The 144,179-nt window shown below is 32.4% G+C and overlaps 10 protein-coding genes across 12 annotated transcripts in view; 8 read left to right on the forward strand and 2 right to left on the reverse strand.

Annotated features, from left to right (window-relative positions):
- LOC139483040 (kin of IRRE-like protein 3) overlaps nucleotides 1-1,002 on the forward strand; it is an 11,285-nt gene extending 10,283 nt beyond the window's left edge. Inside the window, exon 9 of the mRNA XM_071267066.1 lies at nucleotides 624-1,002. Within this exon, the coding sequence (XP_071123167.1) occupies nucleotides 624-676 (53 nt within the window). The 3' untranslated portion in view covers nucleotides 677-1,002. The remainder of the gene's footprint in view (nucleotides 1-623) is intronic.
- Nucleotides 1,003-2,733: 1,731 nt separating this feature from the next.
- Nucleotides 2,734-9,582, reverse strand: LOC139481120 (fatty acid-binding protein, liver-like). The gene is made up of 4 exons (XM_071264227.1): nucleotides 9,413-9,582; nucleotides 7,705-7,880; nucleotides 6,535-6,648; nucleotides 2,734-4,117 (listed from the first exon to the last, which is right to left on the reverse strand). Exons 1-4 carry the CDS (start codon nucleotides 9,486-9,488, stop codon nucleotides 4,067-4,069), a joined length of 417 nt encoding a protein of 138 aa, XP_071120328.1. The 5' UTR covers nucleotides 9,489-9,582; the 3' UTR covers nucleotides 2,734-4,066.
- Nucleotides 9,583-23,651: 14,069 nt separating this feature from the next.
- LOC139481137 (uncharacterized) lies at nucleotides 23,652-46,143 on the forward strand. Of its 2 annotated transcripts, XR_011654565.1 has the most exons (8): nucleotides 23,652-23,793; nucleotides 25,846-27,164; nucleotides 27,665-27,713; nucleotides 31,141-31,391; nucleotides 33,116-33,261; nucleotides 38,796-38,947; nucleotides 39,728-42,355; nucleotides 42,455-46,143. XR_011654565.1 is itself a non-coding variant. In XM_071264248.1 (7 exons), exons 1-7 carry the CDS (start codon nucleotides 23,751-23,753, stop codon nucleotides 40,417-40,419), a joined length of 2,652 nt encoding a protein of 883 aa, XP_071120349.1. In that variant the 5' UTR covers nucleotides 23,652-23,750; the 3' UTR covers nucleotides 40,420-46,143. The 2 variants fall into 2 exon arrangements, 1 of the variants encoding a protein (XP_071120349.1); XM_071264248.1 differs by having other exon boundaries at nucleotides 39,728-46,143.
- A 3,429-nt stretch (nucleotides 46,144-49,572) lies between these two features.
- On the reverse strand, nucleotides 49,573-85,397 carry LOC139481139 (isocitrate dehydrogenase [NADP] cytoplasmic-like). The gene is made up of 13 exons (XM_071264252.1): nucleotides 85,256-85,397; nucleotides 64,466-64,590; nucleotides 64,339-64,378; nucleotides 62,528-62,634; nucleotides 61,765-61,851; nucleotides 60,817-60,977; nucleotides 58,077-58,223; nucleotides 57,728-57,795; nucleotides 56,390-56,458; nucleotides 55,042-55,193; nucleotides 54,396-54,536; nucleotides 53,769-53,931; nucleotides 49,573-51,128 (listed from the first exon to the last, which is right to left on the reverse strand). The coding sequence occupies exons 2-13, from the start codon at nucleotides 64,479-64,481 to the stop codon at nucleotides 51,047-51,049; spliced, it is 1,233 nt and encodes a 410-aa protein (XP_071120353.1). The 5' UTR covers nucleotides 64,482-64,590; nucleotides 85,256-85,397; the 3' UTR covers nucleotides 49,573-51,046.
- On the forward strand, nucleotides 64,679-71,045 carry LOC139481138 (kelch-like protein 24a). 2 transcript variants are annotated; one of them, XM_071264249.1, is made up of 4 exons: nucleotides 64,679-64,844; nucleotides 65,854-65,881; nucleotides 66,923-67,091; nucleotides 69,432-71,045. In XM_071264249.1, the coding sequence occupies exons 3-4, from the start codon at nucleotides 66,924-66,926 to the stop codon at nucleotides 70,980-70,982; spliced, it is 1,719 nt and encodes a 572-aa protein (XP_071120350.1). In that variant the 5' UTR covers nucleotides 64,679-64,844; nucleotides 65,854-65,881; nucleotide 66,923; the 3' UTR covers nucleotides 70,983-71,045. The 2 variants fall into 2 exon arrangements, with proteins under 2 accessions (XP_071120350.1, XP_071120352.1); XM_071264251.1 differs by lacking the exon at nucleotides 65,854-65,881 and having other exon boundaries at nucleotides 64,761-64,844.
- Nucleotides 85,398-86,456: 1,059 nt separating the features above from the next.
- LOC139481140 (kelch-like protein 24a) lies at nucleotides 86,457-88,425 on the forward strand. The gene has a single exon (XM_071264253.1). It carries the CDS (start codon nucleotides 86,488-86,490, stop codon nucleotides 87,616-87,618), a length of 1,131 nt encoding a protein of 376 aa, XP_071120354.1. The 5' UTR covers nucleotides 86,457-86,487; the 3' UTR covers nucleotides 87,619-88,425.
- Nucleotides 88,426-90,999: 2,574 nt separating this feature from the next.
- Nucleotides 91,000-100,111, forward strand: LOC139481141 (uncharacterized). The gene is made up of 8 exons (XM_071264254.1): nucleotides 91,000-91,068; nucleotides 94,636-94,704; nucleotides 95,295-95,368; nucleotides 95,736-96,044; nucleotides 96,550-96,662; nucleotides 97,230-97,410; nucleotides 97,642-97,746; nucleotides 98,543-100,111. The coding sequence occupies exons 1-8, from the start codon at nucleotides 91,043-91,045 to the stop codon at nucleotides 98,728-98,730; spliced, it is 1,065 nt and encodes a 354-aa protein (XP_071120355.1). The 5' UTR covers nucleotides 91,000-91,042; the 3' UTR covers nucleotides 98,731-100,111.
- A 2,836-nt stretch (nucleotides 100,112-102,947) lies between these two features.
- LOC139481142 (neural cell adhesion molecule L1-like) lies at nucleotides 102,948-120,415 on the forward strand. Its single transcript, XM_071264255.1, has 12 exons — nucleotides 102,948-102,983; nucleotides 103,783-103,870; nucleotides 106,773-107,075; nucleotides 107,731-108,006; nucleotides 111,285-111,542; nucleotides 111,787-112,068; nucleotides 112,473-112,754; nucleotides 114,573-114,944; nucleotides 115,591-115,711; nucleotides 118,121-118,168; nucleotides 118,963-119,016; nucleotides 120,061-120,415. Exons 2-12 carry the CDS (start codon nucleotides 103,807-103,809, stop codon nucleotides 120,269-120,271), a joined length of 2,271 nt encoding a protein of 756 aa, XP_071120356.1. The 5' UTR covers nucleotides 102,948-102,983; nucleotides 103,783-103,806; the 3' UTR covers nucleotides 120,272-120,415.
- A 4,861-nt stretch (nucleotides 120,416-125,276) lies between these two features.
- LOC139483041 (profilin-like) lies at nucleotides 125,277-125,687 on the forward strand. The gene has a single exon (XM_071267067.1). It carries the CDS (start codon nucleotides 125,277-125,279, stop codon nucleotides 125,685-125,687), a length of 411 nt encoding a protein of 136 aa, XP_071123168.1.
- Nucleotides 125,688-132,322: 6,635 nt separating this feature from the next.
- Nucleotides 132,323-137,000, forward strand: LOC139481143 (profilin-like). The gene is made up of 2 exons (XM_071264256.1): nucleotides 132,323-132,483; nucleotides 136,408-137,000. The coding sequence occupies exon 2, from the start codon at nucleotides 136,430-136,432 to the stop codon at nucleotides 136,847-136,849; it is 420 nt and encodes a 139-aa protein (XP_071120357.1). The 5' UTR covers nucleotides 132,323-132,483; nucleotides 136,408-136,429; the 3' UTR covers nucleotides 136,850-137,000.
- The last annotated feature ends 7,179 nt before the right edge of the window (nucleotides 137,001-144,179 follow it).

The following is a 144,179-nucleotide window of genomic DNA, read 5'->3' on the forward strand; positions in this document are numbered from 1 at the left end:
GGTAAAACTAATCAAATTCAAAAACATTGTCAAAATGTTATTATATAAAAATTGGCAAGATCAGAATATAAGAACGTTTTGTATTGCAATTTCATTATGTCATACCCTATCTGCTATTTGTGGTGATGTATAACGTGGATAATGATCGAAAACTACAATAAATAAATATATCCAATCAGAACACAAAAAAGTATATGTGAAAATTACAGATGAATTTTAATCAAATTATCTTCTAGAACACAGACACAAACATAAAAGAAAATATCAGAATGATGTCTAGAAAGCAATAATAACCCCGATTTATCTAAATATTTTATATATAACCCAGAGGTTTAGCTAGTCTAAAACCAGGTTTACCCGACCATACAACATAGCAATGCTTAATGGTTACTTTGGATGCAACTAAAATCTAATGAGATAAGATTTGAACGTGATTTCATAAATCAAACATTACATATATAATCCTGACATAAACACTTTTTATTTGATTAAGATGACGGTTAGTTTGATTCGAAAATGGTATATTTTCAGTTTATCTTAACTAGTGTGTTTTTATGACGGAACATATACTATAACAAGTAGTGTGTCAGCAACGGATTATTACTTTACCTTTTTTGTTTTAGAATCACATGGTGAATATGTTAATCAAGGTGGATACTACTTAAATGTTCTGTGATGCATTAAACCAATGTACATCGAAAGATCGAGACCTGATATATTAGTATGTTTTATCTAGAAAGATAAAATTATATCTGTGAAGATTTAGTTTGTTATACAGTATAGGCTTTTAGAAATATCGAAAAATTATTATTTTGAATTTTTATTACAGAATGTTTTCAGTGAAGGTGAAGATTTAGTTTGTTATATATGTTTTTAGTAATAATAGAAATTATTAGGTTGTCTCGATTACAGAATGTATGTGTATGTGTTCCTGTCAACAATTATAAAAGAGAGAATGTATCAGTGTTGATATTTGATGTTTCTCAATTAATTTTTTTATTTTACTTTTTACTGTAATATAAAGATTAGAATAAACTTATTAAGAAACAAAAAAAGTTATTTTGTTGATCTGACCAACGTACAGTTTTGAGTACTTCTTACTATCGTTCACAATAATTCAAACGACTGCATATGAACAAAAAAACATTATTTTCAAATATATATTTGATCAAATTGCAAGTACATGTCGTTATGTCCGGTTGAACACACAATGAAGCTTCTATTACTTCAACGATAGTCCGACTAAAGCAAATATCGGATACTTCCTACCAACGTACCGCTACACAGCCACACGTTTTAAAACACGTATATGTCACATATCATCTTTTAATTCGTATCATCAAATAACATGCATATTTCATAAAAATCCATCGAAGATTCAACATGTCATTACATATTTCAAAGCAATAATGAAAGAACTGTACACCTTTGTGTTTGGCATCAAAAATATTGTCAAAATCGTTGTTGACAATGTATTGAAAAAAACAGTGTTTTCTATATAAATCAATCGGAGAATATGGAGAAGGTGACATACTTTTGACTTTAGAATGCAAATTACACATTAAAAACAATACAAATATATGATATCAAATATGTATAGGATTATTTATAATCAATAGCGAAAAAAAACGATTATGAATTCTAAGCAAATAGGGTTTTGTTTTTCCAAATATGTTTAGATAAATTAAAAAAAAACGTCCAACAATCATTTTATTTCCTTCAAATCTTTTTGCAGTGATTGTATCTTTCCAACACATTATTTAATGATTAGTTTTGTCTCGCCTAACGCCATCTTCACCTATTCATTGTGTTAACGTTCCTTAAAATTATGGGCAAACGAAAGTAAGGGAACGGAAACGAAAAACATTTAGCAACGTTTCCCTTTTTAAAGCGGCATACCTCTGAAACATAAAAGAGATATTACACAAATTCAGATTTGATTTTTTTTTGGAGGGGGTTGTTGTTTTGCAAGAAGCATTGTGCATCAGTTTCATAACATTTGTCTTGTGCAAAAACTATATTTAGATAACGGAAATTAATTTTGGACATACAGACGGACAAGGATAACACTCAATGTTCACTCCGCTCCTACGGGTGCGTTAAAATTACCATATCACAATCACAAGTCATAATGGTGCACTGTATAACTACCAAGCCACACCAGATGATATAACCAAATATTGTTAAATGGCGTGTCAATTAATTACATGTACCTATAATTCCTAGCATTATGAGACTTAAAGGGTTTTAAAGTATTCACTTCCCCTAGGATTTTATGTCTCAAACAAATATATAAAAAAAAATAGCTTTAAGCGTTTAGGTAAAAAAAAATTAAAACATTTGACTCCCTCAATAAAAAAAAATGACTGCCATGAATTAGCCAAAAGTGCTGAAATATGCATTAAAAACTAACAATCAATCAGGAACAGAGAGAGCAACCAAAAATACAGCAGCAGTGAATTCAGGATTATGGTGGGGTCGAAGTACACAAAAAGGAATATCTATATTAGCAAGAAACGTTACATGTGATACGCTAATTTGATATATCTATGTTTGCTTTATATATATAAAAAAAAGAAGATATGGTATGAGTGCCAATGAGACAACTCTCCACAAGAGACCAAAATGACACAGAAGTTAACAACTATAGGTCACCGTGCGGCCTTCAACAAAAGGCCCCTACCGCATAGTCAGCTATAAAGGGCCCAAAAATAACAATATAAAACAATTCAATTTATGCCTTCTTGTTGCAAAATAAACTGTATTTGTACGAGAGCATATTAACATATACATATTTTGCCAAAAAAAATGAGATGTTTTTAAAGATCACTAACCAACACCACTTAGTATGTTCTTGTAACCTTTTATCAACTGTTGTCGTGAATATATTGTTAATAACATATCTTGGTAAAATCTATTTCTTTTATCACAGGGTCCAAGGTAATTCTGTGTATGCGAGTTTTTCTTTCTTTTTTTCCTTTGTCGATAAGATCATACACATTTTATATATCAATGAATATTCTAGTATATCTATACGTATTAACTGGTAAAATATAAATACACTCTCATGAATAAAATATAATACGCCTATATGTAAATAAGACGGCAACCAAAAAATCTGGGGAGAAAAGTCGGCATTAGCTTATATGATCATTATTTTGTTTTGTTCTGGTGTATAAACCATGAGTTTTTATCTCTTCTCTTAGGTTGTGTATCTTAAATAATTCGCTTGTTGAATAGCCAAACATCAGTCTGTCATGTAGATTTAAAAAACATAACTAGTTTGATTTGCTGAATTGATAGTTTTCCATTTCTCAACAAACTGTTCAATGGTTATTTTCTGTCTCGACGTCTACTGCTTAGTTCATTAAATAAACCGTCTGAGAGTTAAAAACGTATCGTGATCGTTACGGTCTTAGACCTTTTTAAATTCAAGTACATTTAAATATAGATAAAACTAAGTCTCAATTATACTCTGATAAAAATAAGGTTGGCAATTTAAATGTAGTACATATAAACAATGTGAGAATATATTTGTCGTGGATATTATTACATGAACATTGCATGTGATTAAGCAACAACAAAACAAGTAAAAGTAATTAGGATTTAAGGTTTTCAAAAATCATTATTTAAAACAAAATTATAGTAATAAATTTAAAATGTTATTTGTTAAACGCTGAAAGGAAAATGTTAACGAGAGGTCAATGAACGAAGGCACGAGTAGCTATTATTATAGTTCTCTTTCAAAGTTTGTAGTGCAATAATCTTGAGCAAAACATTTCCATTACGTTGTTGTAATTGTTTGTGAATACAGCATAAGACATTACAATACGGTTATAGTCGTCCATTTTATTTTTAAATAAAGCTGATGTTGACAACATTTATTATTTTTTTCCGTCGACGAAGCAAACAGGAATATATAAGTTACATCTAGTGGGAAACTAAGCTGTGTTAAACATTTGTTTGTCGTTTCTTCTTTCATCCGTGTAAGCAACTATACATAGAAATTAAATAAAACGAGAAGCATGTTTCTAAAGCTTTGGCACTACTGTTGTATTGCAGATTATCACTGTTTCTCAAGTTCATAGGTCATAGTCACTCCCCCACAAGTTGTTGACTAAAAAAATGAAAAACATTCATAAAATGAATTAAGCATTCAATGAAAAACAATCATAAATTGGCATAGGCATTAAGTGAAAAACACTCATTAAATGGCATAAGCATTAAGGACTAAAATAAAGCGCGCACTTGATACATTTTCATAACATTCCTATTTCAAAACAAACTGAGAAGCAAGAGATTATTGAAAAGGTAAATACAATACCAGCAATATTGCTTTTTAAAATGTGCATGGTTTTTCTTTGGATACTGGTTAAAATCGTGTTTTGTTTTTGCACTGCTGTTCTGGCTGCTGTATGATTTGTTTTTGTAAGAACGTCAAATTAACAATAAAAGGGCACAGTGTGAGTTTATATAAATTACTATATATTAAACTTTGAGCCTGCCATAGAAGTATGGTGACTTCTATCTAGGCTTTTATTGTAAGTTTGTGTTTTGGGGTTTTGACTCGTTTGATTATAACCAGCATAATTACACGAACATATGTTGTTTTTCAGTCGCCTGTAATGCTGTAATTGTCATTTGAATGCTGCCTATCATATTTCATTTTCATTTTATTGTTTTGTACATAACTCCAACCCTTTGTTTTCTAATTGGATGTGATTTACATTTGTTTATGTTGGTCATCATATAGATCACCGTGTGGTATGGGTTGTGCTCATTCAAGGTCGTATGATGACATGATCTATTGTTGTATCTATGTCATTTGGTTTTTGTTGGATTGTTGTCTCGTTGGCAATCATACATGTACATCTTTTTATTCCTTTATCTTGTATCATCATTCAAACAAACAAATCATTTGATCATATCAATATGTGTTTATGGCGAAAGGCAATTATAAAATGTTTGGAGTGTAAATAAACTAAAGGCTCTCAAGAGCCTGTATCGCTCACCTGACTCTACTTGGGTTTTTAAAATCATATAAAAAAAGATAAAATTTGGCTGCAAATTAACAACACTTGGCAAGCACCTCATAAGAAAAGGACTATTCATGCTATATTTGATTTCATTCCATTCCCTGGTTCTCTAGAAGAAGACTTTTGTATGCATTTCTCATAGGGTCTTATGTTAACTTAAGCCCCCCGCTGGCAGACATCTTGGCTGATGGATCGAAAACAAAGTAACAACACTTGGTCAGCACCTCAGAAGGAACATTCATGCCATGTTTGGTTTCGTTCCATTTAGTGGTTCTCTAGAAGAAGTCATTTGTATGCATTTCCCATAAGGTCCAATGTTAAACTAAGTCCCTCACTGGCGGCCATCTTGGATGATGGATCAGCTACAAAGTAACAACACTTGGTCAGAACCTTATAAGGAACATTCATGCCATGTTTGGTTTCATTCCATTCAGTGGTTCTCTAGAAGAAGTCATTTGTAATGTATGCATTTCTCATAGGGTCCTATCTTAAACTAAGTCCCCCGCTGGTGGCCATCTTGGATGATGGATCGGCTACAATGTAACAACACTTGGTCAACACCTCATAAGGAACATGTATGCCATGTTTGGTTTCATTCCATTTAGTGGTTCTCTAAAAGAAGTCATTTGTATGAATTTCCCATAGGGTCCTATGTTAAACTAAATCCCCCGCTGGGGGCCATCTTGGATGATGGATCGGCGACAAAGTAACAACACTTGGTCAACACCTCATAAGGAACATTCATGCCATGTTTGGTTTCATTCCATTTAGTGGTTCTCTAGAAGAAGTCATTTGTATGCATTTCCCATAGGGTCCTATGTTAAACTAAGTCCCCCACTGGCGGCCATCTTGGATGATGGATCAGCTACAAAGTAACAACACTTGGTCAGAACCTCATAAGGAACATTCATGCCATGTTTGGTTTCATCCCATTTAGTGGTTCTCTAGAAGAAGTTATTTGTATGCATTTCTCATAGGGTCCTATGTTAAACTAAGTCCCCCCGCTGGCGACCATCTTGGATGATGGATCAGCTACAAAGTAACAACAATTGGTCAGCACCTCATAAGGAACATGTATGCCATGTTTGGTTTCATTCCATTCAGTGGTTCTCTAGAAGACGTCATTTTTATGCATTTCTCATAGGGTCCTATGTTAAACTAAGTCCCCCGCTGGCGGCCATCTTGGATAATGGATCGGTTACAAATTAACAACACTTGGTCAGCACCTCATAAGGAACATCCATGCCATGTTTGGTTTCATTTCATTCACTGGTCCTCTAGAAGAAGTTCAAAATGTAAAAGGTTAACGACGACGACGACGGATGAACACGACGGACGACGACGACGGAAGACAGACCGCCAAGTGATGAGAAAAACTCATATTTAGACTTATAGCAGACAAAGAGCAAACAAATTGCGAATGAATTTTACACCGCATATAGCTATGCAGTTGGGTTTTGTCTTCAAGGTACGTGTTAATAATTAAAAAAAAACGTACAGCAATCATTTTATTTCCTTCAACTCGTTTTGTGGTGATTGTTTCTTTATATCCCATTATTTCATGACTAGTTTTGTCAGTCCATATGCCATCCTCACTTAGAGTTGCTGTAGCCTGCAAAAATGGATGTTTTAACAAATTGCATCTGTTGAAAATAAATTTTGATATTGTTAACAAAAACCAAAATACCGTTATTGTTATACACATAATCACATGTATGGTGTACTGATACTCAAGTCTTCGATACATGTTAGTTTTTTTCAGTTAATATTGGTTTGAAAAAGCTTTCAGAAACTGCAACTACATTCAAACCTGTACTTAATGTGCTTTTGTTACGGGGATGTATAAATACCCTGCCACTTCTGGTCTGTGTTTTTATTAGCTGTTTTTTTTCTACTCTCGGTAGGAGTGTTGGCGCCAGAAAACTATTTTTCCCCTCCACTATATGTGCTTGTCCCAAGTTCAGTTATTGTTGTTTGTTGCTGTATGTAAAAGATTTTTTTACGTTCATTATTTGGTTCATAAATCAGGCCGTTATTTAAACTGATTTACAGTTGTCAGCATGGGGCCGTTTGTAGCTGACTATGCGGTATGGGGTTTTGTCATTGTTGAAAGCCGTATGATGACCTACAGATGTTAGGTTCTGTGTCATTTGGTTTCTGCTGGAGAATTGTTGCATTGGTAATAATACTATACATCATTTTAGTTTATCCAACTCAAATATCAATCAATATTATTACGATAAGCTAAGCAGTATAAGGTATTTGCACTCTCTGTCATCCACTGATCAATTGACAAACGGATTGAGTTGTCATAAACCTTTCTCGAGATTAAACATGCACAGTTTTGGCTATTATAGACTGTATTTCATATCACAAAGGCAAATTATGCATGAAGTAAAAAAAACCTGGATATTTATAGATTATCGTTGATCATCTCAAAGAGATTGGTTTTCTCGCATGAGCCGGTACGGCGAAAGCGAGAAAGGCAATCGAGTTCAGATGACCAATGCTAATCTGTTTATCACTATTTTACCTATAACGAAGATGTTAATTTCATCTAGCGATAATTTTCCCTCCAAAGCGAGTAGCATTATATGAAAAATCATCACACAAAAAGATCAAAGGAATAATGCACAAAATAGCGATAAAGCAATTTTAACATATTAACCTTTACACCTTTGCCTTCAAAATCTTTTGTTACTAGTTCTTGTCCCAATATAAATGTGTAAGACTGTGGAGGCCCTAGACCAGTGTCATATGTGATTAACCATTTGTCTCCATCCTGTTTCATGTCCATAACTGTTACTACGTCTCTGTACTTGTCTATAAGATCTTTTGGAATACCTTCAGAAAACAAAATTACCTCATGTAGCGAATAATCATCAAATACTGATTTATGTTGATTAAACTTTGAATTTTTGAAAAACTAAGGATTTTCTTATCCCAGGCATAGATTACCGTATTTGGCACAACTTTTTGGAATTTTGGATCCTCAATGCTCTTCAACTTTGAACTTGTTTGGCTTTATGAATATTTTGATATGAGCGTCATTGATGAGTCTTATGTAGACGAAACGCGCGTCTGCCGTACTAAATTATAATCCTGGTACCTTTGATAACTATTAAGTATTTGCAAAAAAAATAGCTTTTAAGATTTAGAGATACGATGAATCATTCCTAAAATTAATGCATAAACAAATAACGTTTGCGATAATCAACAACAAATGACAAAACCCTAGAATTCACCATTTTTTCTGAAGAAGTTACAACATCGGTTTTAGAACAAATATGTAAGACATGATCAGGAAATATAATTCATTAAATCGTGCCAGAATACTTTAAGAAAGTTATTAAAATTTGGAAAAAAAACCACATAGTGAATGTTATTTTTAGAGACAAAAAATAAGTCAATTTAGGAGTAAAATACGGATATTTTACAAAATGTACTTCTGAATTCTACCTTATGACTATAAACAAGTCTCTGTATAGGATTAGTGTAAATCAAGGATAGCTTAAGAAAGTTATTAAAGTATAAAAAACGTTTACCACAGACTCGGTTCAGAGTGAATATTTCTTGACGCCGCTGCTACCGACAACGACGACGACGGAATTTAGGATCGCTATTTCTGAATTTTGCGACAAAAGTCGCACGGTAGACACAAATTATTAACTATTTTATAAAGGATACTTTGTATATTTTAATGACTTTTATTATCTGTAGTAGTTGAGATATTGATCGTGTCATATCTACAAGTTATATCCGCTACATTTATCTATTGGTACAAGGTATCATAGTATATGCGAGTTAATGCTTGTTTTCTTTCGTCGATAAGATTCTTACACATTTTGTCCTATATTTAAGTACATCCATGCTTATGTTCTAGTTAATATTTAATTCGTTAGCTAGTTACATGCCGCTTATGGATAACGTTATACTACATATGTAGTATAACGTAATCAGAGATCAATATTTTAATTAGATTGGATTTGGGTTTACATCATGAGCCGGCAATTAATTCACATAGAAAACTGAGGAATATTATAATCAAAAATGCTTTCGTCTTGACGCATAACCATCAATGTTTAACTAAATCAACATAGTTGCTTGTCTTCAAAGAGAGGGAAAGGATACCAAGGGCAAATTCAAACACATAAGTTTAAAATAAACTGACACAGCTATGGCTTAACAAATACTTAAGAGACAAACAATAATACACAAACCACAACATTGAAAACCAAAGTCTGAGCAACACGAGCAACATTAAAAAGTGGCGTGATATCAGGTGCTCCGAAAGGATAAACAGATCTTTAACATCGTTTGTTCAATAGTCGCCTATTCATTACAACATAAATATATCATGCAAAAAATAGAATTACCTGAACTTGAACAGTATTCCTCATAGTTTTTCCTTGTTGAATTGATAGTTTTCCATTTTCCAACAAACTGTGCCATGTTTTTTTTTGTGTCGACGTATACTGCTTAATTCATTAAATAAACCGATAGTTCAACACATATCTTGATTGATACGTTTTTATTTCAAACCTTTAATAATTCAGGTACAATCAAAATCAATAATACTATGTCTAAATTATAAAAATCCCATGTTTGCACATGTTTAATAATCTTTTTGTTTGTATATAAAATATCAACAGTGACATGGATGGAATATTACACCTAATAAGCTCGGTTATATCGATTAAATGCCAATTGCTTTCAAAATGTAGAATACAAAAAATGAACCATGATGAGCTAAAAATTCAACATAGAACTTTCGTCAAGTAAAAAACAATTTTGTCATAGGCCTTAGTAATCTACTAAACAGGTATAGACATTTAACATAGGATAGCAATCATAAGTTTCACAAAAAAATATGGCGAAGGTTTTGAGATAGCTATACATTTAAAACAAAACGATCTGTAAATTGTTAGAAATCTTGAATTAGCTCCGGATATTTCGATCAGAAATCTACGAAGGGGCCCGAATCCCTGAGGACTAATTAACAAAAATGTTTGTAAAATGGATAGGTGAAGTCTAAGTTCCGAAAGAGCATAATTCATCAACGACACACCGTATAAACCCTCAGTCAATAAATTCCCTCGAGAAGATCGAGATCTTAGGTATATATTGGTGTCTGGGGTTGATATGGATATGGTATGGTAGTGGCTACTTTGTCGGCACCGGCAAAATAGCAAATTTGCTTTTTAGCCGGCTCTGGTTAAAATATATTTATCCAAGCCGGCAAAATACCCTATTCTATAGAAACGGCTGTTTCTCTGCACCAGCATTACAGTGAATTTGTTGCAGGCGCTGGATATTTTTTTTTTAATTTTCCGTGCTTTAAGTAAGGAATTGAATATTTTAATATAATATACAATTCTCTGCTTTTAGTATAGAAAACCAATTAAGTTAAAAACTATTTTCATTTCACGAAAGCAATTCAAATAACTGACTAGATTATTTCAAAGGGAAAGTTATTTTAAACACTTTTGATTGTTGAAACTATGTGATTTACCTTGTTATATTGTATAATGTTTTATCAAATTTATGATGTAATGCGATTTTTAACTCTTTTTCTATAACGTACAGTAAAAAAAACTGTTATAAATTCTTAATATATTTACACTTTGACTAATAAATGCTTTTAAACGATAATATGTCTCAATTATTGTTATATGTTTTCTTAGTTCACTACTAGTATGATATCAGTAATTATTATTTTTTTTCATATTTTGATAGTGCAAATTTTCACAGTATTGTTCAAAAGTAAATATTTAATTTGAGTTTTCACAAATAACCGGCAACATGACAAAATGATTATATTACTGGTGCCGGCAAAAGAGGTGGCTTGAACTAAGATATTTTAATTAGAGCCGACAAAATAGCCACTGCCTATCTTGCCATATGAACGATATTGAAAAATTCATATGCTATCCTCTATGTACAAACGACAACACGCATCACTCACCAACCCATGTTTTGCATATATTTCAAATTCATACATATCATTAGTTTCATGTAGCCATAAATTTACGGTACACAATCTTAACCAATAATAAAATTAACGATACCAATTTTCTTGCACCAGAGGTGCATTTCGACAAGACATGTCTCTTCGGTGATGCTCGTGGCCAAAATATTTGAAATCCAAAGTTTATATAAAACCAAGCTTGCATCTGGCACTAGATGGACAAACTGATTGACTCATTTACAGATCCAAACCTATAATTATAGTAATCACTATTATTAAGCAAAACCCAGCAAAATAAGAATTTTTAGCAATACTGTTTTTAAAAAGAGAAATTGATGGCATCAGAGGGGTAAGTATAAATGTGTGATAGGGATAATTTGTGTAAATTATACATCTTCATTTGGAACTATTTGAAAAGGGTATTCTTCATAAATATGATACTTTTGAACTTTCATTGACAAACTGTTTGGTCATAAAATGTCATTATATTGTTAAACTATTCATTATTTTATCGAAATCATTTTATTTGCAACATTTGTCCGTCAAAATAATTTCATTATGATGTAACGATTTTTCTCTGTAAAGCTTTTTGTATTATAAGTAATAATTAAGTGTCAAGTATATTTTCACAAAGTCAGAAATTTGTTTCAAGATAATTCTTTTTGTAAATATTAGATAAAGTCACTGCTTTACATAGTACGTAAGTTTTCGTAAATAATTAATCCTTTAGTCATTTCAATTACGGCGCTATTTAGCCAAAAGCTCAAACGACAGATTTTTTTGATAATCTTTTGTTAATTCTTATCGTATTATTTCATTGTCATTCAGTTATCTCCTTTCTATTATGAAATTGTCACAATGTAAATTCTAGATTTAAATATGTTTTCTGAAGTTCTAACTTCAGTGAGAATCGGGTATCGTACTGACAACATCCGCTCAATTTGCCAATGTGTAAAAGTACATCAATTTGTAATATTTTGTAAAACTACATGTATTCCATCCTGAATCATTAAATTGTTAATTTCTGCAAATGACTTGTGTCTTATTCTTCAAGTGGAGTTAAAGCGAGTATTCTCAATCAATTAACCAGATCCTAGTCATTGTCAACCGTTGGCATCGCCAACGTCTGCAACCGGTCGTGGGTTGAAGCTCGTTCTCAACTTCAAATCAGTAGCCAGTTTCCCGGTTATATTTATATGGGATGCAGTAATTTATTGTTTTAGCTTTTCCTCTCTTTCTACAACAATATAAAAGCATTAAGTTATATAAAGAAACACGATTGCACAGGCAGAAATATCTCATCTGCCTTACTTACCATGATTGGTAATATGTTGATAGTCCAAAAGATAAAGTTTTACTGCAGGGACTACACAAGTGTAATGCAATCAATGATTTATAAAAATGAGATCACGGCCAGATTAACCCAGCCAGACAGACTTGTACACCTTACATCCATACACCATCTATTATGCAGTTGACCAATTGTTTAAAAAAGAGGGACGAAAGTGACCAGAGGGACAGTCAAACTCATGACACAACATAGAAAACTGAAGAATAAGCAACACGAAGCCTACCAAAAACTAGACTGAAATCAGGCCTAGTTTTTGGTGGGATTCGTGTTGTTTATTCTTTAGTTTTCTATGTTGTGCCATGTGTACTATTGTTGGTCTGTTTGTCTTTTTCATTTTTAGCCATGGTGTTGTCAGTTTATTTTCGATTTATGAGTTTGACTGTTCCTCTGGTATCTTTCTATCTTCTTTTACAACTCACCACTGTCAAGTTGATGGCTAAATATGAAGTCCTTCTGTTTAATAGTACTTAAGGAGAGTGTGACAAGTTCATTCAATGTAATGAAAATTTCAAATATCAGCAAACAGGCTGTGGGTATCTGATCATGACAGATCAAAAAGTTGCTGACATGATATATCATCACTGCAAAGCTGCTGCTTTGATAATAAGTTCTTGTTTCTTCAAAAATTGTAACAAAATTATTTGTTTGACAACAAACAGACGAACCAAAAAATTAACAATAGTTGATGTCAGTAAAGTAAGACCTCACAGTTTGGGTATTATATTAAATCAATTCGAATGCTTTTCTGTTCAACAATAGATCAAGATAAAAATTATGTGTATACGTTTTTACTTATTCATTTACATTATTGAGTTTCATAAAGTTTTCTATTAACATATTTCGATATTCTTTACAAAGAATGTCATATGGTGGTAAATAGTAAATTTTAGCCTCATCTTGATTGTCAAGTTCTTCGTTGTTTTGCAGTTTTTCTAAGTATTTCCTTGACATTTCTCAAAGGGTGAATATAACCTACATATATAAGGTAACCTTTTACGCTCATATTTTAGTTTAATCAGCATCTTATACCTGTTTACATAAAGATTTTAAAAAATGTCTTATAACGTCCAATTCAAAAACAGATTCCTGATGGGAATACTTCTTAACCTGATATATGGAATAAATAACAATCTATAATGAAGACAATCTTATAACGTATACCGTAATATACAGGGTCCTTTTAGTGTGTTAAAAATAAACATGATACTGTTAATGAGAGCATTTGTATGTGATTGTGTATTTATGTTATAAAGTTTACAAATCAAGACTCAACTTGACTTGTTTGTAAAGTGTTGTCAAATTAATTATGAAATAATTCTGTCATGCCATTCTAACATGTTAGGCAATACATTTGTGGAAATTAACAATCAAACTATAATTGTGGTCCTCGTTAAAACTTCGTGCTCTTCATGTACATGTGTCAGAACAGTATTTAAGGAGAAAGGAAATAATTCTGTCATGCCATTCTAACATGTTAGGCAATACATTTGTGGAAATTAACAATAAAACTATAATTGTGGTCCTTGATAAAACTTCGTGCTCTTCATGTACAGGTGTCAGAACAGTATTTAAGGAGAAAGGAAATAATTCTGTCATGCCATTCTAACATGTTATGCAATACATTTGTGGAAATTAACAATAAAACTATAATTGTGGTCCTCGATAAAACTTCGTGCTCTTCATGTACAGGAATCAGAACAGTATTTAAGGAGAAAGGAAATAATTCTGTCATGCCATTCTAACATGTTAGGCAATACATTTGTGGAAATTAACAATAAAACTATAATTGTGGTCCTTGATAAAACTTCGTGCTCTTCATGTACAGGTGTCAGAACAGTATTTAAGGAGAAAGGAAATAATTCTGTCATGCCATTCTAACATGTTAGGCAATACATTTGTGGAAATTAACAATAAAACTATAATTGTGGTCCTCGATAAAACTTCGTGCTCTTCATGTACAGCTGTCAGAACAGTATTTAAGGAGAAAGGAAATAATTCTGTCATGCCATTCTAACATGTTAGGCAATACATTTGTGGAAATTAACAATAAAACTATAATTGTGGTCCTTGATAAAACTTCGTGCTCTTCATGTACAGGAATAAGAACAGTATTTAAGGAGAAAGGAAATAATTCTGTCATGCCATTCTAACATGTTAGGCAATACATTTGTGGAAACTAACAATAAAACTATAATTGTGGTCCTTGATACAACTTCGTGCTCTTCATGTACAGGTGTCAGAACAGTATTTAAGGAGAAAGGAAATAATTCTGTCATGCCATTCTAACATGTTAGGCAATACATTTGTGGAAATTAACAATAAAACTATAATTGTGGTCCTTGATAAAACTTGGTGCTCTTCATGTACAGGTGTCAGAACAGTATTTAAGGAGAAAGGAAATAATTCTGTCATGCCATTCTAACATGTTAGGCAATACATTTGTGGAAATTAACAATAACACTATAATTGTGGTCCTCGATAAAACTTCGTGCTCTTCATGTACAGCTGTCAGAACAGTATTTAAGGAGAAAGGAAATAATTCTGTCATGCCATTCGAACATGTTATGCAATACATTTGTGGAAATTAACAATAAAACTATAATTGTGGTCCTTGATAAAACTTGGTGCTCTTCATGTACAGGTGTCAGAACAGTATTTAAGGAGAAAGGAAATAATTTTGAAGTTCAAAGTACGAAGAAGTGACATAATGTCCTGTACCAAGTCAAGGCAATGGCCATTGCTATATTATAGTTCGTTTCTGTGTGTGTTACACTTAAATGTCGTGTTTCTGTTGTGTCGTAGTTCTCCTCTTATAATCGATGTGTTTCCGTCAGTTTTAGTTAGTACCCCAGATAAGCTTTTTTCTCAATCGTTTAGATGAACTTCGAACTGCGGTATACTACTGTTGCCTTTATTTAAAGTAACATTTGAATACGTTTGTCTTTTTCTCTTTTACTGTGGTATTGTATATATTTCATCGACTTATGATATTTCTTATTGCGGCCGTTGTAAATTCTGTCATTTTGTATAATTTTTAAAAGTTGTATAAATGTATGCAGAAGATGAGTACGGTTATGCTAAATATATTCAATGGCCTATATATGAAATGATAGGATTTGATTTCATTGATCACGTATCTGACGATATCATGAATACGTTTAAAGACACTATTTGATTTCAACAGTTTACAGGAGATGCAGACAATATGTTTTTAAAGAGCGACAACAAAATCTAACGGAACAAACTTTCAAGCGTTGATTGTTCATATTGATTACATACTTTTAACGGAACTCCTGTCTTTAGCGCAACATTGCATGAACGATTTTTTTAATATTTCTGTAATGTTTTATAGTTTATATTTTATAAAACGGTCATCGCAAATTTGTTGAAGAATATATATTAAGATGTGTGTGAGCCTTCGTCTCCGTCATTACCACAAAGCTAGAAAGTGGTGTTTTATGTTTCAAGTGATTCAAGTGACAGAAGTTGATAAGTGAGAAAAATCTAAAGTTTCAGATATTGGTCAATATACAAATCATGTAAGCTGTACTATTCTTTTGCTTCATTGTGATCAGTAATCGTTTTAAATCAAACAAATCTCTTTGAATCTACCTCTTTTTCATACAGTTAATATGAAATTAAATTTGACTGTTTTTCTGAAGTTTTAAGGACAAAATCTACTACACCTTTACTGTTAACGTCTTTTTAATTTGTATAATATAGTGACCAGAATATGAGGTGTAATTGACAATGAGACAACTCTCCACCAGAGACCAGGTGACATGGAAGTTAACAACTATAAAGCATTGCTTACTATCAGATCAGTACTTATTTCTTGTTGTTGTTGGGATATACAAGTACCCGGTCACGTCCACTTTGTATTTTTATCATATGGTTTTCTATGTGTATCAATCTGATGAGTCAAACATATTTTTAGCTGATTTTTATGGTTCGTTCCTATGTTGTACTTTTATACCACTGTCCTAAGTTAGGGTGGGGTTCGGGATCCCGTAGAACATTTTTCTGAAGTCCTTTAATCTTAACTAAAATACAAATTTTCCCAAATTCATGTCTAATATTATCACCAACTTAGCGTATTTATGAATTATTATGTTGGAAACACACTAATTCATTTGTGTAAATGTCTTCCGTCTGAACAAGCAACACTAGGCGTTGTATTATAGAAATATATTGTTCATTGTGATTTCTTTAAAAATTGCGAATTAAAATGGGAAATTTTTCAGAGAAAAACAACCGATGAAAGGACAGATAACAGCCGAAGACCACCATCTTCAATGCAGCGAGAAAATCCCGCACCCGGAAGTATTTGAAAGGATCAAAATTGTAGATTTCGAAAACACTGGAGCCAGATATCAGAAGACCCTAATTGACGAATAGACTGAAAGAAATGTATGAAACGGTATGAGATGACATCTGAGGGTTTGCAAGGCCAAGCAGATACACATAAAACAGACATAGACTTTTGAGCTGGCAATCACTTCTTTGATGCAAGCATACAAAGATGTTGGGGCTTCTATTGGTTTTCCTTTCGCTCAATTTGAAACAGTTGAATGAAGGCTATGGAACTGCAGAAGCACATGGCAAAATGGCACAAATCCTGTGAAACAAATTTTAAAGATCTCAAAGTATTTCAGCAGTAAAAGTGAAAACATACTTCTGATGTTGAAGATATGTTGCCAAATGAAAGAAAACAATAAGCAACTAGGCACTGTAAAGTGGTACTGGATTAACAAAAACAATAACTGCAGTGTATTTTTTCTGTGGTGATGTATGTATCTGAAGATCTCCATGATGTATCAACATTTTTATATAGGGCATGACTGTGCGTCTGAACTATAAGACAATGTTCTCTTAGCCAAAGTAAGTGCTGGAGAAGTGAAAATAAAGGCAACAATAGTATACCGCTGTTCAAAACTCATAAATCCATGGACAAAAAACAAAATCGGGGTAACAAACTAAAACTGAGGGAAACGCATTAAATATTAGAGGAGAACAACGACACAACATTAAAATGTAACACACACAACGGACTAAGCATTAGACAAAATCCGATGAGAATAACCAATATAACATCAAAACCAAATACATGAATTTGGGATAGAAAAATACCGTGACACGTCTTATAGTACACTCAAATATAGGAGAAAACAAATGACACAACGGAAACACAACGTAAAAATGTTACACACACAGAAACGAACTATGATATACAATGGCCATTTCCCTGACTTGGTACAGGACATTTTTTAAAGAAACAAATGGTGGGTTTAACCTTGTTTTGTGGCATGCCAAACCTCGCACTTTGATGGCATTGTTAAATATAACATTAAAATGACAACATAATAATACAGGACTACAATACAAATAAATAGGATAACGGATTAGGCAAAGAAACACATGAATAATAGATAACAAAAGGCATCAGGTTTAAAATTCATTACGTCAAAAACGCGCCTCGTCCAAACAAGAATTACCAGTGACGCCCAGATATAAAAGTTCGAAAGTCAAAAAAAGGGGTGGGGTGCAAAGTTGTACAGCTCTGAGGATCAAAAGTTGAAAAAGGTTGTGCCAAATGCGGCTAGGGTTTTCTGCTTGTGATAAGAACATCCTTATCATATAGAAAAAGGGGGACGAAAGATACCAAAGGGACAGTCAAACTCATAAATCTAAAACAAGGTGCTTTTTCTTTTTGTCTTTTAGAAGGTTCTGAATGAATTCTGCTTCATACGAGTACAAAAATAAATCGGCCAGTAGGGGTGCACAATTAGTACCCATTGGAATACCGACTGTCTGTTGAAATATAAATCCTCCAAACTCAACAAATATATTGTCGATCAAAAAGTCAAGCATTTTGAAAATATCATCTTCAGTATATTTTCTGGAAGATTCTGTGTGATTCTTGACAACATATGAATTAGTGTAACCCAAAACGAGAAATTTGTATCTACGATTCCCATTTTTATAGAAAAAGCTCTGTTTTATGAGATGGTGAAGTCGATCTTTCAACTGAGCATGGGGAATAGTAGTGTATAGCGTAGAAAAATCAAAAGTCTTTATGTTGATGCAAAATTGTAAAGATTGTGATCGAAGATTAAGCAGTAGATCTTTCGAATTTTTGAGAATCCACATCTGGTTAACACCACTGGTAGAATATATCTCATCACAATATTTTTGAAGCCCATCTTTAACTGTAGAAAGAATAGAAGTGAGTACTTTGGAAAGATGTTTAGTTGAACATTTTGAAGAACCAGCTATGTATCATTCTTTATATGAAGTTTTGTGTAATTTAAGTATCCAGTATAAGGAAGGTAAATTTTCTTCGTTTTCTTTGATGTTGATATCAAAAGAAAGAAGGACAGATTTATGATTTTGTAAAATTTCGTCCTTGGTAAATGATGTTAAAGAATATGTAGGGTTACCAGCAGTTTTATTTATTTCAAGCTACGTTGTGAGACATTGCAAATAAAGTTTTTTACATATGAAGACAATATTATTGGAGGCTATATCTGCTGGAACAACGACATATTTGTCATGCAAAGAGGATAAAGCATCCACAACATCCGGATTCTTGAAAGGGTTAGTAACTCTTGTACTCATATTACATCGTAGTTTTTGTATGCGCCTCTGAATGCATGATCGAATAGCTTTGATCCATTCAGACAAAGTGTCCAGTTCTGGTTTGTCTGGTTCGCGCTTTACCCATTTTCTTGCATAGTCCTCAACTGCATCCATCAGTAACTTGAAATTCTTTTTCCAGTTGATGGGCTGGGGGATTCTATATTTTGATCCCTTGGCTAACAACTCTCTAAGTTGTTCATTGGTCACCAGTAATAACATGACCAGCTGGACTATAATTGTATTGTGACGATGCACATGAGCAATCCGGAGGCTTGGATTTCGTATCTTTGAGGTTAAAGGCCTCTAAAACTCTCTTGTGGTTGAAAATCTTGGATGCAATAGACTTGGTGTAAGTATAAGAAATAACAGGTGTAGCTTTATTTTTGAAGTAATGAGGTATGGTTTTTTGTTCAGATTTTTTATGGAAAATATTGCTAATATTTACAGCATCTAAACCTTTATTGGCGAATTCTACCTTAAAAAAATAACGTTGTTCCTCATTATTGGATGTAGTCGATACAGGTTTAAATAGTCTATGGTTAGCAATATCCATGATTATTGCAACTAGTCTATACAAAACAGAACGAGAATCAAAGAGCGCATGTAAAAGTGACGCTTTTTGGAATTAACATTTTAGATTCGAATTTGGGGACTGTTTCAGGTTGACCAATCAAAATTAACATATAATCAAAAACCATGACAACTTTAGTCTAATTGACAGAAAATAGGTGGGGTCATAGGTGACGCTTATGACTAAAACATATCTTAAACGATATGGTGTACTCAACATGGGGTCATTAGTAGGATGATATATTTTTTCTATAATCCGGACTTTCATTGAAACAATAGAATGGTCAGGCTGATTGAAATGTTTATAGAGAAATTTGTTGTTATTAGGATCATTTACATTAGATCGATGATCTTTCATTCTAAAATTGAGTCTTTGTCGAGTTTCCCCGACGTAGATCAATCCACAAAGAGTACACAATATTGGAAGCAGTGCAATTCAAATCCTCATGACTATGTGTATTGTAAATTTTGGTGGTTAAATTACTTTTAAACACTAGTATCTTGCTTAATGAGTGATAAAACTTGAAAACATAGCAAAAAAGCAGGATAAAACATACAGAAAGAAAGCCAGGAATCTTTTATCCTTGGAGTTGTGCTTTCCAAAATAATAAAATACATTGACGACGCACGGTCTGGAAGAGATATTGTACCAATCTCCAAACTTGCAGGTCACACAAAATTGGACTGTAAACGCCTTGGACAACTTGGAGTTATCATGGAAGGAAAAACTGATATAACGCATCTAACAACATTGGAATGTAGCTGTCATAGTATCTGCAAGCATACAAGCAAGGTATATTAGTTAGGCAAAATATATATGCGTGATACTAAGAATAACTTTACAGGGACACTCAATAACAGCTGTTAACATGAATCGGTTCAACATACATAAGTTTCCTTAATAATAATGATACAGGATGGCCAAATATCGGGACAGTCCAGTATTATCGTTGATTGGCAGACAACACTTATCATTTCTCAGTTATAATAGTTCACTTGTGCAACTCGTCGTCGAAAGGATACAACTGCAACTTATCATTCCTCAAATAGAGAGTAACATGTCTCAATATTTGTGGAACTGATTCATTTAGAAAGCTTGCATTGAATGTCCCTATAAACCTTTTTATAGTAGCAAGCCTTACTCTTCAAACTATTCTAGTTACTTTGACTATGATGAGGCCTTCACCATCACGACTATTAGACATGGCCTGTTTTAGAACTTTCCCAACATATTCATTGAAAATCAGGAGAAAGACGCAACCTTTCATGTGTGCTTGCATATCATCTATGGCAGCTAGTATTCAATTTTTCCGAAGTGCTGTATTATTCATTCCTTCCATAACAACTCCAGCACAGACCAAGGAAAAAAAGAACAATGGTTAGTAGTTCAAGTGACAGTCACATACTCTATTGTCGATCATAATTATCGCTGCTTCGTGATGATAGTCAGATACCTCATCGTAAAAAAACACCCTGCAATCATTGTTCTTGTTGATTCATCACACTTGTGTCTGGTTATTTTACTGGTATTTTCAATCAGTGACTCATCTTAGACTTTTTTTCGTTTTCCCTGACAAAATATATTTTGATCTGAATATTTGCTTTAACCATGTTAACAGGATTAGTACCTTTTGCCTTGTGATTCTGGAGTGTTTATCCCATTACATAGCCTTCATTAAATTTGAACAGTTGTATGCTTACAAAAGTTGAGCTCAAATGTCTACGTCTGCTCTTTTTGTATTTGATTTGCATTGTAAATCCTCACGTGTCCACTCTTGGCGTTTCAAGATTCTTTCAAGTCTATTTGTTTATAAGTATTTTTAGCTCCAGTGATTTCAATACATACTTTTTCTTCCTTTTCCACATAGAGTGGTCACAACTCATATTGTATATTGTATATAAGCATTTTTTTGGTGATAAAAAGAAACTAAGCTTTACATGCCAAAATGCAAATAAAAGAATTTATGTATTTCTTTAGATACATTTAATTTGTCAACATATGCATACCTTTTTTGAGAACTTAGTGAATATATCATATATGAATAGCAACAGTCATAAATAAATGATTAGCAACACTAGTTGTAAAAGCATAAAAAAAACTCAAATAACAATTGAGGATAGCGAATAATGATATATTGGAAATATACGTTTTCAAGATGTCCACCATTCAAGATTGCCACTTATACTTCAATAGTCCTTAGTTGATAGTCTTTGTCATTAGAATATACGAAAGGTTATCAAAATTGGTAAAGTAATATATTTTTCATATTTTTTTAATAATTTTCATTTATTTTTTGGAGACATTTTCAAAATGGCCGCCAAGAGCTGTCATTTTGATTTTTTCAATTGGGTCCATATATATATAGCTATAAATGTTAGTTATGACCTTAACTAACACTCTGCAAAGTTTGATGCTTTTACCACAATCTGAACAATTGTTTCACAAATCGACTGGACTAAATACTATTAACTATGTTTTAACCTTATTTCACATGATTTACAAATCATCAGTAAATACAGGTGAGCGACACAGGCTCTTGAGAGCCTCTAGTTTTTCATTCTGAATGCGTTTTCTCTCCATCATCACTGCTGACTTAGGTAAGGAAAATGAAGGTATGATGCCTCAAACTTGAAACAGTTAATATACGTTACTGTATGCATATTACTAATTCTTTTGTATTTAAAATGATATAGAGATCCTTGCGTATATATATTTTTTAAACAATATGACTTATAGTTGTGTCATTAAAAATGTCTTTTAGATTGAAATTGGAATCGGGGAATAGGGGAATGCGTCAAACAGACAACAACCCGACCAAAGAGCAGAAAACAGCCCAAGCCTACCATGAAATTTAGAATGGAAATGGGGATTGTTTCAAAGAGACAACAACCCGACCATAGAAAAAACAACAGCAGAAGGTCACCAACAGGACTTCAATGTAGCGAGAAATTCCCGCACCGGAGGCGTCCTTCAGCTGGCCCCTAAACAAATATATACTAGTTCAGTGATAATAAACGCCATACTAATTTCCAAATTGTACACAATAAACTAAAATTAAAATTTTACAAGACTAACAAAGGCCAGAGGCTCCTGACTTGGGACAGGCGCAAAAATGCGGCGGGGTTAAACATGTTTATGAGATCTCAACCCTCCCCCTATACCTCTAGCCAATGTAGAAAAGTAAACGCGTAACAATACGCATATTCAAAATTCAGTTCAAGAGAAGTCTGATGTCAGAAGATGTAACCAAAGAAAATAAACAAAATGACAATAATACATAAATAACAGCAGGCTACTAGCAGTTAACTGACATGCCAGCTCCAGACTTCAATGAAACTGATTGAAGATTATGATTTCATCATAAAATTATGAATATCAGGCACAATCCTTCCCGTTAGGGGTTTAGTATCATACCATCATAACATATATGAGAAGAACATAACCCGTGTCATGCCAACAACTGGTTTTTGAATAAATGTGTTTAGTTCCCATGCAAAGACCCTATAAGTCAATCAATATCAACGCCAAAATATGCAATCTTTAATGACCTGATAACAGTATCATAACTATATCTCTTCTTAATAAGTCTATAAAAGGTTTTGTTAGTTGCTGAGGCCGGTGAATACTGACATTGTTGTGCTTTATAAAGAATATTTCCATAAAAAAAAATAGATGTGAAATACCTGAACGTATAAGAAGTCTGCACGTTGAGCTATATTTACGAATGGTGTCCTTATACCGATGGTAAATGTTTTGACTAGTTTGTGATATTAAAAACCCTGGTGTAATATTTTTTTAGTAAACTAATGTATCCTCATGGTAGTTTTTCATATATATATCACAATTTACAAGATAATATGCTACAAATATATATATATATATAAGATGATGTGGTATGAGTGCCAATGACACAACTCTATCATCCAAGTCACATTTTGTAAAAGTATACCATTATAGGTCAACATGGTCAAACCAGAGACATATTATACAATGTATTATATGTCTCTGGTCAAACATAAATAAAGATATATAAATTATTGAAAACTGTCGAATTTTGGGTATTTGTAACGACCGCCAAGTATGTCATAGGTATCACGTGACATAACTAACTTCCTGTAAAATGATTGAATTTTCTCGGAAGAAAAAATCCAAAATATTTGGGGTTTTATTACATAGGGGAACATTATGACTTCCTCAATAGACACCCCTATATTAATTGATTCAGACAGTAAGTAAATATTAAGTTTTGAACAAGTAAGTTTCAAGATAAGAGTGGTGAAGGGATGGTCATTTTTGCGATTTATCTCTTGATGTCAACTCGTGCGAGGAAATGAAAATAAACAATAACTGATCAATTAGAATGAATCACGCACAACATTTGAGTCTAAAACATCAATCAGTTTCCTCTCATTGGTTTTAGACATACCCGAGGATTAACAATCGTAAAATAGTCACCAGTTCACTGATGCCCATTCAACCATTGTGCAATTTGCCCAAAACGACATGAAACAAGGGAACGAGTAATCAGCTGATATTGATAATTTTCAACATTGATTGCATTGATTGGTAAGGAGAAAGTTTCAATTGTACTAAATTCTGATTTAATCAAATCCAAAATGAAAAAAATGAATGATGGAAGCAATTTGTATTTCACAGATTTTTGTTGCATGTGAAATTATATGGATGGTATGTATACCAGGGGATACACCTTATCGCTAATCTGGCCGCTTGAACTTTTGACGTCAATAACAATCACTTTTCCATTGTCATGATTGTGGCGTCAGATATTTTGCTTTATGACGTCAAAATTTTACGGGAACCTGTATGATCTAATACAGTAATGGCGGACTAATAGCAATAAGGTGTATTTAAACCCTTACAAACTCTGGATCTAATTGACTGAGTCAAAGAAGATCATCCAGAAGCATGATAAGTCGATCAATTTCACAACCATCCATTTAACCAGCTCACAGGTCCACTATTGTGTTCAACCTCTTCTTCTTACACTCGTAAACCCTGTGTCCGAGATCCTTGTACATTACACCTAGACATATTAGGGTGAACCCTTCACCTGGTCATACCTCATGATATATTTAATTGAATATCAGGCACTTACAGACATTAGTATGTTCATGAAGAAGTTGCTCGCAGCACCAATATTTTGAAAATAAATCATTTCCAAGCCGCAGGGTATACATTTGTACATTGTACATGTAAGAAGATCTTACCTTAATTAACCAGTTAGACTAACTTTATATCTCCAGTTATTTTAACCTATATATTTAAAAGAGATGATAGTTCCACAAATTTCATGACCCATGTGTCAATTCTTTTTGGGATACAGCATTGTACAACATGTACAAATATACGGTAACTAATATCTGAATTGGCTGACCACTGACCAGAAAAATAATAAAATAGCCTTGCAAGACATTATAATTATTTGGACTAGCTGACCACAGAATCCCTTATCATGCGTATGAAGAGAAAGAACATGAAGAAGTAATAAATATAAGACAACATGTGGGCTTTCAGAATCCTTTAGACATGTTAGATATGAACATGATGAATAAATACATTACCTTTAACATGTTTAAACAGATATTAAAGTTCCATTTTGTCAAATATGTAATACTGTCACTTTGCAGAAAAATTATTTTGTTTAAATGATTGAGTGAAGTACATGTATGGCAGTAGGACAAGCTGGCAATAGTTCAACCACTGCATTTCAAATTTTAATATGTTGATTTAAACAAAATAATGAAGGTTGTTTGGTCGTATGGATATCAACAATTTTCACTTTTACTGTTCATAAGTTATGGTCCTTGAAGTTGATATATTGAAAATTAGCACTTTAGTATTGAGAATTTTTGACAGAAACAATGTTTCAAAATGGATCTGTAATTACACCATTGTACACAGAAATGTACTACATTGTACATAAAGCATGTAAACATGGTAAATGTGTAAAGAGAAAAGATGTTATAAAATATGAAAAAGTCATAAATGTTTATTTTTCAATTCTTCTACAGGGTACAAGGACGCTGCAATCACCACTCAAAGGGCACATATATGACATCCAATCAAGTATGGGTTCATGCAATGATGCCATTTTGCTTTAGCATATATCATTGTATATTGTGTAGTTTTAAAAATCGTTTTGAAAACATCAATTAATGATTAAACTTCATGATTATAGAACTAGAATTAAAAAGTTATAGTGAGTCAAACTAATTTTTACCATCCTGATAATTATATATTTTTTTTATCAATTTTGTAGATGATGATAGTGATGTTGAGATTCTACGTGAAGAGAGAAACGAAGACTTAGACATCATATTCGTCTCAGAAACAATTCATGTTAAGGAAGAAGAGAAACCCTCTGCAGAGAATATCAAGTCTGAAAGTAAACCATGTGACACAAGTTTTAATCGCAGCCTGAGTATTTCATCAAATTTAGATTTGACTTTACGTTTAACTGACAATCCAACACCACCTTCGGTTGATCAGACACCATGTTCAAACACAAATTCTTCAATGTCAGCCATTGATCATGCTCCACTGGATTTATCATCTAAAGCAAAATATGATGACATCACTGACAGTTCAGAAGAAGGATCCTCGGAAGAGGATTACGATGAAGATGATGATGATGATGAAGATGCCGGTAGCGACGATCCATTCGCTATAAAAGGACCAGACAATGGTGGAAGTATACTGTCAATGCCAAGACTATATAACTCTGACCAAACACAACCATCAAACTGTTGCTCTAAACCACAGTCTTTCAATATATCAGATATTTTATCTACTGGAAATTCTACACAGGGAAGAAAAAAACTGCCTAGTCAGATAAGAATTTTAAAAACTTATGACCAAACATTACAACCAATTGATTCAGCGTCAAGTTATCAGATCAAACAAGACTGCACTCAGTCAGTATATAGTTCTATGACCAGTGCAGGCCCACAACAAACTCAGCATCAAAGTAATGATCAATCAACACAATCTATGACCCAACAAACAATATGCAATAGTGTGCATTATCAGCAAACATTTACTTTGAAAGAGTCACATGATAAAATGCAAAGTCAACAAGGGATTTGGAACCCATCAGACCATGCAACTCAATCAAATCTTTCAACATCAGGGACAAATTCCGTTACTTGTAATCCATCGTTTTCATCCTCACCCAACAAAACAGTGACTGATATTTGTGATGAATTACTTCAGGATCTTGATTTTCTAAATAGTTCAAACAATTCTTTGTCATCACATTCAAAATTGTGTAAAACTACATCATCTGGGGACCAAGAATTAAAGTCATCACCTCCAGCTGTTGGAATCAAACGAACATTATCTGAACAAAATCTAAAATCAAAATCTGATGATAAAATACTGCCTCCAAAGAAACAAACCCGATATCTTTATCACCAGAGTAGTGAAGAGACGCAATCATCATCCTGGGGAAGTGAGAAGTGTAGTCAATGTCAGATGTCTCTGCTCGGTCTTAAACTGTCACGTTGTCTTCAAGGCCATCCTTCTTGTACCACATGTCTGGAAGAAAAGGTCAAGGTTGTATTGACAGGAAAAGCAAAAGTAGGTTATTTTAAAAAATATAAGGAACCCCCCTTTTTGTTTAATATAATAAATGCTTTTGTATGGGGACATATGGTTGAAATCCACCTTTTATATATACATGATATAGGACTTACATGTGTTGGAACCTCTCATTTTGCTACATAAATGTTTTAAGTATATTGTATTTAGAAAATGAAAGTAGACTAAATAAATAAAAGAATTTTTTGGAAGTCTTCATTATTAGGAAAAATGTTGTTTCAAGTATATGTACCAATTTATACATAAAATGTATTACATGTATAAAGACAACATGATTTTGTTTGGTTTAAAAACATAATAAAAAACAAGACATCACTCTAATACAAATGCATGAAATAGTTCTGGTGAAACTACAGTTTGCCAATTGTACATGCACATTGTATATAATGCAAAAGAGTATTCTGACATTTATATAAACATGAATCCATTATCATGATTATTGTAATCATTTAAATAACTCCTTTTAATGTTTTTTTCAGGAAACTTTACATTGTCTGAAACCTGGCTGTAACAGTTACTTTCCAATTGGTATGTATGCACCAATATCATACATGATTCTTTCTAAATAATGTAGAAAGATATGAAAATGTATGATATAATATTGTAAAACAAAGTGAGAAGAATCTTTGCATGAATTTGTTCAACTTTCTTTCAAAATGACTTTTAGATTTTACATTGTCACATCATATTTGGAAAGCCCTTGCCAGCCTGCCAAAGTCATGGTAGTGGAGGGGGGCACTAAGTTTTACCCTGTTAGTCTGTACATCCGTCCGTCCATAGGTCCCAAAGTGGGTACCTGTTCTCTAACTATAGTTTGCCTCAATCAAATGTTATGAAACTTATATAAATAAAGGCAACAGTAGTATACCGCTGTTCAAACTCATAAATCCATGGACAAAAAACAAAATCAGGGTAACAAACTAAAACTGAGGGAAACGCATAAATATAAGAGGAGAACAACGACACAACACTACAATGTAACTAACACACACAGAAACAGACCAAGCATCAGACAAAATCCCACGAGAATAACAAATAACAGGCTATTATTTGAACTTGGAATTATTTTTATACGACCGCAAAATTTGAAAAATTTTTCGTCGTATATTGCTATCACGTTGGCGTCGTCGTCGTCCGAATACTTTTAGTTTTCGCACTCTAACTTTAGTAAAAGTGAATAGAAATCAATGAAATTTTAACACAAGGTTTATGACCACAAAAGGAAGGTTGGGATTGATTTTGGGAGTTTTGGTCCCAACATTTTAGGAATTAGGGGCCAAAAAGGGCCCAAATATGCATTTTCTTGGTTTTCGCACTATAACTTTAGTTTAAGTGAATAGAAATCTATGAAATTTTGACACAAGGTTTATGACCACAAAAGGAAGGTTGGGATTGATTTTGGGAGTTTTGGTTCCAACAGTTTAGGAATTAAGGGCCAAAAAAGGGCCCAAATAAGCATTATTCTTGGTTTTCACACAATAACTTTAGTATAAGTAAATAGAAATCTATGAAATTTAAATACAAGGTTTATGACCATAAAAGGAAGGTTGGGTTTGATTTTGGGAGTTTTGGTCCTAACAGTTTAGGAAAAAGGGGCCCAAAGGGTCCAAAATTGAACTTTGTGTGATTTCATCAAAAATTGAATAATTGGGGTTCTTTGATATGCTGAATCTAACTATGTATGTAGATTCTTAATTTTTGGTCCCGTTTTCAAATTGGTCTACATTAAGGTCCAAAGGGTCCAAAATCAAACAAACTTAGTTTGATTTTAACAAAAATTGAATCCTTGGGGTTCTTTGATATGCTGAATTTAAAAATGTACTTAGATTTTTAATTATTGGCCTAGTTTTCAAGTTGGTCCAAATGGGGGTCCAAAATTAAACTTTGTTTGATTTCATCAAAAGTTGAATAAATGGGTTCTTTGATATGCCAAATCTAACTGTGTATGTAGATTCTTAATTTTTGGTCCAGTTTTCAAATTGGTCTACATTAAGGTCCAAAGGGTCCAAAATTAAACTAAGTTTGATTTTAACAAAAATTAAATTCTTGGGCTTATTTGATATGCTTTATCTAAATATGTACTTTGATTTTTGATTATGGGCCCAGTTTTCAAGTTGGTCCAAATCAGGATTCCATATCAAGTATTGTGCAATAGCAAGAAATTTTCAATTGCACAGTATTGCACAATAGCAAGAAATATCTAATTGCACAATATTGTGCAATAGCAATTAATTTTCAATTGGAGTTATCTTTCTTTGTATAGAATAGTAGTAAGTTGATAATATATGTTGGAAATTTGCCAGACATGACTATGATGTCATTTTCTATTTTTATTTGCCAATAACTTTATGTAAATAACTTCATTGGAAATTTGCCAATATAAAATGTTGCTGATGAAGCTTTTTTTCCTTATCTTATCTAAAATGTTTTTAGATAATGTATGTTGGACATTTGCCAGACATGACTATGATGTCATTTTCTATTTTTATTTGCCAATAACTTTATGTAAATAACTTCATTGGAAATTTGCCAGTATAAAATGTTGCTGATGAAGTTTTTTTTATTGTTTTATACAATAAACAATGTATATTCACTTTTACTACCAACCAATCTTTACCATTCAGTGATAACAAGCACTTTATTTTACATTTTAATATTTTATGATGTATTTAAAAGAGTAGTTATTGTTGCAAACTCCATTAGAAATTTGAATTGATATCAGTTTTGGAGAAAGGGAAACGGGGATGTGAAAAAAAAGGGGGGGGGGGGTTTAAATTTTTCTCATTTCAGATTTCATAAATAAAAAGAAAATTTCTTCAAACATTTTTTTGAGAGGATTAATATTCAACAGCATAGTGAATTGCTCAAAGGCAAAAAAAAACTTTTAAGTTCATTAGACCACATTCATTCTGTGTCAGAAACCTATGCTGTGTCAACTATTTAATTTTAGATTTAAAAAGTTTGAAGAAGAAATCTTTAATTGATTTGTAAAATCTTGACATTTGTTTTGTGTAAAAAAAACCCATGTAATGTCAAAAATTTGATCACAATCCAAATTCAGAGCTGTATCACGCTTGAATGTTTTGTCCATACTTGCCCCAACTGTTCAGGGTTCGACCTCTGCGGTCGTATAAAGCTGCGCCCTGCGGAATTTGCTTGATTTCTTGTTATTGAAATTTTCAATAAATTCCACGTTTATTCTGTACTGAAATGTTCTGTGCTGCGCACAACACTTTATATTACAAAGAAAATAGTATACTTTCAATAGAATGTACTGTGCCGGGCACAACACTATCTAACCAAAATACATTGTATGGAAAGTGTTATTAACCGCTCAAAAGATCATAATACCAAATATTACATGGAATTTATCAAAATTTTTAAACACAAGAAATTATGCAAATTCCATAATTAAAAATAATTCCAAGTTCAAATAATAGCCTGTTAAATATAACATCAAAACCAAATACATGAATTTGGGATAGACAAGTACCGTGACACGTCTTATCGCAATGTCAATTTACACTCAAAAATAAGAGAAAACAAACGACGCAACGTTAAATTGTAACACACACAGAAACGAACTATAATATAACAATACTTAATACCACAAAAAACAGATTAAGTTTGAATTAAATTATGCAACTTATATAACAAATAAAAAAGTTTGAAAACTAAATTTACTGCAATGAGCTGAAATATTGTCTTGTGTTAAAAGGCAATAACGGGAGCCACATACCCACCACCTAATCAATTATAGCCTCCAATTTAAAATTTGAATGAATCTTTTTATGCCTTTCTTTAGATTAAAAAAGGGTGTTTTGGAATTGAAATGTATTATTTATCATTGTATATTAATTTCCTTTAAATAGGATGTCTTATCATGCTTTGAAGTTCTTTATTCAATAAACATATTTAAAGAATGCACATTGTGGCATGTTCTTTTTTTTCTCAGGTGAATTGAATCAGTCTTTACCAAAGATGGTTGTAGATATATTAGAGACAAAACTTGATGATGATTATATAGACTATATTGCAAATATGATACTTAAGAATGCCTCATCATCAGAGGACAGTGGACACAATATTAACTCACAAGAAGTACCGTCTGTACCAGAAAATAGATCCACAGGCTGTACAGCTGACAATAAACTGGAGAGAAATAAAGATCTACCTGATAACTGGACTGTGATGGACAGGAAAAAGGTATCATTTTAACCAAAATATAAAAAGGATAACATTAACATGCAAGGCAAAGCCATGTAACAGTTTATATAATTAAATATACTATTTACATTTCGAAAACATGGAATAAATGAATAACAGGGTAATATATTTTTGGGGCACAATGAGCTGAACATGTTAAATCTATAAATGGACTCTTAATAGTTTTCTTTCAATACTAACTTGTGTGTTGATCACTGTTAATTTCATATATGGCAATATAAATGGCAGCGCTCACCACATCAAAGTGGTTGAGATTATCATCCTAGGACATTGGTCTAATACAGTACAAAGTAGAAGTTTATCACTCTCGTTTTACACAAAATTTACCAATTTCACCTCATGATTTTGAAAATTCCAGATCAGAATGCACATGATTCGGATATTCCATGAAATTAACATGTTATTATTATACGACCGCTAAAATTGAAAAGTATCACGTTGGCGTCGTCTTCGTCGTTGTCATCCGAAGACATTTGGTTCTTGCACTCTAACTTTAGTAAAAGTAAATAGAAAATTATGAAATTTAAACACAAGGTTTATGACCATAAAAGGAAGGTTGGGATTCAGTTTGGGTGTTTTGGTCCCAACAGTTGAGGAATAAGGGGCCAAAAGTGGCCCAAATAAGCATTTTTCTTGGTTTTCGCACAATAACTTTAGTATAGGTTAACAGAAATCTATGAAATTTTAACATAAGGTCTATGATCAAAAAAGGAAGGTTTGGATTGATTTTGGGAGTTTTGGTCCCAACGAATTAGGGGCCAAAAGGGTCCAAAATTAAACTTTGTTTGATTTCATTAAAAAATTAATTATTGGGGTTCTTTGATATGCCAAATCTTACCGTGTATTCAGATTCTTAATTTTTGGTCCTGTTTTCAAATTGGTCTACATTAAGGTCCAAAGGGTCCAAAATTAAACTTAGCTTGATTTTAACAAAAATTGAATTCTTGGGGTTCTTTGATGTGCTGAATCTAAACATGTACTTAGATTTTTGATTATGAGCCCAGTTTTCAAGTTGGTCAAAATCGGGGTCCAAAATTATTATATTAAGTATTGTGCAGTATTCCGCAATAGCAAGAAATCTTCAATTGCACAGTATTGTGCAATAGGAAGAAATCTTCAATTGCACAGTATTGCGCAATAGCAAGAAATATCTAATTGCACAATATTGCGCAATAGCAAGAAATTTTCAATTGCACAATTGTAATATCTTAATAGTCTTGAAAAATATAGATTTATAAATAAATGTTTTTCTGGATCACGACAAAAGAATATCTAAATTTTAACACAGTATTTATTCTGTATCTACATGTAAACACAATTTTCGAGATGAGCATGATGAAAGAGGAAAACAAGTAAAATTGAATAAATGGAGTTACATGTATCCCTCTTTGTGCTTGTTCTTAATCATGACAAGAATAATACATGTAGGTAAATGTCCAATTTAAAAATTTTAAGTTTTTAAGTTTAAGTTCTTAGACCACATTCATTCTGTGTCAGAAACCTATGTTGTGTCAAATCATTTCTGATTCCAAAATTTATAAAACAGCACATTCTTGCAAAAGATTTTTTTTTAACAAAATCTTTTAGTTCAGTCAGAGAATATATTGTTCATGTTGTTAGCACTATGATAAAATTACAAAATGCTTATTGACACTTGACACATGAATAGCATTTATTGATTGTTTCTTTATTTCTATTTACAGACACATGATTTAGTTGCCTTGGAACCCGAATCTCCAGAATATGTAGATGTGGTATTTAAGTTCCATGAATCAATGAAATTCCCCTTAGCTGATATTTGTAAAGTTTCCAGAATTCAAAACCCTATACTCTGGCAATTTTTTAATGTGTAAGTAATTATTTTGTTTGATAACTATGGATAAGGTCATGTGCAAGATAATTGTATGTGTCAATGAGACAGCAATTCAACAACACAAACAACTGCTTGAAGGGCAACAATACTTATTGTCTTTTGCAATAGACAAATTTCATAATTATACTTTATGAAAAAATGCAAAATTTTGAATGGTGAATCCAAAGGTGATAATTCACTCCTTCAAATGGGATTTACAATATTTTTAATATAACCCTCTTGTGTTGCTCAATTAAAAAATCAATGATGTATAGGACAGAGAAATTAATTTAAATCAATAATTTTAAAACAATCCCAGTGTTCTATCATTTAGCCTCAGACCTTTTAATATTCCCATTTACGGGATGTATTATGGTATACCTTGACCGTCTGTCATCAACATGTCGGACATTAACTCAAAAATACTTTAACCAATATGCATGAAACTTCGGTGAATTATGTATATCTATTGACGTGAGCTCCCTTTCGTTTTTTATAAATTTCAGATTTACTGTTTCCGAGTTTTGGGGTTTTATTCATTAAAAAAGGGGTGATTTTCCCGTTTTCCGACTTTAACTCAAGGATGCTTTCACCAACTTGCAAGATATTTTGATGAATTGTCTATATCTATTGACAAGGGCTCCCTTTTGATTTTTATAAATTTTAGATTTTAGGTTTCAGATTTACAGGGTTTTATTCCTAAAAAAGGGTGATTTTCCAGTTTTCTGACAATGCATGTAACTAGAAAATGCTTTCAGCAGTTCTCAGGAAACTTTGGTGATTTGTTTATATTTGTTGATGTAAGCTACTTTTAGAATTTTATAAATTTTTGATTTTTTTCATTTCTGTTAATTAAAAAAGGGTGGATTTTCCAGTTTTTTGGGCAATAACTTAAAAATGCTATCAGCAGTTCTCATGAAAATTTGGTGAATTATTTATAGCTATCGATGTAATCTTCCTTATTTTCATAAATTTTAAATATGACATTGAGAATAAAGTTAATAACTTTATTTGTTTATAGTCTGACAACAGTGTCTTTATTTGTTTATAGTCTGACAACAGTGTCTTTATTTGTTTATAGTCTGACAACAGTGTCTTTATTTGTTTATAGTCTGTGTCTTTATTTGTTTATAGTCTGACAACAGTGTCTTTGTTTGTTTATAGTCTGACAACAGTGTCTTTATTTGTTATAGTCTGACAACAGTGTCTTTGTTTGTTTATAGTCTGACAACAGTGTCTTTATTTGTTTATAGTCTGACAACAGTGTCTTTATTTGTTTATAGTCTGACAACAGTGTCTTTGTTTGTTTATAGTCTGACAACAGTGTCTTTATTTGTTTATAGTCTGACAACAGTGTCTTTATTTGTTTATAGTCTGACAACAGTGTCTTTGTTTGTTATAGTCTGACAACAGTGTCTTTATTTGTTTATAGTCTGACAACAGTGTCTTTATTTGTTTATAGTCTGACAACAGTGTCTTTATTTGTTTATAGTCTGACAACAGTGTCTTTATTTGTTTATAGTCTGACAACAGTGTCTTTATTTGTTTATAGTCTGACAACAGTGTCTTTATTTGTTTATAGTCTGACAACAGTGTCTTTATTTGTTTATAGTCTGACAACAGTGTCTTTGTTTGTTTATAGTCTGACAACAGTGTCTTTGTTTGTTATAGTCTGACAACAGTGTCTTTGTTTGTTATAGTCTGACAACAGTGTCTTTGTTTGTTTATAGTCTGACAACAGTGTCTTTATTTGTTATAGTCTGACAACAGTGTCTTTATTTGTTATAGTCTGACAACAGTGTCTTTGTTTGTTTATAGTCTGACAACAGTGTCTTTGTTTGTTTATAGTCTGACAACAGTGTCTTTATTTGTTTATAGTCTGACAACAGTGTCTTTGTTTGTTTATAGTCTGACAACAGTGTCTTTGTTTGTTATAGTCTGACAACAGTGTCTTTGTTTGTTTATAGTCTGACAACAGTGTCTTTGTTTGTTATAGTCTGACAACAGTGTCTTTATTTGTTTATAGTCTGACAACAGTGTCTTTATTTGTTATAGTCTGACAACAGTGTCTTTATTTGTTTATAGTCTGACAACAGTGTCTTTATTTGTTTATAGTCTGACAACAGTGTCTTTATTTGTTATAGTCTGACAACAGTGTCTTTGTTTGTTTATAGTCTGACAACAGTGTCTTTATTTGTTATAGTCTGACAACAGTGTCTTTATTTGTTTATAGTCTGACAACAGTGTCTTTATTTGTTTATAGTCTGACAACAGTGTCTTTATTTGTTTATAGTCTGACAACAGTGTCTTTGTTTGTTATAGTCTGACAACAGTGTCTTTGTTTGTTTATAGTCTGACAACAGTGTCTTTATTTGTTATAGTCTGACAACAGTGTCTTTGTTTGTTTATAGTCTGACAACAGTGTCTTTGTTTGTTTATAGTCTGACAACAGTGTCTTTATTTGTTTATAGTCTGACAACAGTGTCTTTGTTTGTTATAGTCTGACAACAGTGTCTTTATTTGTTTATAGTCTGACAACAGTGTCTTTATTTGTTTATAGTCTAACAACAGTGTCTTTGTTTGTTATAGTCTGACAACAGTGTCTTTATTTGTTTATAGTCTGACAACAGTGTCTTTATTTGTTTATAGTCTGACAACAGTGTCTTTATTTGTTTATAGTCTGTGTCTTTATTTGTTTATAGTCTGACAACAGTGTCTTTGTTTGTTTATAGTCTGACAACAGTGTCTTTATTTGTTATAGTCTGACAACAGTGTCTTTGTTTGTTTATAGTCTGACAACAGTGTCTTTATTTGTTTATAGTCTGACAACAGTGTCTTTATTTGTTTATAGTCTGACAACAGTGTCTTTGTTTGTTTATAGTCTGACAACAGTGTCTTTATTTGTTTATAGTCTGACAACAGTGTCTTTATTTGTTTATAGTCTGACAACAGTGTCTTTGTTTGTTATAGTCTGACAACAGTGTCTTTATTTGTTTATAGTCTGACAACAGTGTCTTTATTTGTTTATAGTCTGACAACAGTGTCTTTATTTGTTTATAGTCTGACAACAGTGTCTTTATTTGTTTATAGTCTGACAACAGTGTCTTTATTTGTTTATAGTCTGACAACAGTGTCTTTATTTGTTTATAGTCTGACAACAGTGTCTTTATTTGTTTATAGTCTGACAACAGTGTCTTTGTTTGTTTATAGTCTGACAACAGTGTCTTTGTTTGTTATAGTCTGACAACAGTGTCTTTGTTTGTTATAGTCTGACAACAGTGTCTTTGTTTGTTTATAGTCTGACAACAGTGTCTTTATTTGTTATAGTCTGACAACAGTGTCTTTATTTGTTATAGTCTGACAACAGTGTCTTTGTTTGTTTATAGTCTGACAACAGTGTCTTTGTTTGTTTATAGTCTGACAACAGTGTCTTTATTTGTTTATAGTCTGACAACAGTGTCTTTGTTTGTTTATAGTCTGACAACAGTGTCTTTGTTTGTTATAGTCTGACAACAGTGTCTTTGTTTGTTTATAGTCTGACAACAGTGTCTTTGTTTGTTATAGTCTGACAACAGTGTCTTTATTTGTTTATAGTCTGACAACAGTGTCTTTATTTGTTATAGTCTGACAACAGTGTCTTTATTTGTTTATAGTCTGACAACAGTGTCTTTATTTGTTTATAGTCTGACAACAGTGTCTTTATTTGTTATAGTCTGACAACAGTGTCTTTGTTTGTTTATAGTCTGACAACAGTGTCTTTATTTGTTATAGTCTGACAACAGTGTCTTTATTTGTTTATAGTCTGACAACAGTGTCTTTATTTGTTTATAGTCTGACAACAGTGTCTTTATTTGTTTATAGTCTGACAACAGTGTCTTTGTTTGTTATAGTCTGACAACAGTGTCTTTGTTTGTTTATAGTCTGACAACAGTGTCTTTATTTGTTATAGTCTGACAACAGTGTCTTTGTTTGTTTATAGTCTGACAACAGTGTCTTTGTTTGTTTATAGTCTGACAACAGTGTCTTTATTTGTTTATAGTCTGACAACAGTGTCTTTGTTTGTTATAGTCTGACAACAGTGTCTTTATTTGTTTATAGTCTGACAACAGTGTCTTTATTTGTTTATAGTCTAACAACAGTGTCTTTGTTTGTTATAGTCTGACAACAGTGTCTTTATTTGTTTATAGTCTGACAACAGTGTCTTTATTTGTTTATAGTCTGACAACAGTGTCTTTGTTTGTTTATAGTCTGACAACAGTGTCTTTATTTGTTTATAGTCTGACAACAGTGTCTTTATTTGTTTATAGTCTGACAACAGTGTCTTTATTTGTTTATATTCTGACAACAGTATATTGCACAACAGTAAGAAATCTTTAATTGAATATAAATTTAATTCATATAACCAATTTCAAGTTCTTTGAATACATTTATTCAGAAATCTATAATATGTCAAATATTTAATTACAACCCAAATTCAGACCTGTATAAACAGTCATGATCAAGCTTGAATATTGTGTCCATTTTTGGTCCAATTGTTCAGGGTTGGACCTCTGCGACCTATCCAGCTGCACTCAGCAAAGCAGTTTATTATTGTTATGAACATGATATCATAGTTTATTACTTTTATTTTGCTGTTATAAAGACATAATGACAGAACCTCAGTATAATAGATTATAAAGTAAACAACACATATCTGAAAGGGTGATAAAGCAGATTGTTACCCCTTGAATAAAACATTGCCAAATTTGACTTTGCTCTATTATCCTCTCATTTATGTGTAATTGATATAAAATCGACTGTCAAGCTCGTAATCCACCCAAGTATAGTAAATAAGTTGTGATTGAATTTAAAAGCGGTTTTCAAAAATCTAAACAGCAAAGTCTACCACCCCTTAAATAATTACTGGTTGTGATGCCTGACCATCATATAATGACAAATTTGTATTCAAATTACAGCATTTGAAAAAATTCAATAATGAAGAGCAATATATGAATAACTGTCTGTATGATACTATTAAACATTGTTAAATGCTGATCTCCATCTAATTAAATGTAAGAAAACTTCAATCAGCCAGTCTTCCTGATATTCATTGAAATACTGTTGTACATTTGGTCAGAAAACAGCTATTATTCATCTAACTTACTAAAACCATATTTAGAAAAATCTGTTGTTTTTAAAATGTAGATAAACTACCATAGATAAACTACCATTCTTCTTTGTAAATTGTTTTGATTTTCACTCTTTATTCAGTATTTAGCTCATGTTTGGTAATAAGGTAAACACAAAATAGTAACTTAAAGGAAAATTTGGGATAATCCTTTTACCAGATATTGTTGCCAATAAGTGTCTATCTGCCAAGCATGAATGTTTGACTGTTTTAACTGTATGGTAGTTTCTTTGAGTACTGGTGTATTCAGTTTAAAGAATAAATATTTACACGTGTCATTGTCATGAATTAGAAAAAAATATTTGATTCTCTTAAAAACACTGAATATATTTGTTTTTAATAGGCATAAAATTTATCTTTGTAGAAAAAGATCTGAAATGATTCAAGAGAATGATGGAATTGATGTTGAAGAAAGAAAACTGTTCCATGGCACTCAAGCAGCAATTGTTGAATCAATATGTAAGAAAGGATTTGATTGGAGAGTCTGTGGAAAAAATGGAACAGTCTATGGTCAAGGTGAAATTAACTATATATAAAACATTTTCACAAGTCAATAATTTTTAATTTTAACCAATTCTGACCATGCTGAATGTTTTTGAAACTTTGACAAGAGCTTCCTCGAGATCAAATAATCTTTGATAACAAAAAATTGCATTTTAAGAAAAAGTTCAAATTTTTGGCTATTTCTGTATTTTTATCAGTATATAGACTTTCTTTTTGACTATCAACATGGCGCTTTTACACTGACCTGAGTAATCACCGATGCGACACAGGGTTCCATGTTTTTTTGGGTTTTTTTTGCGACTTACTTTAATAGTCATGATCAACACAAAAACAGTTGCATACAGGAATTCATCAAAATGTTTATTTTGTCACTATACCTATATTAAACAGGCCTCAACTCTACTTTTGAGAGTTCAAACAACAAAGTTTAGTGAGGTGAACATGCTTTAGATTCTTTCCAGCCAATCTCATGTAAATTATTTATTATGCATGTATATATACCCTGATATTCATGTTTCAATTTGATGTGACTTTGTATACTATAAACTCATATATTTATTCACAATGCAATCTCTAAGAGTCTAGGTTTGAATCATTTTGTAAGTTTTTGTAGGGTATTTTATCCTAAGGTTTCTATAAGACAAATAAGGTTTAAAAATTGTAAATTTTTGTGTAGTTATTAAAAAATCACAATTTTACTACCGTGATTTTCATCTTGTTCTGTATTTTACATAGTCTTTGTTATTTAGATTTTAGCGTAAAAATGGCTTAAATAAAATTCCTCTTTTTCAGGTTGTTACTTTGCTGTAAATGCCAACTATTCACATCAGTACACAGACAAACCAACCAGACGTAATCGATTGCCGAGACCGTTCATGCCCGTTCCCCCTCCAGCTCATTTCCATATACATGGAGGGACAGGTTTAATGGTTCCAATAATCGTGAACCCTCTATCAATGAACCCAGGACCAGGACAATTTGGACAACAGCCAAATAATAATAGTTCATCACAAAATTTCCAACAATTAAGAGTATACACACGTCCTAGTACTTCATCGAATACATCCCAGGGTAACTGTTTACTTTACACCAACATACAGGCTGGACAACAAGTCTCAACACAAAACAATGGTGCTAGTGGACAAAGGGCAGTTGGTTCTCAATCACCTTCTGTCATTGTTAATTCACAATATGGGCAACCACAAGTTGTCTACCAATCAAATCCTCCTCCACCAATGGTTATGCCAGAAATACAGGAAGAAAAACCCATGCATAGAATGATTCTCAGTCGAGTCCTTGTTGGAAAATATACCGGTGGAAATGCTAATTATAGAAAGCCTCCTCCTTTGTTTGCTGATGATCCGTCAGGGAGGTATTATGACTCGTGTGTGGATCACATTCATGCCCCTAAAATATTTGTTATATTTGATAGTGCTCAGGCTTATCCTGAGTATTTGATAGAATATAACATACTGAGTGAATGATTGGTTGTAAAGAAGATCACATGACGATCACATGGATGTTACTACTGTTAGTGAGTGTATGAAACTATTTCCTGTTCTTTTTATGGAGGATGAATTCAGTTAAAAAGGTTGAACTTATTGATACATTCACAGTTATATCATGATTGTTTTGCTGTTACTTTTGTTTTTGTTAAGTGATATTTTATGATGATTATTGATCTTTAAAAGTACAGAAATGAGGATCTTTTCTTGTTGATAGAACCAATAATGTGAATGAAATTTTTTTGAAAATTAATGATGCTGAAAATTTGTCTAAAAACGGCCATATGAAATTGTGCCTAATGATTATATTTTCTTAATTTAACATATTTCACATATTTAAAATTGAGACTCCCTAGCAATTTAAGTGCAAGATAATAACAAAAAACAGTGAATCAATTTCTCTATACTAAAACAAAACAAGTCTTTGAAACAGTTTGACATATTTTTAAGTACTTTGAATTTTATTGTAATGAAATAGGGTGCGTTTAATGGAGAGGGAATGAAATAAATAAGCAAGTACAGTAACAGTAGAATTATGTTAGAATTACATATGTGCCAACAACGAGAATAAGATCAGCAATCATGAATGTATGACGTGAACCAATAGTAATATTTAGTGTTATTCCACATAAAAGATGAGGAATTACAAGTACAAATGATGATAGTGCTGTTGATTATTCCATTGATTTAAATGACTGTCAATTCAGAAATTATTGTTTGCATTACTATTGCCATTTTTGTAGAATGGACAAAAAAGCCAAAATCAATTATTGCGATTTCATGCAAATCTGCATATAGATATACGGTATGGGTATGTATCGAGGTGAGATTGTGAGTTCTAATTATAGCAATATTCACCTAACCGCAATGAGAAAAATAGTTTCTGAATTGACAGTGTATATATTTATTACTGTTTTATAACCTTTATTTGCTGTATATATGCAGTTTAAAAGATGTGATAAATTGTGATGTGAATGTGATACATAGTAAATATGACATTGTGTAAGATATCTGATCTGACATAGGTTATTGGTCAATACTTTATTTATTAGTACATATAAAATGTATATATATGGCAGATGTAATTCGCATCAATAAGGCTTAAACCATTGCAGATTGCAAAGGATTTGCAACTATGCCAAACAAAAATTGTAATTATTGGTAGTTTTTTTTTACAAATTATGTATTACCTATTATATATTGAAACAACATGGCCAACAGTCTTTTTTGATCAGGTAGATACAATCACAAAAATTCACATAGTAGTAAAATTTTATGAAAAAACTAATAATTTTGAACATACTTTCAATAGTTCTGGTCTACTTGGATAGTCATGCAATACTACAATTCTCTTTTTAGGTTCTGATAATAGAGGTAAAATATCATGCTATTAAATGAGTGTTTACAAGATCATGATAGTTATAGGAGATTAAATGAGGTGCCATATGTATATCTTTTGCTTTTATAGCAGCACTCTTGTATAGTTTAGTCTGCACTTTGTTTCCTTTCAGGGCAATAAATAGTCCCATACATATATACATGTATTTAATTTCATTCCACTTGTTATAGTATTTCACTGTCATAGATTGTCATATGTATATCCCCCTTCACCAGGTGTGTTATAAATTCTCATATATCATAACTATAATATGTGTGTCACTGTGTATCGTGTACACCAGGTATTGTTGTCAACTGACATGTATTATAAAATAAAATCATATATCAGGAATCCATCAGCAATTTACAGTACACATTAGCAATTTATAGTACAGTAAACTGGATTCCTGTCATCTTATTTCACCACTGCTGTACTTTGGCTTTTTCCATCAGCTGATCTCCATGAAATATCACAGAAGCCCTGAAAGTGGCGTTAAGTACCAATCAATCAATATACATATTATTCTGCAGATGAAAAGTCTAGTTATTACTTATCAGAGGTTCACTTCATTCTTTTGTTCAGTTTTGTTTGCGTCAGAAAATGTGTGCAAAAATTATTATCTTCCAAATTTTGAAGTTTATAACTTTATTGGTGTCAGGGGTAAAAAAAGAGAAGTCTGAAATGCAGAAAAGTGTCATTCTATAATTAGCTTAGACAGTCAATCCAGTGTATAAAGCATTCACTTATGAATGAATTTCCCCAAAACAGTTTGAATGGGTTATGACTGGGCAGGTATAAGATTGTGTTTCTCTGAATAGCTTCTCCGAAACTCAAGGATAAAAGGAACCTACATTTAAAACCAATATGATTTAAATAATCGTCAGTAATAGCATGTTCAACAGGTTTTTCCTTTGGAAAATAGAGTGATGTACTTACACCTGCATTTGAGTGGACTTTAAGGGGTAAAAATTGGTCAGTGATCATTATTGTCAATATTCAGGTCATGATCAAAGGAATTATGCTTGTCAAATACATGTACACATATATGTTGTTTGGAGGGTAGAACATCATTTTATCATTTACATTTTTACATTTTTATCTTAGTGATCTTAGGGCCTTGGTTACAGGGTAGTTCATTAACAGTTTCACTAGCCTGTCAACACAGAGGTTGTGAATTTGAACCCTGCATATGGCAGCAACATTTGGATACAATCATAATTATGATTGTCATTTTTCTACTGGTCAGTTAAGTTCTCTCCAGACATCTCTGCCTCGTCCCCTTATATAAACTGACTGCCACAATAAGGCAATAGTGCTGAAAGTAGCATTGAACATCAACAATCAATTGATTTTATTTTAATGTAACAGATTTCATTATTGAAACTTAACAGTATTGAACAAAAGTGTCATTTTTGTTAAGTTAAAGACCTTTATCTCCGAAGAATCTAGCAGGAATACAAAAATATAATCTCATATACAAATACACATTATGTTGATAAATGTGTGATTGAATTTACTCAATATTTGTATATGAGACATCAAGTTATCACATGACCTTCCAGTTCTTTCTCATATATATATACGGAACATTATTGCTATTTTCTTGAATTGTTGCTTTGATCTTATTCTGTAAATATTTTCTATCTCAAGCGACTGGTCAGAAAAAGGTTGTTTGTAGACAAGTTGAATGGTACACAATGAGGTCATATGCCAATGTCTTTGATGTGGCAAAGGAAAATAGAAATATCTCTTTGGTTTTTTTAACTTGAGGATGTTTTCTCAGCTATATCTGATCTTGGGGCTATGTGTATTGCCCTTCAGTGAGATTGTTAGCCCAGAAACTCACTTTTTGTTGAAATGAAACATAATCTTTTAGTATAATGCACAGTGTACATGTCATTTTATATTTTTCATCATGTTTTTTTCATTAACATCTTATTTTTACTACAGAAAAACAGTTTAGAATATTTTGAACTCATTATGACATTTCTTCATTAGCAATTAAGTAAGATTTTAGGAACTTTAAAGGCTATGCAAGCAGCACATGTTAAATTTGATAGAAAGAAAAAAAAATGTTTTGAACAAGTAAGACTAAAATAAGAGAGAATCTAAAGGAAGCTTTTGATAGAATTGTTTCGTGAATTTTTTTATATTATAAGTTCAATGTCACAATGTTATGTAAAGATGCTAATCTCATACTTTCATTTAATTTAAATGCATACCATTTTGTCAATATATACACAAGGTAGTATTCTTAAAGGTGTTTTGATTTTGTTATGTTATATATTTTTTTTTGGGGGGGGGGGGGGGTGGGGGTAGTGCGGTGGTTAATGCACAGATTCATTCAGTATCGATGTAATGAATAAACTAATTATGTAGCAAGTGGTTTTCCCCAGATGTTTTTTAATTTTTAGAGTTGGGTATATGTTATAAAAAGTTTTCTAAAGTTACGAGTGATTGTGTTTTATAGAATGTACAGCCGATGTAGACTTCATTTATTGTTGGGGGATAGAGGAAAAATTGTTTATTTGTGGATACCTTATTTTGTGGTTTTATCTAAGCACACTGGAATTTTTATGTTTTGCCCACAAAACCTGGGTTAAAGGGAGTTACTCTTCAACTGCATTTGTAATTACCCATTTCAACTGCATGTGAAACAAATGACAAATAATCTGTCTTACTTAGAAGCTTGCAATCTATTCATGAAAATGTTGGAACAAGAGTTCTAGCGATGTGTAAGAGTTATGTCCATTGTCCTAGGGTTACTTCTTTATAATTTGCTGTTTATACAAGTGAAGTCAAGCCACAAAATCTATGAAAGTAAGTATCCCATGAATAGTGATGAATCCAGCCACATATCCTAAAGAAAAACTACCATACTTTTGTTTATCTGCTGAAATTATGGAAACTTTCTTATTTCACTCTACCTCTTCTAATTAATTTATCAGCATTATTTTGAAATTCCTGTAATAATTAAAATTTGCAGAAATCATTGAATTATGAGCAAGTTTGTTTTTTCTTCACAATAGGCACTAGAAACATCTTACCTTTAAACCTTAGGTTATTATTTTTCATTTTTGCTTTTATATAATAAAATTTCATGCACTCATTTCTATAATTCAGGCCATGGAGTAGAATGTTTGTATAAGTCATCAATAAAAGTGTGGTTATTATGTATTTAAAGTCCAATGTATTCCTTGAAAGATGTAGATAGGTGTGGTTATTGAGCAGAATGTTTGTGTAAGACTTCAATGCAATTATGGATATAGTCAAATGAATTCTCAGAAAGATGATGATAGCTCAGAATATCATGAATATATTGAGCAGAATGTTTGTGTATGACACCTATTTTTATTGTGGACATTATGTATCATAAAGTCCAATGTATTCCTTGACAGATGTTGATAGGACTATCTGGAATAGAATGATTGTGTATGACATCAATGCAATAAGGAATATTATATTTTATTAAGTCCAAAGTACAGTGGATTCACAAAATATAATTGTTAAACCATGCATGCAATTGTGAATTTGAATTTATTATTATATAATGTTATGTCTGTAGTTTGTAATTTAATAGTATGGTTATTAAGTACTATTTGAGTGTTGAGGTTTTCAATTAATATGGATATTACCTAAGTATAACAAAGTTATAAGGATTCTAATTATATAACCATTAGAATATTTATAACACAAATAAAATTGATACATGTATCAAGCTCGATAATTATATCAGACTCTTTAAAACTTGTATGAACTTGTTATACACACCATAATAATACACATCTATATTTATTATGGATTCATAACTCTGTTGGGAACTTATTTATTATCTGTTCTGTTTGCAGGGGTAAAACACAACTTTAAATGTTCAATAACATAAACATTTCCAAAAGCCTTGTAAAGATGAAATTTAAAAACCACAAAATAATTATTTAGTATGAAAATTATCAAACAATTTGTTCCTGTACCAAGAAAATTTGGTACATGTACTATCAAAAATAAATGAAATCACAATATTGAATGAGTAATCAGTACATGATCAGGTATGTTCTTTCCAGACATCAGATGTGGTATTTGACTGTACCATACTGCCAGATGTTTGATATGTTTGTTAAGTTGTTGTTAAGAATTTAAATTTTTATTGATTTAATTATAATCAGTTACAGCATTGCATCCTATCAAATTTTACTAGCTTATATAATCTGATGTACAAGAATTTTGTTCCCTACAAATGTGTTGGTAAATTACTTTTATAGGTTTTTTGATAGAAATGAATGTAACCTCTTCTGTTCTGTACAATTTTATTAAAATATTGAATCAAATCATTTGGATTATGTTTCTTTTATATCCTTACCAATGTTGAAACCTGTCTGTCATGTCTGTTTACCTATTATTTCTGCTGTTCCATGGTATATACAGGAAAACTTTCATTTGAGAAGTTTAAACAGCCTCTCACATTGCTAGAACAAATTTCGTTTGGAATTTAGGTGAGGTTCTTTTGATGAAGGATTTGATTAAGATTTACTCTTCTATAAAAAAAATAACCACTGAAAATGAGGTCAATAGTTTTTCTCAGGAACACATATGTTCATCACATTCCAACAAAAAATGATGTGTAAAATCGTTGATGTTGTCTTGTGAAGCTTCAACTGAGTCCAATTTATTATCACTAGTGTCTTCTTCAACAGGGTTACTTGTATAATGAAGTTATTGTAAGAATGTCAATGAGACAACTCTCCATCCAAGTAATTATTTGTAATAATTAGGAAGCCAATATAGTTCAAAGTACGGCCTTCAACACAGATCACACTGAAACAGCTTGCTATTAAGGGCCTGACAAGTTACTATTGTAAAACCATTCAAGCAGGAAAACCAAGTCTTATCTATATAAAAAAAAACAAGAACCAAGAAACACCTAAGGTTTTAACAGGCACCAACCTTCACCCTAACCTGTAATAGTTGTACTTACAACATAAAAGGACGCTCTGTTAAATATCAATTGAAATAGCTTATATAACAAATGTAAAACAGACATACACTCTTCCAAATGGAAATTTGCATACTAAATAACGGTATTGCGTATCTATCTTGCATTGTTATTAAAAACATACCTTATCCTAAATGAATCTTGAGTGAAATAAAAGACATGACCAAAAGAAATATGTATGACCCACTTTGAAACTAAAGCATATACTCAATACTGTTCACCTATAATGTAATGTAACTGAAAAACAGGCCTGATACTGATTGGTACACTTTGAAACCAATGCATATACGGTTACCATATATATATATATGCGAAATATGCGAAAGCAAATTTACAGATCTAACATTGTTGGGTTGATGTTTAGACGAGTTGTATATTGTATATACATTATGTACACAGCCATGTATCACCATCATTGATGGCAATCTGATGGATACATCTGTTGTAGAGTTGTCACTGACTCAGACGTACTTATAAATATAATTATTTTCTGTGACTGTATATTACATTTGTAGGATCCTTTACTATAGATAATTAAGCTGATCTGTAACAATAACATCTTCATGCCTTATATATCATGTACTGTAGTACGCCGCTAGATTAAAACTGACGAGGAAAGGTAACACACGGCCAGCGAAAGCTCTTTTTTTAGAGCCCAGGTGGTCGTGTGGTCTAGCGGGACGGCTGCAGTGCAGGCGATTTGGTGTCACGATATCACAGTAGCATGGGTTCGAATCCCGGCGAGGGAAGAACCAAAAATTTGCGAAAGCAAATTTACAGATCTAACATTGTTGGGTTGATGTTTAGACGAGTTGTATATATATATATATATATACAACTCGTCTAAACATCAACCCAACAGGGAAGAACCAAAAATTTGCGAAAGCAAATTTACAGATCCAACAATGTTAGATCTGTAAATTTGCTTTCGCAAATTTTTGGTTCTTCCCTTTGGCTCTTCTTGTTGGGTTGATGTTTAGACGAGTTGTATATATATATATATATATACAACTCGTCTAAACATCAACCCAACAATGTTAGATCTGTAAATTTGCTTTCGCAAATTTTTGGTTCTTCCCTCGCCGGGATTCGAACCCATGCTACTGTGATATCGTGACACCAAATCGCCTGCACTGCAGCCGTCCCGCTAGACCACACGACCACCTGGGCTCTAATATATATATATATATATTGTTGATGTAACGTTACTGAAAACCAGACCAAAACCATAAATACCTGACTAAGTACTGGAGCATGAACTTGAGGTCAAGAACAGTTGACATATGCAAGACCAACAAATACTTCTCACACTTGTCTCATATACCAAATACTGTCAACATGTTGACTGGCTGACAAGGTCTTATCTACAAATTTGTTAATCCCACGTACAAGTTGGAATAAATGAGGTTTGTTGCAAATTCATTATGACGTTATCACTGCATGTGAATATTAGAATAGTAATATATATGTCAAAACATTTACTAAATTTTATCATCGGTATAAAGACATCATTCGTAAATATAGCTCAACATGCAGACTTCTAATACGTTCAGGTATTTCACATCCAATTTTTTATGGTAATATTCTTTATAAAGCACAAAGGTGTCAGTATTCACCTTGAAACTTACAAAACCTTTGAATAGACTTATTAAGAAGGGATATAACTATGATACTGTTGTCAAGTCATTAAAGATTGCATATTTTGGCGTTAATATTGAGTCACTGATAAGGTCTTTGCATCGGAACTAAACACATTATTTTTTAAAAACAGTTGTTGGCATGACACAGGTTATGTTCTTCTCATATATGTTATGATGGTATGATAATAAACCCCTAACGGGAAGGATTGTGCCTGATGTTCATATGATGAAATCATAATCTTTCAGTCAGTTTAATTGAAGTCTGGAGCTGGCATGTCAGTTAACTGCTAGTAGTCTGTTGTTATTTATGTATTATTGTCATTTTGTTTATTTTCTTTGGTTACATCTTCTGACAATCGGACTCGGATTTCTCTTGAACTGAATTTTAATGTGCGTATTGTTATGCGTTTACTTTACTACATTGGTTAGAGGTATAGGGGGAGGGTTGAGATCTCACAAACATGTTTAACCCCGCCGCATTTTTGGGCCTGTCCCAAGTCAGGAGCCTCTGGCCTTTGTTAGTCTTGTATTATTTTAATTTTAGTTTCTTGTGTACAATTTGGAAATTAGTATGGCGTTCATTATCACTGGACTGGTATATATTTGTTTAGGGGCCAGCTGAAGGACGCCTCCGGGTGCGGGAATTTCTCGCTACATTGAAGACCTGTTGGGGACCCTCTGCTGTTGTTTTTTATTTGGTCGGGTTGTTGTCTCTTTGACACATTCCCCATTTCCATTCTCAATTTTACATGCTAAATACCACTAAACCTACGAAAGTAGAGGGGCATTATGTTTTCTGATCTGTGCGCCCGTTTGTGCATCCGTTTGCTGTCTTTCCCGCTTCAGGTTAAAGTTTTTGATCAAGGTAGTTTGAAGTTGAAGTCTGAACAACTTGAAACTTAGTACACATGTTTACTTTGATATGATCTTTCTGATATTAATGCCAAAAAAGAGTTGTTATCCCAATTTCATGGTCCACTGAACATAGAAAATGATAGTGCGAGTCGGCATTCCAGTACTATGGACACATTCTTGTTTAATTATATAAGTAAGTCATATTTTTTTCATGTTAGAAACATTAACTAGATCTGTGTCTTCATTATGCATAGAAAAATCAATGAAAATAGAATTAAACTTTTATTTTTAAATAATTTTTAGATCATCACAGTGTACTGAAAAGATTGCCTTGTAATAACTAATAATAACATTCACTACATTAACAAAATTCAAATGATACACAAAAATACCCATAAAAAAACATACACACATGTTTACTGCTTATATCTTAAAAACAATTTTTTATCATTTATTGCAGTATTTATCAATTAATTCATTTTAAACATGTAATAACAGAAAGCCTGAAGCTTGGATCATTCAAAATTAATTATTCAATGTCCTTCAATGAAAGAAAATAGTTTTTGTATGAAAATATTGTAGAATAAAAACGAAGTAGCGTCTGTTTTACTTTCATAATTTGTTTTTGTAAACAGAATTCACACAATTAATATGAAAATATTACTAAAAATAAGTTCATAAAAATCTTTAACATAACTATTTTGTTCTGACATGAAGGATATGAAAAAATGCCATCCATATTTAAAGCTGTGTCTATCATTTAATAGTTTTTAGAAATATTCACATAAACCATGTTAACAAACAAATGCCATTTATACACAATCAATTTTGATTTACATAAACTTATCTTTTAAAGAGAACATGATTGCACAATTTCATCACATTATTTATTTATATATTAATCTGGTTAATACTGAAGAAGTAATTATTATAACAACAACATATTTTAAAAGCAAATTACAATATGCAAGCAGATAAATTAAAATGACTAAATATTCTAACAAATTTAAAAGTTAAGAAATATTAAAATATGTAAAGCTTGATATAAAATCTGCCATTTAAAAGCTTTATGTATCAAATATATAATTGAGTTTAAAAAGATTAAAAAGTCAAAATAATAAGGTAACTACCCGAAATAAATCACATGAATTTCCAGCATGTATACTTAAAAGTTAAAAAATAATCTTAAAGAAAAGATAACTAGTATACAAGCATTCTTAACAATCATAATATTTATACCAAAACAGATAATCATTTAAAATCAAATCAATCAAAAATAATGCTTATTTAATCACAATTACAGAAAGGTTTCTGTAGTTTTAAACAGGTAACAAACAAATCATATCTGCTATTTTTACTTGCCAAATACACTTCTAAAAATCATTATGTGTTTTCAACAACATGTATAGTACTAGAAAAACAGGCAAACACTTTTATACATGATTATGCTATAAAATGAAATTGAATCCCAGAAACAATTTCAGATAGAAAATAAAATCTGCCCTTTTATAAATTATAAAAGCAAAAAATGTTTGAAAGGTTGATTACAGCTTTTCCATAAAAAAAAAGGTCATGGCAAAATGCAGGAATAGCTTTGTCAAATAAAAAGGAATGTGTTAGTTTAAAATATGTCTAATGAAGGTCAGTCCAACTAATTGGCCATTGGGCAGTGACAATGGTATGTTTTGAACACTTAGTATGATCACCCTAAATTGTAAGTCCCTAAAGTTTGCTCTCTTCTAGTCAACTCTGTAATCTTTTCTGTAAATCTTCTGCTACTGCATCAATGAATTCAAAGGTGTTTAGGTAGTCTTTTCTTACCACACTGAAAAAATAAATTAATTACATGGTGAATTATTACATGTATAATTTCATTTTTTTAATGTTATCTTTGTGTTGTATTTGATAATTCTATGATTTGCATATCTATTAATACTTGAATTGGATTGGTCAGTTAGATTTTTTTTCTTGGTTTACACTTCGATAAACCATGTTCCGTAACTACTTTGGTAACTTTCACTGATCTATTGATGCATGATACACATGCATGCAGGGATCCTTGGATTTTCAGCAAATTGCAATTGAAAAACAAATACATAACAGTTGTTTCTATTCAAATGAATACAGAACATTAAAGAAATAATGCATTACAGCTTTGAAAATATATGATATTATAAAAATTTAAAGCAAAAGACTATTTCATAACTTGTATGCTTAAAATTCTGATATCTCATTAAAGTGACGTTTTGGAAGGAGGTACTACTTTATTTTAGATTTGGTTGCATTAATCCAACATTTATGGGTTTTAGATAGTCAATATGGCGGTCATAACTCCTTAGTTACGTCATGTCAATCATGCATTTAAACATAATTATAGTAGCCAGTAAATAACAACATGTGAATTAATAATCGCAAATATTTGGCTTAAGAATTATACGGATTAAACACATTTTTCTAGAGTTTTTGATGTGTAAACTGGGGCTCTTACTCACAAACTTAACATAAAAGTCCAAAAAGTCCTTTGGACTTTTTTTGAGTATGTGAGTTAATCGCCCTGTTTTACACACCAATAACCTCTAGCAAAACTGTGTTTGATTCTATAATATTTCATGTTATATTTATGTGTTGTATTCAATTGTATTTTTTTAAGTTATGTTTAAAACACTTCAATGCCCTCTCCTCAGAGCAATAGAGGTATGAGACAAGTTTTGTAACTGTGTGCTTGTTTGTTACATGAATAAAAGTAGACAAGGGGGAATACATCAGAAAAAAGAGCATAACAACATCATGAACATTGAACACAAACTTTAATGACATTTTTTAACGGAAAATAAAAGCTACCAAAAAAACAATCCCAAAAACTTTGGAGAGTTGCATTGCCATATTATACAAATTGGGGAGAACTCTTTCTGAAACAGCAGCAAATAGGTTAATCAAAGTACATTCTATATGTGCCTGTATCAGGTCAGTGGTCTGTAGTTCAGTCATTGTTGTTGGTTCATGTCTGTCATATTTGTTTTTTCGTAAAATTGATTTGTTATAAATTAGGCTGTTAGTTTTCTTGTTTAACCCTTTCAACGCTATACACGGCATATGCCGCGATGACGTACGCCGTTCGCCACTGCTATTCGCGGCATATGCCGCGATGAAAAAGGATTTTTCATAAGGACTCTTAAACCATTCGGTTTTCATTCGGGTTCTCTCTAATTTTTCCTCGTTTGAATCTAGGATATGCAAGGTCTCATTTGCGCTTGAAATCCCGACAATTTTTATAGTAAAATCATGCAGTAGAAGGAAAATAGAAGGAAAATAAAAACAAATATTTTGACAAATGCAAATGGCGGAAATCGGAAACGAAGCTGTAAATATGGAAAAATTTCAGCATTTCCTTGGCGAAACTTACAACGAGGATTAGTTAAAAGGTTTCTTGTTATCTCAATGTGTTTATTACATAAAATTCGTGTGGGAAATATGATTTGATCGATCATTACGAGACGTAGAAAAAGGGGGGAAAACGGAGGTCGACTGAAATTTTTTAGGACGGAGCTATTTATTTGTGCCACGATTACATAAAACGTTATGTATGGTACAATACGCTACGGAATCGGGCAACTGGTGTCTTCTTTACAATATGGCAGATAAAACAACAAAATAAATGAAGACTGAAAGTAGTTTTTATTCAAAATTCAACACAAATGTAATAAATTACACCTTTTACCTGTTAATTACCTGAAAAGGCAGGTAACCTGATAAAAATTTCAGTAAAATAATTGCCTAACATTACAGTTCATGCTCTCCTGAGCATTTTTCATGCAATAACTTTCTCTGTATCTCATATAATAAAAAAGATACAGCAGTCTGAAAAGGAAAATACTGTTCTAATGAATGTACTAAAAAAAAATGCAGCAGCAGCAGCCATTTTTCTATTTTTTTGTGTAGCGTTGAAAGGGTTAAGGTGGTACCTAACACTACAGGGAGATAACTCTGTAAAATCAGCTAAACATTTTAATGACGTGGTATTGTAAAGGAAATATTAAGCTTTTCAATGATCAAAATTGGTGTTATTCAAACTGCTATGTATCATACCAATTTTTTCCGAGAGATTGATTTGTTTATTTTTTTTGAAATTTTTATATTTTTTTCAAAGGGTCAAAGTAAATATTTAGTCAAAATGTTATGAAAATTAAACAAGACAATAAATTTTAGTCAAGGTGTTGGATACCACCTTAAATTGTTTCATATTTTTTTTTGTCAGAGTTTTTTTATGGTTGACTTAAAGTAATGGGATTTTTTCTCATTATTGAAGGCTGTACAGTTTACTATAATTGATTACATCCACATCATTTGAACTCTGGTGGGTAGTGGTCTTATTGGCATTCAATCCACATCTGCCTATTTATCAATAGTACAATCCACAGATAAAAGATAACTACTTTATACATGTTTAAATCCTTGTGACATTTACCTATCCATTCCTTTGATACAGATGGCTAAATCTTTTGTCATTTTACCAGACTCTATAACTCCAACACAGGCTGCTTCTAAACTTTCAACAAATTTCTTCAGCTCGGAATTCTCATCTATTTTGGCTCTATGTGCTAATCCTCTTGTCCATGCAAATATGGATGCTGGAATGAAAAAAATAAATAAGTAATTTTTGGATCTTTTAAATTTCTTTACATTGATTTGGAGTTATTATCTACTCTTGTCACCCTGAAAAGTTTCCAAATATGTGTAGTTTGACTCAAAATACAAAAACCAGTGTTAAACAAATCAAGAGACATAACTATTACTTAATTTATTGAAAGTCTAAACTGAAATTGTTTCAATATTCATATTAAAAAAAAAATTGAGAATGGAAATATGTCCAAGGTCCACAACCCAAGCAAAGAGCAAATAACAACCTAAGGCCATCAATGGGTCTTCAAAACAGCGATAAAATTCTGCACAAAATGTTAATTTTAAGTTTCAATTTGGTGTATAATAATATGTATAATGCATAAAATATCTTATCTTTAAATTCTTTTGATTTTTATAAAAGACCATTTATAGCAGCAATAAGTGTGATTTTTTTAAACATTGGAGATCTTACCAACAGAGTTAGTTGATGTCTCTTTTTTCTGTTGATGGAATCTGTAATGTCTAGTGACAGTCCCATGGGCAGCTTCTGATTCAATAGATTTACCATCAGGGCAGATCAATACACTGGTCATCATTCCTAGGGATCCAAAGCCTGCAAATAAATAAACATGTTATAAATTAGTAATATTTTTTGTTGTTGATTTATCTATTTTACTCTATCACTATATAAACTTAAACTGGACATCAAATTAAATGAATGTGCCTTCACCTAAGATTTTATCTGAAATATTTCAAATAATAGTAAATGTGGCATCTTAAATGTTGTTTAAAGATATTACCTTTTATTTGAATATCAAGGCAATTAAAGCACCGTTTGGCACAAATAAATACATTTAGGAGATAACTGTATTGTAATCTCCACTCTAATGAAACTGACAGAAAACAACGTCAAAACATACATTTAAAATCTACCATACATCGACTGGTGTTTGTGTGCACATTTTTATCACATCTATTGTAAATTGATGCCATGGAAATAGGTGATATTATCCAATCAAAATGATTGTTACAAGCAGTGTTGCATTATATGCATTATAATGATTCATAGCTTCATACCATTGTGTTTCTTGTGAAAACAGGACAAGAATAGAACTTACCTTGTGCTACAGAATCTGATTGTACATCACCATCATAATTTTTACAGGCCCAAACAAAGCCTCCTTCTGATTTCATGGCATAAGCTACCATATCATCAATAAGTCTGTGTTCATACCATATTTTCTTATCTTCAAACTTTTTCTTATACTGACTGTCAAGATAAATAAAACATGATTTTGAACATTTTTTTTCTTGTAGACTAGGAATAGTAAAATGTACTGTAAGAACATGAATGATTCCCTCATGTAAAAGATTTGTTTTACAAAAACATGATATTTGTTTTTACATATACATGAAATAAAGTCTTGTCTCTAATGTTTTACGCAAATATTATTAAAAAATCTTTCCAAAATATTTTGTTGCATAAATTACCAATGAAAAGATAATTTTCTTTACTTTTTTCTTTCTCTCTAACAGATAGATTAAATAACAGCTTTAAGTGATTGTTTAAAAAGAGACAACAGCCTACAGCTACATGAGCTAGCTCCTAAACAAAAATGTGTACTAGTTCAGTGAAAAAGATATCATACTAAACTCTAAAACATATAAATGAACTAAAATTATAATAATATACAAGAATAACAAAGGACAGATGCTCCTGACTTAGGACAGACACAAAATTGTTAGGTTTAACATGTTTTCTTATTATGAATATATTTTCTTCCCTTTCTTGCTTTTTAAAACAAGAGTGCACACACTGAATGTCTCGCCTTCTTTACTAATCATTGTAATTATGTCGATAATCCTATATATAAAGCTTTACTACAACTATCACATAAATTTAATTTGATCCAAGAAAATGAGGTCAACTGTTCATACATTAAAACAAAATATAAAATTCTTCAATTATAAAAGTGGAAGACTGGCAATATTAGTCTGGCATTGAAAATAAGTTAAGTATTGATTGCTGCATGTCCAGTTGGAGAGGGCATAATTTAATTGTTCCCTATAAGTAATTTAAAGTTGAAATATTATTTACAATGCATCCCTTGTAGAGATTTTAGAGAGTAGCATTCAAAATAATTTAAAGGTTTTTGATCACCTTCAGACTATCTATTTTTTTTTTATATTTCTTTAAAGGGAACTAGTTACTCTTGTACAATACAAGTTTATATATAACAACTTTTAATGAATTATTTATTCTTGAATTATAAAATCTTCAACTATGTTAATTTTGCAATGCATAAGAACATGTACATGAAGAAAAGGGGTATTTGTCAAAGCAAACATATTTTTTCTTTTGAAACCAAAATAAAAAAAAAGTCATTTTGCCTCTGCTAAGGGAGACAATAGCATAATTGACTTTAATAGGGTTGTCAGGAAATGAACATATATATATTTACTCACCTGTCATAAATTTCCTGGAATATATCTTTAAATCTTCCATCATATTTCTTCAAGATAGTATTCTTTGTACTAAAGTAATAAATGAAGAATATATTAGTGAGAGCATTATACATCAGCATAAAATACTACTTGATCAAAATAATGTTTGAGATGGCAGGATATTGTTTTTACAACTCCCTCAGGCAAAGTTGACCATTGACGAATTTGGCTATTCTTGTAATGTCCAGTTAGGTCATGTAGATCCTGTTAGACTTATTCAGGTGTTAATACACCCTTTGCTTTCAAATGTTTGGGTTTAAGAGTTCCAAATGAAGGTCAATTCTAGAAAAGATTAACATGCACAAAGTTTACAAAATCTTATTAAAACAAGAATGTGTCCAAAGTACACCAATGCCCCACTCGCACTATCATTTTCCATGTTCAATGGACCGTGAAATTGGATAAAAAATATAATTAGGCATTAAAATTAGAAAGATAATATCATAGGGAACATGTGTACTAAGTTTCAAGTTGATTGGACTTCAACTTCATCAAAAACTACCTTGACCAAAAACTTTAACCTGAAGCGGGACAGACGGACGAACGAACAGACCAGAAAACATAATGCCCCTCTACTATCGTAGGTGGGGCATAAAAAATTTAACTGCAGGAATATATATATATGGGAACACCATGCATTTTACATATAGATATAATATCAGAGAAGACTAGATGTGTCAAAGCGACACGAATGGCCCCATCCCTAAAAGTTGAAAAATCTGCAATTTCAATAACACATGTGGACACAAACATTATGGTAGTCATGGTAGTCTCACATATAAAAAATCAGCTCAAAATCTGGGAGCGTATAGCTGGTATAACTGTGATTTTCAATAATTTATCAAAGTCCAAAGCCCGTAATTTCAACAAAAATTAGTGGAGCAGAACGAAACTTAAACTTGATCTGTAACTCATCATGGTTAACTCACATACTGAAAATCAGCCCAATATCTGAGGGCGTTTTAGAAAAAACTCTGTATAATGGTTTGTTGTGGAATGACAGAAATTATGGAGAAGGGTAAACCTATATGGCACCGACAACTTTGTTGCGGGGCCATAAAAATTGTTCTTGCGATTAAAACTATGAACACATTTTTTTTACATTTCAAAATCTGTGAGTTGAACATGTTGAACTTTGCTCATCATTTACTCTATCAGTCTATGTATTCTCTTAATTTAATGCACCATCATTGAGTTCAGTAACAGTACTTCTGTTCTTCTCCAATGAGATGCATACGATTGTAAAAAAAAAATGCTTTTATTTTTATTCATATATAATAAACTGATTATATACTTTACCTTAGATACAATGGCCATTCTTTCTGTAAGGCAAATGTGAAGGAACAATGGGCAAAGTCTGTTATACTCTGGAAAAAAACAAATCAAAACTTGATAATTTGATACACTCAAGCTAAAATATAATGTACATGTGTACTCTCATCTGTTTAAAAAAACAAAGCACAATCTACATCAATTTTTAAGAACTTTTAATAATTTTTTATAATTTTCATCCTCCATTTTTCTTTTTCCGTGTCTGGGTGTAAATGATAAACCAAATATGTATATTCCACAGATATAAGAAACAATTATCAACAATTGTCTAATGCTATTGCTGGATGCCATAATGACCTTGTGTACAGTTTCTTACCTTATCTGTGTTATACATTCCCATAGCAACTCCTCCTCCATCTTGGAAATCAAAAACAGTGTATTGCATTTCTTCGCCACCATAAGATGGTGTGAACTTCATCTCTAATTTCCCTGCACCTGGCACAACAAAATCTGTGGCTTTATACTGAAAACAGAAAAGACATCATTATTAACTCTAAACACAAGCATGGTAGATTTATGGCTATATCTGGTGGCACTTCACAAATGCTTTACCACAGAAAGTAAACTGCCACTACCTATCATTACATCATACATGAGGCAATATGGATATCTGTTTCTTCTTTGGTGAAATTTATTACGTGAGACCTCAGAAGTTTTTTTCTTCTTCTCATTGTCAGTGTTTCATGGTATTACATTTGTCTAGATACAAACAAAATCTGGACACCTCCAAAATCAAAGACTTAAATGATCCACATGTTCTTTAAAGTCAAACTTGTATTTTGGTATTGCACATGTTCATGCTTCTTAGACTGTTTATGGCATCTTCATACTAATTCCAATGATACTTTAGTCCAGGTGTATTGATATGAGGAGTTAAGCCTTTTTAACTTGATTTTAATAGTAAGTTCCTATGCTGTACTGTTACACCCTGGTCACAGGTTATGGAGAGATTGACATGCCTTCAAACTAGTTCAACCCCATCACATTGTGTATGTGCCTCTTCAAAGTCAGGAGCCTGTAATTCAGAGGTTGTCGTTTCTTGCTGTTTATCATACAATATTTGTTTTTTCGTTTATTAATTGTACATAACTTGGGTCGTTAATTTTCTTGTTTGAATTTGTTTTACATTTCTTCAGGATGTTTTATCATGTTCATAGCTGATATTGATATGGGTTTAACTCATTGTTGAAATCTTTACTGTAGACGTATTTATTGGTTAATTTCTGTGTCATTTGGTCTCTTGCGGAGAGTTGTCTCATTTGCAATCTTACCACTTCTTTTTATTTTTATATGATTAATTTATTAGTTGTTTTATTGACTTTTTACACTGTTTTTTTTTACTTTTTAATCTCAAACTCTGCTGTTACACCGCTGTACCAGCATTTGACCAGGTAAGGGAAGGTTGAGCACTCACAAACATTTTCGTTATATTCTTATATGTGCCTGTTTCAAGTCAGGAGTGATTGGTGTTTGTAGCTGTCTTCCAAATTTGTTTTCTTTTATTGCTTTGTCATAAATCTGACTTTTTGTTTAAATTGTTTCACATTGTCATATCAGTGCCTTTAATAGCAGACAATAAAGTATGGCTTATGCTCATTGTAGTTTTTTGTCATGTGTGCAGTGACCGTAGGCTGCTATAATTCACTTCATTGTAGTTTTTTGTCATGAGTGCAGTGACCGTAGGCTGCTATAATTCACTTCATTGTAGTTTTTTGTCATGTGTGCAGTGACCGTAGGCTGCTATAATTCACTTCATTGTAGTTTTTTGTCATGTGTGCAGTGACCGTAGGCTGCTATAATTCACTTCATTGTAGTTTTTTGTCATGAGTGCAGTGACCTTAGGCTGCTATAATTCACTTCATTGTAGTTTTTTGTCATGTGTGCAGTGACCGTAGGCTGCTATAATTCACTTCATTGTAGTTTTTTGTCATGTGTGCAGTGACCGTAGGCTGCTATAATTCACTTCATTGTAGTTTTTTGTCATGAGTGCAGTGACCTTAGGCTGCTATAATTCACTTCATTGTAGTTTTTTGTCATGTGTGCAGTGACCGTAGGCTGCTATAATTCACTTGATTGTAGTTTTTTGTCATGTGTGCAGTGACCGTAGGCTGCTATAATTCACTTCATTGTAGTTTTTTGTCATGTGTGCAGTGACCTTAGGCTGCTATAATTCACTTCATTGTAGTTTTTTGTCATGTGTGCAGTGACCGTAGGCTGCTATAATTCACTTCATTGTAGTTTTTTGTCATGTGTGCAGTGACCTTAGGCTGCTATAGTTCACTTCATTGTAGTTTTTTGTCATGTGTGCAGTGACCGTAGGCTGCTATAACTCACTTCATTGTAGTTTTTTGTCATGTGTGCAGTGACCTTAGGCTGCTATAATTCACTTCATTGTAGTTTTTTGTCATGTGTGCAGTGACCGTAGGCTGCTATAATTCACTTCATTGTAGTTTTTTGTCATGTGTGCAGTGACCGTAGGCTGCTATAATTCACTTCATTGTAGTTTTTTGTCATGTGTGCAGTGGCCGTAGGCTGCTATAATTCACTTCATTGTAGTTTTTTGTCATGTGTGCAGTGACCGTAGGTGCTATAATTCACTTCATTGTAGTTTTTTGACATGTGTGCAGTGACCGTAGGCTGCTATAATTCACTTCATTGTAGTTTTTTGTCATGTGTGCAGTGACCGTAGGCTGCTATAATTCACTTCATTGTAGTTTTTTGTCATGTGTGCAGTGACCGTAGGCTGCTATAATTCACTTCATTGTAGTTTTTTGTCATGTGTGCAGTGACCGTAGGCTGCTATAATTCACTTCAATTTGACTCTGGTTGATTGTTGTTTTATTGGCAATCAGACATCATTTCTTTAATGTATATGTAGACATCATTATTCCTCTGAACATGCAGGAAAAGTTACCTAAATGAATCTCATATAATTTAGTTTCAAATAGCTGGTATTTGACCTTTTTGTTGTATAAATTTGCCTTTTAAATCATTTACAAACTGAATATTTCATTTATCATGTTTATGAAAAGTTTAAACTGGATATCATTGATTACCTGATCTCCATAAGCATGACGTCCTATAACAATACTTTTCTTCCAACCTGGAACCAGTCTTGGTATGTTTTTACAAATGATAGCCTCACGAAATACAGTACCTCCAAGAATATTACGTATTGTGCCATTTGGAGATTTCCACATCTTCTTCAATTTAAACTCTGAAAAAGAATGGAGTTACAATATTTTATATATATATACAATTAGATTATGAGAGCAGACATGCATTATTTTCAAATCACCAGAATCAATGGAAAACGAATCAAAAATAAATGGAGAATGTGTCCCCATGGAAACAGATGATGCCCCCGCTTGCATACACAACATTTTAAAGACTCTAACTCAAGAACCATAAAAGTGACTATACTCAAATTTGTATTTCATCTAAGTTTTGTGGTAATAAGTATTGTATAAAGGTTTCATGATGTTTGGTTGAGGCAAAGTCACGTTGGAAAATGGAAACCAATTTTGGGACATACAGACGGACAAGGGTAAAACTTAATGTCCCCCTCTGCTAGAGTTTAGCCTAGATTTTGGTTATTCATCATGTTAATTATGCTCATTCATCAAACAGAACACACCAATACAAATATTTTTGTCTTAAATATATCTAACTAGGACTAATGTGTCCATAGAACAAGGATGCTCCACTCGCACTATAATTTCTACGTTCAGAGGACCATAAAATTGGGGTCAAAATTCTAATTTGGCATTAAAATTAGAAATATCATTGTCATAGGTAACTTGTGTACTAAGTTTCAAGTTGATTGTACTTCAACTTCATTAAAAACTACCTTAACCAAAAAATTTCAACCTTAAAGACGACAGACAGATAAACAGACACACAGACCGAAAAAGTAATGTCCATAAGTTGGGTGTAAAAATATAAAATGAAAGAGTTTGAACAAGAAATTGTCTTGTAATTGATACTCTAAATCAATGCCTTACCCTCCACTCTTTTCTCATCAGGTGTAATTGTTGCACACTTGATTCCAACATTGTATTTCTGTATAGCATGAGCAGCATCAATAGTCACTGTAAACAAAACAAACATACATGTATGCCAGACATCATGTACAATGGTGTTAATTTTTACTGCAATTAAACATGTTAAATAAAAGTCACAATAAAGACAGGTACTAAAATGTGAAAATAAAAATATATATATACATGTATAAACAGTCTACAAAACTGAATCCTGCTATCATGGCTATTAACCAAACATAAAGTATAATTTGTGGGACAAAGAAACATAAATGTACACCTAAAACAATGACTTCGAAGGAAAACAGTGTTGAGACAAACAATGATGGTTTATATCTGATATAAAACGATAATCATAAATAGCTTTTAATGTAATTGAGAAACAAACTTTCAAGTTGGTATTACAAATGTAAGCAACAAGACTTAAACAGCTTTAAATGAATAAAATACAATCCCTGCCTGAAATAACAATATATAGTGTATGTAATCACTGCAACATCAAAGACTTATCTTTCAAATCAACCACACATCATACACTTCTTCCTAAATTAAACTGAACTAGTCTTCACACATTTACATATTGAAATATTATGTACCATCTAGGTTTTTGTAACTTAAATTTTCTGCAGAAAAAAATAGAAACATTTGTCAGATAGAACTTTGTACATGTGAATAAATGTAACATCCACTTCAGAGAAGAATGCATATATATTACAAATGTATGTACCTTGATCATCTGTTGCATCTCTGTTCTGTATACTAAGGTCATATTCATGTAGTTCAAGGTCAACAAATGGTAAGACCAATTTCTCTTTAATCAAGTCCCAGATGATGCTACAAATTTGAGGGAAAAAAACAATATATAGAAATAATGAAGAAGATATATAGATAATACATGCACATTTATCCAACACAATCATAGGTTTGAACGTTGCTTTCAATTTAGACTTGAATATATAAGTACAAGTTCCAGCCCTGGCCCGGGTGGAAGTAAAGAATCAAATCTACTCTAACATTGTTAGTTGATTTTCTAGGCACATTATAAATATTCTAAAGCCTGGTATTTCTTAATCATAAGGAATCTGCTGGACAAGGTACAATTTACAGTTGTCACTACACATAGGCAGACATACATGGATATATGAAATCAGTTGTACATTTTAGTCTACTGGTACAGACGCACTTACAATATAACCATGATAATTGTTTCTGTGACTGCATCCCACATTAACTTGTGAGATCCGCTACGATAGAAAATTCACCTCATCAATGTTCTTATAACATGATGTGCACTGATTTTACTTTATAAATGACGTCTATGTGTAGGATCTAATTTCTATTTACAGTAAACAAGGATTTGTATAGTGACATGATTGACATGTCACTATACAAATCCTTGCAGTGAATAATATGTACAAAAATATAAATTTCAATGTTAAATATTTTCTTGTTTTTTTACTAAACATTTTGGTTAAAACTATATACATTGTAGAATTAATTTAATGTTTAGGTGTTTATTGAGAACAGATATTGGAATTTGTTCTTGGAAACTGCAAAGAGCACTATAACGTAACGGTACCCAAATTGCACCGAGTACCCAAATTGCACCTATTTAGCAAAACTAGCAGCGAAAATCTTACAAGATTTTCTAGAGACTAAACAATTTGTTTTTTTATGAAATTATACTAAGCACATCTTTCAACATAGGTAACACTATTTAGATATGCACAAAACGTTCACAGTATCTATCAACAGATGAAGTATTTACTGAAAAAGCAAAATGTACTGAAACGTCGCCATGCGACGTCATCAAAACCTCATCTTTTTCAAATGAGCAAATACAATATGTTACAAGTATCCATTTAAAAAAAAAATGAAGAGTAAGCATGGACTAATATCCAATTGTTCAAAATATATAAAGAAATTAAACAAAAGCTCTGTTATTAGACTTTTGATGATGGGAATTTAAGCATGGATGCAATTTGGGTACTCCTCATTTCAGAATCATTAATGGTTTGGAGGTCAGTTTAGACCAATTTTTCTATGATTCCATATGAATTAAAAATCAAATTGGTGTACCTATATGATAAAGAAGGATACGGCTACAAAATAAACACAGAATGGATATTTTTGTCTTTATCATAAAAAAACATAGGTGAAAAAACTGTCAAAATAGGTGCAATTTGGGTACCGTCACGTTATACTGGAAGAATTTGTCCCAATTTATGACTAGAAAAATATGGAATCTAGCATCTTCCATGTGATGATTCATAGTGAACATAAGAAGTCTTAAAATTACAGCAATTTATCTACATTTTTTTTTGGGGGGGGGGGGGGGGACGCTACTTTAAATGATATGAAAAAACCCCAAATAATTCAATTTAAAGTGTACTTTTATTTAAAATCAAAATCATTTTTTTCAGTATGGGCACTGGAACAAGGCCAGCACCGTTATTGAGATTTTCAAGTTAAAGCAGTGTCCTATATAATAAACCCTAACAGATTGTGTTTCGTTATGTCAGCTGATATGCAACTCACCGCGTCATCTCATCTCCATTCATTTCGACCACTGGACCTCCTGTAAAATAAAATGCAGATATGAAGCATGTTCATAAAAATAAATGTGCAAATTCGCTTTTATTTCATAAAAATTTAGCCATTTTACCTTTAATTTTCCCCATTTTCTGAAATGTGTAGTGTAACTGAACCGGCTTGTCAAACGTGAGCAGACAGGATGTGAACTTTGATCCTACGTGTTGGTTGACGTGATTGGCTGGTGTCGCATCCGACCTACAAAAAATAATTGAGGAGTCAATAGGGAATTTAATAAATAAATATTTTTCATTTGCTGTTAAGCAAAGATTTATATCGTGCAATTATAATGTAAAATGAATTGAATAAAAAAAGATTAAAGTTTAATTTTGAAAACTTTAGTGAAACAGAACATAAAAATGACGCCCATGCCTCGAAAGCCTTTGTGTACCCATTTCTTTATGTACACAAAGGGAAATAACTAAAGAATAATCAACAAACACTCAAAAAAGGTAAAATTTATCTTTAGGATTTTTTATTTAATTATTGCTTTGTTCTTAACATTGATACTGTTTTATGATCTTGATAGTTATTTTTTTTAAACGAAATTACTCATAGATGTCCAACAATGAAATTATGTGCACTGTACATACTTTCGTTTTGAAATTCTACTTTCACTTTCAGTTGAATCAAATGTGCAATAATTTACTTTTTGACTGCTCATTACTAAGGTTGCCCAATCGTTTGACAATTAATATTTAATGTAATAATGATTGTCACAGACTTTTAGTTCTAGTAATGACTGAGATATTTTCTCAATAATTTAAATATATATATCCCAAGTTGTTTCATTTTTTACTATTTTTTTCAGGTTTATGGAGTATTTTGTGTTAGTTTTATTTCTTTATTTTGAATTTGTTAGCTTTACTATATTGACAGGAGAGAAACATAATTATTCATTATTTGGGATGTCCCAATTCTTTAAAACCATACTTCTGTCTACTGGATGTACAAAATGTAAGCTCAATGGGAGATGGGATATATCACTAACTTCGTAATGTCGGTGGCATTCACTATTTTCATATTCATGATATATATAGATGATAAAGTCGAGAAATTATTTAAGCCATTTAAAGAAAAGTACACGAAAGTGTTGCTGATTAAATATCAAGTCTCTGAAACTAATCATGCAGGTGTCGATTGATTTTGTTTTTTTCACAGATGCAATTAAAACCATGCAGCTAGTAATGTTTTTAATTCTCCAGATATTTGTCAAAACTATTTATCTTGCTGTGAATTAATGTAACCATGATAGCAATAGGTATATTTTTTGCAAATTATTAAAAAGTTATGTGTTTTGTTATGCAAAATATGATAAGATAGTTGGGAAGTGGATATATCTCACCTTAACACCCTTTCCCCTGATATAATGGCACTTGAGACTTATAAAATTTTAAATAATTTGGCTCCTGTATGTTTTTAAAATTTACTCCAAATTAAACACACTAAATATTCTTTTAGATACAGTAATATTTTGGATATACCACAGGTAAGAACTACTTCATATGGAAAAAAAATCTTTTAGTTTTGCTGCTGCTTCTTTATGGAATAGCTTACCAGACCACTGTTAACAGCTTCTCACATTTTAAGAGTCTTGTTCAGTCCTAGAGTGGAACAGAATGTTTTTGCTCTGCCTGTAGATAATTTGTGTTACAATATTTATGCTTTTTATGCTGCATTAACAGCTTGCATTGCAACTGAAATTTTGTTTTTTACATTTAAAATTTGAAAGATTTGAAATTTTTACTTTATAAATCATAAATTTTTTTTAAATTATTTTTAAACTGCAAATTTTAAAAAATCAAGTGCTTCATGTTTTGGTATTTTGCAAGATATATGTATATGCTATTTGCTTAGAGTTAATTTTTGGTGCTGCTTTTTATTATTTATTGCATGCTGCATGCCTTGTTTTATATGTTATTGCATATGTTTTTTTTTATATTCGATGAAAAGCTCATTAGATTGATTGATTGATTGATTGATTGTTGGTTGCTTAACGTCCAGTGGCAAATATTTCATGCTTTATCAGGACGAGAACAAGTTCACAATAAATACAATAGGTAGGTTAGTATAATAGAGGTCATCTGGGATGATGGTCAGGGAAATTTGGACTGCCACTGGAAAATGAGGGTATTTTGGATAGGGACAGAAATTTTGCCTTGCTGTAGGTCACCTACGGACCCCTCAAAAGAGTTGTTGCAAGGGTTCTTAACGTGCAAAGAGCGTGGCACTCTCTTTACACGAGGCATCGGATTTAACGTCCCCCTTCTGACCGGACGTGACTGCGAACTTGATACACCCCGCACAGCCAAACGGACGCCCCACTTCGGCAAGCGTTGTACTGCCGGTCGGGAGAAGACCAAGTGACCATAATTCTATTCCCCAGTCACCCTTGGGGTTGAAAAAAAAAGAAGAAAAAAAAAAGCTCATTAGAGCTTGTTTGTATTGTTTGTCAATATGCCGAATCCAAATTAAAGTTTTACTTACTGACTTATAAAGATGTACTTGTAATGTATATTATTCTTTCCAGCATGGCAACATATAGTACAGATTTAGCTAACGGTTTATGGAAACTTAAGATTGATGATAAATATGCCGATTTTACAATATCCGTAAATGGCAGAGAATTCAAGTGTCATAAAGTTATCTTAGCCTCCCTGTCGGAGTACTTTGAAGTCATGTTTGATACTGGACTAGAGGTGAGTTATCTAAGAAATTTTTACATTTGCCGTCCAGCCACTTCTTGTGTATCTATAGTTTTAAATTTTTGTCAAAGTTTTATCTACTTTGTAAAGAAATGGTCGTTTATGATTCAGTATACCTAAATCAGGTCCGGACCTGGTATTACATTATTCTTGTAATCCCTCATACAGCGAAATCAGAAAATTTCTCCGATTCAGAACCCCAAAGGGATTATTGTTCTTGTTATATTAAATACCGGTTATTTCTGGAAGGGAATATTGTAACAAAGAGAAGTGTGACAAATTTGTTGACGTTTTTTCAGCAGCCTGCAAAATTTGGTTGATATTGCGTCAATGAGTGTTATATAATAAACAATAATATCCTGTAACCCACTCAATTAATGTTATTTTCATTCCTGTGCATGTGGTTGATGAACACGTGATAAAACACAAGATTGCAGCTGCGCAGCAGAAACTACTTATTATCTATCTAGAAGTTTGCAGATGGCAGAGTCTGCTCCTTTAGTATCTGTCTGTGTCTTTATGAATGCGTTGTGGATAGCAATACTGGCTTTAATACAACAGTAGAGAGGGTGCTGTCGATTAATTGTAGATGCAAGAGAGCAGTTTTAAAGATCTCTGCAGTATCTTTAAGGTCGTTCCACTCGATCATTGTTTTTACGAAAATGAATTTGAATATCGTGTTGTTTCGCTCGCTGAAATTTCAAAACACTTCGTATTGTTCTTAAACTTTTTTTTCCACATTATTTATTGTCTGATAATTGTCATTTTTTGTAACAGTAATTGTTCTTTTAGGACGTGCTTTTTTTTAAAATATTCGTCTGGTTCTATAGCTGGAAACAGCCCCTCATTTAACCACTTTGTACCGATATATTTGCTTCTTGGCAAGCATGTCTGAGACGCAACCATTATCTCTGGTAGATGCAAGATAAAAAAAAAAGTATATATATATATTGTAATTTGAAAATGCGCCTTTAAAATTGTCATTAAGGAATTATAATTTGCTCGAATAATTAACTCAATAACCATCACTGAGAGTAATATTTACGCGCAGACAGTTTTGTGAATTTCTTAACAAGACTAAGTCGTTTCGATCGTTGAGGCTGCCTATTTGAACGTCACGATTCTGGATAGAAAAGTTACTGATGAAAAATACGTTTGATTCCCCTCCCCCACCCTGGTCAAAAATAAGCCCCCGGGTAAAAAAAAATCGAAATTATTTTTATTTCTGAAAAGTCCTTGAAAGCAAAAGGATTGATAATCTACATAAATACACTTAAATTTAGCACAAACAACTGATAAGTGGCATCGACTGGACAACTCAAACCATTCATGTGACTATGCAATGACATCCAGTTAAAAAAAATCTGTTTTGCTGGTCTGTTTACAAAGGGTAGACCCGGGGGAGGGGAAACGGACATTCTTTTAAATGTTGCCATTTTGTTTTAGTTCAATCTGGAACATTACATAATATTCCCAACGTCAATCACGTGCACCCCATGTCAATCTAATTGAAATGTTGATCACTGCTTTCGTTTATAATTTCCTTTCATTGATGCTCGAGTCCAAAAATATATAGTTTGCACTATCGGTTACTTTGATTGATAATAATCAATGGTATGGTTTGCACTATCGGTTACTTTGGTTAATAATAATCAATGGTATGGTTTGCACTATCGGTTACTTTGATTAATAATAATCAATGGTATGGTTTGTACTATCAGGTACTTTGATTGATTATAAAGCAGTTGTATGGTTTGTTCTATCATGTACTATGTGGGTTTTATAAATCAATGGGATGGTTTGTACTACTAGTATCAGGTATTTTGATAGTTTATAAATTAATGGTATGGTTTACACTAGCAGGTACTTTAATTGCTTAAAAGCGGTTGTATGGTTTGTTCTATCATGTACTTTGTGGGTTTATAAATCAATGGGATAGTTTGCAATATCTTAAAGGCCTAGACATTTATGTTTCAGGTTGTTCCGGTTTAGGACTGTATAAAGGAACTATCGGGGTACCCGTCTTCTAAAATATTGATGGCCAACAAAATGGGTGCTATCAGGTACTTCGTTGATAAAACAGTTATAATGTTTGTGCTTTCATGTTCTTTGTCAAGAAAAGCAATTGTGTGGTTTGTGGCATAAGGTTCTCTGTTCAAAAATCAATGGTATTCATAGGTTGCACTATCAGGTACTTTGTGTATAAATCAAAGGTTGCACTATCAGGTACTTAAATTGTTTATTGTAAATCAATAGATTGTTTTTGTTATTTGGATTTTATCTATGTAATGATCTGTCTTATGCCAAACCAAACCTTGCAATTTAATATTTCAGGAAACAAAAACTGGTCGGGTTTGCCTGGATGGTATGCTATTAGATGAAGACAGTTGCTCAGATTTGTTAAAGTTTATTTATACAGGTGAACCTAAGGTGGTTAAAATGGATAATGCTGACATCCTACTCCATGTGGCCCACATGATGCAAATAAAGTCTCTCCATACGATATGTAAGCAGTTTCTAAGTAAATATGCTGAAAAGTCAAACTGTGTACATGTCTGGCAGGTTGCACAGAATCATGGCGAAACTGCAGATCTGGCCGAGATAGCACGATCGTTAATTCTTAAACATTTTGCCGAAATTGCTAACAGTGAAACCAAACTTGATGAAATAGGTACAGTTGATACTCTTATATCTATTTTGGAATCTGATAATATCAATGTAGTTGATAGAAGTGGTTTATTTTGTCAAGTCTCGTTTTCGTGGATAGTTGCTGATTTCGCAAATCGTATTCAATGTTTCCCAGAACTATGCGAGGCTATGATGAAAAATAGAGTGACTGCGAAAGACATATACGAAGAGGCTGTCAAGATTGAAGAATTTTCGACCAATCATGATATATTGCGACAGTTAGAAGATTTGAGATCGCGTCCCAATTCTAATATTCAAGATGATGGTGGTTTTTCTACACCAGCAGACGATGTATTAATGGTAATTGGAGGCAGTGAGGGTGGAAACAACTGCAGTGTCATGGGGTTTAGTTTTCCACAAAAGATTTGGTTTTCTTTAAAACCATTGCCATTAGACCCTGGTTATAATTTTGCCATGTGTTCGAGAGGCCTCGACATTTATGTGTCAGGTGGTTCCGGTCCCGGACCGTATAAAGGAACTGGCGGTAAAACGGTCTTTTTAAAATTTGATGGTCAAAAGAATGAATGGCATCAGCTTCAAAATTTACCAAAGGAAAGACAATATCACGTGATGTATGCCTTCGATAACGTCTACGTATTTGGTGGTAAGGACGACCAGGGGTGCACGAATAGTGTTTTGAGATTCAATATTGCCACGAATACATGGATAAGCAGTAAAACTAGATTGTATGAACCTGTTAGATCAGCAGCTCACACTTGTGTAGGAAAGAAAGTATATTTATTTGGCGGGTTTCTGTCCGAAAGCACACTTTCCAATACGATTCAATGTTTTAACTGCGAATCGGAACAAAGCTACAGAGTTTCGTATAAGTTACCAGATTTTGCACGACTTAATTCCAAAGCGGTCAACTACAAAGAGCAGATGATAGTTGTTTGTAAGGATGGAACCGTTTTGAAATGTTCCGAAAAAGACAGCACACGACCAATATCGAAGATAACTAATTTTGATAGGAAAGGATTTGGAGCGTGCTGTTTTGAGGACAAGATCTTGATTTGCGGCGGAGAGGTGTCGTTCAGTACACGAAAAGATATGATGCTGTATGATCTAAAATCCGAGATTGTTATACCAATGCAAGAAACACTACCAATTTCTGTATCCCACTTTTGTTTTACTAAGGCCATAGTGATGCGCGACCACCTCACAACTGAGTGTGGAACAACTATGGCTACATTTTAACAATTATATGCTAAATAATATCTGCAAATAAAAGAGACACCACCTCAGATTGAGTTGAAACAATCTGCATGTCTTTGATTCAATGTCGTTATCTGTAACAGACACATGTGTGTATTACATGTAGCTGCAAAGGCGAATACGCTGTTATATAACAGCATCTTTTCGCCAACATTTGAAAGCTTTTTCCATGTTCGATTCATATTTCTACATATGCAGTTTTTATACACAGAATACCGTTACATGTTAAAATTTAAACGCATGAACACTTTCAATGCGCGCAAGTGGTGCACACTCGACCAAATAGTTTTGAGCAGTCTATATACATACTGTATCTTAATTTCATACATAGTAAGGAGCAATGTTTTTGGTAATTGTGGTCCTAATGTATTGGCTTAATGTGACAGAGAATAAATTAAGGAATTCAGCTCCCTAGAAGTCGGTCTGTGTTCTTGAATTAACTTATTTTTGACCCCAACAGTAACCAGTTAAACTTGCTTTTCATTCGGTTACTAAAAGTGGTTGTGACAAAATAAGCGGGCTGACATTTTTTTAATGTTTCCAATCTTCTTTTTTTTTAGTGAAGACGTTTAAGTTTAAGGGTGATCTCTCAAACCAATTGTTAAGTAAATCGGAGTATAAATGAATAATGAGCCCTTAACTATTATACATACCTTTTGTTGGACGTAAATTTTGAAACTTAATCAGACGTGTATATCAAAATCTTAAAAATGCTCTTTTCATTTTACTTGACTTGACTTAGAATACGCATAATCAAAACTCGTGTATTTTATCCAGATGATTGTGATGTGTTTTAAACATTTTAATCATTAGTATTGGCAATTATACCTCATTTTTACAACTGTCAAACAACTAAGAGGTTTAGCTAGCCAGCTATAAAACCAGGTTTATATGCCTGGAATATGACAGTTGTTGTCTATTCGTTTGAAGAGTTTGAGCTTTTGATTTTGCCATTTGATTAGGATCTTTTCATTTTTAATTTTCCTCGGAGTTCAGTATTTTTGCGATTTTACTCCATATATATTTTTATTCACTTACAACATATGTCATATACAAGAAACAAAAAGATAATAATTTTTTTTTTATTTTTGGCTCAACAGTATAAATAAAACAGTGGTACAGATTACAACCATTTTACATTTACAATTCAATACATTGTTGGAACAAATCTGGTCATGACTTCTACACTAATGTATGATCATACTAAAGATATTATGCCATACTAATGAGTATAGTTTACATTACAAATGCATATACTTTCATAGCTTGTGTAAACTGAAGGCTTGTTATAATATCTTGAAACTTGTTTCAGGGGTCTTGACAATATGTTTTTTTTTTTTCAAAACTTTTTAGGTGATTCTATGGCAATTTAAGAAAGAACATTCATACTCATTATAAAGTCATACAACTAATTCATTTTATTGCACTTTAGATTTTTCTATCCTATTTATCTATAGTTGCCATTGTGGATATAAATCAATATATTCCATACTACACTACATTACATCTAGATCTGTCAGGTGCTAATAACTACATACTTTGACAATTCTACATGATTTTTATATAAATAATTATTTTAACAAAATGAGTTACTTCCCTTAATAGAGAAATAGTTCTCTGTTTATCAAAGAGATTACGATACTGAACGAATTTAGCATATCATTTCCTCAGTAAAGTTGGGGAAAAAATGTAAAGAGAACTGTATGTTAAATAGATTGCAATGTATTTTCTTGATAGTTCCCTGGTCTTAATGTTAAACAAGAGTGCACACGCTGAAATGTCTCGCCTTCTATACTAATCATTGATATTATGTTGATAGTCCTAAGTATAAAGCTAAGCTTTATTACAACTATCACATAAACTTAACATTAACCAAGATAACTAAACAAAGACCAATGAACCTTCATTATCAAGGTCATTTGTTTAGGGGTTCACAACAAGGAACCAAGGATTTCGAAATTACGATGTGAACTTTTTACTTCGCGATTTTAATTTGTTTATCCAAGTTAAAACGTAAGTTCAATCCGAGATATATATTCGGTGTGTCTTTTCGTTTAATTGACACGTTTATAATGTTTTAATAAATAATGCAGCTCACTACTGTACGATTGTAGGTTCACAGTTTGACACCTGACTAATTGATTATCACGAAAAGTTATATTGTATCAACAAATATGTTTTGATTGCATATCGATCATTGAAATTAATTAGACAAACCGGTTTTGACAGGTAATAATTAATGTAATTAAGAGTATTGGGACTTCATAATAAGACCGGAATTCGGAATACACAGGGTCCGGTTTACAAAGGGTATTTTAACAAAGACTTTGAATGGAAAAATATGGGACTTTCATTTTCGGCCGGAATGGACAGGAAACCGATTTATTCAGGGTCCGGTTTAATCAGGTTTGACTGTATAATGCTAATGATCACAAAACACAGATCAAGTTTAAATTTTGGTGGCGTCACTTCAACCGTTCTACAGTAATGTCCCTTTACAAATGGAAAAAAATGCTGACTTTTTCGTTTCCATTCTCTAAAAAAGTAAAATCACAAAAATACTGAACTCCGAAAAAAATTCAAAACGAATTTTTCTTATCAAATGGAAAAATCAAAAGCTCTAATTCATCAAACGAATGGATAACAACTGTCATATTCCTGACTTGGTACATCCATTTTCTAATGTGTGGGAAATGGTAGAATGAACCTGATTTTATAGCTAGCTAAATATCTCACTTGTATGACAATCGTATCAAATTCTATTAAATATTGACAAAGATGCGTGAACAAAACAAAAAGACAAAATAGGGGAACAGCAGTCAACATGGTCAACATTGTGTTATTATAATCTTGTTATTACATTGGTTGCAATGATTTACGTTGATTTCCCCAAATAAAAACCGATAATTTCACATGTGAAATAAACGTCCTACAACAATAGGCGTTGTCATGGCGTCGGATCAAAACAAATTGTGAATGCTTACAAAATATGTAGTTCCTTACATTTTTATACGACCGCAAAGAATGAAAATTTTTTGGTCGTATATTGGTATCACGTTGGCGTCGTCGTCGTCGTCGTCCGAATACTTTTAGTTTTCGCACTCTAACTTTAGAAAAGGTGAATAGAAATCTATGAAATTTTAACACAAGGTTTATGACCACAAAAGGAAGGTTGGGATTGATTTTGGGAGTTGTGGTCCCAACATTTTAGGAATTAGTGGCCAAAAAAGGCCCAAATAAGCATATTCTTGGTTTTCGCACTATAACTTTAGTTTAAGTAAATAGAAATCTATGAAATTTTGACACAAGGTTTATTATGACCACAAAAGGAAGGTTGGGATTGATTTTGGGATTTTTAGTTCAAACAGTTTAGGAATTAGGGGCCAAAAAAGGGCCCAAATAAGCATTATTCTTGGTTTTCGCACAATAACTTTAGTATAAGTGAATAGAAATCAATGAAATTTAAACACAAGGTTTATGACCACAAAGGGAAGGTTGGGATTGATTTTGGGAGTTAAGGTCTGAACAGTTTAGGAATCAGGGCCCAAAAAGGGCCCCAAGTAAGCATTATTCTTGGTTTTCGCACCATAACTTTAGTATAAGTAAATAGAAATCTATGAAATTTAAACACAAGGTTTATGACCACTAAAGGAAGGTGGGGTTTGATTTTGGGAGTTTTGGTCCTAACAGTTTAGGAATAAGGGGCCCAAAGGGTCCAAAATTGAACTTTGTTTGATTTCATCAAAAATTGAATAATTGGGTTTTTTTGATATGCCGAATCTAACTGTGTATGTAGATTCTTAATTTTTGGTCCCGTTTTCAAATTGGTCTACATTAAGGTCCAAAGGGTCCAAAATTAAACTTAGTTTGATTTTAACAAAAATTGAATCCTTGGGGTTCTTTGATATGCTGAATCTAAAAATGTACTTAGATTTTGGATTATTGGCTCAGTTTTCAAGTTGGTCCAAATCGGGGTCCAAAATTAAACTTTGTTTGATTTCATCAAAAATTGAATAATTGGGGTTCAAAGAAGCCAGATTATTTAATTTCACTTTCAGATATATTGATGATGTTCTTTCCATAAACAATCCGAACTTTTCTGATTGGGTTCCATTAATATATCCCCCAGAACTAGAGATTAAAGAATCAACAGACACGGCTTCCTCCGCCTCATTTTTAGACTTATATCTCGAATTTGACTTACACAGTCATCTCAGTACCAGAATCTATGACAAACGAGACGATTTTAATTTTGAAATCATAAATTTCCCCCACCTTAGTAGCAATATACCAACTTCACCTGCATATGGAATATATATTTCCCAACTTATTCGATATTCAAGAGCTTGCAGCTCCTACTCAGACTTTGTAATACGTCATCAGTGTCTGAGTAGAAAGTTGATGAAACAGGGGTATGTCAAAGAACGTCTCGTTCTTTTTCTAAAAAAAGTTCATCGGAAGGTACCAAGACCTTGTTGATAAATATTCCGTATCAACTTCCTAAATAATACACGATGGTCTTGATGTATAGATTCTTCGTACTGATGTTGTTTATCATCTTAACAACGTGTTTTATAGTTCTTTCATTTGTCTTTGTTCTATTATTAATATTACTTTTACTGTTGAATGGTTTCATGTGATATCCGTTTCACGTGGCTCGGTACTTATACATCTCGTCAATGTGTTTGTATTGGCTTTCATTTTTTTTTTGTGGTTTGTTTTGTATTTGCGACTTTTTGTATTTCTTTTGTTCTTATAACGTGACTCTGTACTTTAAAAGATCCCGTCAGTATGATATTGTTCTATTATATGTCATTATGATATATTTCTATTATGAATTACAATATACGTTGAACCACAAACGTCAAAATCATTCAATCGCGTAGTGGTATTAACTATTTTTTGATTCTTATAAATTCTATATATAACTTTTGGACTAGTTTAAATCTCGGTCTATTTCTTAAATTTATTCTTACATACTTTTGATTTTTTAACCCTGTATGCTAACATTCCCATGACAATTTTAAAATTGTTTGTACGCACATTGAACGACAAATTTATGTGACGTATAAAATTATCTGACGTCAGACACTCAATAAATGTGTTCGTAGATAGTAGATGTTTTTGTGTTCTGTTAAATTGTTCCTTTTAAAATTGTTAAACGATGATGACTGATGTACTCATATTTTGACTATTATATTTATTGTGTCTGTTTATTTAACGCATCAATGTAAAAATATCGGAAATTGATGAGACTGTCATTAAAGTGAGAGGGTTAGCGCTATAGAACCAGGTTTAATCCACCATTTTCTACATTTGAAAATGCCTGTACCAAGTCAGGAATATGACAGTTTTTGTCCATTCGTTTTTGATGCGTTTTGTTTTTTGATTTTGCCATGTGATTATGGACTTTACCAATTGATCTTCCTCTAAGTTCAGTATTTTTGTGATTTTACTTTTTGATATGCCAAATCTAACTGTATGTAGATTCTTAATTTTTAGTCCCGTTTTCAAATTGGTCTACATTAAAGTCCATAGGGTCCAAAATTAAACTGAGTTTGATTTTAACAAACATTGAATTCTTGGGCTTTTTTGATATGCTGAATCTAAACATGTACTTAGATTTTTGTCCAGAATAGTAGTTGAATCAACTTAAATCATTTTTTTTACAATATACAATGTATATTCACTTTTACTACCAACTGATAAATTAAAACAATCTTTACCATTCAGTGATAACAAGCACCTTTTGTTACATTTTAAAATTTTATGATGTCTTTAAATGAGTAGTTATTGTGTTGCAAACTCCATTAGAAATTTTAATTGAGATCAGTTTTGGAAAAAGGGAAAGGGGGATGTGAAAAAAATGGGGGGGGGGGTCAAATTTTTCTCATTTCAGATTTCATAAATATAAAGAAAATTTCTTCAAACATCTTTTTGAGAGGATTAATATTCAACAGCATAGTGAATTGCTCAAAGGCAAAACAAATATTTTAAGTTCATTAGACCACATTCATTCTGTGTCCGAAACCTATGCTGTGTCAACTTTTTAATCACTTAGAGCTGAATCCAGCTTGAATGTTGTGTCCATACTTGCCCCAACCGTTCAGGGTTCAACCTCTGCGGTCGTATAAAACTGCGGCCTGCGGAGCATCTGGTTACATCTGTTGTACTTGTGCAGCCACTTCCTGTTTGCAGTTTGAAATTTGTGACACTCATTGCACATGGAAAATTGTTAAAGTTTTCTTGGCTTACAATGATGTAAATGTCTTGGCTGTATATAATGGTATTCAAAAACTGTTTATGTATAATTTTACTTGTAGAAGTTATTTGGTAGATATACATACAGTTACAGATATAGTGTTCTTATTTTATTCATTAGTTGTAGAACATTTTCAGTCATTAGAATTGATATTTTGTATGATACTTTCATGATCAATTGCAGATTTCACATGTATTTTATATTCCCCTCTTTTCCATCGAACATCTATACAACACTGTAAAACGAAATAGGCTGCATTCATTTAATCAAAATGAGGAAACAATTTGTTGTACTATTTAGGTTAAAGTTTATTAGACCATACAATTTAACTTGACCTCTTCCAAACAGTAGTCTACATACCAGACATAAAGACGTTTACACAATCCTTTGTATCTATAAACACACAAGTCAATACCCTCGGCCTATCACAAGAGTTCACTTGGTGGTAAAAAGATGATGTTATTTTGTGTCAGAAGAAAAGAGTCACAGTGGCTGAATAAAGAATTTAATCGGGAGTGTACAATGATCCAATCTAAATTGTTTACTGTCTGAAGAACAGGATAGTTTACCCTGTGGGGTAAGTTGTTTTAGATTACGTCAATATATTTTATATTTATTCTACATTTAACTATACAACAAATATTTAAATTATCAGGAGGGTAAAAAAGAGAAACTTGTGTATTTCATATTTTTGATTTCATTTTTTTCTCTTGAAGAACTGGAATATTAACATATTTTTTAGATAATGTAAGAATGCTATAAGCTTTGTTAGTTTCATAGCTTATTATAACCAGACATGATTTGAACATTTTTATGAGTGAAATCATTTCATTTTTGCCAGTTTAAAGTTTGCATTTTGTACATTTTCTTATTGTTGTGTATTTTTGTGTAGAAAATATGGATGTAACTTAAGCATGTTAAGAAAACTGAACTTTTTTTCTAAATAAACAAAAACCAATAATCAGCTGATGATTATAGTCGGCTACTATGCACTTTTAGCTACAAAACAGAATATTTAGTATTTAGTTTGAACTTTATTTACATATTTATATAGCATAAAATGATTTTTTTTGTAACGATAAATTTCAGCATAAACAGACCCATATTCAAAACTGATTAAGCAAACTATATTGACACAAGGCCTTCATTTGTATCAGGTACATGTATGTATAAAAGACATGCACTTAGTACTGTCAACACTTGATATATTAAAATGTAATAAGTATTTACCCTCTACTATAAGTCCAATACAGTACTCATCTTGACTTGTTAGTAATTGTAATATGTTGGTGTTGAAGGGTGCCATTCACTTCTTTGTTCGATTGGCTGACATAAATTTTCACAAAATTGTACTCTAATTTTGGAATGTCGAATCCGAATTGATATTTGCACAGGTAATTTCATTTTATTTTGGAATTTTTGTGAATTGGTCAGAAAGAAAAGAATTAACACAGATTTTAGTTATGATCATTAAAGGGGTTTTCCAAATTTAGAAATCTAATTAATTTGGGAAGAACATTTTGATTTCTGAAAGCCTTCTTAGACTTCTTATGAATCTTTATATGATAAATGCCTAAACGTTTACATTGAAGTATCACTCCAAAAATTGGCTTGATCTATGTCCTTGCTAAGGCCTGCTTTAACTTGTTTAAGTTTGTAATTACATCATTTTTTTGGAAACCACTTGAGGTAGATTAATGGTAATTGGTATGATGTTGTATTAGCATTGGCTGTTACCTCTCAGTAATGGTCGATTGACTCTGAAGCTTTTGCATAGTTCACAAGTTTGTTATGATGTCAGTTTTAGTTGAACCAAATTAGCTTTTGTAAGCTGTTGTATTAACATTGGCATTTCTGTTTTCAAGAAAGGTTATTTAGCCCTGCAACTTCAGTCATGCTTCATTGACTTTGAATGTTTTGCTTAGTTTACATGCCAGAGTATTATCATTTTAATTTCAACATTAGCTTTATACTATTAGAAATACATTAGAAGATGTTTCAACAGTTTATAACGTTTGCTGTTATGAAGTTGTGGTCCTTCATGGAATGAAAAATCATGTTTTTGTATTTTCCATTTATGTTGTTTCTAATGACAAAGTGGAAGTCAAGTTTGATTTTGACAAGTATCAAATTAAATTTTACTTTTAAATTATAGTACACTAACCTATAGTTGTTCATCTCTGTACTATGGTCCCTGGTAGATAGTTGTCTCATTGGCAATCATACCACATCTCATTTTATATAGAAATTTAATTTATTAGCTAAATTACCAGAGTTGTCAATTAAATCAAACAAATTATATGATTTAATGAGAGATAATTTTCCTATACAAAATTGAGAGAAAGCATTGAAAATGTATCTTTGTCTGGTTTGTTTCTGTTTGGTAGAATTTTACGAGGGGCCAATACAATGATTAATAGCTTCTATGTCAAAAATGATCCTTTTTCAAATTACCATTTTTATTGAATTTTAGAAATATTAGCAAAGGGAAATAATTCTCATTTAGGAAAACTGTTGTGCCTGACTATAGGAAGCAAATGACATGTGCTTGGTGTATTTTGTTGGATATGATAGTTCTTGAAATTTGAAGTGCAGTGTCAATACCTACAGCCTGTTCTACTTATAAATTGTCTTCTTTGTCCAAGAGTTATAATAGGAAACAAAGTATATATATATGATCTGGTTACATTGATTTACTTTTCTTGATAACAGAGTTATAGAAGAAAAGATATTCATTTTATCTATAGTACAACTCGGATTGCATGTCTCATTCAATGTGCCGGTGTTGAAATATACAAGAGAAGTTGTATTAAAACTTTTATCTTTTATTCATTCAGCATGAAATTCAATAATGATTCATAAAGGATGCAAGATGTTCGTGGTGTACATTTTTGTGTTTTCATTATCCCAAGCTTTTTTAGTTCTTTGCCCATACCCCCTACCCCCCCCCCCCCCCCCTTGAAATCAAATTGTGACTTAACAAGTCAACGTTTTGTTCAAATTGTGACTGTTAAAGTCGAGTTCATGAGTTCAACGAACCCCCCCCCCCCCCCCCCCCTTTTGGAAATTCCTGGCTACGGGCCTGTTTGCCTATTTATGTTTATCCTTAGCTGTTGTTTATCCATTTGTTGATTTTTTAGATATCAGTTTCCTTGTTCATTTGATGTATAATTTGTTATAATGGTGACATGAAGAAATCGGATTATCTAACATATAGATTTACTGCTTATAAAAAATGGACAAGAAGTTTTAAATGCCTCATTAGATTTAAGAAAGAAATGATAAGTGTGTTTTGCTTTTTTGTTTTTTTCTATGAAAATGAGAAGATGTGGTAGTATTTCAATTGAAACAGCCTCCACCTAATGAAGTAGAAGTTAAACAACTGTTCACTGTATCTACTTCAACAATGAGAAAAACCCATTCAGCATAGCAAGCTATGGAAGGGCCCCTAAAGGACAATTTAAAAAAAATCAATTGAGAAAACAGTCTGATTTAGATACAAAACAATAAACAAAAACTAATATGATATGCATCAACAAATGACAACCACCGAATAGCAGGCTCCTTACTAGGGACAGGAACATACAAAAAGCCAGGGTTTAACATATTTGTGGGAATGCCAACTTTCCCCCTTTTTCTGGGACAGTTGAGTTACATCACAAGATATGAAAAAAACTATAAAAATCAGTTGAAAAGATAAATACAAAGCAACTAATATGAAAATCACTTATCTAAGACTTAAATATCAATCAGTGCTCATAGAACTTCTAATGGATTTAGTGTAAAGACATTATTAACAATCAACGAAAAATATAAACTTGTGCAATATCAAAATATATGTACATGTATCAACAGTTTGTATGATCTGGATGTACATATATGTAAAGCTATTATATTTAATTTGGTTTTAATTAATGGATAGCAAAATCAAATATTTATATAAAAAAAAACAATAATCAAAGATAAAAATATTGAACTGGTAACCTTTATAAGTTTATATAAGGGATCAATAGTTTTCATAAATCGTGTCTATATTTATCAGCTTTGTGAACAACATCCCTGTACAAATTAGGATGTGCTTTCCAGTTTGTAATAGTTTTCTACAGCAACAGCCATGATTTCCAAGTTAAATCTTTAACCAATTTGTATATAGCTAAATAATCCACTTTTGGTCCATAATACTAGTTAATGTTTCTTCATAAATAAGTTCAGCTTCTTTTGATATTGATTCAGGTATTAGATGGAAAGATGTTTTATATTTATAGATACAAGTTGAAATTATCTTTTTATAAAACCGCAAAAATTGAAAAATTTTTGGTCGTATATTGGTATCACGTTGGCGTCGTCGTCTGCGTCGTCGTCGTCGTCGTCGTCTGCGTCGTCGTCGTCGTCGTCGTCCGAATACTTTTAGTTTTCGCACTCTAACTTTAGTAAAAGTGAATAGAAATCTATGAAATTTTAACACAAGGTTTATGACCATAAAAGGAAGGTTGGGATTGACTTTGGGAGTTTTGGTCCCAATGTTTTAGGAATTAGGGGCCAAAAAGGGCCCAAATAAGCATTTTCTTGGGTTTCGCACTATAACTTTAGTTTAAGTAAATAAAAACCTATGAAATTTTGACACAAGTTTATGACCACAAAAGGAAGGTTAGGATTGATTTTAGGAGTTTTAGTTCAAACAGTTTAGAAAGTAGGGTCCAAAAAAGGGCCCAAATAAGCATTATTCTTGGTTTTCGCACAATAACTTTAGTATAAGTTAATAGAAATCAATGAAATTTTGACACAAGGTGTATGACCACAAAAGGAAGGTTGGGATTGATTTTGAGAGGTGAGGTCTGAACAGTTTAGGAATAAGGGGCCAAAAAGGGGCACAAGTAAGCATTATTCTTGGTTTTCGCACCATAACTTTAGTATAAGTAAATAGAAATCTATAAAATTTAAACACAAGGTTCATGACCACAAAAGGAAGGTTGGTTGTGATTTTGGGAGTTTTGGTCCTAACAGTTTAGGAATAAGGGGCCCAAAGAGTCCAAAATTAAACTTTGTTTGATTTCATCAAAAATTGAATAATTGGGGTTCTTTGATATGCCGAATCTAACTGTGTTCTTAATTTTTGGTCTCGTTTTCAAATTGGTCTACATTAAGGTCCAAAAGGTCCAAAATTAAACTTAGTTTGATTTTAACAAAAATTAAATCCTTGGGGTTCTTTGATATGCTAAATCTGAAAATGTATTTAGATTTTTGATTATTGGCCCAGTTTTCAAGTTGGTCCAAATCGGGGTCAAAAATTAAACTTTGTTTGATTTCATCAAAAATTGAATAATTGGGGTTCTTTGATATGCCAAATCTAACTGTATGTAGATTCTTAATTTTTAGTCCCGTTTTCAAATAGGTCTACATTAAAGTCCAAAGGGTCCAAAATTAAACTAAGTTTGATTTTAACAAAAATTGAAATCTTGGGCTTTTTTGATATGCTGAATCTAAACATGTACTTAGATTTTTGATTATGGGCCCAGTTTTCAAGTTGGTTCAAATCAGGATCCAGAATTATTATATTAAGTATTGTGCAATAGCAAGAAATTTTCAATTGCACAGTATTCAGCAATAGCAAGAAATCTTCAATTGAACAGTATTGTGCAATAGCAAGAAATTTTCAATTGCTCAGTATTGCGCAATAGCAAGAAATCTTCAATTGCACAGTATTGTGCAATAGCAAATATTTTCAATTGCACAGTATTGCGCAATAGCAAGAAATATCTAATTGCACAATATTGTGCAATTGCAAGAAATTTTCAATTGATTGGAGTTATCTTTCTTTGTCCAGAATAGTAGTTGAATCAACTTAAATCATTTTTTTTTTACAATATACAATGTATATTCACTTTTACTACCAACTGATAAATTAAAACAATCTTTACGATTCAGTGATAACAAGCACCTTTTGTTACATTTTAAAATTTTATGATGTCTTTAAATGAGTAGTTATTGTGTTGCAAACTCCATTAGAAATTTGAATTGAGATCAGTTTTGGAAAAAGGGAAAGGGGGATGTGAAAAAAAATGGGGGGGGGGGGGTTAAATTTTTCTTATTTCAGATTTCATAAATAAAAAGAAAATTTCTTCAAACATCTTTTTGGGAGGATTAATATTCAACAGCATAGTGAATTGCTCAAAGGCAAAACAAATATTTTAAGTTCATTAGACCACATTCATTCTGTGTCCGAAACCTATGCTGTGTCAACTATTTAATCACAATCCAAATTTAGAGCTGAATCCAGCTTGAATGTTGTGTCCATACTTGCCCCAACCGTTCAGGGTTCAACCTCTGCGGTCGTATAAAGCTGCGCCCTGCGGATCATCTGGTTTACTTTAATTTTAGAAAAAGCCATTTGCCAATTTATTAAATGGAATAACCAATAAAAGAATTCAAATATCGAAAAATATTCAACTCGTGACCGAACAACACTGATTATTAACTTATATGCGCTACGCGCATTCGTTAATAATGTGATGTTCAGTCACTCGTTGAATATTTTTCTCTTTTTGAATTCTTCGATTAGTTATTCTATAAATCACAATAAAAACAAAACAAATATTCAACAAAGACGCACAAAAAGGCATATATCAAACTTAACAATCTCATTCATTTCTTGATTATTTTGGTATTTTATTTATGTATATTGAATCCACTCATAAAGGATTTTTTTATTCTGTTCTCTAACTAACATTTGCCTCAACCATATGTTATGAAACTTAACATACACAATACTTATTACCACCAAACTCAGATCAAGTATTAATTTGGGTAGCGTCACTTTTACCGTTCATCAGTTATTTCTTTATAACTTCATATGATATGCAAGCAGGGGCATCATCTGTGTCCAATGAACACATTCCCCATTTTCTTTTTTCTATGAAACTTTTGTAGTCATGCATTGCCGTTTACTATAATAACATATATAATATATTAAATTAAATTTGAGAGTTTGAATCAAGTCAATGTGAACGAATGTGGCAACTGTACTGTCCATATGTTAATAATAATATCGCATGTTTTCATAAATATACACTTGCTGCAGAAATAATCGTACTAAAACTCTATGGATTTTTTTTGGAAAAAAAGTTTGTTTCCAGTTTTTGGAGAAAAAAATTATTTGTTTTTGACCCTGAGGAAAAAAAATTGTTTGCTTAACCCTCAGCTGCCACTACATGTAATCCTAAAATTGAAAGAAAAAAATTGTTTGTCCGGGGAAAAAATCCATAGCCCCCCAGAAAATCAAATGGTTGCTGCCTAATGTTTATTTTCAAAGTCTACATTGTTAAAGTATGAAATATTCGACAAACGAAGGATGTTCTTATCCCAGACATAGCTTAATATGCTTACCTTAGCTGTATTTGGCACAACATTTTGGAATTTTGGGTCCTCAATAAAGTTTGTACTTGTTTGGCTTTCTAAGTATTTTGATCTGTGCGTCACTGATGAGTCTTATGCAGACGAAAACGTGCATCTGGCGTATCAAATTATAAGCCTGGTACCTTTGATAACTATTAAATAGTATGTATATAGAGATAACAAAATGTTGAAACAAATATAGTTAATTTTCATTTACAATGTTTTATCCAGTTTTTCGTGGACATAATTAAACAATTGTTTAACCTATTATTTATTCATATAAAGGAGTGCTAGCTGCGAGATATAAATAGAATTTTTTGGTTCATTCATAAACGAAAGTAATATAGTGAAATAATTATTCGCTTTAAGAAGCCAGTTCGGATTAATTGTGTCTAAAAGGCTAAGAAACATACTTAATGCATTATTCACTAGCAAATGAATATTTTGACCTCATTGGATGTAGTGACCTTCAATTTAACCTCTTAGTCAAAGATGGACCACGCTTGAACTAGCCGTGTTCAGTTATTAAAAGGAAAAGAATGAATCAAAGGTAAACTATTAAAACAGATATTTTTAAATTATGATATGAAATCAAACAGACCTAGAAAAATCCAATATCACGAGTTCGCTATCTAATTATATTTGTATTTTAATTATATCAGGTTCTATGACAGTCGGTCTTCGGAAGTAAATGGTTTGTAAACGTATGTGTTAGTAACATATGTAGTTCCGGGATAGTTTAAAAAAGAAACTTATTTGGAAGACCCCAGTAATAACAATAACGGTACTAGTTTTGCTGCACTGGAGGCGTATTTCATCAATGAATATCCCTTCATTAATGCTGGAGTCCAAAATAGTCAAAATATATATGGTTTGCACTTTCAGGTACTTTGATTATTTATAAATCAATGTTATGCTTTGTACTATCAGGTACTTTCATTGATTATAAATCAATGGTATGCTTTGCATTATCGAGTACTTTGATTGTTTATAAATCAATGGTATGCTTTGCATTATCGAGTACTTTGATTGTTTATAAATCAATGGTTTGGTTTGCATTATCGAGTACTTTGATTGTTTATAAATCAATGGTTTGGTTTGCATTATCGAGTACTTTGATTGTTTATAAATCAATGGTTTGGTTTGCATTATCAAGTACTTTGATTGTTTATAAATATCAATGCCATGGTTTCTAGTATCATGTACCTCGTGGGTTTATAAGTCAATGGTATTGTTTGTACTATCTATAATGATTCATTATAAAGCAATTGTATGGTTTGTAATATCATGTACCTTGTGGATTTATAAGTCAATGGTATGTTTGCACTTTCAGGTACTATGATTAATTATAAAGCAGTTGTATTGTTTTAACACTTGTGTTCTATGTGGTTTACACACCAATGGTATGGCTTGAACTATCTTAACGGCCTAGACATTTTTGTTTCAGGTTGTTCCTGTTTAGGACCGTATAAGATTTGATGGCCAGCAATATGAATAGATTTGGGTGCTATCAGGTACTTTGTTGATTAAACAGTAGTACTGCTTGTGCTATCAGGATCTTTATCAAGAAATGCAATTGTGTGGTTTGTGGCATAAGGTTCTCTGTTCAAAAATCAATGGTATGCATGGGTTGCACTATCAGGTACTTTGTTTATAAATCAATTGTATTGTAAGCACTATCAGGTACTTTGGTTGTTTATTATAAATCAATAGATTATTTGTGTTATAATAGGTACTTGGATTTTATCTATGTAATGATCTGTCTTATGACAAACTAAACCTTGGAATTAGTTATTTCGGGAAACAAAAACTGGTCGGGTTTGCCTGGATGGTATGCTATTAGATGAAGACAGTTGCTCAGATTTGTTAAAGTTTATTTATACAGGTGAACCTAAGGTGGTTAAAATGGGTAATGCTGACATCCTACTCCATTTAGCCCACATGATGCAAATAAAGTCTCTCCATACGATATGTAAGCAGTTTCTAAGTAAACATGCTGACAAGTCTAACTGTGTACATGTCTGGCAGGTTGCACAGAATCATGGCGAAACTGCAGATCTGGCCGAGATAGCACGATCGTTAATTCTTAAACATTTTGCCGAAATTGCTAACAGTGAAGCCAAACTTGATGAAATAGGTACAGTTGATACTCTTATATCTATTTTGGAATCTGATAATATCAATGTTGTTGATAGAAGTAGTTTATTTTGCCAAGTCTCATTTTCGTGGATAGTTGCGGATTTCGAAAATCGTATTCAATTTTTCTCAGAACTATGCGAGGCTATGATGATAAACAGAGTGTCGGCGAAAGACATATACGAAGAGGCTGTCAAGATTGAAGAATTTTCGACCAATCATGATATATTGCGAATGTTAGAAGACTTGAGATCGCGTTACAACTCTAATATGCAAGGTGATGGTGTTTTTGCTACTCCAGCAGACGAGGTATTGGTGGTTATTGGAGGCAGTGATGGTGGAAACAACTGCAGTGTAATGGGGTTTAGTTTTCCTCAAAAGATTTGGTTTTCTTTAAAGCCATTGCCATTAGACCCTGGGTTAAAATTTGCCATGTGTTCAAAAGGTCTAGACATTTATGTATCAGGTGGTTCCGGTCCAGCCCCGAATATGGGAACTGGCGGGAAAACTGTATTTTTTAAATTTGACGGCCAGCAGAATGAATGGATTCATCTTCGACATTTACAAATGGAAAGACAGAATCATGTGATGTACGCCTTCAAAGATGTCTACGTATTTGGTGGGAAGGAGGGACAGGGATGCAGTAATAGTGTTTTGAGGTTCAATATTGCCACAAATACATGGGTAATCAGTAAAACTAGATTGTATGAACCTGTTAGATCACCAGCTCACACTTGTGTAGGAAAGAAAGTATATTTATTTGGCGGAATTCTTTCCGAAGGCAATCCTTCCAATACAATTCAATGTTTTAACTGCGAATCAGAGTAAAGCTACAGAGTTTCGTATAAGTTACCAGATTTTGCACGACTTAATTCCAAAGCGGTCAACTACAAAGAACAGCTGATAGTTATTTGTAACGATGGAAGACATGGAACGGTATTAAAATGTTCCGAAAAAGACAGCACACGACCAGTATCTAAGATAACTAATTTTGGTAGGAAAGGATTTGGAGCGTGCTGTTTTGAGGACAAGATCTTGATTTGCGGCGGGGAGGTGTCGTTCATTGCACGAAAGGATATGATGCTGTATGATTTAAAATCTGAAATTGTTATACCAATGCAGGAAACACTACCAATATCATTATTCCAATTTCGTTACACCAAGACTGTTGTGTTGCGAGATTTTCTAACCACTGAATGTGGAACGAGTTTGGCTACTATTTAGTGAATATACTGGCTGAATTTTAACTGTAACTATAATAATGAAAAACAATTTAGTGCACAAATTGAATTATCAACAAACTGCTGCTTTCTGATATCGAACTTTTTATGTATTATCATACACGCTAGATTATCAGTATGCCAAAACAAAAACGCCGTCTTAATATACCACCCAGTTGACAGAACAATGTTAATATGAGTAGTATATATTTTATTTCATCAATCACACAACAGCACTTGACACTCAATCTCAAATGAATCTTTTATTTCATTATACGTATTAGATGATGTTCTGTTTCAACAATGAATTCGATATAACTGTAGAGATTTTAGTGAAGAAAAGTATTAACATGATTGATAGGAAAAACTATACTTGAAAATAAACCAAATATGTATGATGAAAATGGTAAAGTGTTACTTTATAAAAACTTAAAACTAAGCCTGGATAGATAGTTTATTTGGCTTATCATGACTGCATAAGAAAATGCTTTACTTATCTGAGAATTAGTGATCAATATCTAAAAATTAGAGAAGGATCACTATTAAATAACACATAGAAAGGATAGACATTGCACTTGCTGTGGGATAGAAAACACTTCCTCCGGGAAATTGTATGTGAAATCAACGAAATTCTTAGTAAAAATCTATTGAAGAATTTAGCCTTTCGATATTAAATATCCATTTATGATATAGCTTTCACTAAAACAATTATATGTTAGTGCTGATACTTAGTGTGAAAATGTTTGTCTATGACAATAAACTTTTTGAAAGGTTCTGAGACAATCCCTGTTTCCAGAAAACCTTATCGTCATAGCTTCAACACAATGCTTATACGTATATTTTTTTTGTTACTAATTTCAGTTATTTTAAAATGCACAACACCACTACTACTTAAGCTTGATACACAGTCAGAAGATTTCAATATAATTCCTAAAGGTTTTGTCAAATACAGCTAAGGTAATCTATTCCTAAGTATTTCAAAAATGCAAAGTTTTGTAAACAGTTTATTTATTAATTTGATAATTGATGTCAACACAGAAGTGCTGACTTCTGGGCTGGCGAAACCTTCGGGGAATAAAAACTCCACCAGCAGTAGCATCGACCTAGTGGTTGTAAATAAACTCATCATACTTACCAGGATTGAAATTTTGTATTTGCGCCAGATGCGCGTTTCGTCTACAAAAGATTCATCAGTGACGCTCGAATAAAAATAAGTTAAAAAGGACAAATAAGGTACGAAGTTAAAGCGCATTGAGGACCAAACATTTGTAAAATATTTGCCAAATATAGCTACGGTAATCTATTCCTGAGGTAGAAAAGCCTAAGAATTTTAAAAATTCAAAGTTTTGTAAACGGTTAATTTTATAATTATGACAGTATCAATAATAATTCATGTCAACACAAAAGTGCTGACGACTGGGATGGTGATTCCCTCGGGGAATAAAAACTCCACCAGCAGTAGAATCGACCCAGTTGTTGTAAATAAACTCATCATAAATACCAGGATTGAAATTTTGTATATGCGCCATACGCGGATTTTGTCTACAAAAGACTCACCAGTGACGCTCGAATAAAAAAGTAAATAGGCCAAATAAAATACAAAGTTGAAGAGCATTGAGGACCAAAAATTCTTAAATGTTTGCCAAATACAGCTAAGGTAATCTATTCCTGAGGTAGAAACGACTTAGTTTTTAAACAATTCCGAGTTTTGCAAACGGTTGATTTATAATTATGACAATATCAATGAGAATAAATGTCAACACAGAAGTGCTGACTACTGGGCTGGTGACTTCTCGGGGAATAAAAACTCCACCAGCAGTTGTATCGACCCAGTGGTTTTAAATAAACTCATCATAGATACCAGGATCGAAATTTTGTATTTGCGCCAGGCGCGTTGCAATCAGCAAGAATTGGAATAACTCGATATCAGTTGTATCACAGTGGGTTTGTTTTGACACTTAATATCCACTACATGCAGTGTCATTTCTATAACAGCTCAATATATTGAATTTGATGTTAAGTTCATTGATAGTCACAATTGTCTGTACTAGTTGCTATATATAATCTGACTCCGATATTAAAATTGCAAAACAGTTGCTATTTCCAATAAGTTGATAGTTATCATAAGTCACAAACTAGAAATCATCTCGTGCTATCATCCCTTACATAATGTGTCTGATAAAAGGACTTAATCGTAACATTGGGACATGTAACGGATGTGACATCCGAAGAAGGGTATGCATATATCGTTGTGCTGGGAACCTTCTGCCATTCCGACTTTTGACGATTGTATGTTTTTCAAAAATCCTAAATCAATAACAACTATACAAGAAAGACAGCTAGGAAACACAAAGAGGGCATTCAAAAGTTATTAGTCCAATAAACATGACCTAAACGTCTGACGACAAAAAAGACAAACAACAGTCTGACATCAAAGTGTTTCACCTATAATATATGCCTTTTCTGGTTGATCTGATGTACAGAGGCGGATTTAGGGGGACAGGGGGAAAATAATTGGTTGCTTATATAGGGAATCACTGATGCGTGACTGGAGCGCGCGCCCCCCCCCCCACCTTTAGGTCAGTCAGTGGGCCCCCTCTTGTGAAAATTTCTGGATCCGCCACTGATGTATACAGATGTGCAGCTCTTCTTCGTGTTCTTATTTCAATTGATATTCGGCAATACATAAAATTTAGCTTACTTGAAAACGAAACTGAAACTAGAAAACTGCATTCTCTTTACTGACATATATCTCGGCTTGTATGGGGTATTACCCACTTCTTTCCTGAAAATTAAGTTACAGCAGAGATATGCAACTGTAAAATGTATTATTATTATATAGATTTTATTATTTTTATCATTATTTTATTACCACCATCAAGTTTCAAGTTTATTGAAGATTATGCCTTATATCTAACGTGGATAAATTGTAATCGGTTAAATACTTTTTGTAATCTAAATATAGAACAACGTATATCAATATGCACAACGGAAATCACCTAAATTATCCCATGTGGCATGTGTTGGAATGAATGACATTTAAAAGCATACAAAAAAGGTAAATGCCTATTGATTCCTTATTTCATTATCAGTGTCTTCTTACTTGTCATATCTTGTAGATCTATTGCATGACACTCATTATGACTACTGTCAAACTTAAAACAATCTGTCAGGTTATTTACTGATTACTAATGTAAAGTATACGGTACAATGCGTACATTCGAGAGACAGAAAATTCTCCATGCATCTTGCACGTACCCCACCCCCGGAAAAAGGCACATAGTTATGTTTGTTTCAATAAATATTATGATGATACCTCGGACTCCAAGACATAGAAATATTTCTAAACTTCGGAGATTGGAAGTAACTCAAGTGTATTATTTTCAATGGCGCCCTTCATCCTTTTCCTTCTCACCCGTTTTCCCACTGGTCAAACTATCCGACGAATGAATTGATCGATATTGACAGTGGCGGATCCAGAACTTATCATAAAGAGGGGGCGCTGGCTGACCTAAAAGGGGGTTCCTGCCTCCAGTCATACTTCACTGAGTGATTCCCTATATATAAAATAAACCAAAATTTTCAAACGAAAGGAGGGACCGTGCCCCCAGCCCCCCCCCCCCCTTGATCCGCCTATGCCGAGAAAAGAAAGGCAAGGCAAGGACTTGTTGTTTTGGGAGATTTATAAACTTAAATAAAGATATAATTTCAATGTTATTATTTTGTTATAATTTTAGCTCAGCCTGCTCGAAAGAAGAGTAATAACATGAACGGTACATATCTAACTGCATATATATTTAGACGAATTATATATACAGAATGTGTATCAACACCACTGTCTCATCTGTCATAGAGTTGTCTTTGGTTCAGACGTGCTTATGATATAATTATTTCTGTGACTGGATCCTACATTAAGTTGTAAGATACTCTACGATAGTTAATTGAGCTGATCTGTAAAAATTCCATCTTGAATTTCATGCCTTATATATCATGTACTGTGTTACGACGCTAGATAAAAACTGACGAGGAAAGGTAACACCCGGCTACCGAAAGCTTTATAATTGTAGAGCATAGGTGGTTGAGTGGTCTAGCGCGTCGGGCACAGTGGTGCCATGATATCTCAGTATCATGAGTTCGAATCTCGCCAGGGAAGAACAAAAAATTTGAGTTCTTCCCTTGTTGAGATTCGAACTCATGATATATATGTAGGACTCTAAGGTGCGATGGTCACGCTAAAGTGCGATGGACTACGCTAAAGTACGATGGTATACCACGCTAAAGTGCGATGGATCAAAAGAGTAAGATTCGAGGAATTTAAACATCGACTTTAAAAAATAGTCTTTTTCCAATTGCTAGTATGCTAAGGTATAACATATGTGATAGGCTTTAGAATTTACCGGTAGGCTTAAGTGATTGTTTCTAAAAAAATTTCGGAGCATATTGAATATTTGGATAATTGGTGTAATTTGTATAAGCTTTAATTTAGGAAAGACAGTTCGCCAAGCTTTCTCCCTTTTCGTAGCGAGTACAATACATGTTTTATTTTCCAACAATGTACAGAACAAACTAATGTTTAAACAATTTATAATTTACGCACGAAAACATGTATCTCTGATTTTACCGACGTTACTTTCATTAAAATCGACAGCATTTCAACGGGGATCGCAAAGTAAACTGCCACATAAACAATAATTCAAGTTTCAATTTATCCTTTGGCTTCAAATATAAGCAGGGTATGTATGCGTATACTATTTTGTATTAATATCGTAAAATGGTTGACGGTAAGATACAAGTCCTTCTTCTAGCACTCGAAAAAAAATAAACATTGTGACTCAGTCGACAAAAAACGGTTAAGTTAAAATCAATGACTAGTAACATGAGTAAGTCATGTACATTGGTGTTAAAGTTGTTTATCAAATATTCCTAATCTATCTTCCGGCAAGATCATTTTCGTTTAACATGTTTATTTTTTAATCATGTAATTTAGAGAAACAGATTCTTACAAAGTTACTCGTAGGTTATCGGATTTATCCAATCTCGATAATTAAATCATAAATTTTAAAGTCCTAGCTCGCCGTGTGTGTGTTTTTGTTATGATAAATGAAAAAAATCTCTTAGGAGTAGATGTTTAAATCCCAATTTGATGGAAGAAAAACAATAATTCAAATTTGAATACTGAATTATAAATAACTATAACAACATCTGAATTATTAAATTTCGAGTTATCTTTCTTATTCCCTAAAACTATACAACTTTTATGTTGAACATAACCAGAATGAGCGGAGTGAAAAATAGTTGTATGGTATGCAAGTGTGATTGAACGTGTAATGCCCGAAGAGCTTTATGATTGGGAAGACAATTACAATGAATTTGAATTCTTTTAGTCATTAATTTGTGCCTGGAATTCTAGAGATGGATAAATAGTATAGAACACACAGAGAACCGAAACTAAAGCGCAAAATAACGGTACGCAATTCTCCAAAGACTTCATTAAAGGGCACATTTCACATATATTGTTGTTGATATAACCGGGCATTATCTAGATAAAAGATGATTACAAATAAATACAAAGCATTCATTACGGGAAACAAAATACACAACGGAAAAAAACAGCTAATGCGAGAACCATTTGATCCTTAATCTTACAATATCGGACATACTTAATATTGTTCCTCGAAGAAGTTGGTTTCTCATTTGTTCCTCCAGAAATCTTATAATTTCTTGTATAAAAACTGACCAAATACATTTTTGTTACCATCTAAACATTTAAAATCGTTGCGTCCTTACTTTTTTATACTTACATTGAACATGTTCATTAATATGATTGACAACCTTGAGTTTCGCAGTAATGTGTTTCACTCGTCTTAGTTCATATAATAAAAAAGGCCAAACATTTAAAGCATGTGCAGAAAATAAAGAGTTTCTTTGGTTATGTCATACCACATTTCAAGGTTATTTCAAAACGGAAAGTTCTTTATCAAATGGTAAAATCAAAAGCTGAATTACACCAAACGAAGAGAAAACAACTGTCATATATTCCTGTCTTGGTACAGGCATTTTCGTATGTAGAAAATGGGGATCATACCTGGTTTTATAGCTAGCTAAACCACTCACTTGCATGGCAGTTGCAATATATTGAAAATATTGTGTGATTAAAAAACCGGACATAATATATAAACATGTCAAAAGTAGGGATACATCGGTCATCAATGTGTTATAATCTTAACAACTATAACAACGAATAACTATTTCAACAATGAATAATGTACAATCCTTTATACTTCACTTTACATATTGTCATTTTACAGCTCTTCAACTGTTTTAGTTCCTATACATCCTTGGTTTTCAAACATTCGATTTTGTAACGTGTTTTTTTATAGTTATGATCTCAATGACATAATGACAAAGCATATCTGTGTGTGTTACATTTTAATGTTGTGTCGTCATTCTCCTCTTATATTTAATGCGTTTCCCTCGGTTTTGGTTTGTAATCCGGATTTTTTTTTCTATCGATTTATGACTTTTGAACATCGGGATATTACTGTTGCCTTTATTTATATAGGGATTTTCAGATAGATTATATCAAAATATATAATTCTTCTTTTTTTTCATTTTTTTTTTTTAGAAAAGTAGAAGTAATTGGATTAAAGCTGCGATTAGGCAAAACACACATAGTCTTGATCAAACGGTTAATGTAAGTAGACGATGGGATATTCAACAAATATAGAATAAACATGAATACAAGTAGACCCAGCGAAACAACTACGCGACGACATATTTACCGAAACATGGTAAAAAACAGTTTTCAACAATAGATAGTTGTCTAAACAATACGTCAAGAAAAAAGCAGTCCCGAGTCTCAAAACGTTGTGAAAAATTAACATTGCAAACTCTCTGATCGGTAAATATATACAAATAACAATGAACATATAATTTATGATGATATATGACACTAGACAAACACTGAGCTATCTGCTATGTTTTACCTCTACTTTTGATTAAGATGAATAACTGACAAAAAGATCCTGAAGTATAAAAAAAATAGTGCATTCAAATCATAAGTAGTGTTTCTGAAATTAATTTCAGAGACATTCAGATACACTACAATTTCTAGTTTAATTTGTTAGAAAACAAACACCAATCTCTTTTTTATGATAAACAAAGAAATTAATAAACATTCGGATAAAAACAACTTGCATACATAATTTCTAAGAATAGACATAACAGAGAGACACACTCAAAGTGGAAGAAATGGTTCACTACTTTTGTTATGTATTTTTTCAGAATTTATTTGGACATGGAATCATTTCTATTGTTATTATTGGTCCTAACATCAACAATAGAATGTGGAACTGAAAGTGAGTTATTTGCTTAAAAACAGCATTGCGAAATTTCCCGTCATTATTTACTATAAAGTGACACATTGCACATAAAACACCGAAGATCAAGAAATTCTGCAAGTAAAGTTTTATAATCACAATTATGGACCAAAATATACATCTATTTTCTTCCAATAGTATCTGATAATGACTAAGAAAAATTACATAAGAGCACTTCAACTTATGAACAATACATCAATAATAAGGGCCAAGTTTTGTATACTGGTATATTGTGCAATTTCATAATTTATTATCCTATTTATATATGAATGATTCAGATATCTTCAACTAATTCTTGTTTTACTTCAACAAAAGATGAGATGCATTGGACATTTTTCATTCACAGTTAGTTGGAACTTATTAACCAGACCAGTCTATTTCGGAAACGATGTTTTGATGTCATGCTATAGACCGTACTTCAAAGGAGGAATGTATTTTGCATGGACAGATAAAACGGAAAACTATATTGGCAGAGGAAATATATCTTCTAATAATATTAAATATGAAGTAAAACTAGATTATACACAAACAGGCATAAACTATACATTGACAATCAAATCATTTGACAGCGATGATGTCAATACCACCTACAGATGTTACATGGGTTTTGAGAGTTATTTGGCTAATTTGGTAGAAAAGAATACCACATTTTTATGTAAGTTTAACAATACGTACACATTGCAATCGTGAGATGAAAGATGTTATTCGAAAAAAATATTTAAATTGAATAGATATTTTTTAACCAGTTTTGGTGGGATTCGTGTTGCTTAGTCTTTAGTTTTCTTTGTTTTGTCTTCTTTACTATTATTTGTCTGTTTGTCTTTTTATTTTTAGCCGTCGCGTTGTCAGTTTATTTTCAATCTATTTTCAATGAGTTTGACTGTCCCTCTGGTTTCTTTCGTCCCACTTTTAATTAAGGATATCTAAGATAAAACAAAAACAGATTTGCAAATAATACTCTAAAGCGTTATACTTTACAGTACTGTAATACCATAAGAGTCTTCCCAGTGTCATTTTATCTTAAAAAGAAACAAATATGCAACATGACTGATTACCTAATTGATCTGCGATTATTTTGATAAAACAGCAAATAAAAGACAAAATGACAACATTTACAAATAGACAGTATATATTGAACAGTATTGCAAGTTCTTTTTCAGATTTACCAAGATCTGGAGATATATCATATTTTGACAGAGCCGAAAAGCATAATATGTTACAAGTTGTGATATGGAAAGCGTATCCAAAACCTGCATGCCATATTTTTGTTAGGGTGAGTAAATTACTCAAACGAATTTTAACAGAGATAGGTGTAATACTTGAGCATGCCAAAGTTGATATTTGTTATTGCCAATTTACAATGTTAATGTGCAATAAATAAAAAAGTGTACTGAGTACATGAATCCTATATATATATACGTTGTTACACAAGCACTAACAACCTCTTTATGAGAACATGCATTTAATATTGAAATACTAGTAGCAATGTTTGAACAGTAAAATGTGAAAGTATTACATAAACATGTAAAACACAATAGGTCATCTACAATAAGTGGTTTTTCGATTCTATTGTTACCAGATGTAAAATTAAACAAAAGACAACACTTGCACCATTGCAATATCTAACTGCAACTTGTCAATCAAATTAACAACGTTTAATTATATAGAGATCGGTTTCTATAATGATAAAAAGTTTTTAAAAAACCACACTATTCGACATTATGAAAATAACTTAAGCCGGGTTCATAGGATATAAAAAGAAATTTACCGACATACATTTAAACTAAATCAAATTGAATAATTACAAAGACAATCATACATAATCTTTGTTAATTTCCAGAATTCAAGAATAGAAGACAGTTATAACTCCACGTACGAGAGAGTGTCTGTATTCTACAAAGTAACATTGAGTTTCTCCTACGATATTCTAAGCAAATACTGTGATAAAATTCTGTTGATCACCTGTGATATTGGTACGACTGCATTTAATTTTACCCATGATATCCCAATACATTGTGAAGGTATGTTTTCATAATTTGTTTGTTGATATTATTTTGCTATGTCATTATTTCATTTTTCAATATGATTGAACTGTTTACAAACGTGTACATAATTAGTTCACTAATTTTTAATTTCATTGCATTTGTTGATGGGTTTGTTTTGAGGCTTCATTCGCAATGATTATTGAATTGCCCAAATTTTTTCTATGCTATTCTTTAAAATGTACAAATTTTGTAAATTTACTTTATTAGAAACGAAGGATCTGGCACATTCAACACATGCATTAATGTTATGTCTGATACTGGGAATCACCGTTCTACTGACTTTGATATTGCTTTTTGCATTTAAAAGGAAGGGTAAGTTTTTATTTTTATTTTTCTTTTATAATAGTTTCTTAAAAATCAAAGGAAAAAAATAATTGCACACTGTGCTGCGTGTTAAAAAAAACATAACTGTACCTTTCATTTTAACTGTTTTATTGCAGGGCTTCAATTAAGCTATGCAAATAGACGAATGCAGACAATTTCTGTTTGATAAGACATTTGTATATCTGACTATAACATGTATAACAAATCCGTTTCACGTAATCATAGCTAAACAGCCAAAAAAAGGTTTTAACAAATTTCATGGACATAACAGTTAATGATTACTTTGTTCAGGTACCTAATAATCAGTAGTTTTTCTTAATGATGTCTAATCGAGTGTAAAAAAAAATGATAAAGCTATACCGATTTAAAATTCATAATAGAATAATATAACCATATCAACAATATTTTATTTTCACCCAACACAATCCACATGCTGGACAAAGAATGTAAAGCAGCTATTAAACCCATGATAGATTTTTTTCCCAGATTAAAAGAAAATGCCTATTCTCTAAACATCAATAAGTATTTTCACACTAATTTATACTAATAATCAAGTTTTGTTGATCAGACTCTCCCCAATCGCTACACCAATTGATAACTATAAAGCTCATGAACATCCAAATCCATTTTTATTCATTGATATATTCCAATGAGGCGAAAATCAAATGAGTAAGCATCAAAATATGTATGGACACTTCTTTTAATTTGTTAAACAATAACAACTGTTAAACCAACGCCAGACAGGTCACTTTTATGCAGGTTTATGATAATATACTCATTACAGGTGTACTGTGTTGGAAAGGAGGTGAACATAACCCTGGAAATGATAAAGAATCAACTTCTAATGGAACTGTGCAGTGTGTAAATAGTGGCCTTCTAACAGTAGATGACCATAACCCTGGACATGACGAAGAATCATCTACTAATGGAAATGTGCATGCAAATAATAGCCTTCTTAACAATCCCGATTGATACCAAGCATGCTCTTGATTGACGAAAAAGATGTATCCACTTATAACATTAAGTAAATGGTATATTGATATGAATGTGAATATCATTACAAATATGATAACTCAAGACTTGGTTGTTGTGGTGTATATTTTTCTTTATGTTATTGTTTAATTTCCAATCAATATGTGATACAATAGGAAACTTGAGTTCATTGTTATTATCATTATTACTTCTTAAAGAATTGTCTTCAAAATGAAAACTCAAAATTGTTTGCATTCTAGTTTTGTGTGATGTACATTTAATTTCAACCAATTGACTTTTATTATTTAAATGAGCGGGCATTACTGTAGTATTTTATAAAGTTATTCATTATATTTTTTAATTACATTTTGTTTTGTAAATGATGAAACTTTTCTTTTGCTCATACATGACTTTATATTGTTATTTTTATATTTCAATGTGCTGTAGTGTTTTGTAGTGTTATGGTACCAATTAAGATGTATCATCGGGATTTTCTGTCATATATATGATTCACAAGCTAGGTGCTATTAATTATATCCAATGTATTTCTGATCGTGAAATTTATTTGTAGAGGTTTTACAACTATTTTTTTTTCTTTCTCATACCTCTTTAGTAAATATGTACTTCAAAAAGCAACTTATACAGTATGAGGTAGAGTTTATGATCTGAACAGCCAGTTAACTGTCATGAGCATTACCATTTAATCCGATACAAACGAAAAACTCTTGTCCAAAATAAAGGCAACAGTAGTAAACCGACGTTCAAAACTCATAAATCTATGGACAAAAAACAAAATCGGGGTAACAAACTAAAACTGAGGGAAACGCATTAAATATAAGAGGAGAACAACGACACAACATTGAAATGTAACACACACAGAAACGGACTAAGCATTAGACAAAATCCTATGAGAATAACAAATATGTTCTCCATTTTTATTCAAATTATGTTGTAGGGAATAATGAATACATTGTTATAAATTTTCAAACATAAATAATCAATAACAAATTGTTCATTGCGTCCTATGTTGATTAACCCAATAAGGGGTAATGAGTGAATGAATTGATCTTGGCAGCAATTAATCATTAGTTATATTTATCTTAATTTAATGTATACTTTACTAAGTTGTATTTATTTTTCATAAATGTGTATAGATGTTGTCTACACAAATTTCCCACTTTATAAAGTTACAAGTTAAAATGGCTATAGAATTACGTAGGACAATCGTGAAGTTGTTTGTTGGGCAATTAAGAAGTTTTGAATGTTATACAATTTGACATTGTTATGAAAGTTTTTATTTGTCTGTATGATTGCGTAGTAGATAATTACAGGCAATTAATAAAAGAAACGTACCACATTTGTTTGAAATAAACATTGAAAATTGATATTTACATATTTGTTTTTTATTTCACATATATTTTTAAAATACAATTCACATCCAATATAATATTGACATGCCATAACATATAAACAGACCGCTTCTCAATTCTCCATAGGAAACATATGTTAGTAAATAACATACAAGGTACACTTGTTACACATTCCATAGCAACAAAACACAACTCATTATTTAGTTGCTACAATTCCAACTATGAAGCAATGTTATCATACTGTATCACACCGACTTTCTCATTCTTCAGAGGTTGCTTGGGATTCTCCATTCATTCGATGCCACTGCTGGTGGAATTTTAATTCCCTGAGGGTATCAACGGCCCAGTAGTCAGCACTTCTGTGTTGACGAGTTATCATTGATATGTTCATAATTATAAATTAACTGTAACAAAATTGGAATTTTTAGATACTAAGGCTTTTATTCCTCGGGAATAGATTACATTATGCAGAACTATAACATGTAAAAAAAGAGGGAAATTGGGACTTAAACTTGAAAAACATTGAAATTAATGATGTGTTTTTAAATTTAATACAAAATGAAAGCCAGTTTCAAAATGAAATGTTTCTTGCCTTTATTTTGCATACATTTTCTAACACCAGCATTCAATGCTACAATAAAATGAAACATTCATCCATAGGCACGCACGTGCTTATGACAACAATGTAAAGACCAAACAAAACCCGAAATGCTTCATTTAATTATTTGTTTTAGAGTGATATCAGAAAATGTAATTGTAAGTAATGAAGCGTCTTGGGCTGTAAAAGCGTTGATCGTACGCGAGTATACAGATGCAGCTAAGTAATATCTAATATCTTGACTTACATATAGAAATTGACAATTACGGTCGGTTGAAAACAAAGTTTTGCAACAAAAGAGATGATTTCAGCTTCCCAATTGTGCACCTTCTATTTCTATATAACAAAGTTCGAGCAGCGCCTTCAAACGGAGTATATATCTCCCAATTGATACGATATTCCCGGGCTTGTCTTTCCTATCATGATTTCCTTGATAGAGGTTTGCTGCTCACAAGAAAGCTATTAAACCAAGAGTTCCAAATTATTAAGTTCAAATCTTCCCTTCGTAAATTTTACGGACGCCATCACGAGTTGATTGACCGTTATGGAATAACGTTTCGCAGATGATATCGGATATGTTCCTTATGCCGTAATTACTATCCCCTACCCTTTTCACGAATGTGACCTACCGAATCAGACTGTACCAATTTCATGAGCAACACTACGGATGCTACATGTGGAGCAGGATCTGCTTAACCTTCCGGAGCACACCCTTGTTTTATGGTGTTCGTGTTGCTTAGTCTATAGATTTCTATTGTGTGTCTTGTATACTATTATTTGTTTGGTTGTCTTTTTCTGTTTTAACCTTGGCGATGTCAGGTTTTTTTTATCTTTGAGTTTGACTGTCTGGTATCTTTCGTCCCTCTTTGGTATGCGGCTTTCTGCATGAAAAACATCTTTTGTTTGGAGTACATTTTCCTGTAATTATATATCAACTTGATGTTAGTCTATTTGAATATACTTCACCTCGACACAGTAGCCTTTCACTTTTTTTTTTTATTTGTGGTTGCCAACCTTAAACATAATTTAAACCAGAAAAGACCCAGCCAAAATAGTTGAAGATAATCTTTATGTTCAATACATAAACTGATTGTGTTTAATCTTGCAAGTAACGACGCATTTTATGCTAAGGAAATTAAACAATCAATAATAACAGTACACCGGCTTAGACAACGACCAAGCGATATGATAGTTTCGCGCATGAAATAAATACCATAAATACTCCTCTAATTCTTGAACAAAAATGCGTTAAGATTAAACGGTTTGGAATGCAATAAATTCGCTTTTTTATTTTTCTAAGGAAATTTCAGTTATCCGTGATTTAACATAACTTGACATATGTTTTGTTTCCATTATTCATTTTTATCAAAATGTCACAACATGTCACATGTGTCACAAATAAACAACTACGATTTAAATTAATAATCAATCACGATTTGACGTTCGGCGGACGTAAGATTTTTGATTGTCGCACGAACTTTTCAGCCTTGAATCTCCCAAACATCAATGATTTAAAAATTTCGAAAAAAAAGTCGTAATTTTCGCAAAACACATTTAAGAGGAACATTTTATTCCAAAAACTAGACATGTGTTTATACTATATATCTATCAAATCGCGCTGACTTTACAGATTTAACACTATTAAATAATCCTGGTACCTTTGATAATTTTTGGCTTATTTTGAGACGAAATATACATATTTAAGAATGTCTTATGCATGAATAAATCATAGTAAAATGCACCAAAGCACTCCAAATTTCATAAGATTCAAGACGGACAAAAATACTAAAATATAAGTAAAAAACAACTTCTGATAACTTGAAGGTTGTCCATGTTTGGCAATACTTTAGGTTTGCTTGTCAACATCTTTATCAGATTTGAAATTTTCGTGTATTTTGGCCTCGAACATCACTGAAGAAACATTAATTGTCAAAATGCACGTCTGATGCATTACAGTTTGTACCGTGTATGTTATTCATGCATTAAAACATGTACCTAGTTTTAAACTGTAGTGAACTATTCCAGAGTTGCTATCTAGGTAGGGTTAAAATGGGATATTTTATACAATTGTTCAATTGCTTACATCCGGCTTTTAGCAATATTTTAAAACTATATGTTTTTTTTATAACAATAGGAATGTCCGTGTATGGTTCTAGGGGAAAGAGATTAAATTGAAAATGAAGGTCAGAATAAAATGAATTACAGTTTCCTGTTAGTTTTGAATTTTATCATATTTGCACTTTATTCTTGGAAAGAGGAAGTTAATATCATACCTGCGATATAGAGTAAGTGATAATGTATAATCATGTAAATTCCCCTAACTTTATAAGTTTTGACAATTTACTCTTAGTTACCCTTAAACTAGTTGCATGTGCATTAATTTACCCAGGTTGTACTTAAATAAAAAGAAATTATTTGGTTTGTTGATGATTCTTTTTGCTTATTGAGCTCTATGAAAAGAAAAAGGTTCTGGTGTTTTGCTGATCTTTAAAGAAAATAGTTTCACAAGAATATCTATCTGATTAGTAAGAAATGTCTTTCAAACTGATGTTTTGTGTCAATTGATAAATGTCGATTTGTTATGATTTTCACGAATGAAGAATATGACAACAAAGAAAAACAAAATATGAAAACCTTAAAGAGAATTAGGTGTAAGATTTTTCGTAATTATATAAATGCATTTACTTTTTTTTTCGAATTTGAGTTGCCTCAGTCTGACACTTCTTCTACATTATCGAGGTCAGGTTTTATGTAAATAGAAAATCAAGTCAAGCAGTATGATTAACCATGCAGTCGGATGCCTTGATATGAGTTTTTCTAATTCGATTATCGGTAACCATGATTGACGACTAGTCTTTAATTCTTCAAAACCTCTAGAAATAGCAAATAGAAATTTAACATGAAGTGTTTAAAAATCAAAAGATTGTCCCGCTGTATTGAAGACACTACATTTTATTTGTAATTTGAGAAAGAAAAAAAACGTACATGTACGTGTGGTGAGACTTTTTAAATTATTTTCCAATTAAGCCTATAACTTTGTTCATTTGTATTCTTTAAAATGTGTTTATTGCTATTTTCTCATAGTTAAATGGATTTGTTATAATTGTCATGGTGTGTCATCGTGGAACCATTCTAATAATACTGATCAACGTATTACTAGTCCGATCTGAAGGTAAATTTAAAACCACGTTATTTTTACCTACTAACGGCTAATCTTCTAGAAAACTATTTAAAATAAGAAAACAATCATTTATATATTATATAGATGTTTTTATTTAAACGAGTTAGAGTTTGGCCTGGGTCGATGCTACTGAAAGTTGAGATCCCCCCCCCCCCCCCCCGAGGGTTTCACTAGCTTGGTGAGAGGTATTGACAACCCTTATGAAATTTAAAATGTTGCTGCAGCATTGCCGCAGCGTTGCGGCTTTAAAGCTGCAACCTAATCAGGTTGCCAGAGGATTGTTGCCGGAGTAGTGCCGGATGATGCTGCTAGCGGCATTGTTCTGGCATCATTGCGACACTAATTCCTTTCAAAATTAATGAGCACCACAATATAGCCAGAAAATTTGATGATGTCATTTCCTGCGTTTTTAGCTATTCCCTGTACTAGTGTGTTAGAAATCCACCATGTTGCTTGTGATTATAATTGTATTGAAGAATTTGGTGTTCTAGCTGGGGTTTTTTTTGGAAGATTTGAAGACTTGTAAGTAAACTCATATCAAGTAATTGCATGTATAGAAAAGATCAATCTTGGTGTATTTCAATAACATGGCCTCATCTGAGTTCACTGTACATGTATCGGTGAAGTTTGTGTTGGTTTTTTTTTTGCAGCAGTTTAATTGCATACTTGTAGTTTGGTAAATAACACAATATTATTTGCTAAACTTAGGGCACATTAAAAATTTTCATTATTTTTTATGCAGATACCGCTGACATTTATTTTATGTGCCTGTGCATACAAATTTATAATGCATGAATGCATGTCATATATATGCATTGACAACTTGTTTTTGCCGGCACAATACATTTTATACAAATCACGGCCTATTCGAATGTTTTGTCACTAAAATGATGTAATAATATAGCCGTATTAGCGCCGCAACAGCGCCACAATCATAATGCCAGAAAACTAATTTGCATACGAAATACGCTATAGCCGCATCAGTGCCGCAACCTGATGCCAGAATATTGCCGCAACGGTGCCAGAATATAGCCGCAATTATGGTGCCAGAAAACTAATTTGCATACGAAATATGCTATCGCTGCATCGAAGCCGCAACAGTTTGCAGCAACAAAGACGCAGCATATCCATACTGCTGCCGCAACTATGTGCCAGAGGGCTTATATTTCCATAAGGGAAATTATCATGACATGTTCAAATTAACGGTTTACAAAACGTAACATTTTTCAAAATGCTAAAGAATTTCTACCATAGGGATAGATTATCTTAGCTGTTGAAATTGCTTCTCTATGCTCTTCCTCTTTGTATTTTTTTTTATTCCAACGACAATGATGAGTGTTTTGTAGACATACACGTTCTACGGCTGGTATCTATGATGAGTTTGTTAACAGCTACTGACTCGATGGTACTGCTGGTGGAGGTGTATCCCGATGGTATGACGAGCACAGTAGTCATTTCTGTGTTTTTTTTTAAATACTACGGATTTTTTACATCAGGAATAGATTAACTTAGCTGTGTTGTTTTGTGTGCTGTCCTATGTTGTTTTACGGGTTAATTTGTATTCTGTTTTAAGCTTGTCGAAATATACTATTGTTTTGTTTGTTTATTTGTGACTTCCTCTGTTTTGAATGTTCTTGCGTTTATTTTTACTGTATTCCTGTCATGTAAGGGTGTAATCTTAGCCTTATAATCAAAATTGCCATAAAAGTGCGAGATTTAGCTAGCCCAAACAACAGGTTCAACTCACCATGTTTTCTACAAATGTCCTGTACCAAGTCAGGAAAATGGCAGTTGTTATCTTATAGTTCGTTTCTGTGTATGTTGCATTGTCGTTTGGTTTTTTGTTCACTTCAGTGTTTCTGTTGTTATGTTGTTTTCCTCTTATATTTGATTTGTAGCCCTCGGTTTTAGTTTGAAAACCGGATTTTGTTTGTCTCAATCGATTTATGACTTTTGAACAGCAGTATACTACTGTAACCTTTATTTAGCTATATTTTGTAAAACCTTGCGTAATTTTTAGTCGCAATGCTCTTCATCTTAGAACATTGTTTGCCTTTTAAATTTTGTGGTTTCGAGCATCACTGCTGAGCAATTTATAGCCGAATCTTGCGTCTACTGTACAAAAGATTTAGCCTGGTATATATGATTAGTTTATTTAGCATTCGTTAATCTAATCATATTCAATGAAAAATGTAAGTTAATTTAATTGAAGCAAATGTATGTGCAAACAATTTGCATTTTGACAAGAAAGAAGTTTTAATCATAGGAATCTACATGTGACACAACTAAGGCAGTATGAGAATACAATCAAAACAGATATTTTGATAAACTTTTATCGTTGTTATTTTTTTAAGTGCATGTGTATATAACAAAATATAGGTAAACGTGATCGTTGTCAAGCTATGCTATAATCGAGCACAATTCTCATATTTTGTACGCAGTAAAACGTTCGTTATGTATAAAGAACGTAATTATTAGAGGCATGATAAGAACAATAAAATAATAGAGTGTGAGATGTTTTCCAAAAAATACAAGTTGAAATTAGAACATCGGTTTTTAATATATCTGATTTTTGAAAAATACTTTGTAGGAAGCTTAACACACCAACTGCTACTAACGTAAATTCTTTCATTGATCTAGAGTATCTGAAATAAAGTGAGTTTTTTTTTTAATTTTAAATCATTCAATATATTTCAGTAGGTTTTGAAAAGGAATTGGAAAATAGGAAATTTCAATTACGATAAAATATTTCACCACGAGAATTGCTAAATGATTATGGTTAATTGTTGTAAAAAATATTTCAAATAAACATGACAATTTGTAGGCTACATTTGATTTTGTAAAATTTTAATAATAAATCACAGAAAAATAGTCTTTTTTAATTTACATTTAGGAGATCCAAGTGACATTATCTATGTCAAGGTGAACTCATCAGTCCTCTTCACATGTCCGTTATCGTCGAACATAGGTTCCATTATATGGCGTGGACCACCAGATCTAATGTTGTACGGAATAAATGAGAAAGTAAATGACAAGCTTAAAGAGGATGGTCGCATATCCATTATCAAAGACGAGGCGACAAGACAATACAATTTACATTTTGAAATGTTTTTTGAAAGCGACAAAGGTCTTTATAAATGTGATACCATTATGGATGGGAAGACGAAAGAGCATGCATTTGTTTCTATGTTAGCTGGTAACGTATTATTATGATAACAAATCATTACTCAACAAAATTCAGGAACTGTTTTGTTTCATATTTTTACAAAATAATGACATTTATTTACATAATTATAACAATTATGAAATAAATGATATGCATATATATTACCCATTTCAAATAAGCTAAAATGTTTGGTAGAACCATTTCCAAGAGATTTATATAATTTGTTCTAGTGTTTGACTGTTGTACCACTGTTCCAGATGCATGAGGTGGAGGTTTGTCGCTTACATACTTGTTTAATCCGTCCATGTTTGCTTGTGCCTAGTAAAGTACCTATAATTAAGTTGTTGTCGTTGGTTAATATTTGTCACATTTGTTTTTCGTTAATTGCTTTGTCATAAATCAGTCCATTGGTGTTCTTATCTAAATTATTTTGTGTGTTATCATATGAGAGTATCTTTTATTTCTAGCTGACTATACAGTATGGGTTTTGCGATGTAGATGGCCAAATTATGACGTATAGTTGTTTAAGTCCGCATCATTTGGTAGATACAAGAACAAATTGACAATCAGACTAATTATCTTTAGTGATATATAAGGTTTCTTCATTGTATGCAATGCTTTATTGTTGATAATGATTAAAATTCAAACCACATAAATACAAAAAGTATCAAAATATTGTTTGCAGAAATACCATTCAGCATTATAATAGGCAGAGACAATAGTTTCGAAAGGATAATCGGATTTGAAGGTATGGCCATGGAAGTAAATTGTACCGTAATTGGAGGTTTACCAGAACCTACTTTGTCTTTACTACATCGAGGTAGAGTGGTGAATGTAACAAATACAACAATGGTTCAGTATATATTTATACCTTCCAAAGAGGACCATATGGGCAATATCACCTGTATAGCAGACAACGGATTCTTCAAACTTCGAACAACATTGCCACTCTTTGTAAAAGGTTTGTATTACAGTTTTGTTTCTATGTAATGATATGTGTAGTTTACCTTGCACAGATTTGTTCAGTTGAAGAAGGAATAAACATTTAGAAAACTTTTCTTCCGTATTTTGAAAAGTGTAATTAACTTGCATTAGTGTCCGTCTTTATAGCACTACTTATATAATAGTTCTTGAATAACTGGTCATTATCGTGATATATGGACTGCCCACAGGACAGTGGTATTGACTAAGATAGTGATAATGACTGAGCCGAAGGCGAGGTCATTATCGCTGTCGCAGTCAATACCACTGTCCTACGGGCTGTCCATATATCACGATAATGACCAGTTAATCAAGAACTATTATGTTTATTTCATTGAGAAACAATGTTTCTAAAAGAATTCATAAATTCAAAGTAACCTCAAGTGTATGTATTTATATTAGGGATGTCAAAAGATCTGAAATTTAATACTCGGATACTCGGTCAAGATACTCGAGTACTCGCGAGTACTCGGATGAATCTTAAACGTCTATTGAAAAATTGAGATTTAAGGTGGGATGCAGTGTTTTTGTTACATATAAAACTAACGTACTACAAACATTGCTCCTCTGTTTCTGTGTCAATTAAGCAATGAATTACCGACTGCCGTTTTCTACAATAACCTATCATAATAGCAATTATTGTTTGTGTACGTGTTCATGAACCAAATTACAATTAAAAAAAAATATTGGTATATAAAGTCCGACAAAGTAGCCAATATATGTATCATCTGTTCATGAGGAGTTGGTATCTTTTATGATAGGACTTGTCCATTAATTTGGCAACAATAATATTGGACTTCAAATTACTTTTTTGTGTTGCTCAGTCTTCCCTTTTTGCACCATCGTTTGTCTGATTTTCTTTTTTTTTTAAAGCCATGACGTTGTCAGTTTATTTTCGACTTTTTTTTTTTTTTAAATTAAACAATTATAGTTAAGTTTAAAATACAGAGTGATTAAATTAATTTAAATGTACATCTCATACCAATCACGTTTACATAGAAGTCTTGATTAACAAACAAAGGTGAGTTTAATGGCTTGTGACGAGTTAATTATTAATCCATAAAAGTGTTGATCCGTATACAAACACCGTTAAAAATGTCCCTAATCTGTTGCGTAGGGTTCACCGCCGGTCACTTTGATTTTGTTCTTATTTAGAAATATGATCTGGTCAACAATTTCAGACGAAAGACTGTTTGACTTTCTATTTTTTGTTACAAGTAGTGTACATGAAAACATTCCCTCGGAAGGAAAGGACGTTGCTGATACTACTTTAACAAAAAGTAGCCTCAGGATAAACATATTTATAATCTTAATTGATTTTATTTGATTACGAAGGGGATATTTCATCGGAACTAAAGTGAGTGGAAATGTGAAGAGAAAATATCTCAAAATGTATAATAGGCAAACGAGTATCCGAGTACTAAAACTGTACTCGAGTACTCGGCCTTCCGAGCGAGTACCCGAGTACTCGAGTACTCGTTGCCATCCCTAATTTATATAGGAAAGAGTGAAGACCGGGCATAGTTTTAAATGACTATAAGTCAGTGCCATTCATTGAGTGCAATTTTCAGTATATGAAATACAAAATAAAATTTTCTATAACTTTATAAGTAACAAAAACATATATGGTTAACAATTCAACAACAACTATAAAATGAAAACAGGAAAATGTTCAACTGGAAAAAATCCACATAGTACATGTATAAATTTAGTCTTTGCCATGTCTTCATCATTAATCACAGGTTTGTGAGTTACATCACCAAGTCCACTTTTTTTTCAAGTCTATACAAACAGCCTCAAACATAGCCTTACTACGGTTAAAATTTTCACCACTGATAATATTGATCTCCCGTCTACGTGGGGGTTCAGTGTAGTACCTGAAAAATAAATGACACATATAAATACACATACAATTCACTACATTTTGATATTTATCATGATTATAGTATATGTAAAAAGTACATGAATTAAAGCTAGTTATTCAAACTCAGTTGCAGTGTACACCCACAAGAATCAGGGCTTTTAAAGCTGACTATGGGGTATGGGATTTGCTCATTGTTGTAAATTTTTGTGTCATTTTGTGGAGAGTTGTTTCATTGACAATCATACTACATCTTCTTGTTTATATATCTACCCAGAAAATTAAAGGAACGTGCCTGGAAAACATGTAAACAAATTGATTCGGGTTTGGAATGCATTGATATTTAAAATTATCAACACACAAAGTAACATAATTATCTATAAAAAATGCACTTGCACAAATATAAATAAAGTTCCAGACTGGCAAACAGTAAACATTCACAATGCAACTCGAGTGTAACTACCTTTGAATGCCGGCTCGTGTTGACCTCAAGCTTTGGACAGCATACTTTTCTCCATTCTTGTTTCTTAGTGATGGGTAGAACTTTTCAAGCAGTTGATCAAGAGCATTGTCGGGAAGCAGGTCAATGGCCACGATCGTCTGATAGTTCGCCGCTGCCATGCAATAGTCATGAAAAGTCTTGACTGCATATTTGGTGGCTGCTTTGGTGCTCTCGGCATTCTTGTTGCTGAGGAGTTTATCTCTGTCAGCTTCAGAAAGTATTGCAAAACGTTCATTATAGTTGTCTGCAGTAGCAGACGATTCTTCCATTTTCCAAACTGTCAAATGTAAACAAGTCTGAATCGCGATTGCGTTTTATTTCGTTACGTCACTCAAATAGACACACCACGCCCCACCGGTCAATATCATGTAAAAGTGATTGTTAATGACCGGTTTTCCGGTCCGTTTTGTTCTGTTAGTGACCGCTGAAATTAATTACTGAAGAATAATGAATGCCATGTGACCTCTTTTTATCCAATAAGAGAAGCTTATTTTTAACCGATATGAAATAACATGGTGTAATGTTATAGATATAAATCCGTAATGACCGATCAAAGCCAAAGTGAGACGTAATGTTTTGCCTCGAGATAAAGGATTCGGTGTGACTTTATGATAAACAAAAACACACACAAAAAACATTATAAAAAAGATGTTCCGTTTTTTTTATATATGCCAAAGTGAGTGCATGAATTTTTTGTGATGAAGTAATACACAATGTGCATTCTTAAAATAAAATTTATTAAAGCTACATATTCTTTAAAATGCTTAGCAAAACGTTGCTTGGTACTTGGACATTGCATGACAACAGACATGTGCTACATCAAAAGTAACATCATCCTAGTATATATAAAAAAAATATATGAAATTAATAAATCAACGTTCGTCGTTTATTGCAGTGACACCGAAAGTCCATTTGTATGCTGAACCATCACCAAATGTTACAGAAAACAACAACGTGACACTCCAGTGTTTAAATGACACAAGTACTCATCCTACAGATTTTGTTTGGATATTCAACAAACAAGTCATTGCTGGAGAAATTCATGACCATTTATCTTTGGTAAAAGTGCAACGACAGCAAGCTGGGCTCTATACATGTGAAGTTACAAGCAGTGCAGGAACTGTTGAAGATAGCTTATATTTAATCGTAAAATGTGAGTTTTAAACTTATCTTGAACGATAATAATTCCACTATAACAATAAAGTTAACAAAGTGAATTTAAAGAAAAAATAATGAATATGATTGTCATAAAACGTGTTACTTGTTTTAATTCAAAATACTTTTAAAAATGTACGACATTAGCATTAAAAGCTAATAATTGAAAATCAAACAATTCGATTTTGCCCCTTTTCCTATTGAATAAATAATGTTACTTATTGGTCTCCTTTGTTTATTAGATATGCCCACAGTAGCTGATAATTTCACAAACTACAAATATGAAGCAGAGCTCGGACAACCGATCAAAATAACATTGATCATTGATAGTTTTCAAAAGCCTGATATTTCATGGACTGTGTCTGCAGGAGGAAAATTGGGATATTGGACAGTTAGTGCTAAAACAGATCATTTATATTCCGTTTCAACTACAATCCTTCCAGAAGAAGATAGTCACTTAGGAGAATATGAAATGAGAATTAGAAATGATGTAGGCACTATCGATGTCGTCATTGAACTTGTTTGTAAGAATTTTATATTATAACAGACCAAATCAAAACCGATTTATTAATAATTTCAAAAGCCGTCAGAAATTGAGAACGGCATTATGCTTAATTCATCCAAGTAACCATAAGTAACCATAATTGACTATTTGATAACACATTGAGTATACAATTCATGATGAGTTGATTAAGCATTAATGTTATTTTGAATACTTGCATTACGTTTTTACCATATATAAAAAAAAATAATTCAGTGCTAGTATGCAATCATGAAACGTTGAGTGCTTTGTCAATTTCTATAATTTTGAGATTGTTTCATCCTTTGACGAATTGTCATAAAATTGAAATTTTACTAAGAAATTATATAACTGTGCTCCTTGTTATGTTTTTACTTTTTTTCAAGCAATGAAATAATATATTATCAGCTGGAGTTGTCACTGTAGTACCATATGAAGCAGTTTGCAATACTTCAGAAAGTGTGGAACTGACATGTGTTAACACGGACAAACATTTACAAACAGAATGGACTGCTAAATGGATCCATCAGCTAAATAGAATTTTTATTCGATCACCCTCCTCGGAAGTGAATGGTAATATTTCTACTTTGACAATAAAGTTCTGCGATTACAAAGATACTGGGACGTACATATGCGAATGGACCTCAGACGAGAAAGTGTACAAATCAAGCGCAAAAGTAACTGTTCATGGTACGGGCATGAATATTATCATATTGTATTTAAAAATTATCTTTCTAAAATACGCCGATGTCATCGGTACATGTATATATATCACATTCTATTGTGTTTTTCGTCTTCATTTTCTTGTGTTTATCAAGAATGCTGAATTTAGTAATGTGTGTCTGGTGTCGAAAAATGCATACTGCAAGCATCTACAGAACAAATACATGGGGTGATCTGATGTCCACATATATTAGACTGACGCCGTGATCAGGATATTTTAAGTGGTAACTCTTGTTATAACAATATGTTGAACGGAACATCCTCCTTTCGATTTATAATGTGGTATGATGTAATATCAAGTGGTTTGTGATTCTTGATACATAGCTTATGTATTAATTTAATGACATTCTGAAGAAAAAAACATGCAGTCTTCGCCCTTTATTGAGATCTAATATGATTTGTAACAGACATTTCTTAATTTGGTGCATAACTAAGTATTATTTTGAAAACTAAGGTATAAACTCATTTAGTCAAATCAGACCTTAGGTTGAACTTTTCATATCCTCTTAGATCATATAGCTCTTCATGTCTCAAAAAAGTAAAATAACAAAAAACTCTGGAAAAGTCCATCACTGACTTTCATTTATTTACGTTCGTATGTTAACTATGAAGGTATAAAGTAATCAAAGTACTGAAGTACTGAACAGAAAAAAATCACAACTCTATACCTGAAAGTGAGGTTAATGTACAGATATGACTTTGTTCTGGGATAAGTTCGTGCGTAGACGATAAATTGATGACGTGGAATTCATTCTCACCGTAATGACTATTATATTGTAGTGATACAAATCAGTATACTCTGGTTTATTGTTATATACTATATTAATACTTGTATATAACAGTTACATGTATATATAATTTTCATGCATTTGTATATCATACTATTCTACTATATCAATAGTAGTGCAGTGCAAGTGCATGGTGGACATGTCACTATACTGTAATAATTCAATTTTCTTAATAGAATTGATTTGAGTAGAAAAATCTTTAATCATCCATGCTGAGTTATCGTTCCTTAAGATTACAACTGACGTTTTTGAGATATTCTTCCGCATGCGTGTGCATATATATTAATGATATTGCACTTGTATGTATATACATATAAAAAACATTTTAATAATATTAATTTATCTTCTTTAAAAAGTATTTAATGCGTATTCATTGAAGAAATAAATTTATAACAAGCGATAAAGAATGTTAGTTTGCACTTGATGATATCTACGTTTTCATCATGTTTATAGATCGGTTAAAAGCCCAAAACAATTATTACGTAATAGAAATCGAGACAATAGCAATACACTGGAAGATCCTCACGGTCATCCGCTGTAAAAATTATTATTTTCATTTCTAAATGCTGAGTGTTTAGTGGGTAATCATTTGAACGCATTTTAAAAGTTTTTGGTTTGACAAGAATCGCAATCGAACACACGGCACTATGATTGGCTTTCAATACGGAGCCTTGGCTCATACCAAACAGCAAGCTATAAAGGGCCCAAAAAACTGTCTACATAAGAGTAAACAGTGGAACTCGAATCGAATCTATAGAAGGCAAAGTGAAATACGACGTTGAAGAGTATTCAAAATTCAAAAATTCAGAAATACTGTACCAAATCTAACATGATAAGTCATCGTTTCCTAGAAGTAGAGACTCCATAGTTTCGACTGATTTTTAACATTTAATAAAAACTATATATTTAAACGCAAAAGAAAAAGAGTTATGTTGTAAATTCTTTAAAATTTGCCATTTTATACATGTATCTTATTAACGCGGATATTTCTTTGCAGGTCTTCCAGTATTTTCGTTTACTGACATAGTCGTTCTAAACAAAACTAGTGTGAACCTTGATGTTTACTTTTATTCAAAACCTGAACCAATTCACATAAAGTGGTTATTCAACAGTAAAACAATACAGCATCCTAGTACTTTACCTCTTACCAAACAATACGTCAATCTAACTGTCTACAACAAATTAGTGCCTGTTGAAGGATTTAAAGCATCCATGTTGTTACGAACGGCATCAAATTCCTCCGGTTTTGTTTACACTTGTTCAATACGAAATCATTTCGGTATAATAGAAGCAAACTTTCAAGAAAGGGAAGTTTTAGATGCTATTCTCATTTGGGAAAATAGAACAAAAGTAGGAAATAATAACGAGGGTTTGTATACCTTACACTTATGCCATTATTTTTTATGACAGTGTATACAGGTACTTTAGTTTTTAACAAAATAGATTTTAACAAGTTCTCTTTCCCTTTTGGTTGCAATTATTTAATATCATGTATTATGATTTTTATCATTGATATTTCATTTCCTTGTTATACTGTATGTTCTTTTCGTATAATAATCAAAACATATTAAAATTAATATTATGGTCTTGATATTTCATTTTATGAAACTACATCATGAACGTTAAACATTATTTTCCTTATTATCTACTTTTGAAGAGGGGATACTGTAACATTACAAACCATCGCAGGACCAAGCTGACAAAAACTGTAATGCAGAGGCATCTTGATTAAAAATAACCATTGTTAAGCTTTTTTATCTTATGAAATGAAAAGTCATGTACAACTTTCTTCTTTTACTGGGAAAACAGGTCTTGCATGTCTATAATATTAAAATTCACCAAAACTGAGCAAAGCATAATTTGATTGTATGAATATATTTAAAAACATACTACACACAAGCTATTTGAAGCAAATTCAATTATGTAGATTTGAACATATGCATTCTTTTCTCTGTATGCAACACCTGTACAAGAACTGCTTCATTTCGTCTAGCTGTGTATTATTGTATTTGTAGATAAAAGGCGACTGGATTATGCTTATGGAACGGTTGGTGCTTTTCTTGGTCTTACGATAATTGTTGTACTTATTGTGGTATTATATCGAGCAAAACTGATGAAGAGAGTTTCACAAGATAAGTACATAAGTATTAAACAGTGTTTCTTTCCACAGAATGAGTTTATAGTGTAGCAAGGCATAGTAGGCTTGCAATGCATATGAATAAACTGTGATATTTAACTGGACAGGTACAATATTACTACACACCAAAGAGACGCCCAAAGTATTGATTTTATCTATCATCTTTTCACCTTTAATCTAAATCTATTGCTTTCTGTACTGAGAGTAAAGGTTAAGATATCAAATACACTTGTAAAATAAATTCAATATTGATGCGTCCGGTTACAATCAGGATTAACTCGTATCCGTTGCATATAAATAAGATTAAACTAATGTCTTGGTATATTGATAAACACCAGCGACAATGCATGGCACGAAAATTCATCTCCAGATCAATTGAAAGTCTTCATAAAGCATATAAGTTGGCTATAATTCTGAAACTTTAAAAAAGAAAGCAAACAGCTTCATTATTATAAAACTTCACATTTAACACTTTTAAAAACACAAGTACAGCGTCTGGCGTATAATTAAGTCTGGTATCAATGAAGATTTTAGTTTAATTTAGACGAATACCCTATTTAGACTTAGTTTAGAAGTATATATCTAAATAAAATAGTTACACCATTTATACAAATCTCTCCTATAATACATTTGTGCAACCAAATGTGTTGTTAAGTCGTTTTCCTATTAACAGGAGACTTAACTTTAAACTGCTAACTTTAAATTACACTAATATTGCTGATACAATTTATTTCAAAGATTTTATGATATTCACCTTCAAGCTAAAGACAAAAAATTAACAACATGCATGACCCTCATGCATCGCAAACAACCGAAAACACGTCTAAAATCCTCAATTTGGAGATTGAATTTATTAGCATGACTTATATGAAAATGTTTTGAGTTTTTTTGGGGGGTAAATCCTAACTGCTTTTCTACTAGCTATATGAGATTATAACAAAAGCAACATAGTCCAAAAACTCCCAATACCGTAACATTACCTGTACTTAAATACATGAAACTGCACGATAGGTTTAATAATACAAAAAATGTACTCTAAGACGGGTCTGTGTCATCACAGCTGGCAGTGGATCACTATTTCCAACCACTATTATCCGTACCTTAGTCTGTATTTTTCTTATAAGGTTGCAAATCGTTCGAGGAATGCTAACCTTTTTATACATGTTGAGAATGTTTTATTGGACGCAGTTTTTAAAACATACCATACCGAAAGACATCAGTTCAAACGTATGTTTTGGTATTCCAAAGTTCTGTTGTTGGGCAATCGTTTGAAAGCTAAATATAGTTTCGTGAAGAGTTTTCTGGACAAGACACATACGCGAACACATACCGGTTTTTTAAACTTACACTGTAGATCAGTACCACACTAGATTACTCTGAGTTCTCGATAGAACAATCTATTTTGTAGCCTCAGCTTTTGGAATTTCCATCATCTTTAACATGCAATTTGTTATTACTTCCTTTGTATAACTATTATACTCAACACTGGCATTTGTCCAAAAAGTCAGATAATTTTCTACGTAAGGAAATGTATATACCAAGTCAGCGACATGACAGTTGTTTTCCATTCTTTTGTTGTGTTTGAGTAGGAATATATACAGTATATATGCTGTTCAAAGGTTTACGCTTTTGATTCTGTCAGTTGTTAACAGACTTTCCGTTTAGAATTTACCTTGGCGTTTGGTGTTTTTGTTATTTAAATTATTAGTAAATATCAAGCTTTGTTAACTTCAGCTTAGGTTCTGCTGTCGTGTTGGTTTTGTTTTGTTTTGCTGCTATTATTTATTGCGTTTCAAGATACAGGATACATTCAAGTGGGTCAGATGCCCCTAAGCGATTGAATAAAATGTTTCATGTGTCTCAGGTAATCTTTACAAAAGTCAGACATTTTTTTTTTTTGTAATATGCTTAATTGGCTTTAATAGTGCAAAAATCATAAAATGTTAAAGGCGAGAGTTAGGCAGCAACCATTTGATTCGCTGGGAGGGGGGGGGGGGGCTATGGATTTTTTTGGAAAAAAAGTTTGTTTCGAAGTTTTTGGGGAAAATATGTAATGTTATAATTGAAAGAAAAAAATTGTTTTCGACTTGTCGCCAAAAAAAAATAATAATTGATTGTTCGCCTTCGGCGACAAAAAATTTGTCCGAAAAAAAGCCCCCCCCCCCCCCCCCCCGAAAATCAAATGGTTGCTGCCTTAAATTTATCACTTGTCTGTATCTACATAAGTTGAAGAGCAGGTAACAAAGAAAGTTACTCAAACACAAAAAAAATAAATACAAAGTTTTGTCATCAACTTGGCGGCGCAATATCGTATTTTCAAATTGTTCGTTTTGTGCTATTGTTTTATAAGTAAGCAGTCAAATCAAAGACATTTATCTAATTATGCATTTTTTTTCTCCACATGTTAGGTATGTTCCGCCCCAAGCTTTAGCCTCGGTAGATACCACTGGGCAAAGGTATTGTATTGTTTTAATTCAAGTGTATAATAAAGAAATTATATCATCTCAGATATCAGTTTTCCCTGTTATAAACTAATAAGATAACTTGTCTAAATGGGTCATGGTAAGCCATTGTAAATTACTTTATCTGAATTTTCCCCTTATAAATGTTTAGTTATAGTTTTATATCTTAACCGCATAAAGTGTGTCATAAATTCACTATATAATTTAATATATATCAAATGAATATATACATGATAGCACTTGTATTTAATCAGATACATAATATCCCGTATCATTGTACAATTATTTATGAAAAATGTGTGCACAGTCTTCAATCCAGTAACGTTAGAAAGGATATAGAGCAGTGGGGTTGCTGTTGGGTTAGGGTTTTTTAAGTAGCTCCTTCCATACTCAATGTTTCAATCTTTTCAAACTCTTAGTTTGCCATTTACTACTATCCAGGGGTGGATCCAGCCATTTTTAAGGGTGATAGCAACCCAGCACAAAGCGGAGTTCCAACTATAATTATGTCCCCGTTCAAATGCATTGATCGTCAAAAACGGGGTTCTAACCCCCGGACCAAACCTGTATCCCCCACTGCTATGCTATCGGCATGCACGTTGTGTGGAATATATCCCCGAATGGCATGTTGTTTGATCTTATCGTCGGTAGTATATTGCATGTCAAACAAAGATGACTGTACAGTAGTTACATTACAAACATCAGGATACAGCTACTTGTTAAATAATAAAATGGATGGTTTATCCATGATAATAATGAATCAGATATCTTTCACTTTCATTTTTTAGTCAAGAAATTGTAACAGACGAAGTATTACAACAAGAAACAGACGATGAAAACAGGTAACATATCAAAAGATTTTCCGAAGAAAAAAACACTGGTATAAATTGAGTCGTATGTCAAGCATCTTACTTGATGATTGAATTTTTCTTCATGGTCATAAATAATGAATCAGAAAGGACAGGATCTGCTCTGAATTTATGTCACACTATTATAAGAAAATCCTTTTATTATTACAAAAATGTAAATAGTTTCACAAGCTTCTAGAATTTAGTATAAAAAAAATATAAAGAGAGACATTCTTACCAAAACCTAGATCATATATTAATTGTCTTATTTTTAGATTTAAAATCTATTCATATTAAACATGTTAATACTTTCCTCATTAACCACTCATAAATATAAGAGAGCACAAATTTCTTCCTGTTATGAAAAAAAAAAACTTTTCCCGGAACGTTCTCTATGCACCCATGTTAAATTTGGGCAAATACTTTTTGCAGATTGCATATATCAATTCCACCAAAAAAATAAAAATGTACGTAATAAAATTGAGAATAGAAATGGGAAATGTGTCAAAGAGACAACAACCCGCAAGTATACACTATATACACCTGTTGGTGACCCTCTGCTGTTGATTTTTATTTGGTCGGGTTGTTGTCTCTTTGACACATTCCCCATTTCCATTCTCAATTTTACTATATACCATACATGTATAAACCCAGCTATGACTATACGTTGGCTGGTTCCCTTGCAACAAACGAGTAGCCGAGACACCTGTCAGAGCTGAACAGGTAAAGGATAGGGAATCATTCTTACACTCTAAAGGGCAACCATATAGTACTCTTGATTATGAAGAATTACATTCTACTGCTTTATATGGATGTATGTTGCACATACTTTCCCATTCTGAGTCGAAAAAAAAACTATTTCAACTCTTTTCTGTTTTGACTTAATTCCTTAAATGAAATCCGGTTCCTTTATTGGACAAAATGATAAAATGCATTTTTAAAACTCATTTAAACAGAAGGAATAACTACTGTATTGTTTTGTACGATACATTAATGATTATAATTGCTTATCAAAGTTTTAAAATATATTCATTTCAGCTTGCAACACATTTCTATTTATGAAGACATTCAGAGCATACAAAGTCAAGTATACCGCGACGATACAGAAAATGAAAATGAACGTGTTGATACATCTAGATCTGGTAGTGATACGTCTTCAGAGCGACCATATTTAGAACTAGAACCTCCCAATACGTATGAGGATCTGGAGAAATCTGATCGAGTTGAAATGCAGACATATAGCCAATAAAACTATAATTGTATACATCAAAGTAGAAACAATTTATAAAATCAACATATTGTTTACTCATATTTGAACATTGTTTAAACAACAACATTAGCTGCAATTAGTACTTATACTTTTACTTCCGTATGAAAATAAAATTAACTAGCATATTGCAGAGCATTATATATGTACACAATCTTAGTCAAAAACCTTTAATTTGATGAGCTTTAAATTTCTGAAGAAGGTTAATGAAAGTCATGCAGCTATTTTTTCTCTTGAATTGACTTACATTTTGTTCTCCGGGGACATTGCATGCCATGATATATCGAGTATTGGTTATAATTTCAAAGGCGGTAAGAAACCTGCATTTTGTTTTATCCCTGTCATATGTTTGATAGTTGGCGGTAGCGACCAAGTATGAAACCTGCATTTTGTTTTATCCCTGTCATATGTTTGATAGTTGGCGGTAGCGACCAAGTATGAAACCTGCATTTTGTTTTATCCTAGCTGTCATATTTTTTATAGTTGGCCGTAGCGACCAAGTATGAAACCTGCATTTTGTTTTATCCCTGTCATATGTTTGATAGTTGGCGGTAGCGACCAAGTATGAAACCTGCATTTTGTTTTATCCTAGCTGTCATATGTTTGATAGTTGGCGATAGCGACCAAGTATGAAACCTGCATTTTGTTTTATCCCTGTCATATGTTTGATAGTTGGCGGTAGCGACCAAGTATGAAACAGAATGTTTTTATACACACGTTTCTGGAATAACCTTCATTCTATGTACAAAAGGGTCACAAAGAACATGACCAAAAGTACCTTAACAACACTGCTAAAATTGTTCAAGGTCTACTTTGATTAGTATAATTATAATATTTATTAACTGAAAACTTATGACAAAATGTATCAATAAGATTGATTGATTATTGGTTGCTGAACGTCCAGTGGCAAAGTGGCAAATATTTCATGCATTTTCAGGACAACAATGTATCATTTAGAACACAAGACATGAACGAACCACTGGCCTTCTAGCGGATGATACCATTGGGAACGATAGTACACCATGGCTACTTAGCGGATGATACACTCGGTGACTGATTGTCTAATATGGCTCCAAAACGGATGTTTACCTTGCATTGCGGACTGATACTCCAGTAGTAGTTTTACCTTTTTCAATCAATAAAATAGTCATTTCGGAACAAAATATATTTTTGTTAAAACCTTTTTATCAAAACCTAACTCTGTTTATGTACATCATACTTATATTCAAATTCAACACAACTAAATTATTTTCGCATTAATTTTATAGTTTATCAAAACTGCAAATTAACTTGATACATGCATGTATTCCATTGTGAAAAAAAAGGTTTGGTATCTTAAATATGATTATGTAGCAATGAATGGGGATGTGATAAACAGTTGAATTTTATTACAAAATGTATTTTTCTTAAATACAAAAACAGGATTTATAGACCCGCCGATGTTTTTTCTCTTGATAAAACCCCTTTCGTCATCTTAATTGTCAATATTGTAAGCGGATCATCCGTTGACAAGCCGGAGGTCCGCGTCAAGTATTAGACTTATATTTAAGAGACTAACATATCTTACTAGGCAAGCTGAGGAAAGTAAAGTCCATATTGCAGCTGTTTCTTATTAATATATATTGTAAGTACGTAATTTGAAATTGTTTAATTTGAATTTACACTAGCATTTTTATGTGTTTTTGTTTGTCCTATGCATGTGAAATGTGCCAAACTTGTCAAATATAATTAAACAAATGTCTTCCAATGAGTATATTTAGGACATTTTAAAAGTTTTTTTTATTGTAATTTTTCACACAAATTATGAAAGTTCTATTAAATATCATCATTCGTGTTCAGAAGGTACTGAATTGTTATAAATTGGTATAACATGTTTGAATTATATATAAATGTCTTGTATTTTTACATCATATAATCCTACAAACTTTCGATTTTGAGAAAACAAAATAGCAAAATTTCCAAAATCGCCTCAATTTTAGATCATTTCATAAAAATTGATATATGAGTACAACACACTTGCTGTAAAAGATATTCTGTGACACAATTTCTTATATCAAGATGATAGTCTGAATTAAAACATATTGTATTTTAACACTGTGGCATCCCAAATGTTATTTCTACACATGCAGATCATCCCAGTCAATTATATACTATTTTTCAGTTTAGAAGGAATTGTAGAATTTCTATGAATTTGATGATTAAACAGTCTACAATTAAACATAATATTTCTTTCAAACTTAAAGAAAAAAAAACACGATCAAAACTGTCATTATTAAACACATAGCAAATGTAAGATTTTTATTCAAATCATATGTTTCTAAACATATGGGCGGGGCATTCATAATGGGTGAAAGAGTAGTTGCATCCGAAATTAAATTTCAAAAGGTGAACAAGCGGTTATCTATGATAAGTTCGTTATAAACATTTACCCATAGACACGGTGTTTGGCATGTGGTCTTTAACAGTTACTTATTTTTCACATAGTTCAATCCAAAACAAAAAAATAATCTATTTTATGATATAAACTGTAATTTTTTAATAAATATATATAAAAAAATCCAATTGTACTATAACATGAATTTAAAAGACTGTGTTCAATTTTTATGAAAAGATAACTCTAAATGAGGCGGTATTAGAAGTTTCGCTATGCTTTTCGCAAAATCGAAAATTCGTATGCCTGGATTGAGTAAAAATGCAAGACATATTTCAAACACGACAATTATGCAAGTTCAACAGTGGTTGTATCTCTTTTTTCTGTTGTACATCAAATAGTCAGTTTGTGAGGCGCTTTGATGATGCATGCACGTATTGCGCTAAGGTCCAGCTGCTCGTATGGAGGCATTAGAACGCATACATTAAACAACAGATTATTGCGTTAATCTCAACAGTCACGTGTGTAAAATATGAGTAGCACGCATACTATTTACAACAGCTGTAGCTGACTGTTAGGCAATGGAATATTTTCTTTCAAAATATATGAAGTAGCTCTCGTTCCCATATAGCATCTTTTGTTATAAGGCGGTGTAAAGCAACGAATAATTTATCAATCATTCCCGAAAACACCTCAGATTACAAGTCACTTATATTGAGATGTGGTATACTAAAATTTATGATAAAAGAGATGATTTTTCATTTCCTATCGTTAATTATCCATTTTTAGATGGTGACGTTCCCTTGTCACCATCTTACGGTGTTTATATATTTCAACTTGTACGATTCGCTCGTGTATGTAACAATGTTTTAGATTTTAACGAGAGAAATTTATGTATTACTGAAAAATTATTACACCAGGGTTTTCGATATCACAAACTAGTCAAAACATTTACTAAATTTTATCATCGGTATAAGGACATCATTCGTAAATATAGCTCAACATGCAGACTTCTTATACGTTCAGGTATTTCACATCCAAATTTTTATGGAAATATTCTTTATAAAACACAAAGGTGTCAGTATTCACCTCAAAAACTAACAAAACCTTTGAATAGACTTATTAAGAAGGGATATAGTTACGATACTGTTGTCAGGTCATTAAAGATTGCATATTTTGGCGTTAATATTGATTCACTTATAGGGTCTTTGCATCGGAACTAAACACATTTATTCAAAAACCAGTTGTTGGCATGACACGGGTTATGTTCTTCTCATATATGTTATGATGGTATGATACTAAACCCCTAACGGGAAGGATTGTGCCTGATGTTCATATGATAAAATCATAATCTTTCAGTCAGTTTAATTGAAGTCTGGAGCTGGCATGTCAGTTAACTGCTAGTAGTCTGTTGTTATTTATGTATTATTGTCATTTTGTTTATTTTCTTTGGTTACATCTTCTGACATCAGACTCGGACTTCTCTTGAACTGAATTTTAATGTGCGTATTGTTATTCGTTTACTTTTCTACATTGGCTAGAGGTATAGGGGGAGGGTTGAGATCTCACAAACATGTTTAACCCCGCCGCATTTTTGCGCCTGTCCCAAGTCAGGAACCTCTGGCCTTTGTTAGTCTTGTATTATTTTAATTTTAGTTTCTTGTGTACAATTTGGAAATTAGTATGGCGTTCATTATCACTGAACTAGTATATATTTGTTTAGGGGCCAGTTGAAGGACGCCTCCGGATGCGGGAATTTCTCGCTACATTGAAGACATGTTGGTGACCTTCTGCTGTTTTTTTTTTTTCTATGTCGGGTTGTTGTCTCTCTGGCACATTCCTCATTTCCATTCTCAATTTTATATTTTAAAGTTTATTTGTAACTATAATTTCTTATATTATACTTTTTGTCGAATTTTCAGGTGGAGAAAACGGATTTTTCTGTATATTTTGACATTACTTTATTCAAATAAAATGTCTAGCAAAATAAAATTCAATACATAAGTGGGTAAACGAATAATTTAGAATTTGTAATTCATTGTTAAAAAGTACACTTACTAACGGTATGCATATCCTGTTTTGTCAACTATTAAATTACAGAGATGTAAATAAACCAGATTTTTAATTGGTGAAAAAGCTCGATTATTAAAATATATATTATTCTGGTTAAAAAAATATATATCACAAATACATTAAGCCAACTGGGATACATGTGCGGATCAAGATACATGCACGTCATATAAAAGGGGGGTTCTTATCACATGTCCCCATACAAAAGCATTTATATATTATTTAGTTGTCAAACAAAAAGAGGGGTTCAAACTACAAGAACACCTGTCCTGGATCCGCCAATGGGACAAAAGTTAGTCTTGTGAAATTTTTCATAATTACATCAGTTAACAAACAGTTGATTGATGTCTTAATTGATTGGTATTAAATACCACTTTCAGTACTATTTTCTTGGTGGAGGAGCCACCGACCTTCGATAGAAAACTAACGTTACAATTCTAGGAAATTAAGATTGAAGTCGAGCCAATCAGTTGATAGTAATTACATTTACTTAAAATATAAAATGAAATATCTTATTTTTAGGAACTTTTTTCCAGTAAAGATAAAATGTCGGCCGCATGGGATAGTTATATAGATAATTTGATCGAACGCTCTAAATCGAATGCAGACAAGGCTTGTATTATAGGACTCGATGGTTCAAAATGGACAACAGATGGCCATAAGAATGCCCTCAAGATTACTGCAAAGGAAGCTGTTAATATTGGAAAAGTGCTTAAATCTGGTGATTTCTCTTCACTTTCGAGTAGCGGAGTAGTCGTTGCAGGAGTCAAATATCAATTTTTAAGAGAAATGGACAAAAAAGTAGTCCTCGCTAAAAAGAAAGACAACGGTGGACTTACATTACAAAGTTCTAAATCAGGTATAGTGATTGGCCACACAAAAGAAGGAGGATCACAAGGCATTGTCAACGAAGCGGTTTCCAAAATAGCAGAATACCTGGAATCTGTAGGCAGATAAACTAATGAATTATTTAAAGTTATCTACGCATCATGACAAACTGTTCTTATTGAAAGTTGAAAAATGTTATAAAAGAGGTGCATAACTGACTTCGATATAATTCTAGTTCTATTTATTACATAAATAAAATATTATACATGATATCTTCATTCATAGTTCCTCTTGCAAAATGAAGTCGTCGCTTTGAAGCATGCAGAAATTAAATGCTTTCCTGCTTCAGGTGCAGTTGGTTTTGGGTTTTCTTTAATTTGTCAAATGAAATTTCGATTTAAGAACTAGTAATTTGAAGTTACACTGCAATGCAAAAGATATGAAATTAAGGAAATGTTGTGGATACGCTAACAATTAAGATATGAAGGATTAAATCAAAACAACATCATCATTTACAGCCGATTGCATTGAGTGTACATGCATGTTAAGTTAAAGGTAATATCTTTGATTAGCTTGTTTGTTAGCTGCATCATGAAGTCATTGTTAGGTAAGAATTACTACCCTCCTTTCGACGTAGCCTAGTCCATCAGACATATAGAATGGTTATCTGTCAGACTAGTCTACTTTAATATAAGGGTAGTTTGCCTAACCTAATAATGTCTCCATGGTTCAGCTAGCAAGCAGGCTAAACAACAATATTTCCTTTCCCTACACACTCAATTCAATCGGTTGTAAAAAAAAATAAAGTTACAGAATGTTTCTCCCTCATGCATTTATCTCTGGTTTGGATTTACTTTTTACTGCTTTTTTTTGTATTTCAGCTCTTCAATGTTTTTATAAGGTTTTGGACTTTCAAATAGTTTGACTTCGAGTACCACTGGAGATTTCAAAATGCGCATCTGATGCATCTCGTCCAGTAATACTGCCACCATTTATGTTATTATACATGTACCTATCTACTATAGAAGATATATGATCTCTGTATTCCGCAAGGAAATGCAATTTATATTTCACTTTGACCATAAATATGATGTTATCTTGATATGGTAGCACTTTTACATAAGAGAAAAGTGTCTTATTTATTGAACCAGTTCTCAACATTTGCCTTTAAACATGGGTGTGATAATTTAATTTTATAAAATGAAAGAATGAACAGTTAACTTTTCTATTCTATTATGTGGAAGAAAAAAAACGTTTACAGTTCCTAATTTTTTCTCAATTGTCGTAAGGCAAAGAGCTATGTTTTTATATTTCTTATGTAGGCAAATTAATACTTTAGTTTATACAGTATTTAGCAAAAAATCTCCATAAATTATTTAGGGTATGCATGAATATTTTGGTTAAATAGAGGGGCACGAAACAGGATCAATTAAAAAAAAAACTGTTTGCCTAATTAGAAACATATCTTATAGGTTTTCTCTTATAAATAAGCTCAAACAATAAAAAAAATTATTGAATTTAAACATTAAAATCGTTTCCGTTGAGGTTCAAGAAATGAACTTTCTTTCTAATCTGCTACACGTGCATGTTCACTCTTACCTACACAGTGAGTATTCAACAATTTATTTTAGATAAACAATTATTGACTTAGCACTAAAAATCTACTTATCTTTATATATTTAACATCAAAGACAGAATTGTTTGATTAGATGAAAGTTTATGATTATCGTTTTATGTATGTATTAGGGACGACATCAAAAGATCGATGTAGGATAAAAAACTTAAATCAAATAGTTTGGGGGTGGGGGGGGTGGGGGGGGTTCAAGATTGCTGCAAGTTTTGTTATTCTAAAATCGATTTTACTGATATCCCTATTGGTCAATCAATTTTTCCCAAATTAAGTTAAGAGGGGGGGGGGGTGTGGGGGTCAGTGAAAAAACTATGTGAATTAAGTTTTTTATCCTTCATTGAACTTTTGATGTTGTCCCTTATCAAAATGATCTTTTTCTTAACAATCTTTGAGTTTATTAGATCTAGTACATGAGACAAATTGAAGAATTCAGATATAACAAAAAGTTCCTGTCTCAAAACAGAGTTGTCTTAATAGTGGTCTGAGTTGTATTGGTCCACCTTTTCTTCGGTGAAAGTTATCATATCTTCAGCAATAGACTCTGGCTTAGCTCTGAATCGCACTGGGTCTTAAAAGATGATGATAGATGGCTGTTTAACGTCTAGAGGTAAATTTAATGAAAATTCAGGACGAGAACATGTAATGCAATATGAATATTAAATCTGCTTTATACTAGAATGACAAGCTGTTCCAGATAATTTAAGTGGTAGTTTACAAGGTAACATTCTACAGGAAGACATACCACCCTTCACGGATTCCGATCGGACCTATCTTAGATCATACTCCTCAATGCCACATGGTTAGCGGATGTGTAGTTATTACCAATTTTAAAATATTTGCCCGACCAGAGTTCGAATCCACGACATCCCGCACTCGAGGCGAACACGCTGCCACGAGAAAACCGAAACGGTTCTGGGTCTTAAAGTCATGTCATCGAGTTTAATTAAATTTGGTTTCATTGTTTTAAACGCGAAACTCTTAATGTTTGAACCAAAATTATAGGTGTACATGCATATATTCATTAACGATAATAACTCAAATCAAGTAAACTAATTGTCTTGATGATTAGTTTCGGTAGTGACTTATTTGTATATCTTGTCTTGGTGATCAGTTGCGGTAGTGACTTATTTGTATACCTTGTCGTGGTGATCAGTTTCTATAGTGACTTGTTTGTATACCTCGTAGTGACTTGTTTGTATACCTTGTCTTGGTGATCAGTTTCGGTAGTGACTTATTTGTATACCTTGTCTTGGTGATCAGTTTCTATAGTGACTTGTTTGTATACCTTGTCTTAATGATCAGTTGCGGTAGTGACTTATTTGTATACCTTGTCGTGGTGATCAGTTTCTATAGTGACTTGTTTGTATACCTTGTCTTGGTGATCAGTTTCGATAGGGACTTATTTGTATACCTTGTCTTGGTGCTCAGTTTCTATAGTGACTTGTTTGTATACCTTGTCTTAATGATCAGTTGCGGTAGTGACTTATTTGTATATCTTGTCTTGGTGATCAGTTTCGATAGTGACTTGTTTGTTTACCTAATCTTAATGATCAGTTTCGGAAGTGACTTATTTGTATACCTTATCTTGGTGATCAGTTTCGGTAGTGACTTGTTTGTATACCTTGTTATGGTGATCAGTTTCGATAGTGACTTGTTTGTATACCTTGTCTTGGTGATCAGTTTCGGTAGTGACTTGTTTGTATACCTTGTCTTAATGATCAGTTTCGATAGGGACTTATTTGTATACCTTGTCTTGGTGATCAGTTTCGATAGTGACTTGTTTGTATACCTCGTAGTGACTTGTTTGTATACCTTGTCTTGGTGATCAGTTTCGGTAGTGACTTGTTTGTATACCTTGTCTTAATGATCAGTTGCGGTAGTGACTTATTTGTATACCTTGTCGTGGTGATCAGTTTCGGTAGTGACTTGTTTGTATATCTCGTCTTGATGATCAGTTTCGATAGTGACTTGTTTGTATACCTCGTCTTGATGATTAGTTTCGATAGTGACTTATTTGTATACCTTGTCTTGGTGATCAGTTTCAAAAGTGACTTGTTTGTATACCTCGTCTTGATGAGTAGTTTCGATAGTGACTTATTTGTATACCTTGACTTGGTGATCAGTTTCGATGGTGACTTGTTTGTGTACCTTGTCTTGATGATCAGTTTCGGTAATGACTTGTTTGTATACCTTTTCTTGGTGATTAGTTTCGTTAGTGACTTGTTTGTATACCTAGTCTTGGTGATCAGTTTCGATAATGACTTGTTTGTTTAACTCGTCTTGATGATTGGTTTCTATAGTGACTTATTTGTATACCTTGTCTTGGTTATCAGTTTCGGAAGTGATCAGTTTCGATAGTGACTTGTTTGTATACCTTGGCTTGATGATCAGTTTTGATAGTGAATTGTTTTGATACCTTGTCTCGAAGATCAGTTTCGGTAGTGACTTATTTGTATACCTTGTCTTGGTGATTAGTTTCGGTAGTGACTTGTTTGTATACCTTGTCTTGGTGATCAGTTTCGATAGTGACTTGTTTGTATACCTTGTCTTGGTGATCAGTTTCGATAGTGACTTGTTTGTATACCTTGTCTTGGTGATCAGTTTCGGTATACTTTGTCTAGGTGATCAGTTTCTGTAGTGACTTGTTTGTATACCTTGTCTTTGTGATCAGTTGCGGTAGTGACTTGTTTGTATACCTTGTCTTGATGATCAGTTTCGGCAGTGACTTGTTTGTATATCTCGTCTTGGTGATCAGTTTCGATAGTGACTTGTTTGTATACCTTGTCTTGGTGATCAGTTTCGGTATACCTTGTCTTGGTAATTAGTTTCGATAGCGACTTGTTCGTATACCTTGACTTAGTGATCAGATTGGGACTATCTATGGAAAGTTTTCAAATATTCATATTAGCAAAACGTTTAAATTTTTTAGAAATTGTCAACTCATGACAGTTAATCGTTTAGGGAGTTAACAATTTCATATAGTTCCGGTCACATTGATAAATAACATATTATACCCGTATATATATAGGGTCAGTGTGATCTAAAGAGTAACTCCAGCTTCTTTTTGAGAAAAAAAACACCATTTGACGATACGATAACTACGAATCTGCGCTCAGGTCCACAGTGTGTATATGATAGTGAGGTTTACGGTCACTTTTACTTTATACAACAAATGAAGCAACTTGAATAGAAAATGGTCGTTTTTTTTCTTTTCAGAATATAACTATATGACTTTTGGTGATTTATTATAAGCATAGAACTAACTTACAAACGTTGTACTGTACAAGAAACACTGGGACTGATCCAGCCAGCCATTAAAAAATGGGGGGGGGGGGGGTCTTAACACAGAATAAAAGGGGGGTCCAACTATATGCTCCCATTCAAATGCATTGATCGCCCAAAAATAGGGGTTCCAAAACCCGGACCCCCCCTGGATCCGCCACTGAAACAGCATCATCAACCTCTTTATACATAACATGTGTATTTGTTTTGTTTGTATGGTCTATATTGCAATGAACCAGGAACAAATATCAAAATAAAATTAAACAGGCTCACCTTTTTGTAACTCTTATTTGTGGATTCAAAGACTAGCAATGCAAAAGCAAAAATAGAATTTTAAAGTATTTTCTTTCCGAACGTTTTTCAAGCCGAAATTAATATTAGAGGCGTTTCCGTTTAGAATGTTTACACCATATATCACCAAGCACTCACATAAGATCTTCTACATATAATTATTATTCGTCTTGAGTATAAGAATTGGATTTACACATGAATGATCAACAACTTGACAATTTACCTAAAATGGTCATAATAAGGCACAATGAATGTTTATGCTATGAATAAGTATAATCTATGTTATTTTCCTCTATAAAAACTATAGTACAGTGTAAGAAGGAAGAGAGGTGACTTAATATTGCCTTACAACTAATTTAATCAGTCATCTTCTGTATCATAACACGACACTTTTAAAATGAAGAGTCAGAATACCCCCCTCCCCCTTAAAAAACAACAACAAAAGATATAAACAATTTGAACAAAAAAGCAAAACAAAATACAAAAAACACACACACCCTAGATCTTCCCCGCTTATTCCCAAGATAACATGTATGCGGTTTCGTTCCTTATTCCGATGTGAAAAATTGAAATAATTGCTAAATGAAATCATAGTCTATATAGCATTGCACACTGACCTCATTATTTGTCGTTAGAACAATTCGTACAAAGATTGAGGGGAAAGTTCCAATGGTCGAATATGCCATCTTCTAAACGCTATACATGGTGTGAATATCAACGAAACATATACATGATAGATCACAGTTCTATATATGCATCTTTGGAATAAAATCAAAAAGTGACTCCTCAGAGTTAACGTGCATGTTTCTATTTGTGTATACATAGGACTAATATGCTTTCTACTTTAGAAAAACCTAAAATGAGAAAGTATGATTATAGCAGTTAAAGCATTTCCTTCAGTTCTCATCACACCCCGTGACAATATAAGAAGAATGTTGTCCGCGGCACGCATTAATTTAAAAAAAAAAAAAAAAAAAGAGTTTAGAATTTTAAATTGTTAATTGTAACATTCGTTTTTTGTCTGTTTCCAGTACCACCCTTTCGTTTGGATTTTACACTAATAAAATTTCTCATCTTATTCTGATTCATCTTTTTTTTATATATATTAAATTCCGACTGAACTTCATCATCAGTGTAATTACTGGCTCATACATTGTTAACCCTTGACCCTATATTTATATGATACACGACCAAATTTACCTTAACATTTATTTATATATAGTATATACATTTTTATTGATTTGTATCGATCGGTGATACCTGTGAATATAAAAAGGCAGCATACCTCTCTCGGATATTATCAGTGGTCCATGAACGGGATAAATGCAAAACTGTACATTTAAATTCCCTTTTGTGTCCCTCAAATAGTCAAATGGCGGTATCCTGTATTTGTATGTTTTAACTCCTTTTGTGTACAAGTGAAGGTTAAAAATATATATCAAATATACGTATAAGATAACATAACTTTACCTTTTATCTTTTACAAAAATACTGAAAAAAATATTTAAATTTTAAAATTGCAAACAGACAGGATATTTCATCAATTATTCGTTGCGTCGGATATAAAAGAATTTAAATCTCCGGTTTTATTTGAACAAATCATTCAACCGATACGGCCAGCAAATCGTATTAAACTTGAACTTCCGTCTCACATGTGTAGTTAGGTAGGGTTGGTGTGTACACGTATCTGTCCATCTTGAAACGCAGTTTTTGACCAATTTGGTAAGTTTATAGCTACATTCAGGTAAATTGTTTATTTATAATTACAATGTCATAACTAATATTCTTATTTACACATAGTGTAGTGTGTCAAATGTATGAATATGTATCGGATCAATAATTATTTGTCATCGATGAACACATTGTCAAGGCAAACCCGGAAATGTTTGTGATGAAACCTAGAAATAAATAGAATTATTACCAATAATAATAACAGTAAGTATGTTGAATGATAATGTAATGTTGACCGATAATAATGAGGGGAAAGTGGAGCATGCTTTGCTCCATTTAATGAACCTGTGCAAGAAGCATTCTCGGGTCATTGGACTTTGTCTAGTATTATATAATTTTAAATATCAATATGGCTGAACTGGAGTTTAAATATCCTCCAGACTGTCCTTAATTCGTCTACTTTAGTATATACATGTATGTAGGTATTGAGTGTAAAGTCGATTTCTCATACGCGGACATTCGTGAATATTCGAAAGGAAGTGAAAAGGGAGAAAACTATGTGAATATTTTATCGAGATCGAGGAAATATTTTAACATAAACTAGGTGGAAACCTAATACACGGATAAAGATAAATATTTCTTCCTGTCCAACAATACATTTGTTTTCCGTGTGCAAGGGCCTGCATTATTCGTTTTCGCATAGATTATAGGCTCCTCCCTCCAAATAACATGTTTATGAGAATACCAAAAGCTGTCAACTTTACACTCTTAAACTGACCAAACAAAACCGTTTCAATCTTAGTACTAGAACTAACAAAAGTTGACAAAAAAAGAACCCTTGGCAAATTACTGTGGTACGTTCTTTGAGGTAGGATGATATGTGTAATTCTATTTCTTTGAGGTAGGATGATATATGTGTAATTCTATTTCTTTGAGGTAGGATGATATGTGTAATTCTATTAATTGAATCTGCTTTTAAATGCATGTGTTTTGATACAAATACAGGTCCTGACATTGTCCCACATTGTGTTTTGTTTATGGTTTTACATGTATTTCAATTTTATTTCAGTTTGATTATGTACATTGGCGGATTCAGTGAACAGACCCCCCCCTTTTTTTCTTCAGAAATTGAATAAAATCATGTAAAAACGTCCCACCTCTCTGTTCCACCATTTTTGCAACAACAAGAATTGCATCCAAGTCTGTATAAGTTGGAACTAATCAGTGGTAGATTCGGTGGGCCAGGATTGGAACCCCCATTATTAAAGATTTCATATTTTGAACCCTTTTGAATGGACCTATGTGGTAATACCCCTTTTTAAATGACTGGACCAGACTCTGACAAAACCTGTTATTGTTTGATTCATTTCTAGTTTATGTCAAGTGTAATTTTATTTTGTTAATTTGAACATTGTCAGTGCGCCTGTGTCCACTCCTGTCCACGAAACTAAATCAATGTGTTATTTAAACAGGAATGTACAAGTGATTTCTTCAAAAAGGTATTTTGTCTGTATATTTTTTGCTTAAGGAACGACCATTTACTAAACCTAATGCTTAACAATTCGCGTGGGAGTTTTTAATCTGGTCTGTGACAATTTTATTTCCATGCTTACCGACCGGGCTTCCGACGTAAACTTTCCGGTTATTATTTTGTGGTCATGCGAAAAGTGAATGTTCAGGAAGAGATAGAGGGTGTCCAGTTGTGTCCTTACAATTAAGAATCTTCAGTATAAAAAATGTTTTTTTTCTTCAAATATTGAAGATATTTTGTTTCGTGTTATTACGTTTGTCGTTCAGGAGTTATGCCGCTTGGTTGCATTAAAATTGATACAAATAAACCAAATGTAACGGTATACAGCCTCTTATCTGGTTGATATTTCTCGTTACATGTCAGTTTGTCAAAAACATATTTGTTATCGATGATTTAATCAAGTCATATCCGCCGGATTAATGTTGATGATCCAGTGGTACATGCAACATGTTGTATACCATTCAACATTTGTTAGGGATGTGGGTTTATATAACTATGCAGTAACAACATGAACAAGGATACGAATAAGTTAATTGGGGTATATATAAGCTAGCACACACTGTTACCACAACAAAACCCATTTACGTGCTAAAACGATAATTTGTTGGGCAAAAAAAATGAATTAAATGTTTCATGATATATATAGAATGAAATTCAAAACAGTGTGGCTGTGGCCATTGATTGACACATTAAATTCATCCATTGACTGGGACAATTTAGGTGAACGTTTGTATGTAACGACCACTGATCACTATGTACTTTTTAAAGACACTTAAACTATGGGGTCACCAAAGGTTCTCAACACCTCAATAAAGTAATTCGAAAAAATTAATTAGAAATAACACGATGTTTTGATTTATACCAATTATATAAATCAAAACATAAAGGTTATTCCTGATTATTTTTTCGAATTACTTTATAATTAAAGGCGTTAAGAAACCTTTGGTGACCCCACAGTTTAAATGTCTATCGTAGGTACGTCGTGAACAGTGGTCGTTACAGACAAACGTTCACGTAAATTGTCTCAGTCAATGGATGAATTTAATGTGTCAATCAATGGCCACAGCCACACTGTTTTGAATTTCATACTAAGTGTACTATAAAAGTACAAGGTTTACATTGTTCATGCTAATATTTTTTGTGTCATTAAAAATAATATATATATACTGATCTATACTGACAAAAGAAAACAAATCATTATCTCTTCAAACGTTGGGATGAGGGGAAAATGGGAGGCGACTCATGTTTCTTACCTAGTACGTGCTGTTTGCCAAGGAAAATAGCTGGTTAAATCAAAACCAGCTTTTCATGGACGTAATTTTTTTTTTAAAGTTGATTTATATTTGACAAGTGGTATTTGACCTTGACATCAATTTCATGGTTCTATCAGTTTGGCCTTTAAACAACGTGTTATTAATTTATATGAACATGCAAATATTACTAGTATATAAACAGGTGTTGTTTTGTGAAGAATGCAATTGTTTTAAACATAACTTTGATTATATGAAGATGATTACGTTTTCGATAATCGTGCCTACCCTAGAGTTTTTTTTGCTTTTGGGACACACAGTGACAAATACTTTTAAAATCAGACACTGTCTTATCTGTAAAAACGAATCCAAGACTTCGAAATTATAAAATGTCTGGGTCTCTTCACTGGGTCACAGTGGAGAGGTTAAACAATACATCGTTATTTTCAGTATATAAAGTATATTACAAAACATGGTTCCCTCGCGTTAGGTGATTTATGATTTTAATGCCATAGGCTTAGTTTGGATGTAATTTAAGTTATTGACCTTCAAAACATTTGACCCTGAGCGTACCCGTTAAAATTTGTTCAATTAGTTTACAGTGCACCATTTAATATCGTCGAACGTTAAGCATGTTAAGTGCTAATGACCCATACTTAACCGTTGGTCTTTGGGTGACATTATTTTCGCATTTACGTCCAATAAGGTTAAGTAAACTATTATATCTGTTTACGGTTACACTTCTTAAACATTTATTTAGATTTTTGTCAAGTACTGTCTCATTGGCACTCACCACATCTTCCTATATCTAAGTACTGTTCACTTTGGATTGTTGTACCAGACAGTCTATATTGAACTCCAACTTAAACGAGGGCGGAGTTCTGATCCTGAAATCCCGGGCTTAATAACATGATATCCCGAGGTCCCGAATTTAGAAAAAAAAAATCCCGCCATCCCGAAATTCGAAAAAAGAAATCCCGGATCCAGATAGGGTCAATCCCGAAATCCCGAAAAAGGTCCTGCCCCTTTAACCGATTTGTTTGTTGCGGACACGTATCTAGACAAACATAATTTATTTATTTGTAAAACATGCATTTGTATTTGACCATGCACCATGTGCTTTATATTAATAATACTGATCACCAACATATACAAGTGACATTGTAAGATAAAAAGTTTTATTTATTTTTTCAGAACCACTCACCAAAACAGCAAAATGTCATGGGATAGTTATATAGATAATTTGATCGCTCATACAAAAGATGCCACTGGAAGTGCGAATGCAGACAAGGCCTGTATTATTGGCCTTGATGGTTCAAAGTGGACAACAGATGCGGCACCAGCGGCTATCAAGATAACAGCTGCAGAGGCTGCCACTATTGGAAAAGCTTTTAAAAGTAGAGATTTTTCACCATTTATGTCGAGTGGAGTCACTGTGGAAGGAATAAAATACCAATTTTTAAGAGAAGAAGATAATAAATTAGTCTTAGCGAAAAAGAAAGACCTAGGTGCACTAACTCTACAAACTTCCAAAACAGGTGTGGTAATTGGTCATACTAAAGAGGGAGGTCAACAAGGCAATACGAACAAAGGAGTTGCAACAATAGCTGAATATCTAGAATCCTTAAACATGTAGAACAGTCGTCAACAAGTTACTGACAATAATCTATGCATCTATGCACATTATATTTCCTAAAAACTAAGCAATGTTTCTATTGAGGTTCGAATTATACTTTAATATCTCTGCTTTACATTATACAATTAATAAAACATACATCTGACAATTATATTTGAATAGTCTTGAAAAGTAAAACTGCTTATGCTAGATTAAAACAAATTAACATTGAGTCTATTCCAATTTCGTATTTGTTTCCGTTTATCAAAGGTTGTTAGGGATTTGTATTGAAATGCATTTGTCTCTCTTTTAAGCTCAGCTAGTCTTTTCTCATCACTTGACATCCATCGTTTGTCGTCCATCATCGTCGTCCGTTTAATTTATGGAAACTCTGAAACAGCTAGGTCAATTTTAACAAATTTTCATCATCATTGGAGTACCAGTTTCTAGTTTTAAAATGTATCCAATGACCCTGCCTGCCAACCAACAGAACATTGGGGTAAAAAACAAGTTGTCTATTATCTTATTCAAATCACAATAGATAGAGAAAATCTGACGGATCAGTTGTCGATGTCGATGTAGGGGTTATTTACCTTAAATGGCGATTTTACCCTTCGTTGTGTTTTTTTTTTTAGATAATAGAGAAACTGTAAACGCTGAGAAAATTCAAAACGGTCCCTTATCAAATGGCAAAAGCAATAGCTCAAACATATCCATATAACAACTGTCATATTCCTGACTTGGTTCAGAAATTTTCTGATTTAGAAAATGGTGGATTAAACCTGATTTACAGCCGGGCTAACATGAAACCAAAACTATCAGCAATGATAAAAATCGACAAAACAGAGAAATTTAGCCATGAACTATTTTCACATTGTTGAAGTTTCCATAGCTGAAATACACATAGACTAAAGTGAGCTGCAAGTTATTTTTTGAGCCTCTAATTTATTTTCATGAGATAGTCATGTTTTTCAAAGTCTTGGGTTTTCTCGTAATAACACAATCGCCTCATATGCAAGATGCTGCTGGTAAGTTCACAGGCCAGACCCAAAATATCTTGAAAACTAGTCCACTAGTCTAGGAAGTGTGAAATCGCTTTTTGTGGACAATTTAAACCTTCTGAAAAATTACTTTAAAATTCCGTTTCTTCGTTCAAAGCAGGGGTCACCGACATGCATGTAACATTTGCCGCTTGACAATAAGACTAATTCAGCACCATCATCATAAATGAAGATAGTGTTGGTCAGAAATTAAAATTAACAAGTTAAATTCAATACTAATGTTTGAATTTGAAAAAAAAAATGTTTTGTGGACAAAGATTGTTATTCGTCTTTCTTTTTAGTTATTTCATATTTTGATAGTTTAGAATAAATCTATTTTCACACAAACCATATTAGTTGGATCTTCACAGTGTATGTCACACTTTTAGGGGCAAATTCAAGAAAAGATGGAAGGTTTTTAGAAAAAAAACACTGGTGTGAGATAAATTTAGAGATAGTTGGCCATTCCTTATCGTGTCTTTTTTTAGTACAAATTATTTTCATTGGTCACCCTTTGCACTTGGAGAGTTACCTTTTAACAAATTAAGTGGTATATCAGATTTATGCAATACAATGGACCGAAAGAGGAGGTTGATGGAGAGTCTAGTATGCATATTCATGATATTTACTTGTTATAGTCAATATTCATGTTGGTCGCATCTATCGCATTGCACTTAAAATAAAGGGCACCACAGATGCAGGTATTTCTACTTCATATATTGACTTGCATCTAAGAATGACAATGAGGGTCGGTTAAAAACTAAACTAACAAGAAAGAGCTGACAAAAATAGTCCAAATAAAAACTTTTCATAAAGGAACATTCCAGCACCGTGTGCAGCTCTCATTTTATAAGGTATTCCTGGTTTTTATACGACCGCAAAAAATTTAATTTTTTGGTCGCATATTGCTATCACGTTGGCGTCGTCGTCGTCGTCCTGCGTCGTCTTGCGTCGTCGTCGTCCGAATACTTTTAGTTTTCGCACTCTAACTTTAGTAAAAGTGAATAGAAATCAATGAAATTTTGACACAAGGTTTATGACCACAAAAGGACGGTTGGGATTGATTTTGGGAGTTTTGGTTCCAACAGTTTAGGAATTAAGAGCCAAAAAAGGGCCCAAATAAGCATTATTCTGGGTTTTTGCACCATAACTTTAGTATAAGTAAATAGAAATCTATGAAATTTAAACACAAGGTTTATGACCATAAAAGGAAGGTTGGGTTTGATTTTGGGAGTTTTGGTCCCAACAGTTTAGGAATAAGGTGCCCAAAGGGTCCAAAATTGAACTTTGTGTGATTTCATCAAAAATTGAATAATTGGGGTTCTTTGATATGCCGAATCTAACTATGTATGTAGATTCTTAATTTTTGTTCCCGTTTTCAAATTGGTCTACATTAAGGTCCAAAGGGTCCAAAATTAAACTTAGTTTGATTATAACAAAAATTGAATCATTGGGGTTCTTTGATATGCTGAATTTAAAAATGTTATATAGATTTTTAATTATTGGCCTAGTTTTCAAGTTGGTCCAAATGGGGGTCCAAAATTAAACTTTGTTTGATTTCATCAAAAATTGAATAAATGGGTTCTTTGATATGCCAAATCTAACTGTGTATGTAGATTCTTAATTGTTGGTCCAGTTTTCAAATTGGTCTACACTAAGGTCCAAAGGGTCCAAAATTAAACTAGATTTGATTTTAACAAAAATTAAATTATTGGGCTTATTTGATATGCTTTATCTAAACATGTACTTTGATTTTTGATTATGGGCCCAGTTTTCAAGTTGGTCCAAATCAGGATTCCATATCAAGTATTGTGCAATAGCAAGAAATTTTCAATTGCACAGTATTGCACAATAGCAAGAAATATCTAATTGCACAATATTGTGCAATAGCAAATAATTTTCAATTGGAGTTATCTTTCTTTGTATAGAATAGTAGTTGATAATATATGTTGGAAATTTGCCAGACATGACTATGATGTCATTTTCTATTTTTATTTGCCAATAACTTTATGTAAATAACTTCATTGGAAATTTGCCAATATAAAATGTTGCTGATGAAGCTTTTTTTCCTTATCTTATCTAAAATGTTTTTAGATAATGTATGTTGGACATTTGCCAGACATTACTATGATGTCATTTTCTATTTTTATTTGCAAATAACTTTATGTAAATAACTTCATTGGAAATTTGCCAATATAAAATGTTGCTGATGAAGTTTTTTTTCCTTATCTTATCTAAAATATTTTTAGCTTAAAAGTTGTGTCCATACTTGTTCTAATTTCAGATTTCATAAATAAAAAGAAAATTTCTTCAAACATTTTTTTGACAGGATTAACATTCAACAGCATAGTGTATTGCTCAAAGGCAAAACAAAATTTAAGTTCATTAGACCACATTCATTCTGTGTCAGAAACCTATGCTGTGTCAACTTTCTATTACCGTTTTATAGGATAGTTGTTGACCTTTATAGAATGTCTATCACAGATAAGTTCCAATTTTATACACAAACTCCGATTGGAATATAACAGAGTTTAACCACGAGTACCACTTTATTTGAGCAAGTAAACTTTACCTTTCCGAAGCACTTGACTTTAACCTCGGTTTTATAAGTTCATGTTGCGGTTTTCTTACTTTCCGTATCGTGTTTTTGTTTCGCTTTTTCGTATTTGTTTTTCTTTTTGGCCGAGGCGTTGTCTGTTTTATTCGAATTTTTGTGTATACATGTTCCTTTGTTATCTGTTGCTTTTTTTTTATATATGTATAATTGAAGACTAAGACGTTCCGCTTATCATTATGTATTAGAATCCTGAACTGAGAGTTTGTTTTTTCTTGTAGTTATTTTTTAGGGGGGATGGGAGGGGGTATCGCATTATTTCGTGTGTCCTTGTACTGTTTCCGACATACACCTATAGCACTGTTTTTAATAGTTCAAAGCATAAACTTTTCATATTTAAAGTGAAGAGACCGTGGAACTGCCCATCATGCAACGAGGCATCAGATTTACTTTCTCCATTCTGATTTTACATGTGTATGTACGTACGTACACATCTTAAAAAACAAGCGGATGCTTTCATTCCTTTCATTTATATTCATACACGTATTCTAGTATTTCATGACATAATGCTACACAAACTAACTAACAAAATAAACATCCGTTATTATTCAGTGCATTGTATTTTTTTTGGGGGGGGGGGGGGGGAGGGGGAGGGGGTCATGGTCATATCGACTATAAGAAGTAAAAGATTCTCAACTATTTTACAAATAAATAAAAGTAAGTGTATCTGTTTAAACATTATAGTCACTCGTGTAAACATTTATATCAACATCTCCCTACACATTAGACTTATCTGCTGATTTTATTGACTTAGTACAGTTGAAGTACAAGGTACTAGAACTATCCCGCTTTAAACATTTGATCGTTATTACATTTTTATGATAAAAGTAGTTGGGTACACATGAATAGTAAATTCACAAAAAATGATATATATTAAATATACGCATGTAAGTCAGCAAATTAGTACACTCGACCGATTTACAATTTAACAATAACTAATCTTAAGCAGACGATGAAAGAGAGGCAAAAGATACCAAAAGGAGATTTAAATTCATGTTTATACGAATTTACAGTTAATGAATATTATAATTTTTCTGTTTCTCTATGAATTTTCCCCATTTGATCTTTTTATCGTTGAAAATGGCAGGTAAGTCAACAGATTACTACACTTGACCGATTTACAAGTGTCCTGATGTGAATGTTAAGCAATCGACCTTAAAAGAAAGGCAAAAGATACCAAAAGGTGACGTTACAAATTTACAGTAAAGGAATATTTCTACAGTTATGTATTTTCTGATTTCTCTATCAATTTTCCCCATTTGATCTTTTAATCGTTGAAAACGGCATAAAAAATCATTCCTTTATTCTTGGTTACTATAAGACCTGTACATTTGATGCCAGGGTGCTCTCTTCAAGGTCCGCGTTCATAGTATTTCGGTAGCTTTTCAGTATTCAATATTCTTTTTTTTTAATTTATTTATAAACTTAGTCATCAATTTATTTATTCATTTAGTTATTCAAATTTTTACTCTATTTTTTTTATTATTGACCTTTTTTATCATTCTAAACTATATCAATTACCATATGGTAAAAATTAAATTATCAAATGCGAAAAAGGCGCAAGCCAGGGCCGACCGTACAAGGGCTGTTCACTGGCGGATCCAGAAATTTTGACAAGTGGGGGCCCACTGATTGCCTAAGAGGGGGCCTACTCCAGTCACGCTTCAGTGATTCCCTATATAAGCAACCAAATTTTTCCCCCAAAAGGTGGTCCGGACCCCTGCCCCCCCCCCCCCCCTAAATCCGCCTCTGCTGTTTAGCCAGTCAATGTCGTTAAAACTTCTATCGTCGTCTTTAAAGTTGTCATTTGTACCGAAACGTTGAAGACAGGAGATCATGAAGTAGGAGAGTAAAGAGTTTAAAGCAGGCCTAGAATTAGTTAAATAGTGGAAGTGTTTGAAACCTGCCGACAGGATATAGAAAAACTGAGACAGTTTGTTGGGTACAGATTGTCCAAACAGGGCTGGTTCTAAGGTTTTGCGTTATGCATCTTTCACTATTGTAGTGAGTGTTTGCTGATAAACCATGCCTTAGTGCTACCCTGTTGTTCCGACAGTTATGGACATATTTATTTTTTCATAGTTTACATTAATTTTCTGATACAGCCCCGTTTCATACTTAGGTTTCAGTCCAGTTCCGTGCATACATTGAGGTTGAACTGTTTCAATTTACAAAGTTCGGGTTAAGTTGATAGGTGTTGAAATTCATTTTATTTTGTATTTACAATATTGATCGTTTATATAAATATACCGTGCTTGATTTCCATTGTTTAACGCAAGCGTACATTTAGATAAATAAATTGAATGAAAACTACGGTTCCTTATGTGTGCATTGTAATTAAAAATTCGTATGTATATATCATTACTTCATTTGTTTACAACTCTGTCTTGTATTGTTCTAATCGAACTATCATGACTATTGCAAATATTAAATTTCATGACTGTATCATGTGTTTCCATCAGTTTACCATAGAACTATCACATTGTTTTAATGTCAAATATTACCGTTTTAATTTATTGACATAACTGCACGACTCGTTTCTCAATTGACAGTGGTAAGATAATCGTTGCAAAGAATCCTGCTAAACTTTTGTGAAAGACGGTTTTAATTTTGCAGTGTTGCGAGTTTTGAAGGCAATTGTAATGACCTGCAATACAAGAACCGTTCCATTGAGTTAAGTTACATGTCTTGTGTTTCTGTCCCTGACCTAGGTTTTCTGTATTTGGCATGTGCAGTGCATCATGACATAAGACATTGTTACGTGTACCATGATGCACTTTCGTGCATGACTGCTGTGTATATTTTTGACATGGAACTATTGACCAGAATTATGACTTTTTTACTCTTGACCTATGCACGTTGGGTGTGTCATCGGGATACAGTGTGTATATTATCTTGACCTCAAAATATAATTTTCAATTGACCTTGCTTCTGAATATGTGGCATGTAGATGTATTGTCATAAGATGGTGAGTCTAGTGGCAATAGAACTTCATGTGAGCTTGACCTTTGCCCTCAATGTACAACTTGTATATTTTGTTTGAATTAAATGAGGAATTGTCTGATTGGCACTCATACCACATCTTCCTATATCTATTTTAGATATAAATAAAGATAATTATATGTGTTAGTCTTGTGTAGCACGATGACCCTTTTCTCAAAATCTGCTTTGCGTTTTTTTTTATAAGGAACTCTTGACCAGGCTATGGCTTTTTGACTCTTGACCTATGTATATTGGTGTGTCTCTTGGTATGATTACCTTGACGACAAGTCAGGAGTCTCTGTTTTTTTCTTCATCTTGTATGTTTTTAATTGTAAGTTCAGTTTTATGTTTTCGAGTTTGAACTAGTACACACTTTGTTTAGGAGCCATCTGGGGCCGCCTCCGGTCGAGGGAATGTCACGCTTTGTTGAAGACCCATTGGTGGCCTTCGACTGCTTTCTGCTCTTTTGTCATGTTATTGTCTCTTTTACACATTCCACATTTTCATTCTCAATTTTTAAAAATGTTGGTTCAAATTAAAACTAAATCCTTTAATTTCCGTGAAAAAATTGAGTGGGTCTCATTTGGGTCTAAGCATGACGCGGGATTGCTGACGTTTTGCAAGCGTGACACGTGAAAGTCAAATTATTGTGCTGTGAAAAAGGAAATTGAAGTCTAGCGGAACACGAGAATTTGAAAAAAGAGAATTGCTTACG

This window comes from Mytilus edulis, chromosome 7, assembly GCF_963676685.1.
Source record: "Mytilus edulis chromosome 7, xbMytEdul2.2, whole genome shotgun sequence".
Lineage (NCBI taxonomy): Eukaryota > Metazoa > Mollusca > Bivalvia > Mytilida > Mytilidae > Mytilus > Mytilus edulis.

Excerpts from the sequence above, each read along its gene's own strand:
- LOC139481140 (XM_071264253.1), top strand. The coding sequence starts at position 86,488 with ATGCTATTAGATGAAGACAGTTGCTCAGATTTGTTAAAGTTTATTTAT.
- LOC139481138 (XM_071264249.1), top strand. The coding sequence starts at position 66,924 with ATGGCAACATATAGTACAGATTTAGCTAACGGTTTATGGAAACTTAAG. Across the intron at positions 67,092-69,431 it reads TGTTTGATACTGGACTAGAG|GAAACAAAAACTGGTCGGGT; the intron begins GTGAGTTATCTA and ends TTAATATTTCAG.
- LOC139483041 (XM_071267067.1), top strand. The coding sequence starts at position 125,277 with ATGTCGGCCGCATGGGATAGTTATATAGATAATTTGATCGAACGCTCT.
- LOC139481141 (XM_071264254.1), top strand. The coding sequence starts at position 91,043 with ATGACATTTAAAAGCATACAAAAAAG. Across the intron at positions 94,705-95,294 it reads GTCTTGATCAAACGGTTAAT|AATTTATTTGGACATGGAAT; the intron begins GTAAGTAGACGA and ends GTATTTTTTCAG. Across the intron at positions 95,369-95,735 it reads AATAGAATGTGGAACTGAAA|TTAGTTGGAACTTATTAACC; the intron begins GTGAGTTATTTG and ends TTTCATTCACAG.
- LOC139481120 (XM_071264227.1), bottom strand. The coding sequence starts at position 9,488 with ATGGCACAGTTTGTTGGAAAATGGAAAACTATCAATTCAACAAGGAAA. Across the intron at positions 7,881-9,412 it reads GGAATACTGTTCAAGTTCAG|GTATTCCAAAAGATCTTATA; the intron begins GTAATTCTATTT and ends TGTTTTCTGAAG. Across the intron at positions 4,118-6,534 it reads AAGGAAATAAAATGATTGCT|TCAACAACTTGTGGGGGAGT; the intron begins GTACGTTTTTTT and ends TCATTTTTTTAG.
- LOC139481143 (XM_071264256.1), top strand. The coding sequence starts at position 136,430 with ATGTCATGGGATAGTTATATAGATAATTTGATCGCTCATACAAAAGAT.
- LOC139481137 (XM_071264248.1), top strand. The coding sequence starts at position 23,751 with ATGACTTCCTCAATAGACACCCCTATATTAATTGATTCAGACA. Across the intron at positions 23,794-25,845 it reads TATATTAATTGATTCAGACA|ATGATGATAGTGATGTTGAG; the intron begins GTAAGTAAATAT and ends TCAATTTTGTAG. Across the intron at positions 31,392-33,115 it reads CTGTGATGGACAGGAAAAAG|ACACATGATTTAGTTGCCTT; the intron begins GTATCATTTTAA and ends TTCTATTTACAG.
- LOC139481139 (XM_071264252.1), bottom strand. Across the intron at positions 57,796-58,076 it reads GAATGTATAACACAGATAAG|AGTATAACAGACTTTGCCCA; the intron begins GTAAGAAACTGT and ends GTTTTTTTCCAG. Across the intron at positions 51,129-53,768 it reads TGTATCAAAGGAATGGATAG|TGTGGTAAGAAAAGACTACC; the intron begins GTAAATGTCACA and ends TTATTTTTTCAG.
- LOC139481142 (XM_071264255.1), top strand. The coding sequence starts at position 103,807 with ATGGTGTGTCATCGTGGAACCATTCTAATAATACTGATCAACGTATTA. Across the intron at positions 112,755-114,572 it reads CGCAAAAGTAACTGTTCATG|GTCTTCCAGTATTTTCGTTT; the intron begins GTACGGGCATGA and ends ATTTCTTTGCAG. Across the intron at positions 118,169-118,962 it reads GTAGATACCACTGGGCAAAG|TCAAGAAATTGTAACAGACG; the intron begins GTATTGTATTGT and ends TTCATTTTTTAG.